The sequence below is a fragment of the Anabrus simplex genome, chromosome 11 (genome assembly GCF_040414725.1).
Source record: "Anabrus simplex isolate iqAnaSimp1 chromosome 11, ASM4041472v1, whole genome shotgun sequence".
In the NCBI taxonomy this organism is placed as follows: domain Eukaryota; kingdom Metazoa; phylum Arthropoda; class Insecta; order Orthoptera; family Tettigoniidae; genus Anabrus; species Anabrus simplex.
The window spans coordinates 114,410,834-114,555,012 of NC_090275.1; positions in this window are offsets into that span (position 1 = coordinate 114,410,834).

The following is a 144,179-nucleotide window of genomic DNA, read 5'->3' on the forward strand; positions in this document are numbered from 1 at the left end:
CATCGCCGAACTTTCACCACCCTTGTGGGTGAACGGAACATCTGCGTAACAAGTTCCCATTGATAAAATCGGGTGAGACAAAGAATGGAGCAGGGTCATAAAGAGGTTGTTTAAAATGTGGCTCGTTTACCCACCTTGCCAAGAATTGCCCTAACGCCAACAGCACACCCTCCTTTTCAACTTCTGGTGCAACCTCCTCGAACTCCGATAATAGAAAGTGACTAGTGTCATCGGCTGAGTCGGCATGTTCATCTTCCCAAGGATCAGCCCCTGCTGAACCAAGCGAAAGCTCGGGTGAGCGTAAAGGTCCTTCTAATCTATCCTTTAAAGGTCCTAAACAATGCCTCAGGATTGCGCCGGACACACCAGCACTTGCACCATTTCTCAAAATTGAATTGAATAGTGAACCTGTCACTGCTCTATTCGAATTAGCGAGCGTGTGTTCTAAAATTTCGGCTGAATGGTATTCTAAATTAAAGACTGTTTGTAAGTTTCCGCATTACTGTTCGTCTTCAGTCCAATGCGTTTCGGCTAATTCCTCTCCATTGGAAATTTTGGTACCATCCTTGCTAAAATTCGTATTTCTAAATTCACCTGGAAAATAAAATTGTTTGTGGCTAAACACTTGCCTTGCCCTGTAACATTGGGGGCCGATTTCATGGTTTCTACTGGTTTGGTGCTCGACATTCTGAGCAAGTACTGCACCTTCAAATTTGCGAATAAGTGTAAAATTCCTTTGCGAAAATGTAACTCCGTTTCATATTCATCTGTTTCGCCTACCCAGGATGATATGTTGTTAGAACTTTGACATCTAACCGAGGAGCAGGCTGAAAGTATTCGTAAAGTGTGTCAGTCGTTTCCTGATGTATTTTCTGATACTCTTATGGTTACTGACCTTATCGAATACAAGATAAAGGTTACGCATTCGATTCCTGTTAGATTTCCGCCTTATAGGCTGTCCCCACCTAATATGAATGCTCTTGAAGAGATCATCGGTCAAATGCTAAAAGATGGTATTATTCGATCTTCTAAGTCGGCATATTCATCGCCCATTTTCCTGGTGCCGAAACCCCACGGTGGATTCAGGCCTGTGATTGACTATAGTGTTTTAAATCGTAAGGTGGTATTACAGTGCCCCTTCACGACCTTCACTCTTGTTTTCCATGTTTTCGGAAAGAAAATTTCTTTACCATCCTAGACCTCAATCAGGCGTACAACCAGATCCATCTACCTGAAGAATAGAAACATCTAACTGCTTTTGCCACGGATTGGTAAATGTATGAGTACAACCGAGTGCCTTTCGTGCTCCCAACGGGGGTAGCTGTTCTCTCTAGACTGCTAGATAGGGTCTTCTCAGACATCAAATTTGATTAATTGTATCACTATCTTGATGATGTCGTCGTATTTTCTGAGACATCTGAAGACCACCTAAATCATCTAAAGTAGGTACTGAATCGCCTTCGTAAAGCTGAGTTGACTGTTATTTTATCCAAGGTAGCCTTTGCTAAGCCTTCCATGCCATTCATAGGGCATACTGTGTCGCCCGATGGTGTTTCCATTCATCATTCTAGAGCACAGGCAATCCGTGACTTCAAAATGCCTAAGGACATCAAAGGTATTGCCAGGTTTATAGGCATGGTGAATTTCTTCAGGAAATTTATTCCTTACTTCGCTTACCGAGCGGCGCCCTTGAAACTACTGCGTAGGAAAGGTGTTCATTTCGAATGGGGACGGTCTCAACAAGCCGCTTTTGATGTTCTTAAATTAGCTCTCTGTAAGGCCCCTGTCTGAGCTATACCTGATTTCTCCAATATATTCATTTTTCAAACCGACGCTTCGTCATCAGCGGTTGCTGCTGTCCTTCATGAAACGGAACTCGGAAGGCGACCCACCGCCTATGCGTCTAGGACATTATCGGCTCAAGAGGCCAAATATTCCATCTATGAACTGGAGGGTTGGTCAGTTTTGTTTGCTTTAGAGAAGATCCGCCTGTATTTGCTACATGTCAAATTCGACTTAGAAACAGATAACCAAGCCTTAAGTTGGGTATTAGCTAGGCCACGTAGTACTGGTGATATAGTCCGCTGGGCCATCAGGATTTATGTCTTCCAATTTGTTGTGAGGCATATTCGAGGATCTGAAAATGTAGTTGCGGATGGACTAAGCCGCATGTTTTCTCATGACAGGGAGACCTCAGAACAGAAAGATAGTTCTTCTCTTCCCGCGCCCCTACCTTCCGGCATTAATGACATTCCAATTGTTGCCCCCATGTTGTTTCGGGATATTGAAAAATACCAACGCGAAGATCCAGTGCTGGCTCCTATTATGGAAACACTTTCCTCTGGAGAACATATCGTCTCTTATTTGTTGAGAAACGGGGTTTCGTGATGCCCGCCGAGGCATGATCAAAAAATGAAAGTACTGGTTCCAGCTGTGCTTGTGCCTATGATCTTCAGGTACTATCATGAGACCCCATTAGGGGGGGGGGGTATTTAAGCATCTTAAAAACTCGGGAAAAGATCCGAGAGATGTTCATTTCTAAAGGTATGGACGGCGAAATTCGTGAATTGGTAAAGTCTTGCAAATCTCGGTTGCTTAGTAAACCGACCTTGTCCACTATGTTCATCTCACCAAGCGTCGCGCCCCATGGGACGTCTGTAATATAGACTACCTTGGACGTTTCCCAAAATCAAAGGGGAACGCCAATAAAATCATTCTAGTGTGTGCGGACGGTTTCACTAGGTTTTCCTTGTTATCTCTGACTAAGCTGGCTACCGCTCAGTCTACTATTTCTTGTTTGAATACTATTTTTGTTCTTGTGGTCCTTGTCAATATATAGTTTCCGATAATGCTAAGGCATTCACATGCAATTTATTCGTAAATTCTGTTTTGATCTGTCTGTATCACATGTAACTACTTCGGCATATTATCCTCAACCATCTCTTGGTGAGCGGGTCAATCGTAATCTTAGATCTGCTCTAATTGCGTTTCATCATGAAGATCATTCCATGTGGGATTGGTTGGCCTTTGTTTTAAATTCGACAGTTCATTAATTCCATAAGTTTACTCCAGCTGCTATTATGTTTAAATTTGTTCGTAACACGCCGCTCTTTAACCTTTGGTCACTTAATGATATATTACTAGAGACAATAGATCCCGATAGTAATAGAGATCATGGAAGAAGGCTAATGTCAACCTTAAAGATTCCCATGAAAAGGTTAGGGAAAGATGTGATCGTGGACGGAGGTCCAACAGTTTAAATATCGGAGATCAAGTCATGGTTAAAAAAATTTTTCCTTCGGGCAAGCTTGCCCACAGATTCCATGGGCCATGCGTTATTCTAGAATTTTTGACATCAGTTACTGCATTAGTCAGTAATCCAGCTCATAATTAGGCAGGAGTCGAAGGTTATGTTTCTTTTCAAAATAATGTTACTATAGATTTAAGGCCTTCTGCCCTGTTTGGTATATTACCTGTTATGTACGATCTTCCCCTCTGTTTTCTTGCTTTCAATTCCTTGGGGGCCATTACCAAACTCCCGTCTCCTGCATCCACGCTTTGTTGACACACACTCACCAGCAACGCCCGTCTGCCTCACATAACCAAAGATCGTACTCTCAAAACTTCATCAACACATCGCTGTCACCCAGTCATTATTGTTTCAGTAGATACCACTGTGTAAAACTATTTCCTTTTTAAATCGTCCCCTGTTAGGCCAAATAGAGTAAGATTTTGATGTAATATTGCCTTGAGTGGGCTGTAAGAAATCAAGAGCGTAAGCTCAATTCTTGTTTACTATAATATTGAGGAGTGCGTCTGGAAGGCTATAAATTTTTCGGAACAAGGTGCTCTTTTATTGGGGGATTTCTGCCCTTGCCTAAATAATACCACTCTCAAATTGTAAACTTGGCAACCTAGGGGCTTGAAGCCCAGAATTGTTAAGGAGCTGAATCTTGAAACTGCTACTGTACATGCAACCTCATTATTTTACTGAGTGAAGAAATTTGTTAAGTTCGATATTCTAAAATAAATATTACCTTCTAAAGTTTTATTCAATTTTTGAATTTGTAGTTAGACCCAATCCAAGCCCGCAACTTCTTTCACCTCTCTGCGTTCCACAGGTACCCCGGAACAACAACAATAATAATAATAATAATAATAATAATAATAATAATAATAATAATAATAATAATAATAATAATAATAATAATAATAATAATACTTGTAACGAGAAGTACACCTCAACCCCGTACACGTAAATGAAGCGCCTTGAAGATCGCTATCTAACACTTGAAGGTTTACAGCAGCCAGTGCAGGAATATGGGACGTTGATAAACAGATGTCACTACTAAAGTGATAGAGTAATGTGTTATTTTATGGTTTCATAAACTGACTGAATTTTTTTTTGTGTGTGTGTTTGTTTGCAACAATTATTTCAAGAAGTTTTGGACTTTCCTCCATAGATGTCTCTCTTAAAAAACTGAGGTTATGCACTCTTGTGCAAAGGGGAACAACTAGAAATGTAAAGAAATTAGGTGTTTATAGGATTTCTGAACTGAATGGACTTTCCTGGTTTTTGATACTTCAAGGAATGCAACATATCATACTCTTCCTGCCAACGTCGGATTATGACCAATTAGAAATTTTGTGTATTTATTGTTCTGCCAACTTCAAAATTTTCGACCGTCTAATAAAAATGGGAGGATGTGTCCGGTTTTAGTCCAGAGCTTTCTCGAACCTTCCTCTTGGGTATAAAAGATGACCGCCCTTTCGAGTTAAATTGTCTTATTGATCGTCGTGCTGTTGAATGTGTGTGCTAAGAGACAAGGCGGAATCCTCATTCTTCGGCATGCAGAACACCAGTAAATGTAATGGCCACCAGATTTCTATCTCTTTAGTTATCTTTGCAAGCTGACCCGAGGGGAATGTTTCAATCCTTAAGTATTTAACAGTCAATTTCCTAAAATGTTAACTATCTTTCTTTTCATGTAAAAGTTCAAGTAAGTTATAAGTACTTAAGCTGAAAACCGGAGATAGAGAGTGCGTTACCCTCTCCAATTCCCCTTCAATTAATCTTGAATTGACTATGATTTTGTAACCGTTTTTCGCTTGTAAATTTTTGCTTCACTTGTCCATCTAGTCACCTCAGTAGTGTGGGATGAGCCTATCCATCGTCGGCCCACAAGCCCAAGTACGGTTTAACCCCTTGATTTCTGGAGCGCAAAAGTTCGCGCTTGTGCCTAGAGATTATATTGAGCAAGACACTCTTATCTGAATTGTTAAAGTTATTGGTTGCCTTGAGTAGGCTTTAAGGGTTTGGGAGCGTAGTCTCCGGGGTAGAATTGTGGAGCATTGAGGCTCCTTTCTTGTAATGTAATGATATTTGTGTTATATTGAGTGGTGCCTTTGGAAGGCCGGAACATGTAACCGCTGGAGCAAAGTGCTCTTCACAATTGTGATTTAGAATTTCCTGTGAAACAAATTGGGAGATCCATTTCCTTGCCTATCTAACTATAAAACATCATTAATGTTGTTGGGACCTTTGCAAATTATTTGCATGAAGCTCAAATCGTACCTTACATATTCATGGTTTTTCTGCCTTTCTATTTTGTACAAACTACCTCTGTACCTGGAAACTTTTGTTTATTCAAATTGAATATCTGAAAAGTAATATAACCTTCATTTTAAAATTTTAAATTAATCTTTGACCATTATAGATAGACCCACTCAAGGCCACACCTTCTTTCACCCCTGTGTTACACAGAATACCCCGGAACAATTGGTAGCAGAGCGTGGTTTAATGTGTGTAGATAAAGCCCGTTTTGATGGATAAACGTTGTATTTGCTCCCAAACTCTAAAAATTTTCTCGGCAGCTGGAAATTTTTTAAAATGTTAAATTTTTATCTCAACATGTCTGGTCCTCGCAAAGTCTTCGCTCCCGGGTACTTGCGCAGGGAGGAATTGATATACGAGCTTTTAATTAGGAAGGTGCAGTCTGGAGACACGGTTGTGGCAGATATTTCTAAGCTTAAACAGTCGATAGAACTTCCTATTTTTGTCCCGGTATTTGGGGGAAAGGACATTGATTAGGCTCTATCCACTATCACTGATAATTATATCGAGCTAGCACCTGTAGTTAGTTTTTTAAAGTGAGTGACTCTTCTGCCAACCAACTTAAAAGAGTTCAGGTACTCTGCTTCATTTCTACAATAGGGCAGGGACCTATTGTCTCTAAAATTGAAGAAAGGTCATGCTAAGGAGGCAAGCAATTTGGTTGAAAATCTGTCCGATATGTCGTATAGAGTTAGTCAACTGTTGTCCGGGGCCGCTACTCCTAAGGCCGACCAAGTTCCTATGGTAAATTTATCTGCGGAAGAGGATCCTAGTAAATCTATTGAGAGCAGGAAATCTGCTGCCACTCAACAAACATCTGCCCCATCGCAATCTGAGTGTAGTCATCCTAGACAACTTCCACCTTTCTTTTTTACTAATGCAGTGTTTGAGCCTTCTCAACCTCTTATTCCGTCACCTCGTCACCCAGTTTCAGTAGTTTGCCTCACCCATTGGCTATGTTGCTGAAGGGCATTTCAAATTTTAAATAAATTCAACTAATGAAATCATTTCCTTAGGTTCTTAGAAGAATTTCAAGACCATGCGCTAGTTTTGTTCTGCCTCACTCCCAAATACTTCAAATTAGTTACCCTTATTATGTACGTGTTCATTCTGAAAAAATAGCTGATCGCGTATCTGTAGAAGACTTTCATGCGCACATACTGGCTAATTTCATTGCGGCTAGAATCATGCCATCGTAAATCCAAAAGTACTATTTTAGAGTGCAGAGGTTGGATGAGAACCTGGCAGATTTTATTCATGATATTAAATTTTACACGAGGGTATTCGCTCTTCGTTTCCGTGAAACCAAATTTTGCAGGAGATATGCAGGAGGTATTTCTCTGCCATATAGGTCGTACCAATGTGTTGCATCTCGTCCTCAAACCTTCTCAGAATTAGAGGCAATGGCTATGTCAGGTACGCCGACACCTTACGTGTTGCTAAGGAGCCCCTCCGTCATCTAACAGTTTTCGGCCTCCACATCGCGGAACCTTCCCGAGGCTCATCCCCCGTTAAACCAAGTAAAAGTTCGGTTAAGCGTGAAATGTCTTCCAGTTTATCATTTGAAGAGAATGCCCCAGAATGGCGGCAGAGGTCCCAAGTTTGGTGCCATTTCTGAGAACTGAAGTAAATAACGATTCAGTCACGGCTCTATTAGATCCAGGAAGTGTGAGTTCCATTATTTCTGAGGAGTATTATTCTAAATAAAATCTTCTTGTAAATTTCCAGACTACTGTTCCTCATCTGTGAAACGTGTTTCGGCAAATAAATTCCTCTCCATTAGAAGTTTTCGGTTTCATTTTTGCTGAAGTTCGTATTTCAAAGTTTACTCGGTAAGAGAATTTGTTGGTTGCTAAGCAATTTTCTTGCCCTGTAATACTGGAGGCCGATTTCATACCTGATGTACTGTGCAAGTCGTGCACCTTCAAGTTTGCTAGTAACTGTAATAATCCCCATTTGAAATGTAATTCTCTGTCATGTCCATCTGCCTCGCCTCCCAAGGTGAGATATTGTTAGATCTTAGGTATCTTCCTGAGAATCAGGCTGAAAATATTAGAAGGTTTTGTCAGTCCTTTTCTGATGTATTTTCAGATACACTTGGCGTCACTGACCTTCTTCTTCTTGTTTTCGAATGGGTCTACTATGGACCACGTTAAGCATCATTCATTTACGGTTCTTCCTCTTTCGATCGGCCCAGTACTTCTTCATCCTTTCGGAGTGGGCTTCTTTACGTTCTCGTGACCAGTTGTTGCCAGTCCGTTTTTTCTACCTTGATCCTGGAATCCCTTAATTTTGTTGATGATTTTTCTGTATTCCTGTCTGTTGTATACTACCTGCTGTGATATATTATTTCCTCCATATCCTCCTTGACCCCTTTCAGCCAGCTAGTTTGTGTCTTCCTGTTCTCCATGTATTCCAGAATTCGCTTGGCTGTTCTCTCTGGTGGCATTCTTTTAATGTGTCCGTAGAAGCAGAGTCTTCTGTTCTTGAAGGATGTTGTGATTTTTTCGGTCCTTTTGTATAGTTCCTCATTTGGTCGCAGTCTAAATTGTCATTGACCTTATTGAATATAAGATTGAGTTAACTGATTCTATTCCAGTCAGGTTTCCGCCTTATAGGCAGTCCCCACCGAAGATGAAGGCTCTTAAGGAAATTATTGATCAGATGTTAAGTAATGGTATTATTCGACCTTCAAAGTCGGCGTATTCATTGTCAATTTTTCTTGTGCCGAGACCCTAAGGTGGCTTCAGACCTGTGATTGATTGCAGGGGTTTGAATCGTAAGATGGTGTTACAACCTGTGCCCATTCATGATATTCACTCTTGTTTTCCATGGTTTCGAAAGACCAAGTTCCTTACCAGTGTTCATCCTAACCAGGCATATAACCAGGCAAAAAGCAGAAGAATCGAAATATCTAACGGCGCTCGCAACAAATTGCAACTTGTATGAATACAACCGCGTGCCTTTCGCTCTCCCCACGGCTGCAGCTATTCTTACCAGACTGATAGATAGGGCCTTCTCGAACACCAAATTCGAAAATCTGTATCATTACTTCGATGATGTTGTTTTCTGAGACCTTCGAGCAACATTTAGATCATCAAAAGGAAGTCCTCAATCGCCTTCGCAAGGCAGGGTTGACTGTTAAACTATCTAAGGTAGCCTCCGATAAACCTTCTTTGTCGCTCTTAGGGCATATTGTGTAACCGATGGTTTTTCCATAGACTATTCCAGAACACAGGTTATCCATGATTTTAGCCTCCTAAGTAATCAAAGGCAATGCCAGGTTCATAGGCATGGTGAATTTCTTAAGAAAATTGATTCTTAACTTCGCTAACAGGGCGGTGCTTCTGAACTTACTGTGTAGGAAAAGCATCAAATTTGAATGGGGGCCGTCTCAGCAAGCCGCTTTTGAAGACCTGTAATTAGCTCTTTGTAACGCCCCTGTATTAGCCATGCCAGATTTCTCTAAGAAGTTCATTCTCCAAACAGACGACTCGTCATCTGCTGTCCTCGCTGTCCTTCTTCAAGAAACAGAACTCGGAAGGCGGTACATCGCCTATGCATCTAGGACATTAGCGTCTCAAGAGGCCAAATATTCAATCTATGAACTTGAGGGTTTGGCAGTATTGTTTGTCCTAGAGAATTTCCGCCTGTATCTGGAGCATGTGAAATTTGAATTAGAGACGGATAACCACGTATAACGTTGGGTGTTATCTAGGCCTCGTAGTACTGGTCGTATAGCCCGATGGACCATCAGGATTTCCGCATTTCAATTTGATGTGAGACTCATTAGAGGATCTGAAAATGATGTTGCGGATGGATTAAGCCGCATGTTTTCACATGAAGTGGAGACTACTGAACAGCTAGACAGTTCTTCTCTTCCCACGCCCATACCTTCGGGTGTTAATGCTATCCTGACTGATGCCCCTGTGTTATTTCGGGATATTGTGAAATATCAACGTGAAGATCCAGTGCTGGCCCCTGTAATGGAAACCCTTTCTTCTGGGTAACATGTCGTCCCTTATGTGTTGAGAAACGGGGTTTTTTGTTGCCCTTCTAGGCACGATCAAAAGATGAAACTAGTGGTTCCAGCTGTACTTGTGCCTATGATCTTCAAATACTACCATGAGACCCCATTACGGGGGCATGAAGAATCTTCAAAACTCGAGAAATTATCTGAGAGATGTTTATTTGGAAAGGTATGGACGGTCAAATTAGAGAAATGGTGAAATATTGTAAATCTTGCTTGCTTAGTAAGCCCACCTTGTCCAGTAAGCTAGGGCTTTTGTCGTCGCATCAAGCGTCTCGCTCCATGGAACGCCTATATATAAACTACGTCAGTCCTGTCCCATAATCAAAGGGATGCGGAAATAAGTTTATTGTGGAGTATGTAGACGGTTTCACGAGATTTTCTAGGTTATTTACGACTAAGCTGGCTACCGTTCAGTCTACCATTTCTTGTTTGAATACTATATTTGCTTCCTTTGGTCCTTGTCAATACATAGTTTCTGATAATTCTAAGGCATTTACATCTAACTTATTCCGTAAATTCTGTTTTGACCTGTCTATCTCACACGTAATTACTTCTGTTTATTACCCTCCACCGTCTCTTGTCTGAGCGGGTCCATCCTAATCTCGTATCTGTCTTAATTGCGTTTCATCATGAAGATTATTCCAGGTGGGATACTTCACTGCATTGGTTAGCTTTTGCTCTAAATTCGACTGTCATGTGTCCCATAAGTTCACTCCTGCATCTCTAACGTTTAAGTTTATTCTTAACATGCCGCTCTCTATTCCTTGGTCACTTAATGACATATTACCAGAGAAATAGGTTTCGATAATCTAAGAGATCTTTGGAAGAAGGCTAACAGCGATCTTAACCCTTAACTATGGACGTGCAGTCAACATGACCGCGGTGGAAAAGTAAACACGTGCCACACCTCGCTTATCGCCCTGCCAATATATTTGCTTGCAGTACCTTTCTATTTTAAGATGACCTCTCCACTGTATTTATCTTATCTGTCATAAATAACCGTGCAGCTGCGATAAGAAGCTGATGAGTTTCGTAGCGGCCTGGGTGACCGCACGTCCATCGTTTGAAGCAGTCTTCAGTTGATAGTGCTGTGTGTAGCAATGAGTCAGCGTGCAGGTACTTCGGCGAGTGTCGGAACATGTGATGCAAATTACGAAGGAATAATTACCGAGTGGTTTGAAGAAGACATGAGTGATGTGGACGATGGTGATAGTGAAATAGAGAGTGATCACAATACCGATACTGAGACTGAAGGAGAGAAAGAAGAAGAAGTTCCGCGCTACTGCCTGATGATTCACGTTCTAAGTGTTTTTATGGTAGAAATAGGTACAAATGGTCATCTGCGGAACCTCCACAGAATGTGCGAACACCTCGTCACAATATCGTGATTCACCTTCCCGGTTTGCGCCCTTCAGCTCGAGTTGGAAACAGTGTGGATCCTGTTACTGCATGGACACTGATATTTAGTGAAGAAATGGTGAACTTACTAGTGCGATGGACAAATGTGAAACTCAGTGCAATTAGAAGTAATTACCGAAAGTCTATCCGACCAGAATTACAAAATGTTGACGCAGTTGAAATGAAAGCTTTTCTAGGCATTCTTATCTATTCGGCGGTTTTCAAATCTAACAAAGAGGACATCGCTTCAGTCTTCGCAGCTGACGGTACGGGCCGTGAAATATTTCGTGTTGTGATGTCAGGTACAAGGTTTTCTATTCTCCTGTGCAGCCTGCGTTTTGACAATCCTGAAGACAGAACGCAGCGGAGAGAGAGAGATCCGATTGCACCCATATCTGAGCTTCTGAATATGTTGATTCAGAACTCTCAAAGGTGTTACTCCATTGGCACAAATGCAACAGTAGATGAGATGCTAATTGGTTTCAGAGGTCGGTGTAAGTTCAGAATGTATATTCCGAACAAGCCTGAGAAATATGGAATGAAATTGATGTGCCTAACCAATTCGAAAAATAGTTACTTGTACAATGCATATATATATGCATGGAAGGACACTGCTGGATTAGGTCTTTCAAGGGAAGACAGAAAATTTTCAAAGTCAACTCAGGCAGTTCTTCGTTTATCGGAACCAATACAGGGTACAAATAGAAATATAACAGCTGACAATTGGTTCACCTCAGTGGAGCTTGTTCAGGAGCTGAGGAAAAGGGGACTCACTTATGTTGGGACAGTAAGAAAGAACAAGAAGGAAATTCCAACTAACTTCTTGCCTTCCAAGCAGAGAAAGGTCGGTTCCTCTGTGTATGGCTTCACGAAAGACATAACTCTTCTCTCACACGTTCCGAAAAGAAACAAAGCTGTTTTGTTAGTATCCTCTATGCACCATGGGAAAGCAACTGATGCGGACACGGGGAAGGAAGAGATGATTCAGTTTTATAATTCTACGAAGTCTGGAGTAGATACTTTGGATCAGATGTCAGCCAACTACTGCACAGGTAGAAGAACAAGAAAGTGGCCAATGGCAGTCTTCTTCCGTATCGTCGATATTGCAGCTGTGAATGCGAATATCTTGCATCAGTCCTATCGCGAGAGCCCCCAAATGACCAGGCAACATTTTCTGAAAGAACTTGCTGCTCAACTCACTAGGCCACACATGATAAGAAGATTATCAAATCCCAGGATCCCAAGAGATATTCGAGGCGCTATCTCTAGAATTTTGAGGATCCCTGCGGAGCGTATCAACATTTCCGAGGAGAAGCTTGAAAAACGGATAACTTGTCGTCTGTGCCCACCAGCAAAGAAGAGAAAAACATATTACAAGTGCTACAGATGTGAAAAACAAGTATGCTTGGAGTGTACAAGGAAGATCTGCTTCGAATGTGTTGAGTGACAGTAACATTGAGGGCCAAGTTCAGTGCTTGCAATTTCCATCCCAACAAGAGATCAGTCTAATGTGTTGTTAATGTTCAGTGCAGTGGTTATCAAACATCGTTAATACCCAAGTTAGGGTCATTTTTTGTTGATAGTATAAAGGATATGTGTGTGTTTAAATGGAACAGTGTATTCTGAATAACGAAAATTGCTGCGACTGCAATCTGAAGGTATGAGGGTTATACAAATTAACAAATGGAAAATATTTTTGTGGTTTTGGATTCAATAAAGTGTAATTATTCAAATAAAAGCAGCTAGCAATTTATCTCATTAACCGTCCCTTCCGTAGTCAAATTAATTTTCATGCGGTCTCAGTGACCCCACGTCCATGTTGATGTCACTGAAAATGTACGTCAATAGTTTAGGGTTAAAGCTTCCGAAGAAAAGGTTAGAGAATGATATGATCGTGGACGGAGGCGCACCAATTTAAAAGTTTTAGATCAGGTCATGGTTAAAATTTTGTTCCTGCGGGCAAGCTTGCTCCCAGATTCCATGGGCCGTGTATCATTTTATATTTACTAACACCTTTCACTTTATTGGTAACTAACCCAGCCACAGAGAGGATATTTAGGGTTCAACTGTCTCAGGTGAAACCAGTGTAAATTCATTGCAGTATTTCATAAGCCACTAAACATTGGCAGTGGTTGAAGGTTATCTTCCTTTTAAGGGAGATAGTAGATCTTAAAATTAATTTTATGGTAATATGAAGGAATTCTGCCCTGATAATTACAAAATCAAACCAGGCATTGTCATAAGAATTGTAAAACATTCCTCTCCGAGAGAAAATCCTTATTTTCCATTACCTGGCGGCCATTACATAGCCCCGTCTCCCTAAATTCATGTACTGCTTACACTCGCTTATCATAAAAGCCGCACGCCTTTCTACACCCTGCAAAAAATAAATATAGTACCCTCAAGCTCCATCAAAAGATTCTTTGTCGCCTAGATACTTATTGTTTCAGTGCCCTCTCAGCCGTAGGCGGCCGTGTCTCAGCATATCTAGCGAGCGATACCGGAGTGGGGAATTGACCGGCTCGACTCTAGTACTGTAATGTGTCCTACCGTGCGGCGAGCCGGAGCTCCATCATTTCGGCAAGGCTGGGATGCGGTAACTCTACCGCCAACCCATCTGGGTACTATTCCCAAACTACTGAGGTGGCTCGCATAGAAATTACATTAACACATTACAGGAGGAAAACAGTTACAAAAACGCAGTCACCTCAAACCAAGATGAATGGGAGCTCGAGAGGGTAACTCACTCTCTATTCCCGATTTACAGTTAAAGACTTTATGAAGTTTTACATTAGCCGAAAGAAAATTTACATTTTAGAAAAGTATAGTTACACAGTTAAGAATTCGGACCTTCCCCTCGTATAAAGCTCCGGAGGTAGGTACAGAAAAGAGAATTTATGTGGCCATTACCTTGTAGATGTACACTCACTTAGAAAGACGACGACCAATTGACAAAGAAATATAGAAATCCGCTGTTTATATACCCTCAGGGAAGGTTCTAGAGGATTCTGGGCTAATCCGAACACACCCCCTCAATTTTATTGGTTAAACTCAAAAGTTACACTCAAAATCGAACAAGAAGCCTGTGATAGGTTGAAAATTAATTACAGAAATTTTATATTGGCCAGATTCAAAACTGGCCGAATGAGACAGAAGTGGTGCAAACCTAGAGTTACAAAAAAATGAAAGCTGAAACAACCTATAAACACAAAATTTATTTCAATAACAACTTCCTTTACTTTGCACCAGAGTACATGATCATAGTTTTTTGGTAGTGTAATCTGTGGAAAAATGCCCAATGTTCTCGTTATATAGCAAAACAAAAAAAGGAGAAATTCAATCAGTTTAGGAAACACCATGATGTAATTACTTAATATTTCAGAGGTGACATCTTCTGATTAAATTTCCAACTTCATATGGTATCAGTTTCACTTTTTGATCGATAGAGGAGTTTGTAAAGGCGCTGATTTTGAATGAGCGGAGTAGAGGCGTACCTCCCGGTACAATTATTATTGTACATGGAGGTGCACCTCAACCCCGCTAATTCAAAAGTAGCGCCTTAATGAACTCCTCTATCGAACCAAACGTCTAACTACTATTACTAGAAGTTGGAAGTGTAATCAGCAGATGTCACTACGGAAGTATTGTGTAATTGTGTTGTTGTGAAGTTGCCTAAACTAACTGGATTTATTTGCCTTGAGTTTGTTTACTTCAAGAAGTCTGACCATTTCTCCACAGATGTCATTACCAAAATCTTTCTCGCGCACTCAGGTGCAAAGTGGAATAAGTTGTTCTTGAAAGAAATTTTGTGTTCGTACTTTTTCTCTAGTAAATCAATGTTCATTTATTTTTTTATATTTCAAGGTTTGCAACACTACTCTCTCATTCTGCCAGTTTTTAAATCTGACCAATCACTAATTTTCTGTACTTATTTTTCAGCCTTTCGCAGGCTTCTTATAGGGTTTTGGGTGTAAAATTTCGATCTACCAATAAAATTGAGAGAGTGTGTCCGTATTACTCCAGAACCCTCTCAAACCTTCCCTGCGGGTATATAAGCTGAGGCTTTTCTGGCTACCTTGTCTCAATGATCGACGTCTTTCTGAGTGTGTGTGTTAAGGCAGGAGGCGGGACGCTTCATTCCTCGGCAGGCAGAACAACAGCCAGGTAATGGCCACTTATAATCTATCTTTCTTGCTGTCTCCGCGAATTTATCCCAGGGGAAGTTCTGAATTTTCTAACTATGTAACCGTTTTAATTTAAACTTCTTCCTTTTCATGTTAAATTACATAAGGTCTGTAACCGTAAATCGGTGATAGAGAGTGAGTTACCCTCTGGAGCTCCGCTTTATCTTGGTTGAAGGTGACTACGATTTCGTAATTGTTTTCTTTCCTGTAATGTATTAATTATTTTATTCGAGTCACGTCAGTAACTTGGGAGTATCCCCTGTATCATCAGGACGAGAGCCCTGTTCGGTTTTTAATACTTCATTTTCTAGGAGCGCAAGTGTACACCTCCATTCATTTTGTGTTCGGGCCATTAATTTATCCTGTTATTCTTTTTTTCTCGAAGGCCCAGTAGTTTGTGTACTAGATACCCCTGTGTAAAATTATTTCCATTTGTAAATCGTGCCTTGAGAGGCCAGAGATTGTAAAATATTGATGTAATGTTGCCTTGAGTAGGCTGTAATAAGCTCTCTTATAGTTTACTGCAATATTGAGGAGTGCCTCTGGAAGGCTGTAAATTTGTTGGAGCTAAATGCTCTTGTATTGGGGGATTTCTGCTCTTGCCTAAATGATACCACTTTGAAATTGTAAATTTGTATACTAGGGGCTTGAAGACAAGAATTGTTAAAGATCTGAATTAGTTTTTTCTCCAATTTTTGAAATTGCCATTGTACCTGTCACCTCATTATTTCACCGAGTGAAAAAATTGTTAAGTTTGAATTTCTGAAGGAAATATAACCTTTATTTAAAGTGTTAACACAATTTATGATATCGTAGTGAGACCCATTGAACACACGCACCTTCTTTCACCTCTTTCTGCTCCACAGATATCTCCGTAACAATTACTATTAATATTATGAGTAAGGGGATTGCCAAGCAAGGTTCAGAATATCGAGATCTTCCAGTTTAGCAAAAGCTGAGCCTTGCAGAGGGTAGTTACCTTCATCAACTTCCAGAAGGCATACGACTCCGTGGACAGAAAAATTATCTTGTAAAACCTAAGAAAACTAGTACTCAACGACAAAATAAATAGGTTGATGCAAGCCACTCTGCGAAATACCACTGCCAATGTAAAGCTTGAAGTACATCCCTAGCATATTATTTAACTGAGTCCTGGAACAGATCCCTAGAAATGACCCAGAGGGTCAAAGCAGACAACCTACAGTAAATGTCCTATGCCTAGCCTTTGCTGATGACCTGACCTTACTACCACTCCTGCATAAAACTTTACGCGTCAAATCTTATACTGATAAATTTCAAGCCAAGACGCTACAATGCAATAGTCAGAACGTGAGAGTGCCTGTCTCTAACCAAGAAGGCCCCATTAACAGCGCTCTAAGTGCAATAAATGAAGTTCCTGAGAAAGATAGCAGGACCATGTATCCTCTCAGAAGAAAGGCGATCGTACAAACCAAACGGTGAACTTTACCAACACCAAGAAAGCCTCACAGATGCCATCAGAAGAAGAGGGCTCGCTTTTTACGGAACCCTGTATAGAAACTGATCCCCAGAGGCTGTCCTGTAAGATATTCAAAGTTGCCAGCAAGTATAAAGAAGCTGGATTGCTCTGAATCCAGCAGTCAGAGAAGGATCTCGCAGAAACTTCATCCCTAATAATTAACAGAAACAACCACTGTTCAACTATCAAACCCAGACCCTTGCTAACATCCCTTAGAGACGCAAACCACAATGAGTGTAGGAAATGGTCCAAGGCACGCTTAATAGAGTTCAGCAAGAAAATGAAGGACTGCTGGGTCGAAAGAAAGGGTCGACAAGAAATCAGGAGCCAAACCCAGCAACAAGAAGCCGCAAATATCGGCGGCAGCAACAGAGCAGCACCGCAGTTCTCAGGAGGCCCGAGCGAACTAAAATTAAAAATATATAATAATTGAAACAAATGGCTTGCTGGGCCAATCGTCACGGTGTATTCTCCTCAACAGCTCTACCACCAGCTGTAAGTGATTGCACAGGCATCACTGACGAAGCGTACTACTTAAAGGATGTGTGAGCTAATTTCCCGTTGCTATCCTCACCGACCCGGAAGTTGCTATTACATATGATTCGCAAAGCCCATTGAAAAGCACGCACCTACGGACCCTATGAGGGACATTTTCATAGCATTGATAACAGGGACAGGATGCCACGTTGAAAGCCAAGGATGAGACTGTGACAGGTCGGAGAAAACACTGCGCTAATAGCCAATAGCTATTGAGACTGTTTAGACATATTTTATGAAGCGAGAATCTAACTAATTTCACTCATTCTTCGACAAGTAGTGCAAAACATTTCGTGTGATTCAGTGCATATGATGAACGGTTTCCTTGCTCTGCTTTAACTGGGTGTGACGTTAGGTAGCCAATAGAATGAGGAAAAATACAATGCGTAGACCGTATGTGCAACTTCTCTTCATTCAAACAACTCTTGTTATGTGCATAATTTCGCCTACTATTTTACTTCACTTATTACAATCACGGGAAACTTACAACGAACGTGGCAGTACTCTCTTTGTCCTGGTGACGTGCAGTGTCATCCTCTCCTAAGCCACATATGTTCTATCGGAGACAGACCTTTGAGCCTCGCTGGCTAACGAATTACCTCCACCTCAATGCAGGAAGTTCATCAAGACGCGCGCCATGTGTGTACGACCACTGTCCTGTTGATGCATGGTACCGGGATACATGTGGACGCAGAATGTCTGGGGCATACTTACCGTTGAACTGTCAGAGCTCTGTGAATCACCACCGCAAATGACTTGAAGTCAAATGGATGCCCCCCCACCACCACCACCACCACAGAATGATGCCAAAGCGAAAACTGGTGTGTGTCTCCAAAACCTGGGCAGCCTGTGGCATCACCCCTTGGCGCCACCATTCCCGCAAAACCGAGATTCATCGCTGAGAATGATGTGACGCCACTCGTCAGCAGTCAATGCTTCCCAGGTGCTGCAAAATGCAGGCTCTGCATTCGGAAGGAAAGACGGTTCGAGCTGTCCTGCCAATTGTTTGTACAGCGGGCTCAGCATTCGGGAGGCGAGACGGTTCGAGCTGTCCTGCCAATTGTTTGTACAGCGGGCTCAGCATTCGGGAGGCGAGGCGGTTTGAGCTGTCCTGCCAATTGTTTGTACAGTAGGCTCTGCATTCGGGAGGCGAGAGGGTCCGAGCTGTCCTGCCTATTGTTTGTACAGTAAGCTCTGCATTCGGGAGGCAAGACGGTTCGAGCTGTGGAGAGATATCTCCCAATACACAGTGTTCACGAGCATTTGGCTCCAACAGTAACAATTTACGGCCTTCAAAAAGAACCCTTCAATATTACAGTAAACTAAGAAAAGAGCTTACATGCTCTCCAACATTAACCAAGGAGACTGTGCTTCCAATTTCTTACAGCGTACTCAGTACGACATTACACCAAAGATCTTACTAATTTCTGGCCCCTCTAGGCCCAACTGACAATTTAAAAAAATTTACACAGGGGTATTTATTACCCAACCTACTGGGCTTTCGAGGAAAAGAACACCTTAAACTACCGGCCCGAACACAGAATGAATGGAGGTGTACTCTTGCGCTCCTAGTAAATTACATATAAAACTCTAATTGGGCTCTCGGCCCGATGATGCACAGGCTAATCCAAAGCTACTGAGGTTACAAAATCGTAGTCGCCTCACGATAAATTGAAGGGGAACTACGGAGGGTAACACACTCTCTATACCCGATTTTGAGTTAAAGAATTTTATGTTTACATTAGAACAGGAGGCTATTACATTTCAGAATGAGATGATTACATAGTTTAGGTTTAGAAACTTCCCCTCGGATAAGTTTGCGGAGACAGCTACAAAGATAGATGTTTGATGGCCATTACCTGGGCAGATGATCTGCCTGCCGAAGGATGAGCTACCCCACCTCCTGTCTTACACACACACTCAGAAAGACGGCGATCAATAAAACAAGGACATTTCAAAAGCCGCAACTTACATACCCGAAGGGAAGGTTCGAGAGGATTCTGGAATAAATCCGGACACATCCTCTCATTTTATTGGCAGAATCAAAAGCAACAATAACCCTGTGATAGGCTGAAAAATAATTGCAGAAATATTTTGATTGGTCAGACACAAAAGCTGGTGGGAAGAGAAGGAAGTGTTACAAACCTTGAAATATAAAAAAAAAATGGAAGTTAATTTACTTGAGAAAACCTATAAACACAAAATTTCTTTCAATAACAAATTATTCCACCTTGCACCATAGTGCGTGACCTCAGTTTTTGTAGAGACATCTATGGAGAAAAGTTCAAACTTCTTGATGTAGACCAGAACAAACAAAATAAATCCAATCAGTTTAGGAAACTTAGAAATAACCAACTTCTCAATTATACAATAGTGACATCTTCTGATTAATGTCCCAACATCATGTAGTAGCAGTTTCACGTTTTGTTTGATAGAGTTCTTTATGGCGCTCCTTTTGAATGTACGGAGTTGAGGTGTACATCCCGGTACAGTTTGTATAGGAGGCTCTGCATTCGGGAGGGGAGAGCCTTCAAACTGTCCTGGCAATTGTTTGTATAGCAGGCTCTGCATTCCCGAGGCGAGAGCATTCAAGCTGTCCTGACAAGTGTTTGTAGAGCAGGCTCTGCACTCGGGAGGCGGGAGGGTTCGAGCTGCCCTGCCAATTGTTTGTACAGCAGGCTCTGGATTCGGGAGACTAGAGCTTTCTGTATGACCTGCCAATTGTTTGTGTAGAAGGCACTGACTTCCGGAGGCGAGAGTGTTCGAACTGCCCTGCCAATTGTTTGTAAAGCAGGCTCTGCATTCCGGAGGCGAGAGCGTACCAATTGCCTTGCCAATTGTTTGTACAGCAGGCTCAGCATTCGTGAGTCGAGAGTGTTCAAGCTGTCCATCCAATTATTTGTTTACCGGGTGGTACACCCCTACTCAGCACATTTAAAAGAAGCGCCTTAAGGAGCGCTATCTCTCATACAAAACGTGAAACAACTAACGCATGACGTGACATTGACCAGAAGATGTCACCAATGAGGTGCTGAGTAATTGTCTTAGTGTGACGTTGCCTGAACTGACTGGATTGATTTGCTTTGTGTTCTTTTAATTCAAGAAGTTTGAAATTTTCTTCATAGATGTCTTTACAAAAAATTGTGGTCATGCACTCTGGTGTAAGACGGAAGAATTAGTGATTTAGAGAAGTTTCTTGTTGAAATGTTTCCCAACTAAAAATATGTTCATTTATGTTGTTATTTCAAGGTTGCAACACTTCTTTCTCATTCCACCAGTTTTTGAATCTAGAAAATCATGAACTTTCTGTAATTACTTTTCAACCAATCACACATTTCTTGTACCTTTTGAATCGGCCAATAAAATTGAGAGGGTGTGTTCGGATTAGTCCACAATCCTCTCGAACCGCCCGATCTCATATATAAGCTGCCGCCTTACAGGCTACCTTGTCTTTGGATCGCCTTATTTCTGAGAGTGTGTGCGTTAAGTCAGGAGGCAGGGCGCCTCATTCATCGCCAGGCAGTTCACCAGCCCAGGTAATGGCCACCAGTCATACCTTTCTGTAGCTACCTCCTCAAAATTACACGAGGGGAAGGTTCTAATTTCTAACTATGTAACCTCCTGTTTTCTAAAATGTAAACCTTCTTTCGACTAATGTAAAATTTCATAAGGACTTTAACTGTAAATCGGGGTTCCCCTTCAATTTAATTTTAGGTTACTATGATTTTGTAACTTTCTCTCCTTTCTGTAAAGTGTCAACTTAACCTTCTTTCTAGTCACCTCTGTAGCTTGGGATTAGCCTCTGCATCATTAGGCCGAGAGCCCAATATTAGGGTTTTTAATTTTTTCAGGAGTGCAAGTGTACGCCTCCTTTCATTTTGTGTTCGGGCCAGTAATTTAACCCGTTTTTCTTTCCATGAAGGGCCAGTAGTTTGGGTAATGGGTATCCCTGTGTACAAATTGTAAATGTTAGGTTTGGCCTAGTGACGCCGGAAGGTGTTAGATTTTGTGTAATATTGCCTTGAGTAGGCTATAAGAAATCGGGAGCGCAGTCTCCTTGGTTAATGTTGGAGAGCATGTAAGCTCTTTTCTGAGATTGTGAATTTCCTGCAATAGTGAGGGGTGCCCCTGCAAGGCTATAAATTTGTAGCTTTTGGAGCCAAGTGCTCTTGAATTTGGAGATTTCTGTCCTTGTCTAAATAATCCCAATTTTTCGAAATTGTAAATTTGTAAACAAGGGGCTCGAAGCCCAAAATAGTTAAATTCCCTATTCTTGGGTTTTCCAATTCTTAAATTTGTCATGGTACCTGTAACCTTGTTATTTCACTAAGTGAAAATTTGTTTTTAAAATGAAATATAACCTTATTTTTAAAGTTTAAGTTAATCTTTGGTATAGTAGATAGACCCATTCCACCCAGCACCTTCGTTCACCTCTTTCTGCTCCACGGAATCTCCGTAAAAATGATAGCAGAGCGTCGTTGTATGGTTCTAGAATAATCTCTTTCGACGGCTAAAAGTAAGGATCTGTTCGGAACTCTACGAATTGCTGGGAATTCTTCCAAATTATTAACTTTCTGTCAACATGTCAGGTCCTCGCGAAGTCCTCTCTCCCGGTTACTTGCGCAAGGAGGAATTAATTTATGAGATACTCATTAGAAAGGTCCAATCTGGGGGCACGGTTGTGGCAGATATTGCAAAATTTAAATAATCCTTAGAAGTGACTATTTGTATCCCAGTCTTTGGGGAAAAAGAAATTGATGAGACTCTAGCCATTATCACAGACAATACCACCGAGCTAGCGTCCATCGTTAGTTTTTTGAAGTAAGCGATTGATCTGCTAATCAACTTAAGAGAGTACAGGCTAGACTATTTCACTTCTATAACAGGGCTAGGGACCAATTGTCTCTCAAACTGAAAGAAGATCATGCTAAGGAGGCTAATAATCTGGTTCAACATCTCTCAGATACGTCTAACAGAGTTAGTCAATTGTTGACTGTGGCAGCTGCTCTCAAACCCGACCAAGTCCCTTTGATAAACTTGGCTACTGAGGAGGATTCTTGTAAAGCTGTAGAAAATAGGAAATATGTGGCAACTCAGCAAACTCCTGCCCCATTGAAAACTGAGCCAGATCATACTAGACAAATTCCACCTTTCTTTTTGAATAATGCTGTGTTATAGACCTCTCAACCTTCTATGCCGTCACCAGTTATGCCATCCGGTTTTAGTAGTGGTAGAGTGTCGGCCCCCGGATTCCAAGATGAAATGAACCCGGCTGAGGTAGTCGGATTTTTGAAGGGCGGAAAAAAGTCCATTCGACAATCCATGTCGTACGATGTCGGCATGTAAAAGATCTCTGGTGACACATTTGGCGTTTACCCGACAAAATTCATTAAATCTCAGCCATAGACGCCCAAGAGAGTTTCGGTTTACTCGGTCTGCCATCTAGTGGGTCTAGAGTAAAACGGAACGTCGAAATTGACGAGCAGACAGCCAGATGGCGTCAAATTGAAATGTCTGCACACGGTAGCTGAGGCCATACGATTATTATTATTATTAGTAGTAGTAGTAGTAGTCTGCCTGATCCATTGGCTATGTTGCTGAAGGGCATTTCTAAATTTTCAGTAAACTCCACGAATGAAGTCATTTCCTTGTTAAGGATCTTAGTTGAATTTCAAGATCACGCGCTAGTGTTTTCTCTCTCTCATGATCAAATACTTCAAATTATGTATCCATATTCCGTAGGCGTCCTATCGGACAGAATAGTTAAGGCCATAGCTGATAGATCATCCATAGAAGACTTCCATGCCCACCTCTAGGCAAATTTCATTCCGGCCAGAGCCATGTCATCATTGATCCAAAGGTTCTATTTTAAGGTACAACGTTTGGATGAAACTCTTGCGGACTTCATCCAAGATATCAAGTTTTATACCCGGGTATTCGCTCTGCATTTTTACGAAGATCAAATAGTGCAAACTATTGTCGAAGCTATCTCTCCGCCCTAAAGGTCTTATGTGTTTCGTGTCTCGTCCTCAAACCTTTTTATAGTTGGAGGCTATGACTCTATCAGCCGCAGGAGTAAGGTATTCCGACATCCTACGAGTCGCTAAGGTGCCCCCTCCGTCTTCTAATAAGTATCGGGCTCCACCTCGCCGAACAACAAGAGCCATTGCAGTAATAGGCTGGCCTCACTCGTGATGTGCGCCATTCTCGACCCCTGTGCTAAGGGGTTGCCATACAAGTACATTAGCTACAAATGCCATTGCAGTGAGAGGCTGGTCTAACTCGTAACGTATGTCATCATCGACCCCAGTGCTAAGACGTTGCCATAAAATTACGTGAGCTAAAAGAGCCATTGCAGTGAGAGGCTGTTCTCACTAGTGAAGTACGTCATCGTCGACTCCTTATCAGAAAATACTGCGAAGGGGTGGCACATTAGTTACAAGAGCTATTGAAGTGAGTGTCAGGTCTCACTTGTGATGTACGTCATCCACAATCCCTGTGTTAAAGGGTTGCCATACAAGTATATTTGCTACAAGTACCATTGCAGTGCGAGGCTGGTCTCAATCGTGACATACGTCATCCTCGATCCCTTATCAGGAAATGTTGCTAAGGGGTGGCACATTAGCTACAATAGCTATTGCAGTGATAGGCTGGCCTCACTCGTAACATGAGTCATACTCGACCCCTTTGCAAGGGGGTTGCACTTTACCTATAAGAGCCATTGCAGGGAGAGTCTGGTCTCACTCGAGAGTACGTCATCCTCGACCCCTGTGCTAAGGGGTTGCCATACAAGTACATTACCTACAAGATCCATTGCTGTAAGAGGCTTGTCTCACCGTGACGTACGTCATCCTCGATTCCTTATCAGGAAATGTTGCTAAGGGGTGGCACATTAGCTACAATAGCTATTGCAGTGATAGGCTGGCCTCACTAGTAACGTACATCATCCTCGACGTGATGACGTCACGGTCACGTGACCGGGGTCGATGAGTTTGACCGAGGTCAATGACCTTGACGGGGGTCAATGACCTCGTGTACTGACGCAGCAGAAAAAATGCTGACGAGGTGGTTCAGAACTCCCCTTGCTCACCTACTCACAACGACTATTATTTTGCACGAACAAGCCCGATAAGTAAACTTTTTCGTCCTTGTCAAGGCTTGCCGAGAGCGAACAGCAGGTAATTGCTTCATATTTGTTACTCCACTAAACAAAATATATTATAGGCCCTAATTCGGTACAATAAACTGTTTTATGGGAGCTAAGGTAACAACTACTGTATGGGTGAATTGTGTAAATATTTTGTGAACTGTATATATACGTTGTGGCAAAACTAAAGTATTCGTGAAAAGAAGTTAAACGATGTTAAACAGCAAGCATTGTTCAGCTGAAAGGGCCCAGAATTGTATTTAGGTAAGCTTCATACAATCACATTCAGTCTAGTTGATCTTATATAGTATGACTTCTTATTTAAGTTAATTAACAAAAGCGCTTTTCAATTTTCCAAGTGACCCCCGTGATAAACCGTCAGGTGAAATAGAATGTACTCTCTCACTCGTGTCTAGAGAATGACGATACCAATATAGGAATAACTGAAATATTATTACATAAATTACACTATCATAAGAGATTATGTGGCTATTAAAATGATTACCGGTATCTAATTCTAAAAAGTAACACCTGTTCGCATTCATGCTAGTGGCCATTGTGAGTGCTGCTGGCTGCACCTCGCGGAAATGCTTAGTGGGACGTGCTAAATGCCGAGATTGCCCGAGCAGTTCGGAGTACCGCCAATTACGTCTGCACCTCCTCATTTCCTAGACACAACTGTTTCAGCGAGGTTGAAGTCCTTTCACTACCATGAAGCCAATGTAATGTTAGGAAAATAGGGAGCTCGATATGAGGTGGAAAGGAGCAAGACCTTGTCCTTTATGCAACATTCTGCGCATCTACCCTAGCCACATACTTTGAGGGTGGAGCACATCCCAGGAGTGACCATGGAAAACACCTGTTTTAGGTTGTGGGTCTTCTCTACTTAAAATAAGAAGACAGGTTGGAGGAGAAGAACAAGACCCACGTGACTGTTGTCCAGTAACGAGGAGAAGTTTCCTCTTAAAGGCACAAGCCATCCAATATCCCTGAGAAACCAGCCGTATGGCTAAAAGAATGCCCGAACAGTAACGAACATAGACCTTGAACCGACTGCAAGTAGGGTTCCTGATATCTAAAGATCTGATGGATGCTATCTGAGCGAATCTTACATATCTATCACCTTGTCTGCAGAGGACCAGGTGAGGTATCAACGACAAAGCCATTTCAGCCGTTCAGTTTCATATACACCTAAGCACATTCTATTCACATTGTGAGAACTTGCGTGTTCAGATTCTAGTCATAATCTGTGAACTGTTGGCGTAATGCGGACTCACCTGCAAACATCGATCCTGGGCCAGTACATTGGATGTTGAATTGCCCACAACCAAGGTAGCAGCAGACTGTGGCAAAAAGGAGCAGCTGAAGGAGCCGTATGTTCAAGGACATGATGTACTCTTTCACCTAGAACAGATTACAGTAAGTATGTTTTGATTTATTCTATTGTAAAAACATCATAGATACAATAGGTTGTACAAATCATAACTAGTTTGTTCCACGTTGCTAATGAATGGCAGTGTTTGTCTGAAGGTGGAGCATGAGCTGGTAATAACGAGGGAATTTCTAACAATGATGCAAGAAACAAACATATTACATGTAATGTACTCGATTGTCGAAGCTTCCAAAGGAAATTCCTTCCAGATATCATCGGTTCTAGTGATTTGTCTTCGAGGACACCAGTTGCAGTACAGTATTAATATTCCTGTTGTTAGTAAGTAGAGGTGTAGACAACAGTTGTTTAAAGAAGATTTATAAATTGTACTCATTTTAATACATTGTTATCAACTGACTGAACTGAATTCCTAACAATACTTTGTCATTTCTGTTCGATTATTCAGTCTGCCAAAACTGATTTTGAATAAAATATATAAAATACCTGAAAAAGGTAACACATGGTGAGATAATTCAACTTCAAAAATGAACAACTTAATAAAAGTATAATGAGAAGTTTCGTTCTTCAAAGCACATCATCCGATTTTTTCTAATCGCACTCATATACATTTGGAAATGTACAAATTTTTGTGTATTTAGATTTTCTTAAAAGATAGAAATTCGAACTCTGAAGCCGTCAGTTCTCTTCCCTCGACCCTATATTGCAAGTTGTTGCATTACCGCTACTCTGTCGTTGGCTCGAGTCAGCTGGCTAGTCAGACCATCAAATGTCCACCGTGCCTCGCCCCCACCGTAGATAGGTCAACGACACACTGCAGTGCTGCCTTCAATATTATTATTATTATTATTATTATTATTATTATTATTATTATTATTATTATTATTATTATTATTATTATTATTATTATTATTATTATTATTATTATTATATAACCCCGCACATTTAAAAGAAGCGCCTTAAGGAACCCTATCTATCGAACAAATCTTGAAACAGCTAATGCATAAAGTTCGGACATTGACTAGAAAATTTCACTACTGAATTACTGAGTAATATGTTATTCTAAAGTTTCCTAAACTGATTGACTTTCTTTGTTTGTTTTGTATTTATGTACTTCACAAGTTTGAACCTTTCTCCATAGATGTCTCTAATAAAAACTGAGGTGCCGGCCTCAGTGGCTCTGACGGTTAAGTCGCTGGCCTTCTAACCCCAACTTGGCAGGTTCGATCCTGCCTCAGTCCGGTGGTATTTGAAGGTGCTCAGATACGACAGCCTCGTTTCGGTAGATTTACTGGCACGTAAAAGAACTCCTGCGGTATTAAATTCCGGCACCTTGCCGTCTCCGAAGACCGTAAGAGTAGTTAGTGGGACATAAAGCAAATAACATTATTATTATTATTATTATTATTATTATTATTATTAAAAAACTGAGGCTATGCACTCTGGTGAAAGGTGGAATAATCAGTGATTTAAAGTAGTTTTGGGTTTATAGATTCTCACAACTGAATTTGTCTTTCATCCCGCCAGCTTTGGAGTCTGGCCAATCAGTAATTTTTTGTATTTATTTTCCTTCCAATCACACGTTTCTTGTTCCTATTTTATCTACCAATAAAAGGGAGTGGGTGTGTCGTGATTTAGTCCAGAGCCTTCTCGAACCCTCCCATCGGGTATATAAGCTACGGCTTTTCCAAGTTACCTTGTCTTATTCATCGTCGAATTTCTGAGTGTGTGTGGTAAGACAGGAGGTGGGGTGCCTCATTCTTCGGCAGGCAGAACATCACCCCAGGTAATGGTCACCAGTTTTCTATCTCTGTAGCCATCTCCGCAAGTTTACCCGAGTGGAAGGTTCTAATTTCGAACTATGTAACCATGCATTTTCTAAAAATGTAAACTACTTCTTGCTAAAGTAAAATTTTATACAGACTTAAACTGTAAATTCGGGGATAGAGAGTGCGTTACCCTCTCGAGTTCCCCTTCAATTTGTCTTGAGGTGACTACGGTTTTGTAACTGTTTTTCGTCCTGTAAAACATTAATTAACTTTTCTTTCGAGTCACATTAGTAGTGTGGAATTAGCCTCTGCATCATCGGTCCACAAGCCCAAGTAGGGTTTTAAAACTCGGCGTTAAATGAGCGCGAGTATACGCCTCCATACATTTTGAGTTAGAGCAAGTAATATTAACATTTTCTTCTTTTTCATGAAGGCCCAGTAGTATGGGTACCAGTTACCCCTGTGCAAAATGTTGGTGAATTGTAGGTTGTGAAAAGAGAGGCCAGAAATTGTAAGATTATGTGTAATGCTGCCTTGGGTAGGCTGTAAGAAACTGGGAGCTCAGTATCCTTGGTAAAATTTGGAAAGTATATAAGCTCCTTTTGATATTTGTCTAAAATTGGGTGGGCCTCTGGAAGGCCGTAATTGTAACCTTTGGACCAAAGTACTGTTGAGCTGTTGAGCGAGATATCAATCAATCACTACTGATCTGCATTTGGGGCAGCCGCCCAGGTGCCAGATTTCGTATATGTTGTTTTCCTAACCGTTTCTTAAATGATTCCAAAGAAATTGGAAATTTATTGAACATCTCCCTTGGTAAGTAATTCCAATCCCTAACTCCCCTTCCTATAAAATAATATTCACCCCAGTTTGTCCCCTTGAATCCAGCTTGATCTTCATATTGTGATCTTTCCTACTTTTATAAACGCCACTCAAACTTATTCGTCTACCAACGTCATTCCACTCCGTCTCTCCGATGACAGCTCGGAACATACCACTTAGTCGAGCAGCTCGTCTTCTTTCTCCCAATTCTTCCCAGCCCAAACTTTGCAAAATTTTTTTAACGCTACTCTTTTGTTCGATATCACTCAGAAAAAATCGAGCTGCTTTTCTTTGGATTTTTACAGTCCTTGAATCAGGTAATCCTGATGAGGGCCCCATACATTGGAACCGTACTTTAGTTGGGGTCTTACCAGAGATTTATATGCCCTCTCCTTTACATCCTTACTACAGCCCCTAAACACACTCATAACCATGTGCAGAGATCTGTACCCTTTATTTAAAATCCCATTTATGTGATTACCCCAATGAAGATCTATCTTTATATTACCACCTAGATACTTACAATGATCCCAAAAGGAACTTTCACGCCATCAACGCAGTAATTAAAACTCAGAGGACTTTTTCTATTTGTGAAACTCACAACCTGACTTTTTAACCCCGTTTATCAACTGTCCATCTCACAACATTATCGAGGTCACGTTGCAGTTGCTCACAATCTTGTAACTTATTTATCACTCTATAGAGAATAACATCATCCGCATAACGCCTTACCTCCGATTCCACTCCTTTACTCATATCATTTATCTATATATATATAAAATAACTTGTCCTGACTGACTGACTGATTCATCATCGCAGAGCCAAAACTACTGGACGTAAAGAAATGAAATTTTGGGGATATATTCATATTAAGATGTAGGTGCTCGCTAAGAGAGGATTTTTGGATATTCCTTCGCTAAGGGGGTGAAAAGAGGGGTGAAATTTTAAAATGAGTGTGTCTATATCTCAAAAGTTTAAAAGTTTACAGATGTAAAAATTGGTATTTAGAATCTTCTTTAAAAATAAGGAAACACGTATTTTTTTGTTTTCAGAAAATCCCAATAGGAGGGGTGAAAAGGGGTGAAAATGGGGAAAATGGGTTGAATGCCCTTAATCAGGATACCAGTACTTATATCTCAGAAACTGAAGATATTACAGACCTGAACATTGGTACTTTTGATCTCTTTTAAAAATAAGGAAACACGTATTTTTTTGTTTTTGCAAAATCCAATTAATGGGAGGGTGAAAAGGGGGTGAATTTTTAAAATGAGTGAATCTATATCTCCAAACTTTTAAAGTTTGCAGATGTAAAAATTGGTATTTAGAATCTTCATTAAACATAAAGAAACAAGTATTTTTTTGTTTTCGGAAAATCGCAATAGGAGGGGTGAAAAGGGGGTGAAGAACGGGTTGTATGCCTTTGATGAGGCTACTTACATTTCAGAAACTGAAGATATTACAAACCTGAAAATTGGTGTTTAGGATCTCCTTTAAAAATAAAGAAAAACGTATTTTTTTGTTTTTGGAAAATCCAGTTAATGGGGGGGGTGAAAAGGGGGTGACTTTTTAAAATGAGTGTATCTATATCTCAAAACTGTTACAATTTATAGATGTAAAAATTGGTATTTAGAATCTCCTTTAAAAATAAAGAAACACGTATTCTTTTGTTTTCGGAAAATCCCAATAGGAAGGGTGTAAAAGGGTGAATAATGGGTTGAATGCCTTTAATGAGGCTACTTATATTTCAGAACCTGAAGATATTATAGACCTAAAAATTGGTATTTGTGATCTACTTTAAATATAAAGAAACACGTATTTTTTCGTTTTTGGAAAATCCAAATATTGAGGGGTGAAAAGGGGGGTGAATTTTTTAAAATGAATGTGTCTACATCTTAAAACTTTAAAATTTACAGATGTAAAAATTGGTAGTTAGAATCTCCTCTAAAAATAAAGGAACACGTATTTTTTTGTTTCCTGCAAATCCCAATAGGAGGGGTGTAAAAGGGTGAAAAATGGGTTGAATGCCTTTAATGAGGATACATATATCTCAGAAACGGAAGATATTACAGAACTGAAAATTTGTATATGGGATCTCCTTTAAAAATAAAGAAACACGTATTTTTTTAGTTTTGTTAAAATCCTATTAATGGCGGTTAAACATAAGTGACAAATTAGGGTGAATTTTTTGAAAGATTATCATGGAAACGTAAAATGTTACAGACGTAAAAAGTGGGTGTTTGGAATCTCCTGTAAATGTAAAGAAACATAGGTGATTTGTTTTTGGAAACTCCATTTAAGGGGAACCCAAAAAGGGTGAAATTTTAAAATGAGAATTTTTACAGTATATCTAAAAAAAAAACTTAACATGTTACAGAAGTGAAAAATGGTATTTTTATCTCTATTAAACCTAAAGAAACGTGTATTTTTAATTTTCGGAAATACCACTTGGGTGGAGGGGGGGTGAAATTGACTGAACATTGTGTTGAATTCTTTTAATTAGGCTACTGATATCTTAAAAATGAAGATGTTACAGACGTGAAATTTGATATTTGCAATCTGCTTTAAAAGTAAAGAAACACGTATTCTCGGAAAATCCAATGAAGCGGGGGGAGGGGGGTGAAAGAATTGAAAAATTAATTGACTTTAATAGTATGAGAATATATACATCTAATAAAAACTAAAGTTGTTACAGACGTGAAAATTCGTATTTTGATCTCCTTTAAAAACGAAGAAAAACGCGTTTTGGGGGGGAAACCATCTTGGGGGGCGGGAGTGTAAAGAAGTTGAATTCCTTTCATGAGGACACATAAATCAAAAAGTGAAGAAGTTAGAGTCGTGATAATTGGTATTTAGAAGATCCTTTACTATTAAAGAAACAAGTATTTTTTGCGGGAACGTTCACTTAGGGGGGGGGGGGAGTAGTTTGAAATGAAGTGACAAAAGTAATTTATGTTTATGGGGATACTTACATCTCAAAACTGAATGTAATAGACGTGAACATTGGTGTTTGGAATCTCCCTTAAACATAAAGAAACACGCGTTCTTTTAATTGGGGGGGGGGGTGGCAGTAAAAACTAACGGCGGTGGGGTGTAAAAGTAGGTGAGACCAATTGATTTTACTGTTCTTAATGTACTTATAAGGATCCTCCGTTGCTCAGACGGCAGCGCGCCGGCCTCTCACAGCTGGGTTCCGTGGTTCAAATCCCGGTCACTCCATGTGACATTCGTGCTGGACAAAACGGAGGCGGGACAGGTTTTTCTCCGGATACTCCGGTTTTCCCTGTCATCATTCATCCCAGCAACACATAATAGTAGTAATAATAATAATAAGAAGAAGAATAACATTAATAATAATAATAATAATAATAATAATAATAATAATAATAATGTTCCGGACCGTCGTCAAATGTGCGGACCGCGCTGGAAACAGCTCCTGGACGGGTAATGACTAAGAATGCAGTCCGACCGCGGGTTCAGTGCCGCCAAGGCACCCAATATGACACCACGCCGGATCTCCTGAAGGATTTTATCCAGATTAAAAATGATTATAGGAAAATACGGTCTGGCAAAGATTTACGGACCCAACTGACCGGGATGAATACCTGAGCCTAGCCCGGGAAGTACGAAATCGATTGCTGGAAAGGAAGATTGAAAAATGGGAGGAAACGTGGCGTAATCTAATAGAAAACGAGTCAGATCGGGAATATTGGTGGATTCTCGCTGAAAACGTGTCAGATCTCGAATTTCGGCGGATTATATATCTAAAACAATAAGCATTTAATTACAAATTTCAGTATAATACCGTAGCGAAGCACGGGTACCTTGCTAGTATATATATAAGAAAACATAAAGGTCCAATAATACTGCCTTGAGGAATTCCCCTCTTAATTATTACAGGATCAGATAAAGCTTTGCCTACTCTAATTCTCTGAGATCTATTTTCTAGAAATATAGCAACCCATTCATTCGATCTTTTGTATAGTCCAATTGCACTCATTCTTGCCAGCAGTATCCTATGATCTACCCTATCAAATGCTTTAGACAAGTCGATCGCGATACAGTCCATTTGACCTCCAGAATCCAAGATATCTGCTATATCTTGCTGGAATTCTACAAGTTGAGCTTCAGTGGAATAACCTCTCCTAAACCCAAAATGCCTTCTATCAAACCAGTTATTAATTTTTCAAAAATGTCTTATATAATCAGAAAGAATGCTTTCCCAAAGCTTACGTACAATGCATGTCAAACTGACTGGCCTGTAATTTTCAGCTTTATGTCTAATACCCTTTCCTTTATACACAGAGGCTACTATAGCAACTCTCCGTTCATATGACATAGCTCCTTCGACTAAACAATAATCAAATAAGTACTTCAGATATGGTACTATATCCCAACCCATTGTCTTTAGTATATCCCCAGAAATCTGATCAATTCCAGCCGCTTTTCTAGTTTTCAACTTTTGTATCTTATTGTAAATGTCATTGTTTTCATATGTAAATTTTAATACTTCTTTAGCATTAATCTCCTCCTCTATCTGGACATTATACTTGTAACCAACAATCTTTACACACTGATGACTGAATACTTTGCCTTTTGAAGATCCTCACGTACACACTCCCCTTGTTCATTAATTATTCCTGGAATGTCCTTCTTGGAACCTGTTTCTGCCGTAAGATACCTATACATACCTTTCCATTTTTCACTAAAATTTGTATGACTGCCGATTATGCTTGCCATCATGTTATCCTTAGCTGCCTTTATTGCTTGATTCAATTTCCTGGTAAGTTTCTTCAATTTCTCCTTACTTCCACAGCCACTTCTAACTCTATTTCTTTCCAGTCTGCACCTCCTTCTTAGTTTCTTTATTCTCCATTATAATAAGGTGGGTATTTACCATTCCTTATAACCTTTATAGTTACAAACTTGTTTTCACATTCCTCAACAATTCCTTTAAACCCATCCCAGAGTCTGTTTACATTTTTATTTACCGTTTTCCACCGACCATAGTTACTTTTTAGAAACTGCCTCATGCCTGCTTTATCAGCCATATGGTACTGCTTAATTGTACTACTTTTAAGACCTTCCTTTCTATCACATTTATTTTTAACTACGACAAAAACAGGTTCATTATCAATAGTACCATCTATTACTTCAGTTTCTCTATAGAGCTCATCTTGTTTTACCAACTCCACGTCCAGGATATTTTTCCCTCTATTTGGTTCCATCACTTTCTGAATCAGCTGACCTTCCCATGTTAACTTATTTGTCATTTGTTTGTCATGCTTCCTGTCGTTCGCATTTCCTTCCCAATTGACATCTGGTAAATTCAGATCTCCCGATACAATCACATTCCTTTCCATGTCGTTTCCAACATAGCTGATTATCTTATCAAATAACTCTGAATCCATGTCAGCGCTAGCTTTTGCCGATCTGTACACTCCAAATATATCAAGTTGCCTATTATCTTTAAAAATGAGCCTCTCACCTAGAATTTCATGTGTGTCATCTTTAACTTTCTCGTAGCTTATAAATTCTTCTTTCGCCAGAATGAATACTCCCTCTCCCACCATTCCTATCCTATCTCTACGATACACACTCCAGTCCCATGAGAAAATTTCTGTATCCATTATATCATTTCTCAGCCATGATTTAACTCCTATTACAATATCTGGTAAATATATATCTATTAAATTACTTAATTCTATTCCTTTCTTTACAATACTCCTACAGTTCAACACTGACATTTTTATGTCATCCCTACTTGATTTCCAGCTCCCTAGGCCAGCCTGGTATCCTGAATATACCTCCCTATTACCCTTCCAAACAAATTTCCTAACTTATACGTACCACTTCAGTTTACGTGAAGGCCATCTGAGCGCAGATCCCTATCTTCTACTCACCCATTAGGATCTAGAAATTTCTCTCTCAGTTTCCCACATACCCACTCCAAAGTCTCATTTAAATCCCCAATCACCCTCAAGTCAGTATCCCTCCTACAGAGTATTCCACTGATAACAATATCCGCTTCCTTAAACTCCACCCGTGCTGCATTTACCAGATCCCACACATCTCCAGCTATGTTGGTACTTATGTCAGCTTGCCTTACGTTGTTGGTACCAACGTGAAACACTACCACCTTCTCCTTCCCCTTCTCCATCTCTTCTACTTTCCTCAACATCTGCCTCAACCTAATTCATGGATAAACTCTACCCTGGTTCCCTTTCATCCACACACTTTCCCCACATGTCTAACGATGGAATCCTCTAAGACCAGAGCCTCAAACCTACCCACCTCATTTGATCCCCTCTCCTCCTGGCCAGCCCTATCTTTCCTGATAGCTTCAGAAGCTACTTCCTCCTCCCTTTTCTCCTTCCGATGACCCGTTCAACCTGTCTTTTTCTATCCTCTACTCTACATTTCCCTTTCCTACCTTTTCCCTCCCCTCTACTTCCACACATCTCAGCAACAGTTCCCTGTCACTCATCTTCCCTCTGTTGCTCTACCTGGAGTGACTCGTACCGATTTCGCACAGAAACCTGTCCTTAATTCTGATCCTGAATAGAGTCCTTAGCCTGCAATCTCCTTCCCCTTAGAACATTAGACCATCTGTCTTCTACAACTCCCCCCTTTCCTTCCCCTCACCCTTGTACACCTACTGTAACCTGTACATTGTTTGCGGGAGTCCTGTCTTCCTTCCTGTCTTCTGTGAGATCCTAATTATCTCCCTCAAACTCCCCAACTCCTCCCTCATACCCCTCAATGCCTCACCATACCCACAGTTCCTACACTGGCACAGCTTAGCCATTCATTGCGGAAAAAAATGAAAAGGAAAGAAAAATAAAATAACTTATTTGCAAAAAATAAATGAACGGAGGGATATATTGTCTGGGATAGTATTCAAAAATCACACGACAATAAGGTAATTAATATACGACTCCACTACAATACTACTTAGTCGTACTATATCTTTAACCTACAACTCCTAACAGGATAAAAACTGCTGTTAATTACTGAACACCGAAAGGAATACTCAAGAACTACACAATTTCAAACTGCAATTCAGCCTATTCTAATTACAACAACAGAAATTTAGGAAGAGTTTCTACGGATACCTCTACTACACCGGTACTACACTAATATTTTACAATAATAAAATAAGCACACTTAATTCTAATAGGATATTACTCGCATACTACTGTACAGTACACTACAATAATTTTAAACTACGTTCAGACGTATCCTAATTACGAGTGCAATACCGGTACTGTATGTCACTATTAAGCACAAACAGAAATGAAATTTGCAAGAATTACTGTACTCAAAGAGTACCAACAAAGCCAAATGTTTAGACAGATTATTATTAGTACTAAGCTCTAATACATAAACACGAAAGATACACACGAATATAGCAGGCAAGATATGGTACTATCTAAATATACTGTATCTACACTACAATTTTTCGGCTAAAATGTGGTTATATGAACTTTTACCGCTGGTGGATTACAATTATTTTCCCTCTACGCGGGAAGGAGGATAAGAGTGTCCTTAAATGCTAAGAAATAAGTGGTTGTCTACAATAATTTCTCTCAAAACCACGCCGGGGTTTTGAACTGCAATGTTATTGGGATATAGGAATTTGATTAATAACTTTTACTCGATGAATAAACGAAGGTGGAGAGTATATAATGAATAATGAATCAGCTGATTTTGTATTTGTTTACACAACTATAGGTCCCGCAACAAGAGCTTGCCGAAACTCAAACGTGCGCAGAGACCAATATCTGTTGGTGAAGTTTAAGCTCGTTGCGGGGCTCCTGTGTGTCGCCCGAATGCTGATTACCGGGCTCATTGTTACTCAACCGCTCACTGAGAGGCACAGTGTACAGCTCTTTATCAAGCGTGTATTGAAAAGAAGCAAGAAGCGTGTGCTTGTATTATTAATATTTTATTTATATTTCGTAGCTGAAAGTGAATGTGTCGTAGTATGATATTCAGTGTACGTAGCGATGCCCCCGTTTCGTTCTATATTAGGGAGGGCTAACACTTTACACAGTCAAACTAGAGAAGTTATTTATAATGTGTATAAATTCATGAAAAACGAAACCCACCCCACTGGAAACTTATGTGATATTCAAAAGAAAGTGGCCGAAGCAACGGGTGTGTCGGAAAGGTCTGTGCGGAATGTAATACGAGATGCAAAGAAGATCAAAAGGAGTGAAGTGGATTCATTTTCAACGTCTGGAAAGAGAAGACCGAAGTCTGTCAAGAAGTGTGAATTAGACGATTTTGAGAAATGCGCGGTCAGGCATACGATTCACAATTTTCACAATACCGAAGGCGAGAGACCAACGCTTGAAAAGATCCGTAAGAAAATGGTTGAGGATATACAGTTTAAAGGTTGCGTAAGAACACTAAGCAAGATAGTTCGAGGCCTAGGTTTTCGATGAAGGAAGACAGAAGACTTGCGTAGAATACTTACGGAGAAGCCTGACATAAGGCTCCAACGTGTGCAGTACATACAAAGCATAAAGCGGCACCGACAAAAGGGTAGGCCTATTGTTTACACTGATGAGACATATTTGCATAGTTCGCACACCAAGTCAAGTGCTTGGAGCGACAGTACTCTTCATGGACTGAAGTCAACTATCTCGAAAGGGCAACGATTAATAGTGGTACATGCCGGTTTCGTTCCAAATGCTTTGTTGTTTTTCAAATCGAACCAAACAACAGGGGATTATTACGATGAGATGAACTATAGAAACTACGAGAAATATTCGACAGAGAAGCGTCTTAATGAACTCCTGTATGGGTCAAGAGGTGAAATTGGAAGTTAAACTTTAATCAGAAGATGTCACTACTTAAATATTGAGGAATTGTGTTATTGTGAAGTTTCTAAACTGATTGAATTTTTCCTGGTTTTGTTCGCCATACATCAAGAAGTTTGGACTTTTTTCCACAGATGACATAACCAAAAAACTCTGATCATGCACTCTGATGCAAAGTGTAATAACATATTATATAAGGAAGTTTTATTTTCCTAGGTTTTCCATAACTGAATCTATGTTCATTTATTTTTGGATTGGCAACACTTCCTTTTCTTTCCGCCAGTTTTGAATCGGACCAATCATAAATTTTAGTAATTAATTTTCAACTAATCCCGCATCTGTTGTTCATTTTGTATCTACCAAAAAAAATTAAGAGGGTGTGTCCTGATTAGTCTCGAATTCGCTCAAACCTCCCTGCGGGAATATAAACTGCTGCTTTTCATGTTTCCTGGCCAATTGATCGCCGTATTGATAAGTGTGTGTGTTAAGGCAGGAGGCGGGGCGCCTCTTTCTTCGGTCAGCTGAACATCTATAAGGTAATGGCCATGTAAATCCTATCTTTCTTGCTACCTCCGCAGCTTTATTCGAGGGGAAGGCCCGAATAGTAAATTATGTAAAAATACTTTTCTAAAATGTAACTTTTCTTTCAGCTAATGTAAAATGTTCATAAAATATTTAATTGTAAATCGGGTATAGAGAGTGTGTAACCCTCTTGAGCTCCCCTTCATCTTGGTTTGAGGGGTCTGCGATTTAGCAATTTTTTTTTTTGTAATGTATCACCGTTATTTCCATGTGCGCCACTTCAAGTAGCTTGGGATTAGCCCCTGTTTCATCGGCCGAGAGCCCTGTAGGTTTTAATTGCTTAACTGTTTAACTGGGAGTGCAGAGTACGCCTCCATTCAGTTTGTGTTCGGGCCGTTTATTTAACCTGTTTTTCTTAGCAAAGGCCCAGTAAGTTGGGTACTAGATAAACCTGTGCAAGATTGTTGCTATTTGTAATTCGTGCCTTGTGGGGCTAGATTTTGATGTAATTTTGCCTTGAGCGTCCTGTAAGAAACTGAGAGCCTATTTGCTCTTTTCAAGGTTTTGTAATGGTAAAGAGTGCCTCTGGAAGGCTTGATATTGTATTTAGGGAGCAAATGCTCTTGAATTAGGAGGTTTCTGCGCTTGACTAAATTAGTTCTAATTTTGAGTTGTAAAATTGGGCTGGAGCTCAGGAATTGTAAAACTTGGGGCTTGAAGCTCAAAATTGTTAAAGTTCTGAATCTTGGATTTTTCCGAGCCTTGTTTCAAGAATACTAATTGTGCCTGTTATGTTGTTATTTGATGATTTCAAAAATTCTATAGAAATATAACCTTCGGTTCAAGTTTTAAATTAATTTCGATATTGTAGATAGACCCATTCAACCCGGCATCTTTTTTAACCTCTTTCTGCTCCACGGGTAACCCCGTAACATAAACAATGAACCAGACACTTCTCTATTAGACTCAGGGAGTGTGTGTTCCATAATTTCGGAAGAATGTTACTCTAAATTAAAAACCTGTTTTAAATTTTTAGACCCCTTTATTTCTTCTGTTAAATGTATTTCTGCTAACTCCTCTCCATTAGTAATTTTATGTCTCATTTGGGCTAAAGTTCATATTTTTAAATTTACCTGGAATGTGTAATTGTTTGTAGCTAAATAATTGTCTTGCCCTGTAATATTGGGGACCGAATTCATGTCTTTTACTGGTCTTGTGCTTGACATTCATAACAAGTCGTGCACCTTCAAATTTGCTAGTAATTGTAACATTCCCCTGTTAGAATGTAATTCTGCGTCATGTTGATCTGTTTCGTCTACCCAGAGTGAGGTGTTGTTTGATCTTAGACATCTACCTGAGGAGCAGGCTGAAAGTATTAGAAGGATGTGTAAGTCTCTTCGTGATGTGTTTTCTGATCCTATTGGCGTTGCTGACCATTTCGAATAAAAGATCAAGTTAACAGATTATATCCCAGTTAGGTTTCCGCCTTAGAGACTGTCCCCTCCTAAAATGAAGGTTCTTAAGGAAAACATCGAGCAGATGTTAAAGGATGGTATCATTCGACCTTCTAAGTCGGCATATTCATCGCCCATTTTTCTTGTGCTGAAACCGCAAGGTGGCTTCATTTCTGCGATTGATTACAGGGCTTTGAACCGTAAAGTGGTGATATAGTCTGTGCCTCTTCCTGATCTTCAATGGTGTATTTCATGGTTTCGAAAACCCAAAATTTTACCATCCTGGATCATAATCAGGCATACAGCCAGATAACTCTAGCATGAGAAGCGAAATATCCCACGGACTTCCCACGGATTGGAAACTATGAGTAAAACCGCGTGCCTTTCTTGCTCCCCACGGGGGCAGGCGTTCTTACTAGATTGTTAGATAGGATCTTCTCGGACATCAAATTGAAATATCTGTATCACTACCTCGATGATGTAATTGTGTTTTCTGAGACCTTTGAAGAACACCCAGACCATCTAAAGGAAGTACTCAATCGCCTTCGTAAGGCTGTGTTGACTGTGAAATAATCTAGGGTAGCTTTTGCTTTAACCTTCCGTGTTGTGTTCCATGTTGTGTCGCCCGATGGTGTTTCCATTGGTCATTCCAGAACACAGTATATCCGTGATTACAAACCTCTTAAGGACATCAAAGGCGTTGCCAGGTTTATAGCCATGGTGAATTTCTTCAGGAAATCTGCTCCTAACCGCTAACAGAGTGGCTCCCCTGAACTTACTGCGGAGGAATGGCGGGACCGTCTCAGCAAGCAGCTTTTTAAGATCTGACATTAGCTCTTTGTAACGCCCCTGTATATGCTATGCCTGATTTCGCAAAGAAATTCATTGTCCAAACAGACGCCCCGTCATCGCCGGTTGCTGCTGTCCTTTTTCAGGAAATGGAACTCGGAAGGCGACCCATTGCCTTTGCTTCTAGGACCTTATCTGCTCATGAGGGGAAATATTCCATCTATGAACTTGAGGGTTTGGCAGTTTTGTTTGCACTAGAGAAGTTCCGCCTCTATCTGGAACATGTCAAATTCGACCTAGAAGCAGATAACCAAGCCTTAAGTTGGGTATTAGCTAGGCCTCGTCGAAATGGTCGTATAGCCCGCTGGGCCACAGGAATACTGCCTTCAAATTTGAAGTGAGACATACCAGAGGATCTCAAAATATAGTTGCGGATGATCTAAGCCGCATGTTTTCTCATGAACTAGAGACGACTGAAAAGCAAGATTGTTCTTCTCCTCCCATATCCTTACCTTCGGGCATTAATGCCATTCTAACATGCTCCTATGTTATTTCAGGATATTTAGAAATGTCAACATGAAGATCCTGCGATAATGGAAACAATTTCTTCTGGCGAACATGTCGTCCCATATGTGTTGAGAAACGGGATTTTGTGTTGCCCGTCGAGGCATGATCAAAAATGAAAATTGTAGTTCCAGCTGTGCTTGTACCTATGATCTTCAAGAACTATCGTGTGACCCCATTAGAGGGGCATTTAGGTATCTTCAAAACTCGGGAAAAAATCCGAAAATTGTTCATTTGGAAAGGTATGCACGGTGAAATTATAGAAATGATATAGGCTTGTAAATCTTGCTTGCATAGTAAACCCACCTTGTCCACTAAGCTATTGTCATCTCAACAAGCGTCACGCTCCATGGAACATCTATATATAGACTACGCCGCCATTTCCCACCATCAAAGGGGAACGCAAATAAATTTATTCTGGTGTGTGTAGATGGCTTCACTAGATTCTCTTGGATATTTCCGACTAAGTTGGCAACCGCTCAATCTACTATTTCCTGTTTGAAGACCATTTTATCTCGTTTTGGCCCATGTCAATGTATAGTTTCTGATTATTTATTTATTTATTTATTTATTTATTTATTTATTTATTTATTTATTTATTTATTTATTTATTTATTTATTTATTTATTTATTTATTTATTTATTTATTTATTTATTTATTTATTTATTTATTTGACTTTTTGAAAGTACACAGGCAGTAAGCCCAATACAGTACCTTCTTAACACAACAGTCAACAGTACTTATAATGCATACATGTAAGTAAAGATAAATACACAACATAATAATGCTGAAGATAATAAAGACAAGGAAGAAGAATGAATGGAAAACACATATACAGAGAAAATGACAATCCAGAGTACAACAATGATTATTTCTACACTATAAAAATACAGGAATTGCAACAAAGATATAAATAAAGTAGTAAGTGACTATATTAATAAATAAGTTAAAGAGGACCTATTATATAGAAAAGGATTCTGATTTTATAAATTAGAAACACAGGCCTTTAAAAGTGTATTAATGACAGTGTGTGATTCTGAAAATAAATCTATTCCTGAGCAAATGTGTTATAAAATCGTAGCATTTTAATAAATGGCGAGTTCAAGTGATGAGACGTTCTAGATCTTGGAACTTGAAATACTGTGTTCATGCGAGCTCCAGATCGTGGAACATGAAAGGAGATAAAATTGAGCAGTCCTATGGAATTATATTAATTTCTTGCGATTTTGTTTAAGGTTTTTAGAGAAATAATGATTCTTCTGTTGCGCAACGACGTGAGGTTAAAATTACTTCTTAAATACCATGTTGATGTATCAAAAGGGCAAAATGTCTTATTTGTTTTATAATACAGATACCGCAAAAACTTGTTTTGAACAACTTCAATAGTATGTATTTGTTCGTTAGAACACGGGTCCTAAATTACAGATGCATATTCTAATTTACTCCTAACAAGGCTAATAAATAACTGAATAACAATCGATGATTGAGTAAATAATTTACAACTCCTTATTATAAACCCGAACATACGGTTGGCATCATTCGTTATTTTTGTAATATGGGCTTTGAATGTTAATTTTTCATCAAATATTCCTCCTAAGTCTCTTATTGCCGAAACTGTTTCTGCTTTGGTATCTTTTATATAGTACGACGCAATCGTACCTTTCTTTTTCCTGGTAAAAGTTACTGATTTACATTTCTTTACATTAAGAGACATATGATTCATATCGCACCATTGTACAACACGATCAGTGTCCTGCTGTAGCTCATCCTCATCCTTCTTGTGATGTATAACTTTAAATAGTTTTACATCGTCAGCAAACAGCAAACAACTGGCATGACGAAGATTATTCGGCAATTCGTTAATCAAAATGAAAAATAGAAGGGGACCCAAACTAGATCCTTGGGGAACACCGGAGTAGCTAATGAAGTTGTCTGAGATTTCGCCTTTAAAAGACACAAACTGACGTCTATCTTTCAGGTAAGTACATACCATTCGAAGTAGTGGTTCCGAGAACCCAAACTGGTGCATTTTTTGGACAAGAAGTTTATGATCTACCTTATCGAATGCTTTTCCAAAGTCAGTATAGACAACATCCGTTCTTCCGTTGTTATCCAATACATCATACAGTGTCTGAGTAAATCCTACAAGTTTTGTAATAACAGATCTATCAGGCAAAAGTCCATGCTGTAATTCGGAAATACATGCCTTGATGTGATTATAGATCTTAAAATATAGTATATGTTCGTTTACTTTTGCAAAGGCGTCAATAATGGAAACAGGGCGGTAGTTAGATATATTTTCATGAACGCCTGCCTTCGGAACTGGTGTAATTTTTGATATTTTCCACCTTTCAGGGAAGCAAGACTTTTTTAATGAAAGGTTGAAAATGGAGGTTAGCTGTGGAACCAATACTTCAGCTCATACTTTAATTATATAAGGTGGGATGTTATCTGGACCGCTTGACTTTTTAGGTTTTAGTTTTCCATTAATGACTCGTTTTACCTCCTCTTCTGACATAGAAGTAATATTGAGCACATCCATAGTTGGTAATACAGGAATCTCATCCAAGTCCATGTTATCGATATTATAATTAAAGTCTGGGATGGTATACACCGATGAGAAATATTGCGCAAATCCTTGCGCAATATTTCCAGTTTCATAGTGTTTTCCTTATAGAAATAGGCATTATCGCCTATTCGCGTTTCTCTTTTACTACTAGTAAACGTCCAGAACTTATTAATATTGTGTTTTATTCCATTTTCTAAGTTGTGAATATATATTTTATATGCAATGTTTATTTTCGATTTTAGTTCACTTCTAAGCTGCCTAAATCGATCGTCATAATATTTTGAAAACTTTCTCTTCCTGGCACATTTCTTTTTTCGCTTTAGAGTTTGGATAATATCATGTGTAAACCATACGGGGTATTTGGATTTTTGAATGAGATTCCTCTTGGGAATGCATACATCAAAACATTTGTAGAGTGAGGTGTAAAAGAAATCTACTGCAAGTTCAACGTTCTCAAAGGAATACAACGGGTTCCAGTCAAAGTCACGCACTTCACAGTAAAGTTTCATAAAACCTGCATTTTTGAAGTCATAATATTCACCGCATATGTTCTTAAAAATGGGAAGTTTCCTGATTAGTAACGAAAATAAAGAGAGTGCGGGATAATGCAAATCTTCTGGTACCAGTACGAATTCTTCATGTTTTATATTAATTGGTATGTTGGCCAAAACCAAGTCTAGTGTTCCAGAGTTAAAATTGAGAACATTGTTATATTATTTCAATCCTAAATACGACATGAAATTTGCTAGACTACGACTGGCCGTTGATCCTTCAGTAAAATTATAATTTACATCATCAATTTCAGCTAGATTAAAATCACCCATAATGATGCAATCGGACATTATAAGGTGATCAATGTTTTAGACATAGTTAATGTAATCCTGATATACAGAGTAGCCGGAAGAGGGAGTTATATAAACAACATTTATAAATAACTTTCGCTTCTTACCGAGAATTTGAAGAGTTAGAGATTCACATTGTTGACTATTGTAAACAGAGGATAGCTTTACACAGTATCCCTTTTTAATAGCTATTAATACTCCACCTCCGCGTGACTTACCTGTTAGTGACGCGTCCCTATCATTTCTAAATACTACATATCGATCATCGAATAATTCACTATCAAATACATAATTCGCCAATAACGTTTCAGTTACCACTAGTACATCAAATGAACAACAAAGGAGATTTTGAAGAAATAACTCACACTTGGTACGAAGTCCTCTAACGTTTTGGTAGTAAATTGACAAATTGTTCACAGAAATTTAAAAGGCAATAAAAAATGTTAAATAAAATGTAGAAGTTAACAAATGACTGATCATTGGAAAATATTCAAACATTAAGGGTAGTAAAGGAAACCAAAACGCATTACAGTTTACCTAAATCTTCGACACTACGAAGGACATGAACAGGACTTCCGTCTTCTTTCCTGATCATTATTTTTCCACTGTTATTAACAGAATTCTCCTCCCTGGGGATAAGGACTGATTAATGTACACAGGATTAGCAACTGTAAAGCCCAGGTGAGAAGTCGATAAGTTTCTTTTGATTTTTCGCCTATCGAGGAGCTGTTCCTTATGACATCTGCGAACGAACTTCACAATAATGCCTGCGGTTGAACGATTGTTGACCTTTTTGAATCTATGGCAAGCTTCAATCATGTCCTCTTTAAGCTCAACATCTAAGGCCCTAGCGACATTTATGACGGTCTGAACAACGTTTTCATTGGGAACCTCGGGAACACCATATATTTCAAGAGTATTTACCCTAGAATATTGTCCACTGTCATCACATCGGATCGAAAGGTCATGTACTGTTTTCTGGAGCCGCTGATTTTCGGTGAAAAGATTGTCAATTATCGTTTGCTGTCTTGCTATTATTGCTTGCTGATTATCAAGAAGTTTCTGATGCTCATCTAATCTCTCGTGGCAGACATTAATTGAATTACATAGCTGTATTTCAATATCAGTAGTTGATTTCCTTAGAGCTGTCATATCCTCCTGCAGAGTAACCAGAAGTTCATAGATTCTGTTGGTGAACAGATGGCATCTCAGCTACTGACATTTCATCACTCACAGTGCTCGATCTTTTTTTACTATGACAAGCTTTGCACCTCCATTTATGATCACTGGATGAGAGTAACTTCAAGTCTCTGTCTTGGAGATTCACACATTTAGAATGAAACCATTTACTGCAATTAGAACACTGTATTTTGGCAGTGGTATTCTGCCTGGATACGGATTTTCCACACTCCAAACAGGTGCTCATCGCAAGCGTAGGCAAAGTCGATATCTCGAACAAAGAGTGAAGAACGTACTCCGGTGTTTTGAATTCGTTGGGTTTGCAACACTGACCGCCTAATGTTTACATACAATATCCTTTATAAAGAATACAAATTAAACCAGTATTACGGCTATCTACCAGTGAAACTTAGTGTTATTACTGTTCGTTGAAACTTACCACATCGGTACACACGCCTCCAAGTCAGGAAATCAGCATAATCAGCAAAAATAACACATTTACACCGGAGCACTATTCACACACGTCCTCACTCAACCGCCATCACTGCACAATGCTAAGACATTCACATCTAACTTATTTCGTATATTCTGTTTTGACCCGTCTATCTCACACCAACTACTTCCGCTTATTACCATCAACCATCTGTGGCTGAGCGGGTCAATCGTAATCTTAGACCTGCTTTAATTGCATTTCATCATGAAGATCATTCCAGGTGGGATACTTCGCTGCATTGGTTAGCTTTTGCTCTAAATTCGGTGGTTCATGAGCCACATGAATTCACTCCAGCTTCTCTCGTGTTTAAATTTGTTCCTAACACGCCGCTCTCTAATCTTTCGTCACTTAATGATATCTTACCTGAGACAATAGATCCCGATTATATTAGAGATCTATGGAAGAAGGCTATATTCAATCATGAAGCTTCCCATTAAAAAGGTTAGAGAAAGATATGATCGTGGACGGTGGAGCAAAAATTTAAAAATCGGAGATCAAATCATGGTTACAAATTTTGTTCCTGCGGGCAAGCTTGCGTCCAGATTCCATGGGCCGTGCTTCATTCTTGATTTCCTAATGCCGCTTACATTTTTGGTCAATAACCCAGCCACGGAAAGAATATTTAGGGTTCACCTCTCTCAGGTGAAACCTGTATACATTCATTACCCCTAAATCGTGGGATGTGTCGAAGGTTATTTTTCTTTTAAGAAAAGTAATAAAATTATTTAATGATATGATTGAGGCCTTCTGCCTTATTGTCATAAGTATGTACTGAGATTTCTTCTGTAAAACCTTCCCCTCTGTTTATTCCTCTTGTCTACTCCCTGGTGGCCATAACCTAGCCCCCTTCTTATTCACCCACGCATTGCTGTCACACACTCACCATCTACGCTGCCCGCCCCTCTGCCTCCAACAAATAAAAATTGTACCTGCATGCTCCAGAAAAACCATCTCTGTCGGCCAGATATTATTGTTTCAGTACCCCATCAGCCATCGGCCGCCGTGTATCAAAATCTGGCGAGAGATACCGGACTGGGGAATGGGCCCACTCCACTCTAGTGAAGACTCCTTCCGAACGGCTTGCGAGAGCTCCACCTTTCAGGCAAGGGCTGAGGTGCGGTGACTCTACGGCCAACCCATCAGGAGACTGATCACGTACACCTAATCTGTAGCGACTATCATCACGACTATCCCTCGCATAATAGCAGGAGAGGTGTATCTGAGGGTATTTGGGGGTGCGGGCGACCTTACCTGGGTATAGGCAGCGGCGGCAAGCCTTCCCGTCAAACTCAATCGGCGTTCTACGATGGCCAAAAGACATCAAATCTGGTTTTTCCAACTGATTTTCTAAAAAGGGATATTAAAATAATCTCTCCTCTAAACATTTCTATGTGCAAATCTTCTGTAAAATTTCTTCTGTGTCACCACAAGGGAGAAGCTTTGGGGGCGAGGAATGTACCTGGAGGCACACCTCAACTCCGCATATTCGAAAGAAGCGCCTTAAGGAACGCTATCTCTCTAACAAAACGTGAAATACCTACGGCATGAAGTTGAGACATTGATTGAGTAACTGTGTTATTGTGAAGTAGCCTCAACTGACTGGGTTTATTTGATTAGTGTTTGTTTACTTCAAGACGTTTGAACTTTCCTCCATAGATGTCTGTACAAAAAACTGTGGTCATGCAGTCTGGTGCAAGATGGAAGAATTAGTGATTTGAAGAAGTTTTGTGTTCTTATGTTTCTCAACTAAATTAATGTTCTTTTTTTTTCTAGGTTTTATATTTAATTTTCTAGGAGCGCAAGTGTATGCCACCATTCATATTGTGTTCGGGCCAGTAATTTAACCTGTTCCTCTTTCCACGAAGGCCCAGTAGTTTGGCTAACTGATACCCCTGTGTAAAAATTGTAAAAGTGTAAACGGGGCCTAGAGAGGCTAGACATTTGTAAGATTTTTGATGTTATGTCGCCTTGAGTAGGCTGTAACGAACTGGGAGGGCAGTCTCCTTGGTAAATGTTGGAGAGCACGTAAGCTCTTTTCTGAGATTGCTGTAACATTGAGGGAGTGCCTCTGGAAGACTATTGTTTTGTAACTTTTGGAGCAAAGTGCTCTTGAATTGGGGGAGTTATGTCCTTATCTTAATAATACCACATTTGCGAAATTGTAAATTTGTAAACTAGGGGTTTGAAGCCCAAAAAATTTTATATTCCTGTTGTTGGGTTTTCCCATTCTTGAAATTGTCATTGTACCTGTAACATTGTTATTTCACTAAGTGAAAAGTTGTTAAGTGTGTTTATTGAAAAGAAATATAACCTTTATTTTAAAGTTTTAAGTTAATCTTTGATATCGTAGACAGACCCATTCCACCCAGCATCTTCTTTCACCTCTTTCTGTTCCACGGAAACTCCGTAACAATTATTATTATTAATTTAAAAGTGTGAATTTTACAGAATTCCCAGCGGTCGTAGCCATCGTTCACTGGTTCTTCTTGAGATCAGTGGAGGTGTCCGACCCATGATCACGCGTTCAATTCCAAACCAATAAAAGGGAACACTAAACCTGAAAGACTGCATTTCATTTTAGCAGACCTACCTATAAGAAGTTCTGCAGTGGCTTCCTACGAGAATGTAGAAATAAACACTCTGTTATCTATGAGTATGAGGTGAGGAACTGTATACGATGGTTGTTCGTTAGCAGTGGTGAAGCCTAGCACACGTTAAGCAGAGTCATGGCTGGAAGATGAGTCCCTGATGCCTTGCTCTCAGAAATACGACTCATTGCATTCAAGTAATGTAAATATGTCAGATCTTTACATTATAAAGTGCTTTAGATTTCCATCGTTCCCACTTGCGGACTGGGCCTCACCGATAGCCTTGGTAGCCGTCAGTATGAAATACTTAACCCCCAGAATTGAGACACACATGAATATCTCCTTGTTTTCTAGGACAGTTTAACAAGAATACTCTTCTTCTTCTTCTTCTTCTTCTTCTTTCGGTGCCTATCCGTTTCGGATGTTGGCGATCATGATGGCTATTTTCGTCTTGTTTGTGGTAGAGCGGAACAGTTCAACTGATGATATATTGCACCAGCCTCTAAGATTGTCAAGCCAAGATATTCTTCTTCCTCCAGGACCTCTTTTGCTGTTGATTTTCCCCTGGAGTATTTTTTGGAGTAGGTTGTATCTATCTGTGTTGCGCATTATATGTCCCAGATACTGCAGCTTTCGGCATTTCACTATCTTGATCAACTGAGGTGTTGTGTTCATCCTTCTCATTACTTCCACGTTTGTAATTCTCTGGGTCCAAGATATTCTCAGGATCCGCCTATAAAGCCATGTTTCAAAGGCCCCCAGCTTCTTCTCTGTGTTTTTATTTAAGGTCCATGTCTCTACACCATATAAAAGAACAGAAAATACATAACAGTGCAGAAGTCTGATTTTAGTCCCTAAAGTTAGATTGTGGCTTTTAAACACATTACTCCTTTTCTGGAACACACTTCTTGCTTTTCCAATGCGTACCTTGACTTCTTGTGAGCAATCCCAGTCTTCATTTATTATGGTTCCAAGGTATGTATATTACTTTACCCTTTATATACTCTTTTGATTTATAACCAAGTTTATTCCGGAAATATTTTCCTTACTTATAACCATGAGTTTTGTCTTTGCGGTGTTTATTTCAAGCCCGTATTGGCTGCTGACTCTTACAATTCTATCCATTAGTGATTGTAGCACTTGGATAGTATCAGCAAATACAATTGTATCATCAGCATACCGGATGTTGTTTAATCTCACTCCATTTATCAAAATTCCTTCTTCTATATCTTCCAAGGCTTCTCTAAATATGTATTCTGAATACAAATTAAATAGTATAGGTGACAAGATACATCCTTGCCTCACTCCTATCAGGATTTTGACTGCTTCGGTGTGTTCTCCTTCAACACGCAACACCGCTGTTTGATTCCAGTACAGCGTCTTGATGATTCACTGATCTCTTTCCTCCATTCCAATATTTCTCAAAATATCCATCAATTTTTCATGATTTACACAGTCAAAGGCTTTCTGGTAGTCTATTAAACAAGCAAATACATTCTTATTTACATTTCTACATCTCTGAAAGAGGACCTGCACACTGAACAAGGCTTCTCTCGTACCTACTGCTTTAATAAACCCAAATTGATTAGGGGCTATCTGATCTTCACACAGTCTGTATATTCTTCTGTGTATCACTCTCAAGAACACTTTCAAGAGATGACTCATCAAGATTATTGTGCGGTAATCTCCACATTGGTTTGCGTTTTGCTTTTTTGGCAAGGTGATGAACTCTGATTTGAGCCATTCCGATGGAATATTCCCGGATACATAAATTCGATTGAAAATTTTGGTCAACCATTTTACATGATGTTCATCCATCAGTTTTAAGAACTCTGCTTCTACTTTATCTGGTCCCACTGCCTTTCTGTCCTTCATCTGATTGATGGCTGTTTGAACTTCTTCTTCTAATATATCTGTGCCACTTATTTCATTTGTATTTTGTGTAAAAGCACATCTAGTGTCATAAAATAAATCTTCTATATATTTTTTCCAAATCTTTTTCTTGTCTTCTAAATCCACCATCAAGTTCCCGGCTTCATCTATTAACTTTTCACCAGTGCCATTCCTGTATTTCCCTGTTACTTCTCTTACTTTCCTGTGTACATTGAAGCTGTCATACCTACTTTGATATAACTCAATCTCCTCACATTGCTCCACTTTTTCTTTTTCTTTTGCCTCCCTGATCTTTCTTCTGATGTCTGCATTTATCTTTCTGTATTCTGCAGGTTTTCCTTTATTGACTCTTCTTTTCTCCATTAGGTTCAGTATTTCATCTGTCATCCATGACTTTCTCTTTTTCTCCTCTGGTTTCATGTACTTCTCTTTTATTTGCTGAACGGCGTTTTGTACTTTAGTTAATTCTAATTTGACATTATTGCTGGTGATGTTTTCCTCTGTGATAATCTTCAAGTTAAGTTCTACTTGCATGTTCTCTTTCATTATTGGGTCTTTGATTTTCCTCAAATTGTACTTTTGCCTGTTCTTCCTCTTCACTTTCTTCATTTTGACTTTGAAAACTCCAACAAGTGGTGTGTGATCTGAGTTGACATCTGCACCAGGGTAGGTTTTCACTGCGGTGCAACTGTTCCTGAAACGATTATTTACCAATATGAAATCAATCTGGTTTCTCACACATTTCCCGGGTTTGTCCATTGGAGACTTCCATGTATATAGTCTTCTAGGTAGGAGTTTAAACCAAGTGTTCATGATCACTAAATCATTTGACATCGCAAAACTTTCAAGATCATCCCCTCTGGAATTCCTCTCTCCTAGTCCAAACGGTCCTACAATGTCTGATGTCCTACCTTCCCCCACTTTCGCATTGAAATCTCCCATCACAATTGTCAGATCATGTTTGTTAAGGTTTTTCAAAATCCCATTTATGCTTTCGTAGAATTCTTCTACCTCTTCATCTTCCTTATCCATTGTAGGCGCATACACTTGTATTATGTTTATGTCAATAGGCCTACCACTCAGCTGTAACATCATTACTCTGGCTGATACGGGTGTGAAACTTTTGAGACACCTTGCTACTTCCGCTGAAAGTATTACACCGACTCCATGTTCATGCGTTCCATCAGCTCTACCCGAATATAGCACTCTATGTTTACTTATGGAAACATCTCCCGTATTCGGCCATCGCATCTCACTAACACCAAGTATATCTAACTCCATCCTATCCATTTCTTTAATCGTATTATGTATTTTTCCTCCTTGGCTCATTGTTCTCACATTCCAGGTTGCCACTTTAATTTTTTCTTGCCACTTGATTTTCTTCATGCCTGTACTCACTACTGTTCCTCCCGGAGATCCGACTAAGGAACTTACTCCGGATGATGATAATTTCGTCATGAGCATAGCCATAATGATTACTAGGACTTGCCATCAGGCCTTTAATGTAGTCGTTGTCCAGTGCGTTCTACATCCTTATGCCGTTGACCTTGCAACTAGGCACACTCACTTCGAACCCATGGAAGAAACTCTAACATCTGATTTGTCTGTGCTTGCAGAGTATTTTCGTAAATGGAGGCTTCGACCTAATGCATCAAAAACAGAGGTGACTTGCTTCCATCTCAACAACAGACAATCCAATAGGACTCTGGAAGTCTACTTTGATGGTACACAACTTACCCACAATAGAGAACCAACATATCTGGGAGTCACGCTAGACATGACCCTGTCGTTTAAATCACATCTCACAAAAACTGCTGCGAAACTGAGAACAAGAAACAACATCATACAAAAGCTTTGTGGAACCACGTGGGGATCATCCGCCACAACTCTGCGGACGTCTGCGTTGAGCTTGGTATATTCTGCGGCGGAGTACTGGGCACCAGTATGGTTGAACAGCGCCCATACTAACAAAGTTGATGTCCAACTTAATAGTACTATGCGCATTATTACAGGAACAATCAGGTCTACTCCCACAATCTGGCTGCCTGTCCTAAGTAACATACCACCTCCTAACCTGCGAAGGAAAGTAGCTTTGATCAGAGAATACAACAAGATCCTAGCAAACCCTGGACTACCGGTACACTCTGACATCTCAGACCTCAAAATCAAACGACTTCGTTCGAGACATCCACCTCTTGCAGCCGACATCAATCACATCGGGTTCAACATCACCGATTCCTGGAGGGAAGAATGGATGCAAATTGCTCCAGCTACATGCCTGGAAATGCCATGCATCGATAAGACAGTTCCAGGGTTTGATCAACCCCGCAAGGTATAGTCAATGCTCAACCGACTCAGGACGGGACACGGAAGATGTGGGGATTCACTTTTTAAATGGCGAGTGCTCTCCTCGCCGCTATGCGACTGTGGTGCACCGCGACAAACTATTAAACACATCAGGGAGGAATGCAGCATCAGAGCATATGGAGGGCCATATGAAGACTTCTTGATGGCAACCCCAAAATGTATTGAGTACATACAAGATCTAGATATTTGTTTGTAGATTGGTTCATTGGTTATTTTTGTTCATTTGTAATAACGTATTTGTATGCCATACGCTAAATAAATAAATAAATAAATAAATAAATAAATGCCGTTGACCACCTTTGTGGTTCCTCCGCCTTTAAAGCCAGTTTCCCAACTCAAGGACAAAAGAGTGCCCTTTAAGAGCCAATTAAGGCGAGAGAGGATATTTCTGTCGGGGTTTTCTCCCTTAGCCTTTGATAGTCCCCTATCAACCTGCAAGGCAGCAGGCTGTAGTCGTATTAATCTCCACCGTTCCGAAGTCCATCTTCTCCGTTAAAGATTCCGTTGAGGTCTTCACTCGTAACCCTGAGTTGGGACCCTTACCAGATGTTACACACCGGGCCAGTGTGCTCTGGGACTCACATAGGCAGGGGCGCCACTCCCTGGGTAGGGCTACCTCTGAAGAGGGTCCCTACCTGCTACCTGGAAGAATACTCTTAAGGAGCATAAATCCCGCAGTGGTCGCAAAGTGCTCCCCATAACTTAATGGATAATGCTGAATTTTATGGGAGTATGAGCTCGTGTAATAACACAATAATTAAAGAAGGGATATATTTATTAATTTTACATAGACTGAAATAATTACGACAGTTTCACTGTGGGAGGAATGTTACAAAAATTTTTACTGATGTAACACTTAGTAGGGTTCTTGTCTGTTGTGCTTTGAATGTGAGGATGGGCGGGAATGTTCCTTCCAGCCCGCGGATTGACCTGATTACAAATATACTTTGCTTAAAATGTGTAAATTCTAACTTAATAAGTTGTGTTTGTTAGGGCTGCAGAAAGTACTGCACGTGTGCAAGCATGTTAATTGTGTTTGTTGGGCTGTGCAGAAATTACTGCACGGCCACAATTACCACTACTATTGTGTTTGTTGGGGCTTGCAGAAAGTTCCGCACGGCCACAATTACCACTACTATTGTGTTTGTTGGGGCTTCAGAAAGTTCTGCACGGCCTCAGTTACCACTACTAGTGTGTTTGTTAGGGCTTGCAGAAAGTACGGTACTGTACGGCCTCAGGTACCCTGTGCAAGCATATTAATTTGACACTGTCTGCTCGTGAATTTCGGCGTTCCGTTTTACTCTAGGCCTACTAGAGAGCAGCGTGAAATCAGAATATTTCTTTGGCGACTATGGCTGGGGTTTAATTAATTTTATCATATAAACACCAGAGATCTTTGCGATATGGAGAGTCGAACGGAGGCCCCCATAAATCCGACTCCCTATGCCAGGTTCCAACCCACTGTATTGGCATCAGCAGCTTCTTTCGTGGTTATTTCACATCTTCACAGCTACCTGAAATGGCCGTGCAAGCATTGCTGTAACTTTACCGCCTGTATAAGAGTGCGAGACACAGCTGGCCTTGTCCTCTACATTTATGCAGTACAGTGTGCCCGTTAGGAACATACGTCTCCTTTCCCTGTCTTTTCCCCCGGATCAAGGCCGTTCCAAGAAGAATTTTACGGTCGGGTGGAGAATTTTATACTTCCAAATGGGTTTTACAGGAAGAAAGTTTTGAAATAGTTTTAGAGCAGTACGTTTTACAACTGAACGGGTGAAGTAGCGGTCTGTTGAGCAGATTGCAATAATTTGATTAAAATTAACGAAACAATATATTTCACTGTATGGAAAGCGTTTAGAGATTTAGATCATTTTTTAAATCTTCTAGCATTTATAATTTAATGAAATTGATCGATATGGTGCAATATGTACTAAACAGTCCTACATCTCACAAAAATAAATTTTCCATTTATGTTTTCAATAAATTTATTTACTGCATTTATAGAGAAACATTCATGATGGCACAGATTTTAAATTCAACTTTTTATTTTCAAAGCCTATTTTAAGACCCGTATATGCTGTTTACATTGGTGAAGTTAAGTTTAATTTCGGAGGGGGTATGAAGCCCCTACAACCTCCCCCTGGCAATGGTCTTGCCTAGCATAAAGATCGAAACGTTCAGTCTCGCTGTTTAGCTGAATGGTCGATTTGAGCAGGAGTTAGCATTATTCGTTAAGTGAACTTTGAAATAATAAACGAGTGATTCCATGAACAGCCACTAGTCGAGTATTAGCCAACACTTACTTTTGGTGCTGTGTGACCAGGGAGAGGCAAGTGATGGGGATGATTCTCAAGGGGAGTTTAACAATGTGGTTATTGTATTAGATATTGAAATTCAGCCTGGTTCTCAGTCCATTCCAAAGAATCCTGAAGCGCCAAAATAGACACAAGGAACCCTAATCTGTACTACGACAACCATTAAGCTCCTTGTATCATCTGAGACTGGGACTGATAATACAAATCTAGGTGACCTTCATCCGATCTTTCTTTCTTTATTCGTGTCAGAAGTATCAACTTATAAATATTTAACAAAAAGCAACATCTACATTTCTACTACACAAATATACAAGTCTATTATACAATCACAGATAGAGCAACAATATTCAAGAGCTAGATGATGCTTGCCCAGTATTGGGCGACGTCAATAGCGTTGGGGGAGGCTGCAATCAAGTCTTTCATAGTGCACATTGAAGGACATAAAACACACTGACATAGATGTTGGATCGTCTGCTGCTCTCCGCAATCACAAAGTGATGAATCACTTGAGAAGCCCCACTTCCGCAAGTTTACTTTGGTTCTGCCGACTTCTGTACGGAGTCTGTTAAGGGCTTTCCATACTGTCCACTTCTCCTGGTGTCCACATGGAAGACTTTCCTTTGGCTCTATCCAGTTGGAAAGGTGGTGGATTCTTTCTTTCCACATTGTGACTCTAGCATTCTCTGCTTTCCCCTCAAGGTTGACTGATGTGCGGAGAAAACTTTTCCTAGATTTTAGCCTCTGTGTGGCTGGTTGGTATCCATAGAGAGGATGTGCTTCTGAAGAAGATGCCTGGAGCCTTTCTTTGTTAGCTGCTACCTCCCTACGAATCTCACCGGGAGCAATACCAGCTGAAAGTTGGACCTTCTCAATGGGTGTAGGTTTCAAACATCCAGTGATGATCCTGCAGCTTTCGTTTAAAGCTATGTCGACCTGCTTCGTATGAGTTGACCTGTACCAAACTGGGGAGGCATATTCTCCTGCAGAATAGCATAGAGCTAGAGCTGATGTTCTAATTGTTTGTGGTTGTGTTCCCCAACTTGTTCCTGATAACTTTCGTAGAATGTTGTTTCTGGCAGCTATCTTTTGTTTCAGGTTTTGGCAATGTTTCTTATATGTTAATGTGCGATCCAGCATAACTCCCAGGTACTTTGGCGTAAAGCAGTGTTCCAGTAAGTTCCCCTTCCATAGTACTTTGAGTTTCTGAGAGGCCTGCGCATGCCGCAGATGGAACGCACAGATTTGAGTCTTAGCTGGATTTGGTTTGAGTTGGTTTTTCTCATAATAGTTACCTAGCTCTTCTAATGCAGCAGTTAAAGAGATCTCTGCTTCATCAAAGGTATCAGTTTGAGTAGTAAGTGCAAGGTCATCGGCATAGATAAAGCTTTTAGTATTTTCTGGTAATGGCTGGTCATTAGTGTAGATGTTGAAAAGAACAGGAGCCAGTACACTGCCTTGAGGTAGTCCATTCCTTTGATTCCTCCATCTGCTTCGGCGTCCTTGGAATTCGACAAAAAAGCGACGATTTTCCAGGAGAGTAGCTATCATCTTGGTTACCTTGATGTCTGTAATCATTCTATAAAGTTTGTGTAATAATATCCTGTGATTTACTGTATCGTAGGCGGCTGAGAGGTCCACAAAAGCCACACCAGTAATCTTCTTCATTTCAAACCCGTCCTCGATATGCTGGGTTAGATGTAAAACCTGTGCTGTGCAACTCTTTCCTGGGCGGAAGCCACATTGCTGAGGGATTAGGACTTGGTCTACTACTCCCATTAAGCGATTGAGCAACATTCTTTCCATTATTTTGTATAGGTGGCAGAGTAAGGAGATTGGTCTGAAATTTTTAGGGTTCGAAGGTTCCTTTCCAGGTTTCAGAAATGCGATCACCTTGGATTTTCTCCATATTTTTGGAATTTTTAGGGAAGTAAAGCAGTTGTTGAAGAATTTTAAAAGCCATGCCTGTGTGGTTGAACTGAAGTGTTTTATTTGTTCTATTGTGATATCATCTAATCCTGCCGCTTTTCCATTTTTGGCGCATTGAATCGCTTTCTGTAATTCCGTTATTTCAAATGGCCGGGATAGGTTACTGGACTTCATTACCTCGCTTTTTAGGATATTATGTTCCATCTTCCTTATTGGGTGATTTGTTTTCCCATTGATGGCAAGCTGATTTGCGATTTGGTTTGCCGTAACATTTGCATGGACTGGTCCCTTTGTTGGATCGTTGCTAAGTCGTTTGAGAAGCTTCCAAGCCTTTCGGCTATCCCTTGACATGTCAGTTTCCTCCATAAGTTTCATCCGATGTCTCTTCGTAAGTATTTTTATGAAAGAAACCTAGTATGAATCAGTCAAATTACTCGTAAGGGGTCCAACAGAATTCAAACGAGTTTACATCTCGGATGAAGGCCAACCATTTTCTTTCCACTCCCATACTTAAAGAACGCAAGTTACCTGCTTATATTCTGTCATCGTGTATCAACAAAATTGGTATAAAACTGTGTAGATAAAGACAATACTGAGGGGGATATTCTTTAATATGCAGAATCATCTCCTCCTGTAGTGGGTGCAAAACAAATGAATAGAAGGTTACCTCAAAGTGATGTTGTTAAATGCATACTGAAACGGGAATGCCCTCTCAGCATTCGCCGTCCATGTATTTCTTGTGGAAAACGCGCTAACATCCGTCTGTGGAGATTTGAAACGAGCCCCGAGCGCGCAGGCATCGTGTGTGACAGTGCAGGCAGGTGATCGCTCGCTGCAGGGTACCAGCCAAGGTCGACTGACGTCACGATCCAACGTTCCATTCCCTCGATGTCATTATATCCAGTACGGGATGCCCGATCGTAATTTAAAGCAACTTGTAGACCTAAATAACGAATATTTCTGTACAAAATTTCAAGCAAAGCGGCGTAAGGATGGCCGAGCTATAGAAGGTTAAAGAATCTCATTTTTTCAGCCTGGCCAGCCAACCAGTGGGTATAAAAGTAGCCCACTGGCTCTGTCGAAGGCAACAGTAAGGAGCTGACTGTTGTAGCGGAAGGACGTACGTGTCTCTCGCTCTGCTTTCTCTCTTCTTGCCAGGCGTTCAGTACTTCTTAAGTGCTAACCAGGCTGCTGTACTTATTAGTACGACTTGGAAAGAGCTCTTGTCTGAGCTGAGCACTGAAAAGTGCTCGCTTTTCTCTTTCAGGAGGACCAGGATGGAGAAGCCGACCCTACCAGTGAGACTGGTCGACCACGACTACGAGGGAGCCTTCGAGAAGCTACAAGACGGGCTCTATACGATGGAAGCCCCCGATTATCTGCGCCGGGGGCTGGTGGTGTACAACCGGTGGGAGGAGGACATCCACCAGGGGACGCTTCACGTATACGACCACCTCAATGCGACCGCGGAGTCTATCGGGGAGCCACTCCTGCAGATCATCGGCCATATGACCCCTGCCTGGGCGATCATCATTCGCCCTAACGACGCAGCTAGCTTCAAGGTCTACGAGGAGCGCGCGTCCCAGCAGTTCCACGTTGCCCGGCTACCAGGACTCAGGGAGCACCTGGACGTCTCAGGCTACCAGGAGGCAGCCACACAGACGGAGCAGGGGACCGAGAACGACAGCGGCGCACCCGAGCGCCGCGACGGCACGACCCCAGTTGGAAAGCTGTACTTTACGAAGTACACGCAGACCAACAAGGCCGCCAACCAGGATCGTCGACCACCTGCCAGGGCCAAGTACACGCAGACGCAGGCCTACCAGGAGGGCCTGTAACCCGGGAGCAAACCGGGAAAGCGCCCACGATGGTGGATGGCAGCACGGCAGTGGAGAAGGACGCCCCCTGGCGTGCTGAGGCTGCTGTCCAGGCCTTGCTTGATAGCATGTCTGCCGAGATACAGACCTCGAAGTTCGTCCCACAGGACAGGGAAGGCAGTCGAGTGCTAGCACCGACCGACGCCGCCGCCGCCAGCCAAGAGAAGGAAGAAGACGGCGACGCAGCGGAGCCACCAGCTACCCCGGGGTCACGAGGCCGGGAGGAGGGCCACCAGGACAAGGCCTCTTCCCCTGCCGAGAAGAAACCCCTGGGAAGAAGACGACGCCGGACCAGGAAGCAGAATATGACGCCGGCCCATCAGGAGAGGGCCACCCACCCGCAACGCAGGACTGCTCCCAAGACAGCAACCGAGTGAGGAGACAATCAGGAGAGGACCTCAACGGGTAGCGGCAGTTAGGTGAGAGTAAAACGTCCCCCTCAGCAGCTCTTGCAGTGTTCCGCTGTCTGAGGTGGGGCCACCGGCAGGAGAGGTGTGGGCTCCAAGTAAGGTGCAACCGTTGTGGTGATGATCACCACTACACGGCCTACGCAGTGCTTAAGGAGGCGCCGCTGTGCGCCAACAGCGCGGGAGGCCACCTGGCCTCCCATCGCAGTTGCCCTGTCTACCGGGCCATGGCGCGGGCAGAGAGGAAGGAGGCCCGGCGTCATGACCCACCCCCTTCCAGCAGGCCCCGCCCCGGCGGGCTTGGCCTCATTCTCCGGGATCGGAGACTGGGTACGAGGGACATCAAGGAGGTGGCGCTGTTCGGCGGGCCCAAGTGGTACTCGGCGAATGGCTCCGCAGACGGACTGATCCCCTGGCAGATGGAACGGCGAGACTACGGTTCATGGATTGCTGGTGCAACTAACACTATCGCTGGACCTTTTTCCAGCCCACATCCTTGCATGTGCTATCACAAGATGCCAGGTTTTACATGTAGGCTATTTCTCTTTCCTGCCTATGTGGTTTTTCCCTGACCCTTCAATACCATACTTCAACACCACCTTACCTGACACAAACTCTTGCCGTGGTAACGTGTCTGACATGGAAACCGGCAGATACTCCTTGTATCACTTCCCTCTCTTCCCTGCTATCTCTTTCTTCTTAGAAATAATAGCATGTCGGAGGCCATGTAGATTGAGTCGATGGTCACGCGGGGGGAGCGGGCTTCGGGGGCCGCACCGAAAAGAAAACTGTCGAAGGCAGAGTGTGTTTCGTCGTGTTCCAGCTGCCACGCCGTGCAGGCCAGCTGTGGGATTATAAACTGTTATTCTGTCCGGCTGAGGACCGGTGGTAGAAGGTACGCGATACGGTACGGTGTCTAAGTATCGAACATATACTCATGTGACTTCAACTTCGCGTGAAGGAAATAAGTTGCCTCAAGAAGACTTGTTCAATATTAATGCAAGTGGTAGAATCGGTTTCGCTGATTAACATCTTTTTAAATTTGATTTGTGAATTTCGTCTTGCGGAGAACGTATATTAATTGCTGTCATATAGACCTTTTGAAAAACTGTGCTTTTGTAAATAGTGTGATGAACTTAGTGCATAAAGAATGTGCCTTGATGAAAGTTAATTTCTTTTGAAATACTGTGTTTAATTTACTTCATAAAGACTGAACCCACATTTTGTTTTTCAAAAGAATTTTTTTGCTATTTGCTTTACGTTGCACCGACACAGATAGGTCTCATGGCGACGATGGGACAGGAAAGGGCTAGGAGTGGGAAGGAAGCGGCCGTGGCCTTAAGTAAGGTACAGTCCCGGCATTTGCCTGGTGTGAAAATGGGAAACCACGGAAAACCATCTTCAGGGCTGCCGACAGTGGGGTTCGAACCTACTATCTCCCGAATACTGGATACTGGCCGCACTTAAGCGACTGCAGCTATCGAGCTCGGTTTTCCAAAAGACTGTGTTGATTTACTTCGTAAAGGCTGTGTCTTAGTGGAACATGGTTTTCTTTTCACAAGTCTGCGTGTTACAATTCATAAATTATTCGTCTGCGAAAACTTGGTCTCAAGTCACGAGATTGTACTGTGATCAATTAAAACGCTCTTCGTAGAAACCTTAATGTATTTAAAAGTTTGTGGGTGCTAAAACATTGCATTTACTCCATCGTATTCACCACAAACATTACGAAACTCTGTGTCCGAGAGACTTGATTCATTTCTTTTCTTGGAAGTGTGATTAAGTGAAGTTGCACACGGTTGAACCTCAAAGTCAGAGAAGGTTCCAGATTTTGTGTTGCCTATAATTTCAAGTTCATCAATGACTATTTTATCTATTGAACTGTGCTAACTTTCATCATCATCATCATCATCGAGGAACAGTGATTCTAAATTTATTTCTCCGAAATATTCTGCGTCCAGCACTATTGACCGGGGAACCTGTGCATTTAACAAACAGTGTCGTGCCGCAACCTTCAGTGCAGTGCTGAGAGGAGTCCAATGTTGAAGGGGAGTCCAGCGACGTCGAGGGACGAGGCAGACGCCTAGGGACGACGCCCTTCTATACATCTGTCTGGACACTCAAACTTCAACTAGTCGTCTGTAAAGATGAAATTATTTACCTGTTTTTCTTTAATATTCTTCAAGGTCACTCAGTAAGAACTTATTGCACTACCCTTCTCTCTCCGACTCTCTGAGTATGGACCGTACAGGCCCTGGCGTCAATTCATGTTCTCCACTAAGCTAAAGTACGGACGTTCCTGTTTTAATACCGAATGAGACCTTAACGAACACTTTCGAATGTCAGGTGCTACCACAATATGTTGCTTTATACTGAGTCAGGTCACAAGTTCAACCTTTTATTTTCCAGCCAGTTATTTTTCATACTGTAAGAAATTGCAGGACTAAAGCACCGCGTTGCTCAAAATGTGCGCAATGCATGCACCAGTACTAGTTTTCAATACAGTAATTGTCCGGGAGATCACCAGGCGTGGTCATTAAACTGTCCCGAACATAAAAAGCAGCAAGGAACCAAAATGAAAATGGCGCTAGAAAATACATCCTGTTCAGAAGTTAACTCCTTCACTAACAGGTTCCATCCACTGATGGCTCCACATCTTTTTCCTCCGTTGCCTAGTGCTACAGCTAAGAGATCAACGGAATGCCCTCCCATAACTGACTGGGTTCCAGTGTTTGATGTAAGCGTCTATAAAGAACTGCTTGGAGCACCTAAGGTTTTTAGATCAGTGACTCTGAAACTATCTAGTTTCACTAGTAATCTTAACTTAGAACTTCCAAGCACCTCTGATGCAGAGCCCCCATTAGTGGAAACACTTAATCACCTCTTTCTGGGAGAAAGATCCAAGCTTTCACGAAAAAGATGTCGCATTATTTCCAGCAGGCAGAGGACACTTCCAAGTGGATTCATCTATTAAGTTGCATACATGAGAACGTTTTAACCTTGACCCACATTTTAATACCTAACTTACCCCCTGTGGGTGGGGGCGTAGATTAAAACCCACTGTACCCCCAGCCATCGTAAGGGGTGACTAAAAGGCGCACCGGGGCTCTCAACTTGGAAACGTGGGTTGGCGACCACGTGGTCCTTAGCTGAGTCCTGGCATTACTTCCATTTACTAGTGCCAGACTCCTCACTATCACCTATCCTTTCCGACCTCTCTTGGTCATCTCTTGTTCCTTTCCGAGACCGACGGTATGAGGTTTCCGAATCCTAGGGAATCTTTCATTTTCACGCCCTTCGTGGTTATTGTATTTCTTTGGTCGATACCTTCATATTTTGAAGTGTCGGACGCCTTCCATTTTCTCTCTCTTGTTGGTTGCCTAGTTGTACTTCCTCTTAAAACAACCACCACCGGTCTAATAGAACGAATGGATTTGCCAAAACTCTTTTTAGTAAACTTTTTAAATAATAATAATGATAATAATAATAGTATTAATAATAGTCATAATAATAGTAATAAATTGTGTGGGTAGCGTTTGAAACACTGGGCTTTTAAAGAGGAACATTAAGATGGTAAAACTTATTGTCTTTTTAATTTACAGTATTATTATAATTTACGTTTGGTTTAAATGACGAGGCCATTACTGATTAATGGGGGAAGTTATTATCTATGAATATTTAATTTTACAATCAAAGTTAAGACTTCCAATTACGTTATCTTCAAGACTGAATTGTAAGTGACACCACACTCGAAGTAACGGGATACTACAGTAACATACATCCCACACCATGTGTGCTGCTATCTTTGAACTCTATCTCTTCTTATCGCTACTCGCTACGTATGACTCACATCATTCTCGCTCGTCATTCCATTTGGGTCCGGTCTTAGAACAGATGTGACATATACCAGCTGAAATTGTATATAGCTTATAACAGAGTGAGCTAAACTGTTACTTTCCAATAACATTCCAGTTCCACTGAGATAACATGTTCCAGTTCCAGAACTGACAATGTATAATGAGTGAACCTGCAGAATGAGTAAAATGGGCGGATATGTGCAGCCACGTGTATTATACAGAAACACTTCCATACTTCTGTACCGGTAAATAAACAATAATCAATGCAATACATTCAAAAAGACAAAACCAGTGGTAGGCCACGTCCACACTGGCTCATATTTAAAATATCCACATGGTATGAAAATATTTAGCCTGCGTGGTTTTCACACACACATAACGGGGTGCGGAATGTCGAAACATACACTGGTTCATATGATCAGCACATGCTAATGACAGTAGTAAACATGTTATAAATAGGGCACCGAACGAGTAGATTGTGAGGTTGCATTCAGGAGATCGAACTGCACTTTCGACAGCCCTGAACAAAGTCTTCCGTGGTTTCTTATTTCTACACCTGGCAAATGCCGCGGCAGTCATGAGCACTTCATTCCCACGTTTCTGTCTGATCGTCGCCAAAAGACTTATCAGAGCCGGTGCGACGTTAATCCAGTAAAAAAGTATAATCAAATATAAAATCAGTGAACATAAAATGAATATGGCGTAAATATCAAATTGTTACAAATAAATGTCATCGTGAAAATCAGGTCCGGAAATAATACTCAAAACAAGTAATATGAAACAATTAACGAAATTACGACATGATATGCGTAATCAACTTGTTCACTTGACAACCTACTTTAAGATCTCTTTCGGTGATCAAAGAGAATGCAGTACAAAATATCGCACATTGGAACAAGTCCACACATTTTAGGAACGATTTGTTTAAGAATGAAAGAACGAATGTCTGTCTCCCTGTGACAGGCTGTGCTAGTGAATGGGATGGCTCGGTTTCCGCTTGTGGATGCTGCAACATTTCCATTTAAAATTGACTCCATAGCGGCCCTAATTCATGCAGGGTTACTTTTGTTACATCGCCATTACCGGAACTTGAATAGGCTCCCAGATTTGTATTGGGATTTTTGAAATCAGTTGACTGTAGACAAAAAACTGACTTAGATCACAAATATCACACGAAGTGAATTTAATCACAGCGCCATTCACTGAGAAATGTGTCTTTATACATACTAACCTGTGTTCGGCATTTTATTCACTCCACAGAATAAAGATACGCTTTAGGAATTAAAATGCTGTCGCTGTTACCTGGACGTAACGGAACAGTGCTCCACAGAGCTGAACCTGTTACCTCCACAGATATTCATTGTTCCACAGAGCTGTACCTGTTACCTCCAGAGAACATTCACTGTTCCAGAGAGCTGAACCTGTTATTTCCAGAGAACATTCATTGTTCCACAGAGCAGTACCTGTTACCTCCAGAGAACATCCACTGTTCCACAGAGCTGAACGTGTTACTTCCACAGAACATTCACTGTTCCTCGGAGCTGAACCTGTTACCTCCACATAACTCTCGTTGAGATGGAACAGTGTTCCTCGGAGCTGAACCTGTTACCTCCACATAACTCTCGTTGCGATGGAACAGTGTTCCACAGAGTTGAACCTGTTACCCCCATATAACTCTCGTTGAGATGGAACAGTGTTCCTCGGAGCTGAACCTGTTACCTCCACATAACTCTCGTTGAGATGGAACAGTGTTCCTCGGAGCTGAACCTGCTACCTCCACATAACTCTCGTTGCGATGGAACAGTGTTCCGGGAAGATAACTGTACAATAGAATAGAATGTTCCCATCCCCCAGTTTCTAATACCTGAGTAATCGTTTACTGTAAACCAAAATGTTTTCCGTTACGTGCACTGGAGCTCCCTGGACGATGGTGTGTAACACATGAGCTGACCGAGCATTGCTTTCTCCCGTGTGAAACCATATTACAACATGGATAAGCATTGATTCAATCAAGAACCGTGCTAAGACATAATGAACCAAAATTAATTCACTGTTATCAAGTAATGTAGAATGACCAATGAAATAACGAATGGTCGTACAATATAACAGGTTAGTTGAGTAACATGTTACCAGGCTGGAACACTGTTATCTTAACTGTGACGTTAAATACCGCTGAACACAAAGGCAGTTATTCGATTTGTGTTTTTATTCTGTGGAAACATTGAGGTATGGTACAACATGCAGGTATGGTATCTCCCAATTCCTGCTATTGGAAGTTGGTTCTGGTTCTCATGACCACATAGCACGGGAATAGAAGTGGCGGCCCTGATGTGTCAGGTGATGATGGTGCATTACGTAGAGAAGGAAGGAGACGAGACATTCTTGCTTCGGAGTCAGATAATGATATTCCTAAAATGCATGTTGCTATTATACCAGAAATAGAATAAGACACAGATGGTGAGACAGAATACGTTGACCTTACTGACATTCCTCTTGATCATAGCCTTGCTACATTCAAACAAATTTCTAAGGCAATAAGAGAGGTTGGGAAGCCGAAATAGACACGGATATAGGGAATTTGGTAAGATTGGAGGATGAAACAAAACTTACTTGAAATATATCTGTATATGAGGATACTCTGGAGCTTGATACTCCAGGAGAATACTTCCTATATTTATTTACTAGTGAGAATGTGGAAGACATAACTGAACAAACAAATTTCTATTATCTTCAATCCCGGCCCCATAAGTCTCATAATGTTAGTACCGACAAAACGAAACGGTTTATTGGTATGTCATTAATTCAACTTCCAGCAACGACGAGCTACTGGTGCAGATGCCTTGGCCGTCACGACGTGACGACCTGTAACCGATGGGAAGGAGTGAAACGTTCATTAATGTTTGTGGCTGTAGTAAGTTAGTACGAGCAGCTACTGGACAAAATTTGTGCGAGATTGCTATTTATACCAAAAGATGAATTCCTAGTTGTCGGAGAGCAGATTATTCCTACAAAGTACGGGTCTTCATTCAAACAGTTCAGTGCTAAGGAATAAGACAAGCGGGGTCGAAAGCCTTTGTCCTAAGTGGTGTGTCAGACTTCAGCTACGTTCATGACATATTTACAGAAGTTCATAACAATGTTGTAATACCTAGGAGCCAGCCCAAACAAACTCTTGGCACGTGCATCATAAGCTATTTCTTGGCAGCTGATTCACTACCGTCTCTTTGGAGTAGACTTACTACTATCAATCGCTGCGTTACGCCTAATGAGGCAGGAATGAGGAGGAAGGGGTGGCGCAATATAAATCATGGTGCAACTGACTCGAAGGGCCATCGCCTTCCAAGCAACCGCTGCCCAGCGCGAAGTGCTGCAGATTACGAAGTGTCATGTGGTCGGCATGACGAATCGTCTGCGCCGTTAGCTTTCTAGCCCTCCTAGGGACGAGCTGACATGGTAGAAAAAGCCCCATCAAAGAATAATCATGATTGCATGGTGTCCCATACACAACACATCGACAAGGCGTACTACTGAACGTCTTCAGTGCTAGGATATTTGCAAGAGAAAGAATTGAACTTTTTAAGCGACGAGCAGCAGATGACCTGTGTATGAGACAATGGATGTATTGAAATTGATATACACCGTAATAACAGAATACTTATCGAACCTGTAAGCCAAAGAATAATAAGAAATTCAACAAGGAAACACCTTCCTGTTGGAACGGTTTTCAGATTGAAAACAGAGAATTTACGAGAGGAAAATGTGCCTGCGAAGATATCGAGTAAAATAGATACAGCATTGATAAAACTCGCGAATGCGTCTCCGAAAACCGTAAAAGAGCAGTTAGTGGGACGTAAAACCAATAACATTATTATTATTCAAACTCGCGAACAATCAGGTCATTCTTGACGAGCAACGAATTAAACTGTACTACAGTACTTATCGTGCATGTAGCGTATCCTGTACCATTCGTGGCGCGCTGTATTATAGCCCGCAATGTGGCCCTACCAGTCCTACAACAAATCTTAAAATATTCCTCTCTAGAGAATCTTCAAGGTTACAGCGAAAAAGTATATTATACCAAGAGAATGAAGAAAGAAAACTTGTAGAAGACAACCCACATTTCCAAGGAGTATCCCGATAGACATCTGGGTGGAAACTTGATCGTAAGTCCTCATAGACAGGAAAACACATAAATCAGGGAAGTTCTGTGTGACAGAACATCGAGAATTGTTGACAGAGTAAGAGTTGATGACGATAATAAGCAGTATGAAGAATGACAAAGCATAGGGTCCCGATCTAATCTGTAATGAAGGATCGCTCCCTTCCTTAAAAAAGGAATAGTCTCTCGTTTAAGAACATTCGACATCTGGGGGAGAACTTAAATTACAATGCTTCACGAGGTAAAATGATATTCCAGAGACCCGAACGCCCTTGAATGTGCGAAGCTGATATGTGGACGTCTCACAGAGGAAGTAAAAGAGCTGATGCCCGATAAGAAATTTGGATTCCGGATAGATAGATCCAGTGTCTTCAGATGAAATAGGAGAGGCTTTAGCACCACTAAGTGGAAAACTGCACGCAGTATTCATCAACTACAACAAGGCTATCGACACACTAAAAAGAACAATGCTACCGAGAAAAATGGAGAAATTAATAGACCAGAATAATACGAAACATTCTAAGCTGAAATTATGTGGAGATTAGTGGCAACTTCTCAGAGTCCAAGCCGATACAAGAAACTAATAGCGCTCTTCGTCTCCAGCTGGTTAACATCACCATAGTGCATACTGTAGAAGCGATATCGACGAACTGAGTCAGGTTATATATACGCAGCAGTGCTACGAAGTCAATCGGTGAAGTCCAAACCTCATGTGGGAACGTTGGAAATCTAAAGCACGTAATAATGTAAGCATCTGACACTTTGTTCCATTTACAAAACTTGAAAGCTATGAGGAAAAACGTCGCACGTATTTCTGAGTGCAAGGCATCGGAGAGTGCTATTGCGCTGCGCTCCTCTCCCCACGCGCGGCTTGCTGCTGTATGCCGGATGATGCGGGGACTGGGGAGATGGGTGTGCTAGGCCACTGCCAACCAACAACCATCGTATATACACTGACTGACAGAGCAAATGCAACACCAAGAAGGAGTGGTTCGAAAGGGATGAAAGTTGGGAAAAAAACAGAGACGGGACGGACGAATAATTGATGTTTATTTCAAACCGATATGCAGGTTACACAATGCGCACGGCATCGACTCAGTAGGATGTAGGACCACCGCGAGCGGCGATGCACGCAGAAACACGTCGAGGTACAGAGTCAATAAGAGTGCGGATGGTGTCCTGAGGGATGGTTCTCCATTCTCTGTCAACCATTTGCCACAGTTGGTCGTCCGTACGAGGCTGGGGCAGAGTTTGCAAACGGCGTCCAATGAGATCCCACACGTGTTCGATTGGTGAGAGATCCGGAGAGTACGCTGGCCACGGAAGCATCTGTACACCTCGTAGAGCCTGTTGGGAGATGCGAGCAGTGTGTGGGCGGGCATTATCCTGCTGAAACAGAGCATTGGGCAGCCCCTGAAGGTACGGGAGTGCCACCGGCCGCAGCACATGCTGCACGTAGCGGTGGGCATTTAACGTGCCTTAAAAACGCACTAGAGGTGACGTGGAATCATATGCAATAGCGCCCCAAACCATGATGCCGCGTTGTCTAGCGGTAGGGCGCTCCACAGTTACTGCCGGATTTGACCTTTCTCCACGCCGACGCCACACTCGTCTGCGGTGACTATCACTGACAGAACAGAAGCGTGACTCATCGGAGAACACGACGTTCCGCCATTCCCTCATCCAAGTCGCTCTAGCCCGGCACCATGCCAAGTGTGCACGTCTATGCTGTGGAGTCAATGGTAGTCTTCTGAGCGGACGCCGGGAGTGCAGGCCTCCTTCAACCAATCGACGGGAAATTGTTCTGGTCGATATTGGAAGAGCCAGGGTGTCTTGCACATGCTGAAGAATGGCGGTTGACGTGGCGTGCGGGGCTGCCACCGCTTGGAGGCGGATGCGCCGATCCTCGCGTGCTGACGTCACTCGGGCTGCGCCTGGACCCCTCGCACGTGCCACATGTCCCTGCGCCAACCATCTTCGCCACAGGCGCTGCACCGTGGACACATCCCTATGGGTATCGGCTGCGATTTGACGAAGCGACCAACCTGCCCTTCTCAGCCCGATCACCATACCCCTCGTAAAGTCGTCTGTCTGCTGGAAATGCCTCCGTTGACGGCGGCCTGGCATTCTTAGCTATACACGTGTCCTGTGGCACACGACAACACGTTCTACAATGACTGTCGGCTGAAAAATCACGGTACGAAGTGGGCCATTCGCCAACGCCGTGTCCCATTTATCGTTCGCTACGTGCGCAGCACAGCGGCGCATTTCACATCATGAGCATACCTCAGAGACGTCAGTCTACCCTGCAATTGGCATAAAGTTCTGACCACTCCTTCTTGGTGTTGCGTTTGCTCTGTCAGTCAGTGTACTTCCTCATTTCATACATAACAGAGTGCTTACTTCTACATCATTGTGGGAAGACACTGCAGGGCTGCTGCTATATACTTTTTATAGGCAGATCTGCTAAAATGGAATGCATTATTTCTAGTTTAGTGTTCTCTTTTGTTGGTTGGAGTCACTACCAATGATCTCCCGAGGAAGCTAATAAACCAGTGGACGATGGGTACGACCTTTGGTAATGATGTAAAATTAAAAATTTTAATAATAGTAATAATAATAATAATAATAATAATCATCATCATCATCATCATAATAATAATAATATGCATTGCATCGGTATAGGCTCTGCGGTGACAAGGTGAGGATGAAATGAATAGCGAAGACGTCATAAATACCCAGTCCCCAAGCCAGGGGGAGTTGACAGTATGAGGGTGTTGATTCTGAGAATTGAACCGGGCCCATCGCGCTAGAGGCAGGTATTCTGTCCATTTGGCCACAAATCCGGACTTGAATTTGCTAAACCTTAGGCTATCATCTCCAGTGATCAGGTGTTGTTTATTGACTGTAGCAGAGGGCAGGGCAATAGCTTGTGAAGCAGCCTTGACAACACAGCAGCCTACTCCGGTGGCTATCGGCTGCAGCTTAAGACTTGACGTTCACTAAACGAACCATCGAAAAGGAATAAACTAAGTCTAGTGGTAGCCCGCGTCTTGATCCCAGCATACGCCACTGATACGCAGACGATATGTTACTGCGGCTTTAAAACACTGGTAGACGGTAGTACGCTTGAACGAGGACAGGACAGTGACTCTTCCCCCTGGAGGTAAGTTTGCAGACACGGGGAAACATTTTTTTTTATTCACGAGAGTGACAGATTCAGTGTCACGTTAAAATACCACCAGCGGATTAGGAAATACATTAATACACCTCAATAATGTTGACTGGAATTGTTTTTTCAAGTTATGGGGAATATGAGACCTGACTGTAAGGCTCGAACACGAAGTTAATATTAGTGGTACTACAGGAGAAAAGGAGTACGACAAGGCTGTTCATAGAAAATGCAGTTAGAGAAACGAATGTGCGAACTAAAGGTGCACAGTATGATATGGCTATGTTAGCTAATTCTGGAAACGATATGAGCAAGACGCTTAGAACGTTCAAAAAAACGTAGAAAAAATAAAAATTGATACAAAGAAAACAACATTCATGACAGTAGACAAAACGATTCCTACAGGGAGGAGAACCTAAAATTAAATAATATACGAATAGAACAAGTCACAGATTTCTGCTATTTGGGCAGTGTAATTACCTCTGAAAACAGATCCCCTTCAGAAATCAAGAAAAGAATAGTCAAAGAAAAACAAGCCATCCGAAGTAAGAAAAACTTATTGCTAATAGAAACATTTTAGTTTGGAGACCAGGAAATAATTTCTCAAGACCTTTGTTTCGAGTGTGCTACTGTGTTGACACATTAGGGAAACAGGGAGAAACAAAACTTCAGGCTGAGGAAATGTGCTTTGGGAGAAGAATTAAAAAAAAGCAAGTTGGACCAATAAGAAATAAAATTACCTCGTTTTAAAGAACGTAAAAGAGTATCGGTGTTTATTAAGTTCGATGAAGAAGAGGGAAACAACGTTCCTTGGACACGTACTGAGACATGACGTTCTTCTCTAAACCATCATTGGAGGTAAAGAGACCCGGGCACGACCAATGATGTCACACATCAGGAACTGGCATGTGGTTCACATAGCAGCATGAAGAGGCTAGCAGAAGATCGTCAGATGTGGCTACAGCGACAAGGCATTGGGTTTAATAGGTAAGGATGGTGATGATGACCTCTAAAGAAAACAACTGGCTTTTCTGGAAAATACAAAATCTATCTCACGAGAGAGACACGTCACCCTATGAGTAGAGAACCGTAACGTTTGAAGACCTGAGACAAAAGTTTTCTGCTGGCAGAAATGAAGAGGGACAACGTCCACGTCACTGATGCAATGATGTCATCTGACTGGACTACACATAGTAACAAGATTTTCACCACAACGTATGAAGCAAGAACACTCATGTGCTTGCTATGTCCTAGATATCAAGTGATGTAGTGCAAGCAAAGACAGGACACACGCATTCGGCATTTCAGGGAAGAGTAAATATCCACTTACAAGTAAGTTAAGTGTTGAATCTTTATCTGTGTATGAATTTGGCTATTGGCTGCAATAAAGTTCTTACTATATGTGGCATAAACTATAAAACCACAACAAAATTCAGGCTATGAAGTTAAGATTTTTAAACTGTTACTTCTATACACTATATTTAATAAGTAAATTTATCACTAAGGTGACAAATTATTTCCCTCCATATTTTCTGCATTTTTATTTCCCTTTGCTTTCCTTTTTCCACAAGACGGATACCCTGGTTGGTGAACTCCAAATTTTCGCCACGGTGGTATGAAGTTATGCTAAACGTAAACACCGACCTACAACAACTCAGCGCATGCGCCAGTGATGAATGTCTCTTTCTCAAAATCAGAAAGACCCAATCGCTTCACAGCGATTATTGAAAGCTCTGTATATCAACCACACTCTCCCTCCAGTAACTTTAAATTCAAACATAATTCTGTTTAATAAAACAGTGAAGAGTCTTGTTATAACTCTGACCGAAACTCTTTACTGGTCTGCATATGAAGTAATACTTGTATGTAGAAAGATGTACGCGACGTTACACCCAGTCAACGACATGGCATTTTGAAATAATACTTGAGGATTAGACTTCCTGAGACTCTAATACAGTGAAACTCCTCAGTTTGGATACCCCTATATCATGGACACCGCTTTTTTGGACATATGCTTAAAGTACCGTTTAATTCCCTATACATTTACATGTTAAAAATCCTCCGTACATTGGACACCCCTCAACTCTGGACAGTGAACAGCTATTGCTATGAAATAACAGTTTGGACACGTTCAAAACTTTTGTTTTGTGTTCTGTAATAGTTAAACTTTGTCGTTGGAAATGACGCCTGTACCAGAGCTTTTCAGAACAATAAAGTCTTCCTGTAATTTGACTGATAATTGTGACGGTGTTTGGATTGAGGTAACTAAAGAAACTATTGTACAATGTGAGATGTCTCCCAGAAGATCGTGGCAGTGAACTGTGAGACGTTGAGGTTTTAGTGATATCGTTAGTGAGTTGGAAGTCCACGATGTGGATTGTTAGAAACAGTGCTTTCTTTAGAAGAATGATTGTCTTCCGAAGAAAACGAAAAGCTATTTTTGTCCCCAAGGAACCACCTACTCATCAGAAAGCTGTGCCTTGTATTAATGAGTTGGAACGTTATGCGTTTATGTATAACCAACCAGAAACTATTGAAACTCTATTTGGATTACGTAGAGAGAATGAGCACGTGACAATAGTGCAGTGCTTTCGCTACTCGCATACAGATATTGTGTTTTGATGACGGTATTTTTGAGTTTTAGCTCGGTTTTCACTACTTATTTAGTTCATGATGATGATTTTTTTAAATTATTATTATTGTTATGATATCAAATATTATCGAATATGTGGATAATATTTAGCATTTAATTCGAGTAAATAGAATACAAAGAGTTACTGTTTACGCCAAACTGGCTTTATTAATTTGTTTGAAAACATTTCTCAGGAGACAAAGTACTACGAAGAACGTAAAATGAAGCAATTTCCTCAATTGTGCCTAAAGTTGAAGGATTAAAGGGCCCGGAAAGGTTCAAATTGCGAGTTCTGTTTAGCTCTTTCATGCTAAAAAACTGATTACGCAAATTACTTCCTGCCTAAATGCAGTTTCGGAAAAACGACCTAAAATCGCTTGTTCCTTTATTAATCTTCTTTTCTTATTCAAATCTTAATCAAAACTCTTTCCGGTCTAACTCAGCGGCGGAAATTACGCTCAGGCCGCGCTGCGGGCATAGCCCGTAGTAAGCTTTGACACTTCACTAAAAATCGAGAACGAGCTATGTATTAGTTACGAAAGTATTTAAGCAAATGGCAGTATTATATGCCTAAGTCAGAGAATTTACGTCAGCCTACAAGGAATACAAAGCCTGTTCAAACGTAGTGTTCTCTTCAGAAACAGTGTCCGCCTAGCAGTGCGCGTCTTGACCACTGCAGCGCTAGTATACCACCTCACATCAGCACTCAATAGCATTGCTAACGGGAGTTAAAACCAGCACAAATTTCTCTCTACACTATACTTCCCGTATATTGTATGCGTTACTGAGCGGAATGAAGTAGAAAATAATAAATGTTCACCTTTTACCCCTAGGAGTTCAATTCAGCTGTGGATTTTCATTTCAGATAACACACATAACTGTCGAAATTTATGTGTCATTTAAAAGGATATAAGGTCTGCAATAGATATTTTTACTACCGCACCGTAGATTTTCAGTGAAAAGGAACGACTTTAACCATTTTTCTTGATATTTTCTTCTCATAAATTGTTTTTCTTCTCGAGAATTATTCTCGGCGATAATCTTCTCATGCCATTAGCGTAATTAGTGACAGTGGGGCGCAGAAACTTCTGCAGTATTATTCTACTTAGTTCCTCAGGATGATCACTTTTTCCACACTGTAGAACAGGATTTTTAGCAACACATGGCAACAGTATTTCGGTTAATGTTTGTGCTATTTTTGGACTGCCCAGTGTTACCGATAACATTTCGTGCCTTACTTGTCCCAGTTTCATCAGCAGTGAAACAAAACTTGGCTTTGGATACCTGAGACGTGAGACCACGTCTGTCTTCGATTTTTATTAATGACGTTAGTTGAGATGGACTCTGGGTATTACTGTACTCATTTTATCAACACACTCTTGACATGGCATGTGGTTTTCGACAACTCTTACCAAATACCCTCCAATATATGCCATTGCAGCACTCGACGGACCGGTCACTAAGCTTCCATAACTTATCTTTCGTACCACCTACACAACTGAATAAGGAAATTATTATCATCAGAACAGGAGCAATAATAATAAGTAATTTAATTTTTGCCGTCACATGGTCTGCGCATTTACTGTACCATACCTTGTCTGCTTATTGCTTTAATCTATAACTCCCTAGTTGACTCTTGGCAAGGAAATTCATGGAAACTACTTCCAGGAACTTTATTTCTAGAGCCTTGTTTACAAAACGGTACGCAGCAGTACACCAGTGTAATATAATTGACGTATTTTAACAATACCGTTTTCCCGTTTTGTCAGTGTGTGAATTAAGCCGAAAGTATCAGGTTCCAAATCATCCTCAATTTACAAGAGTTTACCCATTTCACATCTGATGGTAAAATTAAGTTCTGTGACGTTTGCAGCAAAGAGGTGAGTGAAACTTGTTTTATATTCCCCCTAACGAGTTATTATCAATTTAGCAAAATCAACATGGTATTTTCAACTATGCATATTAAGATAAGTAAAACTGTAGCTGCCTAAAAAAATTGTAGAGCCTATTTGAGAGTCTGTTTTAGGCAGCTAAAATAACATTTTAGCACCTAAAAATCCGAGGTAAAGTTCCTGTGGTGGTTGGAAGTGTAGTGTGTTGTCTGAATATGAAAGGAAACGTTTTGGAACAAGCACAAACACCAGTCCCCGAGCCAGAAGAATTAAGTAGACGTGATTGTAATCACCAATTCGGCCGGCAATCGAATCCGGGGACTTCTGAATCGAAGGCCTCAACGCTGACGATTCAGCCAAGGATTCGGACAAAATGAAATCATTATTGAGTTTCATTATTTCAACCAGTATTAACATTCAACTTTCGTAGTAGACGTCACCAGTAAGCATACAACGTTAGAAATGCCGTCAACCGCGGTGTTCATGTGAGGTTGAATTGCAGCGCCTCTAGCGGCAAATATAGCATCCATAGGGTGGACAGCTATGAGTGGCTATTGGGCAGGCTTTGTATTCCTTGTAGGCTAAGCTCTAATTTACGACATTTTCGATCAGCATGCATCAGTAGATTTTGTCACTCAGTGAGCTCGAAGGCATGGCTTCTCGCAGCAGACGAAAGTGATATTTTCGATATTTTATGATATATTATAAGTTTACGCGCAACTGAACATGTTATTGGCATATGAATTCGAAACAACTTCTTACATTTCATTATGATTGGAGTTCGTTTTACGGCCTAGCGCATGTTCTCGCGTATCTCATATTTGCGTGAATACGTAAGATTGTCTACATATTAGTAAAGTTGTCTGTTTAGAAGACTGTATTTTCTCTTTCTCAGAAGTCTTTTGTGGTAAATGGTACAATAATTTTACATTTGAGTCACTTCTGACAATATTTATCAACTGAAATAACATTTCATAAGAGCTCCCATTTTCATTATTGTAATAATTAGCCTACTATTATTATTATTATTATTGAAAAAATATTATTTTTATATCGTACTCGTTATTGTTGTTGATTTGTAATTGTAATGCACCTTTTACATTAGCAAAATAGGTTAAATATAAAAGTATTGCTTATCCGTCAGAACTTTTTCCCATTCGCAAAACATGGTATAATATATAAACAATTTTAAAATCTCAAGTGATAGTTGACATGTACAAACAGCGTTTTTCAAAACTAGATGCTCAAACAAGCACAAATATAAAAGAATCATGCAAATATCTCGTACAGGTACAGAGATATAATGTTTTAAAAATTCTTAGAAATGCCCAGTCTATACTGAGAGTCAACTCAAGACCTGAGCGGTCCCTTTGATGTTAGTCCAACTTCTGGTCGGTGAAAAGGCTTCCGCAGCGCTAAAGAGTTCCCTAGGTTTGTTACTTGTTCCTGAAGTCAGGAGGTTCCTTCAGTTTGGTTAGATATTCGGGTGAACTGACTTGACGAATTAAACAATTTTGCCCTGTATAAATATGGGAAATATATCACAGGTTGTATGTTATTCGGGTTCGTTACCAACTCCTATATTTCTTACGTAGATGGCTATGAATAGTTATTGCTCTCAGTGGTGCATGTAGCAAAATAATTATTATTTAATATGAGATTGATATCTTATTGCACTGTGAACTTAGTAAGTTTTGTTCGTGTTCATTCCATTGCTGATAAGTTCACATCATATTTGCGACGTTGAGGATGGATCCAAGAAAACTGTTGGCAATACTGGTTGCAACAGCATGTTCAGGATCAGTATTCATAATGGCTGCCAGCTCTGAGCAACACGTGTGATGCTGTGGCGCTTTAGTCCCCTGCGAAATACTTTAAAGCTAACAAAAGTGGAGAAAAATTAAGTAGGAAATCTAAACAAATTGTTTTGAACGTTTACAGTAGCCTACGAGATTAAGATCCGCTGTGGAAGACGTGGTGAAAAAGACCGCGCAGGTGATCGGCGTTTCTGTGTACCGGTACAGTGTTTACGCCGCCTGCGTGGAATTTAAACACGGAAAATCCAAGTCTCCGGCGAAAGATCGAAAGGGAATTCTTATGTTTTCTTGTGGTACTAGATCGTATGCTCTCCTGTGGCTGTTTATATATGTCCTGAGTCTTTCTGAGAACACGTTTCTGTAAAGTCGCTGAACATTTAGTTTTAAGAAAGTGTCTCAATATGTAAACAAGCAATCAAGGTGATAAGGAAAATGTCACTCAACTAAGCTGCATGCCACATTTATGTGATAGAAAACTTTCCTCGTTTGACAGTCCGTCAGTATCCCTGTGTGTCAGCTCAGTTCGAACTATGCACTCGCCATAAATAAAACAGGAAGGGCCTTAACACGGTATGGGAATAGGATCCTTGGCGTATTCGATGATAATAATAATAATTTGTACTTTACTTCATATTCGTAACCGCCCTCCACTTGCAGAAATGTTGTCATCAGGGGATCATGAATTCGTTTTTACCTTCCGAATGACGATACTACAATATTAACAACATTCCTGGAAACATTGTATTTTGCAATCCCACTCACAGGTGGATTTTTCAGCTTGTTGAACTGTGAGAAACTGCCACTGACAGTCGTTGCACGAGAGCGGAATCGTATACTTGTGTCCCCATGTGCCACACAAATTGCTTTATGAAATAAAAATAAACCTTGCTTCTCTTGCCTCGGTATTCGTCAGTAATCTGTAGGTTTTACATGGTCAATAAAGGAATAAATAGGTATGGTAGGTAATCAAAGTACAACTATGTGATGCTACACTATTTGAGAATGAAGTACTTGTCAGACAGACGCACGACATTAATAATAATAAGCTAGTTGTGGCGGAGATGGAGAACGGAGACGGGAAGGGGGAACAGGGTACGTGTTCACATGCGGAAGGATACTTTTCCTAAGCTCTTAACTTGACTTTCAGTATAGAAGGTTTGAGGAATATTAAGGCCCAAACTGGAATGGCTTAACTTATTTACATAATTATTTCTGTAATGTGTTCCTTGGTTTAATACCCTAGGGCATTTTTAGTTTTTTGAAAAATTCCCAGAGAGAATGTAGTGAAAATGAAATGTCGTGTGGCTTTTAGTGCCGGGATATCCCAGGACGGGCTCGGCTCGCCAGGTGCAGGTCTTTTTATTTGACACCCGTAGGCGACCTGCGCGTCGTGATGAGGATGAAATGATGATGAAGACAACACATACACTCAGCCCCTGTGCCATTGGAATTAACCAATTAAGGTTAAAATCCCTGACCCGGCCGGGAATCGAACCCGGGACCTTCTGAACCGATGCTAATACGCTGACCGTTCAGCCAACGAGTCGGACAGAGAATATAGTTATAAGGGCTTAAGTAAAACTCTGCATTCAGTCACATCAGTATTGCTTAAGTAAACAAGGCATACAAGATCAGTCTGGACATGCTCCCACAATCCTTTGTGGTGACGGCCGTGACGTGGGCGAGCCCGATGTGATAACGTGAAATATATTTGCATTATTAAGGAAAATGGGGTAACGCGCTACACCAAATTGTCAGAATAAGTCAACTAGAGTTTCGCTTACCAGTGAGCTCCGAGCTTACGGTACAAAATTACAGGCCACTTGTGGTAAGTTGTTCGAGTCAAGTGTTATGCCACTCGTACATCTGAATGACAAGTGGAGCCCAATATTCACATAACGCATAAGTATTCTTCTTCTTCTACTAACTGCTTTACGTCGCACCGACACAGATAGGTCATACGGCGACGATGGGATAGGAAAGGGCTGGGAGTGTGAAGGAATGGACCCTGGAAAGGAATTGCGTGTCAACAATGGAGAAAACACGGAAAACCATCTTGAGGTCTGCCAACAGTGGGTTTCGAACCCATTATCTCCGAATGCAAATTGGCAGCTACGTAACCCAAACCACACAGGCACTTCCTCCGTCTTCTTCTTATTCCTCACCTTCTGAAGTCGATGATGAGTATTACCTTGCCAAAGCCAACTGAAGACTGCAGCCCTACAAATTATGATCACCGGTCTCAAATGATGTTGACAGCAACATATTGCGGATGTCAGCTTTGTGGGGGCGGTACAACACATTAACGGTATCCTCTGCCTGTCATAACAGGCGAGTAAAGGAGGCCCTGAGGGCTATGAACTTTGGAGCGTGGGTTGGCTAACACGGGGCTCTCAGCTGAGTCATGGCATTGCTTCCACTTATCTGTACCAGGCTCCTCATTTTCATCTACCGGTATCCTATCCGACCTCCTTTGGTCAACTCTTGTTCTTTTCCGCCCCGACAGTGTTAGAGCATTCGAAGCCAAGGGAGTCTCATTTTCACGAACTTCGTGGACCTTGTCTTTCTTTGGATGATGCCTTCATTTTTCGAAGTGTCGGATCTCTTCAACATTTTCTCTCTGACTAGCGTTTATAGCGGATGGTTGCGGCCGGTTTGTCCGATGTAGGAGGAATTGCAGTTGTTGCATTTGAATCTGTACACTCCGACTTCAATATCAGATACTCCGAACATATCAACGCCATTAAATACAATAAATTCTCCGCCATAGGACAACACATACAAGACTCCAAGCATAGTTTCACCAATATTGAAAAAGACATGAAAATACTTAAAATCATAAACAAAGGTCCCCTCTTAAACACTACTGAAAATTGCTTTATCCACCTTGATCAGTACTTCAACCCAAATTTCAACATAAACGACATTTCTGAAAAACCAACTATCCTTTTTTACGTCCTAATTCTTCTTATCAAAAATTCTAAATTTCAAAACCCCAATTCTATTTTCCATGGCTTACAGAGTTCCTACCCACATTTTCTACCTCCAATAACCCACCCTCCTAACCCACCCTAAACTACCCCTCCTTCATCTCCCTACCTTATCCTTCCTCAACACCGTTTAATCTTCAGTTTCTTTCACTCTTCTCTTTTTTCCACTATTCCTCTTCCTTTACTAATTTATTCTATCTTTTCTCAAAAAAATTCTTTCTACCTATATTTCGATTTTTCTCATCCATACTCAACTCCTGCCTTACGCCGATTTCGACTACTTCAATCTAGACCTGAATTTTTTACGTTTTAAAAATTGCGCACTGTGCATATACGTTTTCATTTGTTTCCGGTATTGGGCTTTTTACTATATTTTTTTCTCTTCGCAATTGTTTTTTCACGTCAACTGTTCTAAGAATTCTATAGGAGTACAATTACTTACTCAATTATTATAAATATCTATATACTTACTTTCCCGCAACCAAGGAAAATAACTGGATCGTCAAGCTATTCTCCATTTTACTTTGGCGTTTGAAACCACAGTGCCTGATATTGAACGTGTCGCGCTGATCGCCGGGAGCTGGCAAGTTGCTCGTCTTCAACTCCTAAACGAATATGGACCTTCGTATGTGTTCGATTGTGATGTGACTTTATGCCTGACAGTGTTGAAATATCTGGCTTTGAACAGTTCTCCGCTGTTCGTTATCATTGTGGGACTTTGCCTAGCGCTGCGTGTGCCTTGCTGCCGCTAAGAGAATTGCGCACTGTTTTTCTTTTGAATGACTTGTATTTTACTTCTTCTAAGTTTTACAGTGTCTACCCCCGTTCATTTCCTTTTCATATTGCCTCTTCTACTGATCCTATGCATTGTTTTCCATTTCTTAATCGGCTGATGATGACCTGGAGTAGGGTCGAAACCGGTACCATTTCTAATTATTAATAAATGCGAATGTAATTCACTACATTTCTTATTCTTTGGTATTGAATAGGTGGAATCTCCTCATCAATTATTTCAATTTTAATTGCGATATTCTTCAATACGGAGCAATGAAATTTTTAACTTTAAACCCTGAGTCAGACAAAAAAATGTCTATCTGAGTCTATCTAGCGCGGCCTTGGCTTGCTCCTGCCCTGGACCAAAAGGTGTTGTACCAGACTCTTTTAGAGCTAGAAAACGTAAGCCTGCATACTAATGTTTTTACATAAGGATTCTCAGATAAAAATTCTGATTTCGCTTGTCAATAATGTTCTGGAAAACGAAAACGTCATGTTTAAAACATGCAAAGATTAAACAGAGAGTATTAAACATTTCGTTGAAAAATGTATATACATCTTTTGTAACATATTATTGAAAAACAATACAAAAGTTACCGTACACAAACTCATGGCTAAGAAGAAGAAATCCCCAAGAAAATAAAAAAAATGTATAAACTGAAACCTTAGGAATTGTTAGGTAAGTTTTAAGTTGCAGCTTCATTTCTAAGAAAGGTTTCAGACTGTTGTGAATTGCCATAATTTATTTTCCTAGTAACATTACAACTATTTGTATACGTATTATGCGTTCTAATCTTTTACATGATACCGTGTTCAGTTACAAGTGACAGATGTCAGCATAATTTTACGCAGAGAAATGTACATATACTGCACAGCCAATTTTCTCCCCGCATAAAACTCGTGTAGTATACAAGCCTAAGTAAAGCCACTATTGAAGGAGTGTTCAATTATATCGTTAAGGTTGAATAAATGAACAATATCATGGTGAAAGTGAGAGCGGACCCTACACTGCCATGCTGAACGCCAGCCACTCTCGTGACGTCACGGTTCGAGCCTTGTGGCCTGTCTATCTAGTGCGGCCTTGGGTGGGTCAATGTTCGTGAGGAATTGGATGATTCAATCTTCCGTATAAGTGATTCAAACAATGAATTATACTGTACGTGTACAAGATGCAAAATGTACGTACAATCGAAAAATGGAGAAAAATCTAAATGACAAAGAGTTGGTAGTGGTGGTGATTATTGTTTCAAGAGGAAGTGCAACTAGGCAACCATCCTCTATATAGCACTAATAAGGGAGAAAAATGGAAGGGATCCGACACTTCGAAAAATGTAGGTATCCACCAAAGGTAGACAGGGGCCAGGTAGTGCGTGAGAATGGAAGACTCCCTGGCCCTCGGAAACCTAATGACGTCGCGATCGGAAAAGAACTAGAGTTTACCAAGGGATGTCGGATGGTAGATGAAAGTGAGGAGCCTGGCACAAGTTAGTGGAAGCAATGCCAGGGCTCAGCTAATGACCCCGTGGTCGCCAACCCACGTTCCAAAGTTCAGAGCTCTTGGGATCCTTTTTGTCGCCTCTTTCGAGATGCAGGGGGTACCATGGGTGTTATTCTACCATCCCACCCCTAGGGGGAAGATACGAGAGAACGTCATAGGTCCAAAGTTTTAGGTCACTACAAATTCAACCGAGATTGTGCCAACCGTTTTGAGATACAACTTACCGTTTAACTACGAAATCCCTCGAAACGAAGGCCTGCACAGACATTAAAATTGTCTCAACATTTCGATATTTTTCGGGGATTAAAAGTGAAATATTTAAAGATCTTGGAAGCTTCCCGTTGGTTACAGGCTAAGACATATAAATTTGCCAAATTTCAATATTCTAGCTCATCTTGCAAATTGTGCCGCAATCTTGCTTTGGGGAGAGTGCGGGGGTGGGAGTGATAAAAACGGGGACATTCAGGAAAAGAAAAGGTAACAAATATGCAGATGGTCATTATTACACCTGAAACGGATAACTGTCCGAAAATTTCACCAAAATTGTCAGTGTAGAGACACACGGCCATTACAATTTTCTTCGTGCAACACTTTTCGGCTATGTCCGCTGGACTAAGCCTGCAAAACAGCTATTTGCTATTTGAATTAAGTCGCACCGACACAGATAGCTCCTTGGCGACGATGGGAGAGGAAAGGCCTAGGAAGTGGAAGGAAACGGCCGTGGCCTTAATTAAGGTACAGCCCCAGCATTTGCCTGGTGTGAAAATGGGAAACCACGGAAAACCATCTTCAGGGCTGCCAGCAATGGGGCTCGAACCCACTATCTCCCGATTACTGGATACTGGCCACACTTAAGCGACTGCAGCTATCGAACTCGGTCCTGCAAAAACAGACCGTTCATGATATATCCCCTGTTAATCTCCCTGCCGAAAAAAATGCACATGTGAAAAAATGTTTTAGAAATTGATTTCCATTAAGGTTGCTCTGTTTCCAGTCAGATTGGTCTTGTATATTTTGTGGGAGAGTAAAATCACTGTTTCGGTTTCTTATAAACGCGCAGTCCATTCCGGAATTTCGACATGTTGTGGAGCTAAAAAAAACTAGCTTTGGACAGGTGGATGCCAAATATAAAATTTGGCTGAAATATCTCCAATAGTTTTCAAGTGATTAGAAATAAGCTTAACACGCACCCGCTTTTCAGTTTAGTCCGGTGGGACTTGACTGAAAACCGGTCCGTTAATGATATCTCCCTTATTAATCCTCGTATCGAAATGATGCGCACGAGAGTAGTATAATTGGATGGTTCGGCGGCCGCCACCGCCACCTGGCTCCCAGGGGCCTCCTCCACCACCGTCACCCGGGAGGCCTTCCCAGGGGTCCATGCCTCCTCCTACTCCCGGGAGCCTTCCCAGGGGCCTCCTCCTCCTCCCGCGGGAAATTTGAATTGGTAAACAAAGCCACGTCCTTTTTGACAGCTATCATCGACAACAACGCATCGCTAACCTCAGTACTGCCATCTTAACGGGCCTAAACCTCAGTGGTACCAACTTAACCTCACTAGAGCGAGATTTGAATCGGTAAACAAATCCACGTGCTTTTCTGACAGCCACGTGCTTTTTTGACAGCCACGTGCTTTTTGACAGACAACAACGCATCGCTAACCTCAGTACTGCCATCTTGACGGGTCTAAACCTTAGTGCTACCAACTTGAGGTCACTAGCGCGAGATTTGAATCGGTAAACAAATCCACGTGCTTTTCGACAGCTAACATCCGCCATCTTTAATCAAGAGAGCGCAGTGCCGCACTCTTTGTGGTGGCGGCAAATTCCACATCCGCCATCGAGCATCGTGTTGCTATCTTTAGTTGAAATGTAGTTGCCTACAATTTAAAAGAATATGTCAGGGAATACCTTTGTTCTAAGAGAAAAAAGAAAAATCGTTCAGCGTCAGGAAGGGCATCTAGCCGTAAAACAATAGTTCATGATATAAAACACTAGATACTGTGATTTAAAATCCTAGAAGAGTATCCGGCTGTAAAACAGATTCTTGCGTTAGGAAGGGGCACTCGGCTGTAAAACAGGTTCTTACGACTTAAAATCTCGTGTCAGGAAGGGCATCCGGTCGTAAAACAGGACTAGGTGTAGGAGAGCAGCAGCTAGCTGCTTCCTAGTATAGTTTCGGCGTTATACCTTGTGAGCAGGTATGTACTAGCACCGGGTTTCGAATAAGCAGACTTTAGAGTACCTGAACAAGAAAAATATCTGGGATGTGTGTTTTTAGATGGAGTTTGAAGCAAGCCTACACAGACACACACACAAGCTACATCCGGCTAGCGAGCTCCTACCGGAATGTGTTTGAATCACCAGAGTACGTAGTTCACCGCACGCGTCTGCAATTCCTGATATCCGCTTGGTAACAAGCAGCATATTTACTCGCTGCAGTCTTCGTGAAGCGCTTACAGTTCTTTGTGTGTGTTTATTGCGTGCACATCCTCACTTACCGTCTAAGTACTGTCTGCACTGCGCTCTCTTGATTAAAGATGGCGGATGACAGCTAACGAAATTGCCTGCATGAGGGCAGCACGGTGTTCTGTAGTTTAAAGATGGCGGATGACAGCTGACGAAAGTGAGCAGCACGGTATTCTATAGATTAAAGATGGCGGATGACAGGTGACGAAATTGCTCGCATGATAGCAGCACGGTGCTCTGTTGATTAAAGATGACTGCTGTCAAAAAAGCACGTGAGTTTGTAAAGCACTTCGAATTTGCCGCCACCACATGTTAAAGGTATATAGCTAAAGAGGGTAGCACGGTCCTCACTTGATTAAAGATGGCGGATGACAAAAGCACGTGAGTTTGTAAAGCACTTCGAATTTGCCGCCACCACATAGAGTGCAGCACGGCGCTCTTTTGAATAAAGATAGTAGATGACAAAAAGCATGTGAGTTTGTTTCCAAACAAGAGAATGTAGAATTTGCCACTACCACATTTCAACTAAAGAGTGCAGCACTGTGCTGTCAAAAAAGCACGTGGATTTGTTTCCAAACAAGAGCACGTGGAATTTGCCGCCACCACATTTCAAAGGTAAGTAGCTGAAGAGTGCAGCACGGTGCTCTCTTGATTATAGGTGGCGGATGAGAGCTGTCAAAAAAGCATGTGAGTTTGTTTTCCAAACAAGAGCACGTGGAATTTGCCACCACCACATTTCAAAGGTAAGTAGCTGTAGAGTGCAGCACTGTGCTCTGTTGATTAAAGGTGGTGGATGACGGCTGTCAAAAAAGCGCGTGAGTTTGTTTCCAAACAAGAGCACGTAGAATTTTTCAAATTGCCACCACCACATAGAGTGCAGCACTGTGCTCTCTTGATTAAAGATGGCTGCTGTCACGTAGAATTGCCTGCCACCACATTTCAAAGGTATCTAGCTAAAGAGGGCAGCACGGTGCTCTCTGGATTAAAGATGGCTGCTGTCAAAAAGCATTTTTCAAATTATCCGCCACCACATTTCAAAGGTAAGTAGCTAAGTAAGGCAGCACTGTGCTCTGTTGATTAAAGATGGCGGATGTCAGCTGTCAAAAAGCACGTGGATTTGTTTACCGATTCAAATCTCGCGCTAGTGACCTTTAGTTGGTAGCATTAAGGTTTAGACCCGTCAAGATGGCAGTACTGAGGTTAGCGATGCGTTGTTGTCTGTCAAAAAGCACGTGGCTGTCAAAAAAGCACTTGGATTTGTTTACCGAATCAAATCTCGCGCTAGTGAGGTTAAATTGGTACCACTGAGGTTTAGGCCCGTTAAGATGGCAGTACTGAGGTTAGCGATGCGTTGTTGTCGATGATAGCTGTCAGAAAACACGTGGCTTCGTTTACCAATTCAAATTTCCCGCGGGAGGAGGAGGAGGCCCCTGGGAAGGCTCCCGGGAGGAGGAGGAGGCATGGGCCCCTGGGAAGGCCTCCCGGGTGGCGGTGGTGGAGGAGGCCCCTGGGAGCCCGGTGGCGGTGGCGGCCGCCGAACCATCCAATTATACTACTCACGAGAAGAAAGTTTTAGAAATTGATTTTAATTAAGGCAGGTAGATTTCCATAAAGTTCGGCTGTGTATATTTTGTATTAGTGCAAAATCACCGTTTCGGTTTCGTATAAAGTCCTAGTCAGTTCAGGGATTTAGAAACAATATTGACCCTAAAACATACGCAAGGACACGTGGATTTTTAATATGAGGTTTGGTTGAAATGTATCCAACAGTTCTCAAGTTATAAAAACTCAGATAAACAGACAAACAAACGGATACTAAAGTTGAAAAGTATGCAGATGGTCATTGTTACACCTGAAACGGATAACAGAATGAAAATTTCGCCAAGATATTCAATGTACAGACAGACGGTCGTTCCGATTTTTAAAATAAAGATTAATGAAAGTTGGCTGAACACAGAGACCTAGCAATGTCTCAGGACTCACCGTCAGCTAATTCCGGAGGGAATGAAACAAGAATGAAGCAACTCGGCCCAGTATAACGAACTGAGGGATTTGCCAAAGCTCTTTTAACACAGCTTTTTTTTTTCTAGGGGCTTTACGTCGCACCGACACAGATAGGTCTTATGGCGACGATGGGATAGGAAAGGCCTAGGAGTTGGAAGGAAGCGGCCGTGGCCTCAATTAAGGTACAGCCCCAGCATTTGCCTAGTGTGAAAATGGGAAACCACGGAAAACCATTTTCAGGGCTGCCGATAGTGGGATTCGAACCTACTATCTCCCGGATGCAAGCTCACAGCCGCGCGCCTCTACGCGCACGGCCAACTCGCCCGGTTAACACAGCTTATAGCGTACCTTGCGCATACCAAGAGGGGCTTATTTCTCCACATTAAGTTGTTCCTGTCGTCTCTCTCATGACACTGAACAAGATGCGTATCATTAACTGGAATGGCGAGCACACATCGCTTCATACGCTTGCTGATGGTTTCTCACGTATATACTCTTTCTCTAACAATGTATTTCCTTAATTCGGTGTGACATGAATAAGATAGGAATGACAAATATTGTAAACAGGACGAAACTTACCGCTTGCTGAGGATAACACGTGCTGTAACGTTGAGACTGGATCTCAGTGTGTTCCGCGCAGTAAAGAACACTCTCTAGTGCCTCTTTTAATTGACTTTTAGAGGTCTTTTTATGTTAAATGCAGGTGTTATTTATTGTGATTGAACAAATGTTACTTGGCTTCATAATGAGTTATTCTTCTCTCTCGAAACTTACTCGCCTCTGCCAAGCTCTCAGTCCAGCCACTGGAATTGTTTATATCATAGCTAATTTGAAATTTAACCCAGTGTTACTCACAACGTGTACACTACCTAATCTAGAATTCTGTATGCAATGTAGAGTTCCGTAGCGAAGCACGGGTACATCAGCTAGTCTTTCCATAAGTCTAAGTACGGTATCGCTGATATCGTAGACCCTGTGAATAATTTTTTATAATTTCTGATGACTACACCACAGCTAAATAGCCTTATTTTGAATATACTAATTAGAAGAAATATCTACATTTTCAGGCTCTAACAAGGTATTCAGGGAATCTGTACATGAACGCCTTTATAATTTCAGAATTTTTAAATAAATATAAGGACTCGCCGTATTGAAAATATTTCAGGCGTATGTGATGAGGCCAGTTTTGGTCATACATATTTCTTTTCTACTTCTAGCTCTGGGTGGAACTCCTAATGGGTTTATGTGTTTAGAAGCGTAAGTATAAAAACAGGCGAAATTCTTAAATTCTTTCACATTTTCTATTGTAACTTTTTTCATTATAGTGGTATAGCAATGTATGTTCTAAAAGAATGGGCGCTGCGTCAGCATTTTCCCGCGAGGTCATTGACCCCTACTAGCTGGGATACGGGGGCAGGTCATTGACTCCTCGTATAGTAGTGGGGCAATGCCGAATCGAGGATATTGCATATGAGAGCATGCCTAACCACACAGTCGCCATCTTGGAGGGGCCTACCAACACTTTTACGGCAGATACCCTTCCCGGTGGCAACAGCCTCCATCTTAGAGGGGCCAAACTCACAGGTCCTAATTTAACGGGAAGGTGCCCTCCATGATGGCAACAGTCGCCATCTTGGAGGGGCCTAACCTGTCTTTTGAAGCTAGATGCATATCTCGACGCCATCTTGAGTTTTAGGGCAACGTGGATTCGCGTAAGAGAACAAGTCTAAACTCATGGACGGGCCTAACCTCACACTTACGGTTAAATGCCTTTGCCGACGCCATGTTGTGTAGTAAAGCAATGGGGTTTTGCGAATTTTGCCTACGCCACCTTGAGTAGTAGTGCAATGTGGGATTCACATAAGAGAGCATGCGTAACCTCATGGAAGCGGCCTAACTACACGGGGCCAAGTTTTACGGTGAGATGCCTTTCACGTCGCCATTTTGGAGGGCCTAACTACACAGGGCACAGTTTTACGGTCAAATGACCTTCTAGTCGCCATTTTTATTCTCCCACCGGAGGGGGTACATATTGCCTAATTTTGCTTTACGTCCAGATGACATTCCCGACGTAATCTTGGAGGGCCCTAACTACACATGGCGCAGTTTTACCGGCAGATGCCCTTCCCGTCACTATTCTGCGGGGTATAATTACACAGGGCCCAGTTTTACGGTTAGATGCCCTTCCCGTCACTATTTTGGAGGGCCTAACTACACAGGGCCCAGTTTTACGGTGAGATGCCTTTCCCGTCACCATTTTGGAGGGCCTAACTACACCGCCGCCATCTTGGCACCGTTTTACGAATTTCTATCTATGAGCATGATTGTTCATTTTTCAGGAGCAGATATCGCTTTGAAAGGGTTGTGAAAGGAAGGAATGGTTGCGTGAGTATCTACCATAAAGGTGTGGAATTATCGACATGCATGAATTAGGATGTCGACCATTTTACATCTCTTCACAAAGGAGCATAGTGGAGAAACAATTAAGCAGTCTTTACGCCATGTGTTGCAGTGCATGCCGGCAGGTGAACAACATATGTAAATTGCAGTATCGAAACGGGAATGACGTCAGTGTGAAATAAACCTTTGTGGATTAACGACTTCATGTCATTTCTATCTGGTTCTAAGTGTAACGTAGTTGAAGAGGCAATCGCAAAGTTTAATGCTTGAAAAAATACTAAACACGTTTACTTAAGAAAAGTTGAATGCATTACCATAGGTATTTTCGGTCAATATAGAATATTTAGGATAAGGTGCTTCGCGAGTGGACTCAATATCCTGTTTTGTCAGAGCTTCAAACGTGTAGTTTACATTAAGAAGAATTGAGTTTAGAATGGTTAAACAAAGATTTACCCAAAATAACCGAGATAATGGACGTATGTACGTTCCTGCGTAGGGATCAACTAATACTGGTGTAAGTTACTAACTGGAAAAAGTACTGTTTGGAGTAAGACACTCCTGGAGCCACTAAGGGAGGGGGTGAAATAAAGAAAATATCCACAGTGACCGCGCTTTACGTCGCACCGACACAGATGATCTCATGGCAACGATGGAATAGATAAGGCCTAGGAGTGGGAAGGAAACGTCCGTGGCCTTAATTATGGTACAAACCCAGCATTTCCCTGGTGTGAAAATGGGGAACCACAGGAAATCATCTTCAGGGCTGCCGACAGTGGGGTTCGAACCCGCTATCTCCCGGATGGAAGCTCAGAGCTGTGCGCCCCTAACCGCACGGCCAATTCGTCCGGTATGACCGAGTTTAAGGACGTAGATGTGTATGTTATAGCATACCTCTCAAGCAAACTTGGTACAACTTGCTTTACGACGCACCGACACAGATAGGTCTTATGGTGGCGATGGTATAGGAAAGGTCTAGGTGTGGGAAGGAATCGGCCATGGTCTTAATTAAGGTGTGAAAATGGGAAACCACGGAAAATCATCTTCAGGGCTGCCAACAGTGAGGCTCGAACCCACTATCTCCAGGTTGAAAGCTGACAGCTGCGCGCCCCTAACCGCACGGCCTAATCGGCCGGTAAAAAATTACTATGGGGATAAGATACCCGTAGCTACCCATGGGGTAGGCGTGAATGATAAAAAACACAGAAAGAGCAGTGAAGTATAAACAATATAATCGACATCGATAAAATACATTAATGTACAGTCCATAGTTTTCGGCATCGCTGAGGTGAATAATGACAATCCGGATGTCGTTGAAGCCCATGTTTAGCCCCCATCTGCATGGAGATGAAAAGGGGTGGAAACGAAAATGTCCAAATTGACCCATATTTCGAATGTGTGTGTGTTTTTCCCAGCAGAGCCTCCATACAAAATTGGTTTACAGATGACTTACTATGGATTGTTAAGTTATACTTCATCATTAATCAGTCTGGATTTTGAGGAGGACTGAAAATGAATGTAAAAAAATAATCGATATTATTGATGGGTATGTGGGTATGTTCCAGAATAGCTCTCAACGGAACTTGGTATACATATACTATCTGAAAAGAGATGGAACACCCCAGGGAATGACAAGTAAATATAATGGAATATAACCTATATTAATGTCGAATTCATTGCTTATATGTCGCCGAGACGAATTGTGACGCTCAGGGTGCCGTTTAAGTCCACGTCCAGCCTCCAGTGCGAGGTACTTAAAAGTAAATAGTCTTGAATGACCAAGATTCCACTGCTTCCACTGTTTTTGGGGTCGCAAGGTTCATTTGCGACAGTCTCAATGACAGTTGAAATCGTGAACATCATATCTATAGTGCGACCGTTAAACACATATAGTGTTGGCCTATTATTTTTTTGAAAGGATAAAATAATTCCCAGTCAATTCGAGCTTCCACAAAGACAAAATTTTACTCGCGAATAATCTAAAACTTGAAATCAAACGCATGTAAATAACTCTAAAACTACCCATTATACATCACAAAATTAACGTATCATAAAGGAATTGTATAAAAAATCACTTCACACATAAATAAACGGTACTTCAAACCTTAGGTAAACATTCAAAAACGATCCGGGCTACGCCGGGTACTACAGCTAGAATCCGGATATACCATTAGATCTTATATGGAGGCAATTTCCTCTAAATTTGGTCGTCTCTGTCACAAGGATACATTTTAAAGTTGGACAGTTGTATGCAGTGGCGGCTCGTGAAAAAATCGTCCTACGTGCTACAAAAAACGCTAAATACGCTGTTTTCAATCTGCGTATTGCCATGATGAACAACTCATAAGTTACTCCAAACTTGTCAATAATAATAATAATAATAATAATAATAATAATAATAATAATAATAATAATAATAATAATAATTTTAACAGCTTTTCTCACAATTTATAACACAGAACAAACAAAAACAACATTAATTTGGAAGCAGATGAATACTTCGACATTGTCTACGAGATAAATATTTATTTCGAGAAAGATAGTTTTTACTCACCTAATGGTGAAATACGAAGTCCCTACGACGATATTTCTTGCTGCAAAACTTGTCGATCACCTTTTGGTTAAAGTCCTTTATTTCCGAGATAAGCTTTTTTTTCGATTGATAGCATCGCTAATGCATTCAACTGTTTCTGATACATAGTAATTCGAAGGAACGTTTTAATCCTTTTAAGACTCGAAAAGCATCTTTCCGGTTCGGAAGTAGTCATTGGAATCGTAATCAAAATCCTGAGCAATTCTGTTATCTGGGCGAAGGTATCTCGCAGTTTGTTCTTCAGGATCAATTGAAGCAAAGGAACTGCACCGTGAATTTCTCTGAAATCAGTTCTTTCATACAGAACGCTGAGCTCAGTCATTAGTCTATTCTTGTCTGGGAGCTGTACATGTCACACAAAGTGTTCACTCCTTGTACAGGGAACTGTTTGGAATATTCGCTGAAATTCATCGAATCTAATAAATTTGCAACCTCTAAATAAGAAACAGACTCAGATCTACGATCTAACTTTTCAGTGATTCGGTCACAAACATCCTTAGCTTCAGCCGTCCTGTAGGATTCCGTTCTGCGTGTTTTGCTTTGTGGCATTTCTGAAGAAACTGTATTTGCTATTTTATCGATAGAATCGCTGACTGAAGCAACAATCTTCTTAAAAATGCCAACAGCGTTTTCTATTTTTACTGTAGCTGGGAGTATAAAATATCCACACGAGGCATTATTCTGTGAAAGAATGACAGCCAAAATAAGAACTCTTCGCCCTCCAAATTGTGTCTGAGTCCACGTGCTTCTTGAACTGTTCTTACAGATTTCGACTTTTCCAGGTCCAGAAAGCATTGCAACAAATCATCTTTGTGACGGTTCTATACTTGAAGTTCCACCTTGTTGATGAACGTCCTGGAATTCTTCGTGCTACCACTTTCTCCAAAGCTGCCAGACGTTGAGGAGATCTGGAAAAGAATGCAGGAAATGCAGATAGGTTACAGAAAAATACGCGCGCAGCTTGATTTTCAGAGGCCGCGTGCTCTAATACGAGGTTGAGCTGGTGAGCGTAGCAGTGAATGTAATTGGATAGGGGATAGTGAGCTTTGATTTTCTTTTGAACTCCCCCTCTTTCACCACTCATCACAGACGCTGCATCGTAAGTTCGGGCGATAATTTTATCTGGATTAACCCGAAAAATGCTATTGACCTGCTGCAGTATGCACTCAGATATTGCATCTGCAGTTTGTCCATCTGGATTAAAGAATCCCCAAAATCTTTCAAGTGGTTGTCCATTTAATACGTATCTGAACACAATTGCTAACTGTAGCTCTTCAGAAACGTCATTAGTTTCATCTGCCATGATAGCAGTGTACTTAGAGTTATGTATTTCCTCCAGTATCTTTTCACGGCAGACTTCCAGCATACAGTCTAGCAATTCATTCTGGATGGTTTCTGATGTGCCCTTAAATACCTTGTTGGATTCCATGTGTTCCTTAATGGCACTGTCTAGACTGCTCATGAAATCAAATAATCCCAAGAACACTCCTGGATTTTCAGATACGGAAGACTCATCATGACCACGTAAAGCTAGTTCGAATGCCTCACAAAATGTTATACAATCAATGATTTCAGACAAAATATACCTATTCTTCTCTATTTCTGTATTATGTCTCGGCAAATTGTCGTGATATGCCCTACTAAGTTGTGTTGCAATATTCACATTTCCTAGAGCACTTAGGTGCTTCATGTGTTTTCTGTTCGACGAATGCTTCTCCATATACTCGTTTAAATGCCCCAGATCCTTCACACCTTTCGTACTCCAGATATCATTATTTCCAAATAAGACGCAAGGAAAACAAAACAAAGCACAGCCACATATCCAACTGTTATTGTCGTAAACTTTACAGTTGAAATGCCTGATACACTGACTGACAGAGCAAATGCAACACCAAGAAGGAGTGGTTCAAAAGGGATGAAAGTTGAGGAAAAACCAGAGACGGCACGGACGAATAATTGATGTTTATTTCAAACCGATATGCAGGTTACACAATGCGCACGGCATCGACTCAGTAGGATGTAGGACCACCGCGAGCGGCGATGCACGCAGAAACACGTCGAGGTACAGAGTCAATAAGAGTGCGGATGGTGTCCTGAGGGATGGTTCTCCATTCTCTGTCAACCATTTGCCACAGTTGGTCGTCCGTACGAGGCTGGGGCAGAGTTTGCAAACGGCGTCCAATGAGATCCCACACGTGTTCGATTGGTGAGAGATCCGGAGAGTACGCTGGCCACGGAAGCATCTGTACACCTCGTAGAGCCTGTTGGGAGATGCGAGCAGTGTGTGGGCGGGCATTATCCTGCTGAAACAGAGCATTGGGCAGCCCCTGAAGGTACGGGAGTGCCACCGGCCGCAGCACATGCTGCACGTAGCGGTGGGCATTTAACGTGCCTTGAATACGCACTAGAGGTGACGTGGAATCATACGCAATAGCGCCCCAAACCATGATGCCGCGTTGTCTAGCGGTAGGGCGCTCCACAGTTACTGCCGGATTTGACCTTTCTCCACGCCGACGCCACACTCGTCTGCGGTGACTATCACTGACAGAACAGAAGCGTGACTCATCGGAGAACACGACGTTCCGCCATTCCCTCATCCAAGTCGCTCTAGCCCGGCACCATGCCAGGCGTGCACGTCTATGCTGTGGACTCAATGGTAGTCTTCTGAGCGGACGCCGGGAGTGCAGGCCTCCTTCAACCAATCGACGGGAAATTGTTCTGGTCGATATTGGAACAGCCAGGGTGTCTTGCACATGCTGAAGAATGGCGGTTGACGTGGCGTGCGGGGCTGCCACCGCTTGGCGGCGGATGCGCCGATCCTCGCGTGCTGACGTCACTCGGGCTGCGCCTGGATCCCTCGCACGTGCCACATGTCCCTGCGCCAACCATCTTCGCCACAGGCGCTGCACCGTGGACACATCCCTATGGGTATCGGCTGCGATTTGACGAAGCGATCAACCTGCCCTTCTCAACCCGATCACCATACCCCTCGTAAAGTCGTCTGTCTGCTGGAAATGCCTCCGTTGACGGCGGCCTGGCATTCTTAGCTATACACGTGTCCTGTGGCACACGACAACACGTTCTACAATGACTGTCGGCTGAGAAATCACGGTACGAAGTGGGCCATTCGCCAACGCCGTGTCCCATTTATCGTTCGCTACGTGCGCAGCATAGCGGCGCATTTCACATCATGAGCATACCTCAGTGACGTCAGTCTACCCTGCAATTGGCATAAAGTTCTGACCACTCGTTCTTGGTGTTGCATTTGCTCTGTCAGTCAGTGTATAACTGGAATTTCGCCCTCTCGAAGCCTTCTGAGTTAAATTTAAATTGGAGTGGGACGACCTATAATTTTTATGTTCACCTTTTCTTCTAATGTTCTAGAAAATGGTTCTTTCATCAAACTGTCCACACTACTCATGCTGTATACTCACTTCCCAAATACGATGATGGAAATATAAATCCTCACTAAGAACACAATTTTAATTTCTCTTGATATACTCTGTAGTGGATAAATAATTGGATAAATCTCCGTATGAACTTTAGCACTAACACAGTGATAGAAAAACACGCACCAACAATATAATCGCGATATCAAACACCGCACAAAGCAACTGAAAGTGCTGCCAACAGAATCATTGAGACCTCTTCTATTACCAGCATAAATTACATTCTAACGCGGGATAACATTTAGGGTCAGTCCAAGATTCTTTGACTCACGTACGAATTCCTTATTTTTGACACAAAAGGAAGATGGATATCTTAATAAGCATTGGTTGGTTACCTTCATAACAACATTATGTTTGCAATAGATTGCCCCCAGTTACGGTTTACGTTTTGAGCCCAGACGATGCTACTCTCTGGTGGCAGAATCGCTTATCACGTTCAACATCACGGTAGCAAGAGGCATCGAGCATTTCTACCCTCTTTCGGGAGGAAAAGTAACTATAGATGGGATCATAGAAAGTTGAACCCGGTTGACGGTATACTCCACCTGCTACGGGAAGTGTTTCAAACTTGGCTGCGCCTGCGTATTGCTTCCTTCAGGCTACACGCCGGAGCTCATTTCTCGTGAGCACGAGCCAGGTTCCGCGGGAGAACGGCGCTAGGTGTTCGACAGATCTCGCCCTGATTTTCACAAAACACAAACTCATACCGTACTCAAAACAAAGAAAAGGCACCAGAATAATTGTACTGAATATAATTAATTCCTTACACTTCCAAAGTACGTGCTGGAGCCCGGTAGCACGTATTGACCGGCCGCCACTGGTGGTATGTACCTTTCTCAAGAGTGTGCACATCCTAAGACGTCGAAGCACAATATGGATAATAACGAAATACTACAGTACATTTTCTGATTCCATTCGAATGCCATATAAAAGCTGGAAAGTGTAACTTTTAGTCATAAGTTATATTAACAGTCCATTTAAAATTTCCAGTTATTTTACACATAGTAATTTCCGCTGTCGAAGGCAGGTTATGTGGTAGTACTTTATAGTCTCTTCCTCGGTATCTCCACTTACCAGAATATCATTAACTCCTAACACATACAGACCCTCTTTGATAACTCTGCCAGTTCTATCTACTTCCTTCCATAAAGCCCATTGATATTGAAAGCTACACATCGAATTCCATTTCGTTCACCAAGTTGTTTCCATGGAGTCCCTCGCCTGCCAGTTGGGAGTGGGGCTAAGCCGTTGTCCCCGGTTCACCAACTGGGACGTGACTACAGTAACCCACACCACGAACCATGTATTTTATATTTGTTAATATTTAGTAGATTTGAGTATTCGTTAAACTTTCATAACGTTAAGTGATGTAACCACATGGCTGATAATTATCGCTATAATTGGGATATTAAGCTCATCCAACGCTCATTCCTTCTAAACATTATTCCCAAAATGTATTACGCCTTTCATGTTATTCCTCTAGGTCAATTTCTAAAGAGGAAATGCGAAGTCGCAGAGATAGTTAAATATTCAAATTAAATCCTTGATTGCCGATAAAAGGAGTTTGGTAATAATAATGTTATGTCCAATTCGTAAAACGTTTTAGTGGATAAATTAAGAAGCGTGTGATTGACTTATAATTATATTCCAATATCATTATTCATGGTTATGACTTAGAATTGGACCTTCGAGAATTAATGAAACCTCGTGGTCTGACACAGCATAAGTTCATCCCCAATTGCGGACTGTCTCCTCCAAAGGTCCTGTTGATATCTTAAATGGAGACCTTAGGACGTTTCCGTCAAAATCCACTAAAATTATGACCTTAAAGAAAGAATAATTGTCGATTGAATACTCCTATTTTATGCAAATGTAACTCAATAGTATTGGTTGACGTTTTACAACAACATAATAATAATAATAATAATAATAATAATAATAATAATAATAATAATAATAATCATCATCATCATCATCATCATAATCATAATTGTACCGGGAGGTACACCTCAACTCCGCGCATTCAAAAGAAGCGCCTTAATGAACAATATCTACCCAACAAACGTGAAACTGCTATTGCATGAATTTGGGGACATTAATTAATAATTGAGAAGTTTGTCATTTCTAAATTTCCTAAACTGATTGGATTTATTTCGTTTTGTTTTGCTGTACATCAAGAAGTTTGGACATTTCTCCATAGATGCCATTACAAAAAACGGAGGTTAATATTTAGTAGATTTGAGTAGGCCTATTCGTTAGACTTTCATAACGTTAAGTGATGTAACCACATGGCTGAGAATTATCGCCATAATTGAGATATTGAGCTCATCCAACGCAGTTCTCTGATGCAAGAAGGAACAATGAGTTATTGGAAGAAATTTCTCTAGTAAATTCACTTTAATTTTTTGTATATATTTCAGAGTTTGCAACACTTCTTTCTCATTCCGCCAATAAGAATTTTCTGTAATTATTTTGTAGCCTATCACGGGCTTCTTGTTAATTGTTTGGGTGTAACTTTTGAATTTACAAATAAAATTTAGAGGGTGTGTCCGGATTAGTCCAGAACCCTCTAGAACCGTCCCTTCGTGTATATAAGCTGCGGATTTTCTGGCTACCTTGTCTATTGTTCGCCGAAATTCTGAGAGAGTGTGTGTGTGCTAAGACAGGAGGCGGGGCGCCTCGTGCTTCGCCAGGCAGACCAGCAGCCAATGTAATGACCACCAAATTTATTTTTCTGTAGCTTATTTCGCAGACTTATACGAGGGGAAGGTCCTAATTTCTAACTATGTAACCTGTGTCCTAAAATGTAAATTCCCTTTCGGCTAATGTAAATCTCATAAAGTCTTTAACTTCAATTCGGGAATAGGGAGTGCGTTACCCTCTCGAGTTCCCCTTCAACTTGTGTCAGGTGACTACGATTTTGTAACTTTTTTCCTTTCCTGCATTGTATTAAATTAACTTTCATTCCAGTCACCTCAGTAGCTTGGGATTAGGCCCTGTGTCATCAGGCCGAGAGCCCTATTAGGATTGTAATACTTCATTATCTAGGAGCGCAAGTGTATGCCTCCATTCATTTTGTGTTCGAACCATTAATTTAACCTGTTCTTTTTCCACAAACGCCCAGTAGGTTTGGTAATAGATACCCCTGTGGAAAAGACATTTTGAAAATTGTGCCTAGAGAGGCCAGAGATCATAAAGTTTTGTGTAAGGCTGCCTCAAGTGGGTTGTTAAAATTTGGTCAATGTTGGAGAGCATGTAAGGACTTCCTAAGTTTCTGTAATATTGAGGGTTGCCTCTGGAAGGCCGAACTTGTAATCCTTTGAGCAAAATGCTCTTAAATTGGAATATTCCTGTCCTTGTCTAAACATTGAGATTTTGTAAACTGGATTTTGTAACTCAAAACTTGTATATCTGGGGCTTGAATCCCAAAAAAAGAATGTTTAATTCCCTATTCCGGGGTTCTCCATTTTAATCCCCTAATTCGCTATTTCATTAAGTAAAAGATTGTTAAGTTTGTTTTTCTCGAAGAAATATAACATTTATTTAATATTTAATTCAATTTTGATATCATAGTTAGACCTATTCAACACCAACACCTTCCTTCACCTCTGTCTGCTCCACGGATATCTCCGTAATAATAATAATAGTAATAATAACAATTGTACCGGGAGGTACACCTCGACTCCGCTCATTCAAAATAAGCGCCTTTATAAACTCCCCTATCGGTCAAAAGGTGAAACTGATAATACCTGAACTTGAAACTTTAATCCGATGATGTCACCACTGAAATATTAAGTAATTTTGTTATTGTGCAGCTTCCTAAACTAATTGAATTTCTCCTTGTTTTGTTCTGCTATATATCAAGAAGTTTGGACATTTTTCCACAGATGTCACTACCAAAAAACTCTGATCGTGCACTCTGGTGCAAGGTGGAAGAACTTATAACTTAAAGAAGTTTTGTATTCCTAGATTTTCCACAACTGAATCTATGTTCATTTGTTTCTGGGTTGGCAACACTTCCTTTTCTTTCCGCCAGTTTTGAATCTAGTCAATCACGAAATTTTATGATGAATTTTCAACCAATCCCGCATATCTTGTCTACTTTGAATCTGCCAATAAAAATTAAGAGCGTGTGTCCTGATTAATCTTGAATGCTCACAAACCTTCCCTGAGGGCATATAAACTGCGGCTATTCACGTTTCCTTGTCAAGTGATCATCGTCTTTCTGAGTGTGTGTTAAGGCAGGAGGCGGTGCCGCCTCTTCCTTCGGTCAACAAAACATCTATAAGGTAATGGCCACGTACAATTTATGTTTCTTCCTACATCCGCAGCTTTATTCGAGGGGAAGGTCTGAGTCTTTATCTATGTAACAAAATTTTCTAAAATGTATATCTTCTTTTGGCTAATGTAAAATTTTTGAATAAGTTCTAACTGTAAATCGGGGATAGAGAGTGAGTTACCCTCTCGAGCTCCCCTTCATCTTCGTTTGAGGTGATTACGTTTAGCAACCTTTCTGTAATATGTTAAAGTTATTTCCATACGAGCCATCCTTAGTAGTGTGCGACTAGCCCAAGTTTCATCGGCCGAGAGCCCTGTAGGTTTTTAAATTTTTCATTTTCTTGGAGCGCTGTTTTCGCCTCCATTCAGTTTGTGTTCGGGCTGTTTATTTAACCTGTTCTTTTCTTCAAAGGCCCTGTAGGTTGGGTACTAGATACCCCTGTGTAAAAACCAATTCAATTTGTAAATTGTGGCTTAAGAGGCCAGAGAATGTAAATTTTGATATAATGTTACCTTGAGTGAGCCGTAAGAAACTGAGAGCCTGTTAGCTCTTTTTCAAAGTTTTGTAAGAGTAAAGAATGTCTGCGGAAGGCTAAATATTGTGATTTATGGAGCAAGCGCTCTTGAATTAGGGAATTTCTGCCCTTAACTAAATAATTCCACTTTAAATTGTAAATTTGTAACCTAGGGTCTTGTAGCCCAGAATTGTCAAGGTCTGAATCTTGAACTTCCCAATTTCCTAAATTGTCATTGTACCTGATGTTTCATTGTTAAGAAAAATTGTTAAGTACGAAGTTCTAAAAAAAAAAAAGGAAATGTATCCTTCAGTTCAAGTTTTAAAATTAATTTCTGATTGTGTAGATAGGCCCAATCACCCAGGCACCTTCTTTATCCTCTTTCTGCTCCACAGGTATCCCCGTAACAATAATATTATTAATAATAATGATAATAATGATAATAATAATAATAATAATAATAACAATAATAATATAAGTAATGATTTTGAAATCAAATCAAATCTAAGGACGAGGATATTTTGTATATTTTCTAGGATGTGGTACCGCACGAATTTGTAGATGTAGTTAGTTGGTGTGGACGTAGATATTTGAGGTATTATTTGAATCGTAGTTTATAATTCAAGAACCAAACCCAATGGCGCAACTGCCCCGAAGGTCCATGGCCTACCAAGCGACCGCTGCTCAGCCCGAAAGCCTGCAGATTACGAGGTGTCGTGTGGTCACCACGACGGATTCTCTCGGTCAGTATTCTTGGCTTCGGGGCCGCCAACTCACCGTGAGATAGCTGCTCAACTGTAATCACGTAGGCTGAGTGGACCTAGAACCAGCCCTCAGATGTAGGTAAAAATCCCAGACATGGCCGGAATCGAAACCGGGGCCTTCGGGTAAGAGGCAGGCATACTACCGGGCCGGCGATTCATATTTCAGCATTTGAGTTATGTGATTTTGTGTTTGATTGTGAGTGATTTCAGCATTGGCCAAGTTTATTGCTGAATGGTGGAACGTATAATGAATTTCCTTCCACTTACAATGGCCAAAGCGGCTAAATGATTCGGCTGTTTTTACCAATTATTTTATGAGAGTTCGGAAAAATAAAGGAAAATTTTGAAAATCATTTATAATATTTATTTCTCCTATTTGACCAATTAACCAGTAAATTCTTTTCATTTGACAAATGTGTTCACGCCAAATATCAACGCGACAATTAAAATGTTCTCTTTTTAATTTTGCAGGAAGCTTGGGAATTTGAAGTCGTTATTCGGCTTATACTGTCATGTTTTAGACAAGTATTTTACCACTGTAATATTTTAAAAAAATAAAAAATAATGATAATTATATAATAATAATAACAATAATAGCAATAATAATATGTGAGAGATATCGGGCATTTATTATAACATCCCACTTGCCTAATTACTCAGATTACAGTAGCGATCATACTTCATTATCACAGGTATTCCGAGTTGCCTAAAACTAAAATACCATATTTGAGTCGCCCAATTCCAAAACTGAATAAGTCCAAAAATTTCGAAATGGATATCTATATTGATACGCATGCTTTCCACTAAGGCCCACAATGTGTATAGTTTATGTGTCCTAAAAATTTGCGGAAACCAATGACATTTTGCGCTTGAACAATCTGCACTGCAGCATAACAACGTAAGTCCAGTTACTCTGTGACTCCAAAACTCCGCAAGGTCTGGGTGTGTAAACACAGTTCAGTACTCTGTAAGTCCTGGGTGTGTAAACACAGTTCAGTACTCTGTAAGTCCTGGGTGTGTAAACACAGTTCAGTACTCTGTAAGTCCTGGATGTGTAAACACAGTTCAATACTCTGGAAGTCCTGGATGTGTAAACACAGTTCAGTACTCTGTAAGTCCTGGGTGTGTAAACACAGTTCAATTCTCTATAAGTCCTGCGTGTGTGTAAACACAGTTAAATACCCTATAAGTCCTGGATGTGTAAACACAGTTCAGTACTCTGTAAGTCCTGGATGTGTAAACACAGTTCAGTACTCTGTAAGACCTGGATGTGTAAACACAGTTCAGTACTCTGTAAGTCCTGGACGTGCAAACACAGTGCTAAACTATGTAAGTCCCGGGTGTGTAAAAACAGTTAAATACTCTGTAAGTCCTGGATGTGTAAACACAGTTCAGTACTCTGTAAGTTCTGGATGTGTAAACACAGTTCAATACCCTGTAAGTCCTGGATGTGTAAACACAGTTCAGTACTCTGTAAGACCTGGGTGTGTAAACACAGTTCAGTACTCTGTAAGTCCTGGATGTGTAAACACAGTGCTAAACTCTGTAAGTCCCGGGTGTGTAAAAACAGTTAAATACTCTGTAAGTCCTGGATGTGTAAACACAGTGCAAAACTCTGTACGTCCTGGGTGTGTAAACACAGTTCAGTACTCTGTAAGTCCTGGGTGTGTAAAAACAGTTCAGTACTCTGTAAGTCCTGGATGTGTAAACACAGTTCAGTACTCTGTAAGACCTGGATGTGTAAACACAGTTCAGTACTCTGTAAGTTCTGGATGTGTAAACACAGTTCAATACCCTGTAAGTCCTGGATGTGTAATCACAGTTCAGTACTCTGTAAGACCTGGGTGTGTAAACACAGTTCAGTACTCTGTAAGTCCTGGATGTGTAAACACAGTGCTAAACTCCGTAAGTCCCGGGTGTGTAAAAACAGTTAAATACTCTGTAAGACCTGGATGTGTAAACACAGTTCAATACACTGGAAGTCCTGGATGTGTAAACATAGTTCAGTACTCTGTAAGTCCTGGGTGTGTAAACACAGTTCAATTCTCTATAAGTCCTGCGTGTGTGTAAACACAGTTCAAAACCCTGTAAGTCCTGGATGTGTAAACACAGTTCAGAACTCTGTAAGTCCTGGATGTGTAAACACAGTTCAGTACTCTGTAAGACCTGGATGTGTAAACACAGTTCATTACTCTGTAAGTCCTGGATGTGTAAACACAGTGCTAAACTCTGTAAGTCCCGGGTGTGTAAAAACAGTTAAATACTCTGTAAGGCCAGGATGTGTAAACACAGTTCAGTACTCTGTAAGTTCTCGATGTGTAAACACAGTTCAATACCCTGTAAGTCCTGGATGTGTGAACACAGTTCAGTACTCTGTAAGACCTGGGTGTGTAAACACAGTTCAGTACTCTGTAAGTCCTGGATGTGTAAACACAGTGCTAAACTCTGCAAGTCCCGGGTGTGTAAAACAGTTAAATACTCTGTAAGTCCAGGATGTTAAACACAGTGCAAAACACTGTAAGTCCTGGGTGTGTAAACACAGTTCAGTACTCTGTAAGTCCTGAGTGTGTAAACACAGTGCAAAACTCTGTAAGTCCTGGATGTGTAAACACAGTTCAATTCTCTGTAAGTCCTGGGTGTGTAAAAACAATTCAGTACTCTGTAAGTCCTGGGTGTGTAAACACAGTTCAGTACTCTGTAAGTCCTGAGTGTGTAAACACAGTGCAAAACTCTGTAAGTCCTGGATGTGTAAACACAGTTTAATACTCTGTAAGTCCTGGGTGTGTAAACACAGTTCAGTACTCTGTAAGCCCTGGGTGTGTAAACACAGTTCCATTCTCCGTAAGTCCTGGGTGTGTAAAAACAGTTAAAAACTCTGTAAGTCTTCAATTCTCTGTAAGTCCTGGGTGTGTAAACACAGTTCAGTACTCTGTAAGTCCTGGGTGTGTAAACACAGTTCAATACTCTGTAAGTCCTGGGTGTGTAAACACAGCTCAATACTCTGTAAGACCTGGGTGTGTAAACACAGCTCAATACTCTGTAAGACCTGGGTGTGTAAACACAGTTCAACACTCTGTATGTCCTGAGTGTGTCAACACAGTTCAAAACTCGGTAAGTCCTTAGTGTGTAAACACAGTTCAACACTCTGTAAGTCCTGAGTGTGTAAACACAGTTCAGTACTCTGTAAGTCCTGGGTGTGTAAACACAGTTCCGTACTCTGTAAGTCCTGGGTGTGTAAACACAGTTCAATACTCTGTAAGTCCTGAGTGTGTAAACACAGTGCAAAACTCTGTAAGTCCTTGGTGTGTAAACACAGCTCAATACTCTGTTAGACCTGGATGTGTAAACACAGTGCTAAACTCTGTAAGTCCTTGGTGTGTAAACACAGTTCAATACTCTGTTAGACCTGGATGTGTAAATACAGTGCAAAACACGGTAAGTCCTGGTGTGGGAACACAGTTCAATACTCTGTAAGTCCTGAGTGTGTAAACACAGTGCAAAACTCTGTAAGTCCTTGGTGCGTAAAAGCAGTGCAAAAGCTCTGTATGTCCTTGGTGTGTAAACACAGTGCAAAACTCTGTATGTCCATGGTGTGTAAACACAGTGCAAAACTCTGTAAGTCCTGAATGTGTAAAAACAGTTCAATTCTCTGTAAGTCCTGGGTGTGTAAAAACAGTTCAGTACTCTGTAAGTCCTGGGTGTGTAAACACAGTGCAGTACTCTGTAAGTCCTGGGTGTGTAAACACAGTTCAATTCTCTGTAAGTCCTGAGTGTGTAAACACAGTGCAAAACTCTGTAAGTCCTGGATGTGTAAACACAGTTCAATACTCTGTAAGTCCTGGGTGTGTAAACACAGTTCAGTACTCTGTAAGTCCTGGATGTGTAAACACAGTTCAATACTCTGGAAGTCCTGGATGTGTAAACACAGTTCAGTACTCTGTAAGTCCTGGATGTGTAAACACAGTTCAGTACTCTGTAAGACCTGAATGTGTAAACACAGTTCAGTACTCTGTAAGTCCTGGATGTGCAAACACAGTGCTAAACTCTGTAAGTCCTGGATGTGTAAACACAGTTCAATACTCTGTAAGTCCTGGGTGTGTAAACACAGTTCAGTACTCTGTAAGTCCTGGATGTGTAAACACAGTTCAATACTCTGGAAGTCCTGGATGTGTAAACACAGTTCAGTACTCTGTAAGTCCTGGATGTGTAAACACAGTTCAGTACTCTGTAAGACCTGAATGTGTAAACACAGTTCAGTACTCTGTAAGTCCTGGATGTGCAAACACAGTGCTAAACTCTGTAAGTCCCGGGTGTGTAAAAACAGTTAAATACTCTGTAAGTCCTGGATGTGTAAACACAGTTCAGTACTCTGTAAGTTCTGGATGTGTAAACACAGTTCAATACCCTGTAAGTCCTGGATGTGTAAACACAGTTCAGTACTCTGTAAGACCTGGGTGTGTAAACACAGTTCAGTACACTGTAAGTCCTGGATATGTAAACACAGTGCTAAACTCTGTAAGTCCCCGGTGTGTAAAAACAGTTAAATACTCTGTAAGTCCTGGATGTGTAAACACAGTGCAAAGCTCTGTACGTCCTGGGTGTGTAAACACAGTTCAGTACTCTGTAAGTCCTGGGTGTGTAAACACAGTTCAATTCTCTATAAGTCCTGCGTGTGTGTAAACACAGTTCAATACCCTGTACGTCCTGGGTGTGTAAACACAGTTCAGTACTCTGTAAGACCTGGATGTGTAAACACAGTTCAGTACTCTGTAAGTCCTGGATGTGTAAATACAGCGCTAAACTCTGTAAGTCCCGGGTGTGTAAAAACAGTTAAATACTCTGTAAGGCCAGGATGTGTAAACACAGTTCAGTACTCTGTAAGTTCTGGATGTGTAAACACAGTTCAATACCCTGTAAGTCCTGGATGTGTAAACACAGTTCAGTACTCTGTAAGACCTGGGTGTGTAAACACAGTTCAGTACACTGTAAGTCCTGGATATGTAAACACAGTGCTAAACTCTGTAAGTCCCGGGTGTGTAAAAACAGTTAAATACTCTGTAAGTCCTGGATGTGTAAACACAGTGCAAAGCTCTGTACTTCCTGGGTGTGTAAACACAGTTCAGTACTCTGTAAGTCCTGGGTGTGTAAACACAGTTCAATTCTCTATAAGTCCTGCGTGTGTGTAAACACAGTTCAATACCCTGTACGTCCTGGGTGTGTAAACACAGTTCAGTACTCTGTAAGACCTGGATGTGTAAACACAGTTCAGTACTCTGTAAGTCCTGGATGTGTAAACACAGTGCTTAACTCTGTAAGTCCCGGGTGTGTAAAAGAGTTAAATACTCTGTAAGTCCAGGATGTTAAACACAGTGCAAAACACTGTAAGTCCTGGGTGTGTAAACACAGTTCAGTACTCTGTAAGTCCTGAGTGTGTAAACACAGTGCAAAACTCTGTATGTCCTGGATGTGTAAACACAGTTTAATACTCTGTAAGTCCTGGGTGTGTAAACACAGTTCCATTCTCCGTAAGTCCTGGGTGTGTAAAAACAGTTAAAAACTCTGTAAGTCTCCAATTCTCTGTAAGTCCTGGGTGTGTAAACACAGTTCAGTACTCTGTAAGTCCTGGGTGTGTAAACACAGTTCAATACTCTGTAAGTCCTTGGTGTGTAAACACAGCTCAATACTCTGTAAGACCTGGGTGTTTAAACACAGTTTAATACTCTGTAAGTCCTGGGTGTGTAAACACAGTTCCATTCTCCGTAAGTCCTGGGTGTGTAAAAACAGTTAAAAACTCTGTAAGTCTCCAATTCTCTGTAAGTCCTGGGTGTGTAAACACAGTTCAGCACTCTGTAAGTTCTGGATGTGTAAACACAGTTCAATACCCTGTAAGTCCTGGATGTGTGAACACAGTTCAGTACTCTGTAAGACCTGGGTGTGTAAACACAGTTCAGTACTCTGTAAGACCTGGATGTGTAAACACAGTGCTTAACTCTGTAAGTCCCGGGTGTGTAAAAGAGTTAAATACTCTGTAAGTCCAGGATGTTAAACACAGTGCAAAACACTGTAAGTCCTGGGTGTGTAAACACAGTTCAGTACTCTGTAAGTCCTGAGTGTGTAAACACAGTGCAAAACTCTGTATGTCCTGGATGTGTAAACACAGTTTAATACTCTGTAAGTCCTGGGTGTGTAAACACAGTTCCATTCTCCGTAAGTCCTGGGTGTGTAAAAACAGTTAAAAACTCTGTAAGTCTCCAATTCTCTGTAAGTCCTGGGTGTGTAAACACAGTTCAGTACTCTGTAAGTCCTGGGTGTGTAAACACAGTTCAATACTCTGTAAGTCCTTGGTGTGTAAACACAGCTCAATACTCTGTAAGACCTGGGTGTTTAAACACAGCTCAATACTCTGTAAGACCTGGGTGTGTAAACACAGTTCAACACTCTGTAAGTCCTGAGTGTGTCAACACAGTTCAAAACTCGGTAAGTCCTTGGTGTGTAAACAAAGTTCAACACTCTGTAAGTCCTGAGTGTGTAAACACAGTTCGGTACTCTGTCAGTCCTGGGTGTGTAAACACAGTTCCGTACTCTGTAAGTCCTGGGTGTGTAAACACAGTTCAATACTCTGTAAGTCCTGAGTGTGTAAACACAGTGCAAAACTCTGTAAGTCCTTGGTGTGTAAACACAGCTCAATACTCTGTTAGACCTGGATGTGTAAACACAGTGCTAAACTCTGTAAGTCCTTGGTGTGTAAACACAGTTCAATACTCTGTTAGACCTGGATGTGTAAATACAGTGCAATACTCGGTAAGTCCTGGTGTGGGAACAAAGTTCAATACTCTGTAAGTCCTGAGTGTGTAAACACAGTGCAAAACTCTGTAAGTCCTTGGTGTGTAAAAACAGTGCAAAACTCTGTATGTCCTTGTTGAGTAAACACAGTGCAAAACTCTGTATGTCGTTGGTGTGTAAACACAGTGCAAAACTCTGTAAGTCCTGGATGTGTAAACACAGTTCAATTCTCTGTAAGTCATGGGTGTGTAAAAACAGTTCAGTACTCTGTAAGTCCTGGGTGTGTAAACACAGTTCAGTACTCTGTAAGTCCTGGGTGTGTAAACACAGTTCAATTCTCTGTAAGTCCTGAGTGTGTAAACACAGTGCAAAATTCTGTAAGTCCTGGATGTGTAAACACAGTTCAATACTCTGTAAATCCTGGATGTGTAAACACAGTTCAGTACTCCGTAAGTCCTGGATGTGTAAACACAGTTCAATACTCTGGAAGTCCTGGATGTGTAAACACAGTTCAGTACTCTGTAAGTCCGGGATGTGTAAACACAGTTCAGTACTCTGTAAGACCTGGATGTGTAAACACAGTTCAGTACTCTGTAAGTCCTTGATGTGCAAACACAGTGATAAACTCTGTAAGTCCCGGGTGTGTAAAAACAGTTAAATACTCTGTAAGTCCTGGATGTGTAAACACAGTTCAATACTCTGGAAGTCCTGGATGTGTAAACACAGTTCAGTACTCTGTAAGTCCTGGATGTGTAAACACAGTTCAGTACTCTGTAAGACCTGAATGTGTAAACACAGTTCAGTACTCTGTAAGTCCTGGATGTGCAAACACAGTGCTAAACTCTGTAAGTCCCGGGTGTGTAAAAACAGTTAAATACTCTGTAAGTCCTGGATGTGTAAACACAGTTCAGTACTCTGTAAGTTCTGGATGTGTAAACACAGTTCAATACCCTGTAAGTCCTGGATGTGTAAACACGGTTCAGTACTCTGTAAGACCTGGGTGTGTAAACACAGTTCAGTACACTGTAAGTCCTGGATATGTAAACACAGTGCTAAACTCTGTAAGTCCCCGGTGTGTAAAAACAGTTAAATACTCTGTAAGTCCTGGATGTGTAAACACAGTGCAAAGCTCTGTACGTCCTGGGTGTGTAAACACAGTTCAGTACTCTGTAAGTCCTGGGTGTGTAAACACAGTTCAATTCTCTATAAGTCCTGCGTGTGTGTAAACACAGTTCAATACCCTGTACGTCCTGGGTGTGTAAACACAGTTCAGTACTCTGTAAGACCTGGATGTGTAAACACAGTTCAGTACTCTGTAAGTCCTGGATGTGTAAATACAGCGCTAAACTCTGTAAGTCCCGGGTGTGTAAAAACAGTTAAATACTCTGTAAGGCCAGGATGTGTAAACACAGTTCAGTACTCTGTAAGTTCTGGATGTGTAAACACAGTTCAATACCCTGTAAGTCCTGGATGTGTAAACACAGTTCAGTACTCTGTAAGACCTGGGTGTGTAAACACAGTTCAGTACACTGTAAGTCCTGGATATGTAAACACAGTGCTAAACTCTGTAAGTCCCGGGTGTGTAAAAACAGTTAAATACTCTGTAAGTCCTGGATGTGTAAACACAGTGCAAAGCTCTGTACGTCCTGGGTGTGTAAACACAGTTCAGTACTCTGTAAGTCCTGGGTGTGTAAACACAGTTCAATTCTCTATAAGTCCTGCGTGTGTGTAAACACAGTTCAATACCCTGTACGTCCTGGGTGTGTAAACACAGTTCAGTACTCTGTAAGACCTGGATGTGTAAACACAGTTCAGTACTCTGTAAGTCCTGGATGTGTAAACACAGTGCTTAACTCTGTAAGTCCCGGGTGTGTAAAAGAGTTAAATACTCTGTAAGTCCAGGATGTTAAACACAGTGCAAAACACTGTAAGTCCTGGGTGTGTAAACACAGTTCAGTACTCTGTAAGTCCTGAGTGTGTAAACACAGTGCAAAACTCTGTATGTCCTGGATGTGTAAACACAGTTTAATACTCTGTAAGTCCTGGGTGTGTAAACACAGTTCCATTCTCCGTAAGTCCTGGGTGTGTAAAAACAGTTAAAAACTCTGTAAGTCTCCAATTCTCTGTAAGTCCTGGGTGTGTAAACACAGTTCAGTACTCTGTAAGTCCTGGGTGTGTAAACACAGTTCAATACTCTGTAAGTCCTTGGTGTGTAAACACAGCTCAATACTCTGTAAGACCTGGGTGTTTAAACACAGTTTAATACTCTGTAAGTCCTGGGTGTGTAAACACAGTTCCATTCTCCGTAAGTCCTGGGTGTGTAAAAACAGTTAAAAACTCTGTAAGTCTCCAATTCTCTGTAAGTCCTGGGTGTGTAAACACAGTTCAGCACTCTGTAAGTTCTGGATGTGTAAACACAGTTCAATACCCTGTAAGTCCTGGATGTGTGAACACAGTTCAGTACTCTGTAAGACATGGGTGTGTAAACACAGTTCAGTACTCTGTAAGACCTGGATGTGTAAACACAGTGCTTAACTCTGTAAGTCCCGGGTGTGTAAAAGAGTTAAATACTCTGTAAGTCCAGGATGTTAAACACAGTGCAAAACACTGTAAGTCCTGGGTGTGTAAACACAGTTCAGTACTCTGTAAGTCCTGAGTGTGTAAACACAGTGCAAAACTCTGTATGTCCTGGATGTGTAAACACAGTTTAATACTCTGTAAGTCCTGGGTGTGTAAACACAGTTCCATTCTCCGTAAGTCCTGGGTGTGTAAAAACAGTTAAAAACTCTGTAAGTCTCCAATTCTCTGTAAGTCCTGGGTGTGTAAACACAGTTCAGTACTCTGTAAGTCCTGGGTGTGTAAACACAGTTCAATACTCTGTAAGTCCTTGGTGTGTAAACACAGCTCAATACTCTGTAAGACCTGGGTGTTTAAACACAGCTCAATACTCTGTAAGACCTGGGTGTGTAAACACAGTTCAACACTCTGTAAGTCCTGAGTGTGTCAACACAGTTCAAAACTCGGTAAGTCCTTGGTGTGTAAACAAAGTTCAACACTCTGTAAGTCCTGAGTGTGTAAACACAGTTCGGTACTCTGTCAGTCCTGGGTGTGTAAACACAGTTCCGTACTCTGTAAGTCCTGGGTGTGTAAACACAGTTCAATACTCTGTAAGTCCTGAGTGTGTAAACACAGTGCAAAACTCTGTAAGTCCTTGGTGTGTAAACACAGCTCAATACTCTGTTAGACCTGGATGTGTAAACACAGTGCTAAACTCTGTAAGTCCTTGGTGTGTAAACACAGCTCAATACTCTGTTAGACCTGGATGTGTAAACACAGTGCTAAACTCTGTAAGTCCTTGGTGTGTAAACACAGCTCAATACTCTGTTAGACCTGGATGTGTAAACACAGTGCTAAACTCTGTAAGTCCTTGGTGTGTAAACACAGTTCAATGCTCTGTTAGACCTGGATGTGTAAATACAGTGCAATACTCGGTAAGTCCTGGTGTGGGAACAAAGTTCAATACTCTGTAAGTCCTGAGTGTGTAAACACAGTGCAAAACTCTGTAAGTCCTTGGTGTGTAAAAACAGTGCAAAACTCTGTATGTCCTTGTTGAGTAAACACAGTGCAAAACTCTGTATGTCGTTGGTGTGTAAACACAGTGCAAAACTCTGTAAGTCCTGGATGTGTAAACACAGTTCAATTCTCTGTAAGTCATGGGTGTGTAAAAACAGTTCAGTACTCTGTAAGTCCTGGGTGTGTAAACACAGTTCAGTACTCTGTAAGTCCTGGATGTGTAAACACAGTTCAATACTCTGTAAATCCTGGATGTGTAAACACAGTTCAGTACTCCGTAAGTCCTGGATGTGTAAACACAGTTCAATACTCTGGAAGTCCTGGATGTGTAAACACAGTTCAGTACTCTGTAAGTCCGGGATGTGTAAACACAGTTCAGTACTCTGTAAGACCTGGATGTGTAAACACAGTTCAGTACTCTGTAAGACCTGGATGTGCAAACACAGTGATAAACTCTGTAAGTCCCGGGTGTGTAAAAACAGTTAAATACTCTGTAAGTCCTGGATGTGTAAACACAGTTCAGTACTCTGTAAGTTCTGGATGTGTAAACACAGTTCAATACCCTGTAAGTCCTGGATGTGTAAACACAGTTCAGTACTCTGTAAGACCTGGGTGTGTAAACACAGTTCAGTACTCTGTAAGTCCTGGATATGTAAACACAGTGCTAAACTCTGTGAGTCCCGGGTGTGTAAAAACAGTTAAATACTCTGTAAGTGCTGGATGTGTAAACACAGTGCAAAACTCTGTACGTCCTGGGTGTGTAAACACAGTTCAGTACTCTGTAAGTCCTGGGTGTGTAAAAACAGTTCAGTACTCTGTAAGTCCTGGATGTGTAAACACAGTTCAGTACTCTGTAAGACCTGGATGTGTAAACACAGTTCAGTATTCTGTAAGTTCTGGATGTGTAAACACAGTTCAATACCCTGTAAGTCCTGGATGTGTAATCACAGTTCAGTACTCTGTAAGTCCAGGATGTTAAACACAGTGCAAAACTCTGTAAGTCCTGGGTGTGTAAGCACAGTTCAGTACTCTCTAAGTCCTGAGTGTGTAAACACAGTGCAAAACTCTGTAAGTCCTTGGTGTGTAAAAACAGTGCAAAACTCTGTATGCCCTTGGTGTGTAAACACAGTGTAAAACTCTGTATGTCCTTGGTGTGTAAACACAGTGCAAAACTCTGTAAGTCCTGGATGTGTAAACACAGTTCAATTCTCTGTAAGTCTTGGGTGTGTAAAAACAGTTCAGTACTCTGTAAGTCCTGGCTGTGTAAACACAGTTCAGTACTCTGTAAGTCCTGGAAGTGTAAACACAGTTCAATTCTCTGTAAGTCCTGAGTGTGTAAACACAGTGCAAAACTCTGTAAGTCCTGGATGTGTAAACACAGTTCAATACTCTGTAAGTCCTGGGTGTGTAAACACAGTTCAGTACCCTGTAAGTCCTGGGTGTGTAAACACAGTTCAGTACTCTTTAAGTCCTGCGTGTGTAAACACAGTTCAATTCTCTGTAAGTCCTGGCTGTGTAAAAACAGTTAAATACTCTGTAAGTCCTGGATGTGTAAACACAGTGCAAAACTCTGTAAGTCCTGGGTGTGTGAACACAGTTCAGTACTCTGTAAGTCCTGGGTGTGTAAACACAGTTTAGTTCTCTGTAAGTCCTGGGTGTGTAAACACAGTTTAGTTCTCTTTAAGTCCTGGGTGTGTAAACACATTTCAGTACTCTGTAAGTCCTGGGTGTGTAAACACAGGTCAATACTCTGTAAGTCCTTGGTGTGTAAACACAGCTCAATACTCTGTAAGACCTGGGTGTGTAAACACAACTCAGTACTGTGTAAGACTGGGTGTGTAAACACAGTTCAACATTCGGTAAGTCCTGAGTGTGTAAACACAGTTCAAAACTCTGTAAGTCCTTGGTGGGTAAACACAGTTCAACACTCTGTAAGTCCTGAGTGTGTAAACACAGTGCAAAACTCTGTAAGTCCTGGGTGTGTAAACACAGTTCAATACTCTGTAAGTCCTGGGTGCGTAAATACAGTTCAATACTCTGTTAGACCTGGATGTGTAAACACAGTGCAAAACTCTGTAAGTCCTTGGTGTGTAAACACAGCTCAATACTCTGTTAGACCTGGATGTGTAAACACAGTGCAAATCTCTGTAAGTCCTTGGTGTGTATGCACAGCTCAATACTCTGTTAGACCTGGATGTGTAAACACAGTGCAAAACTCTGTAAGTCCTTGGTGTGTAAACACAGTTCAATACTCTGTTAGACCTGGATGTGTAAACACAGTGCAAAGCTCTGTAAGTCCTTAGTGTGTAAACACAGTTCAATACTCTGTAAGTCCTGAGTGTGTAAACACAGTGTAAAACTCTGTAAGTCCTTGGTGTTAAAAAGCAGTGCAAAACTCTGTAGGTACTGAGTGTGTAAACACAGTTAAAAACTCTGTAAATCCTTGGTGTGTAAAGACAGTGCAAAACTCTGTAAGTCCTGAGTGTGTAAACGCAGTGCAAAACTCTGTAAGTCCTGAGTGTGTAAACACAGTGCAAAACTCTGTGTAAGTCCTGGGTGTGTAAACACAGTGCAAAACTCTGTAAGTCCTGGGTGTGTACACACAGTGCAAAACTCTGTAAGTCCTGATTGTGTAAACACAGTGCAAAACTCTGTAAGTCTTGGGTGTGTAAGCACAGTTCAATACTCTGTTAGACCTGGATGTGTAAACCCAGTGCAAATCTTCTCAAAGTCCCTAACATCCATCATGGTGCTGAGTTGTATTGCAGCAAAACTTTGTAAGTTAAATATACCTATATCATTATTTATAATTATTTGCTACAGTGAACTGCAATAGTACTATTTCTGTAATACTCTAGGAAAATGAAGGTTGGTAACACTCCCGTAATTTTTTAGTTAGGAAACGGTACCAAAATGGATGTCAAACAAACAAAGTATCACATCAGTGTATACGTGCTACAGAGAATCTAGGAAAGAAAAACGTGACAACGATAAATGGGAGAAGACCAAGAACAAGAACGAGCTGTAAGTACAATGCTAGGAGTTTAAAATCAAGCAATATTAGTAAACCATTATTATGCTAGATGAAAACTATGTAGGTTAGTGCTAAGCATTTCCATCCTTTCTTTTTTAGTGTTTGTCATACTTGTACGGTTGGTTTCATTATTATTGTTCTGTAGAACGCAGAGGTGAAAGAAGGTGCGGGCTTGAATAGGTCCGTCTACGAAAGTCAAAGATGAATTCAAAACCTAAAAATAATGGTTATATTTCTTTTCTTATATTAACTTTTAACAAACAACAAGCTTTCAGGTACAGAGGTAGTTTTGTACAAAATAGAAAAACAGACAAGCCAAGAAGGTTAGTTACGAAATTTGAGCTTCCGGCTCCCGATTTACAAGGTCTCTACGTCACTACTGTTGCGTTTTGACAGATAAACAAGGAGAGGAGTCTCCCAATTAAATTTTAAATCACGATTTTTAAGAGCACTTTGCTCCAAAGGTTACAAGTTATAGCATTCCAAAGACGCCATTCAAATATCACGCAAACATATTTTACATTTGAAGAAAGGAGCCTCAATGCTCTACCATTCTACCGAGGAAACTACGCTCCTAAACCCTTACAGCCTACTCAAGGCAACCATTAACTTTCACAATACGGATTAGGGCGTCTTCGCTCAATAAAATTACACTGCCAGGCCTCTCTAGGCACAATCTGAAATTTACAAGTAGAGACAGACATCACTGTCTTCAACACCCAAGAGTTTAACCACTCAACAGAAAAGTTTTTCAGGAGTGTAAAAATACTCATTCTACCGGGCCTTCATTGAACGACACAGGTTCAATTACTGACCCCAAAGACCAACATGTATGTAGGCAGACACTTGCGCTCCTTGACATCAAGAGGGCTTGGGCTTGTGGCCCGACGATCCCACACCACTGAGATGATTAGATGGACAACTTAAGTTGCAATTTACAAGCAAAAACGGTTACAAAACCACACTCACCTCAAGATTAATTGAAGGGGAATTCGTGAGGGTAACGCACTCTCTATCCCCGGTTTTCAGTTTAAGTACTTATGACTTACTTGAACTTTTACATGAGAAGGAAGAAAGTTTACATTTTAGGAAATTGGATGTTACATAGTTAAGGATTGGAAACTCCCCCTTGGGTCAACTTGCGGAGATAACTACTGAGATAGAAATCTGGTGGCCATTATATTTGCCTGCCCATGGATAAGGCCTCCGCCTTCGCTCTTAGCACACACACTCAATAGCACGACGATCAATAAGTTAACTCCGAAAAGGCGTCAGCTTTTATATCCGGCATTAAGGTTCGAGAAGGCTCTGGACAACACCGGACACACCCTCTCATTTTTATTGGACAGTCGGAATGTTACAAGAAGCCTATGATTGGCAGAAAAATAAATACACAGAATTTCTAATTGGCCCGAATCCGATTTTGGCGGGATAAGTTAGAAGTGTTGCAGACCTTGATGTATTAAAAACAAAGAAAGTCAATTCAGTTCACAAATCCTATAAACACAATATTTCTTTAAATTTCTAATTGTTACACTCTGCACCAGAGTGCAGGACCTAAGTTTCTTAATGGAGACATCTATGGAGAAAAGTCCAAACTTCTTGAAATAGTTGTTGCGAACTGTGATAGATTTATTTTTTAGTCAAATTCTAGTCAAATGAACATATTTCCATAATTATTTCTCTAATGTGTTCCTTGGATCAATACTTTCAGGCGTTCGTTTGATTTTTGAAAAATATCAACATCGTATGTAGTTATAAAGGCTTAAGTGAAACTCTGAATTGACCCACATTAGCGCTCGTAGTTGTAGCAAAAAGAAAAGTGCTATTCTAAACGACCTGATAACGATGATTAAGAAAAGGATTGTAATTTGTAGGAATAAATAAAGAAAATATATTTTCATACATTATTATATTTTATTTACCTGAAATTCGGAACTCACAACCCTAGGATGTTTTCAACATTGAGTTGCTTGCCTAAAGGAGAATGTTTGTTTACTCTATTCTCACTGAAAAGTGAGGTATATGGATATATATTGAAATAGATGTGGTTCATCCAATACTTCATCGTGGTTAAATGATTCCAGATGTAGTTGAGTTGCTATCCCTCCTTTGCAGCACATCAAAACGTCCTTTTTCCGCCCTGAGAAGATCGAAATCTTATCTGCGTAGTGCCATGTTGAGTGACAACGCAGTAATGAGCAAGAAATAAAAAATAAGTTGCTTATCAAAACTTTGCGAGCAGTTTCATCAAACGACCGACTGTTCGTAAGAACAAACGCTAATTCTGCAAAGATTTTAAATTTTGTACGAAAGACTTAAGATTTTCAACTTATCTTCTCTTATTATACTAACAATAAATGCCAAATATGATGCAATTTGTTTCCTAAACTCATTTCGATATCATTGTCAGAGAAAATGGAGGGCAGTGGTGTGAGTCGAGGTCGTCGTGCTTTGTCCACAAATATACTCATTCAGCGCCTAATGAAACAATAGGTAATGTTTTCCAACAATTGTTGCTCATTCGAAATCAGCATTTTTTCATGGTTAAATATCGAAATTTCCTGGGGCCTTTCCTCCCCCATTTTTTGCCTGTTAGAGCACTCCATTAATTTTTAAAACCCGCCAAACTCCATGGAGCCAATTTAATATATTCCTGCTACTTTATGAGCAATGGAGTTTATTTACTGTCCTTTCCACTTCCTGAAAGGTTATTTCACTAAAGTCAATGAGCTTGGAAGTTCGCGACGTCCTCAGAAAAGTTTCCTTTACTTTGAGATGATTTCCAAAATTTTCCTTCCACCTGCCAAGTGATTCAGTGGGATCTACTGTGAGTTTGCCTAATTTTACCAAAGCTCCTTTCATTTCCTTCTTCCCTCCCTTTCTGAGATTCTTTATTACTGTCCAGAAAGGATTTCCAGTCGCTTGACCAAGTCTTTCCAGGTTATTACGGAAATCTTCCCTCAAATTCTTCCCGGATTCAACAATTATTTGTTCCTTTCATCTCCTGGACATACGCGCCAGTCCTTGTTTGGAGCCTTGCTTTACACTTGTTTCCAGGCATTCCGTTGCTGTTTCTAACCCGCTTACTGTCTTTACACTAACATGTACTTCTGCGTAATTTCGTCGTCGTGGAGAATTTCCAAACTTATTCGTCTGAAAGTAGATGAGAGAGAGAAAAGGAATTGAAGGGACCCAAAATTCGAGAAATGAAGATATTAGCCAAAGAAAGACAAGGGTCACGAACGACGTGAAAATGTAAGATTCGCGTCAGTGTCATGAAGAAATAGGAGTTTGACCAAGAGAGATCGGATGGCATAGATAAAAGTGAGATGAAGCAATGCCGGGATCCGCGGTCCTCTGGGGCTCCTCTTACGACAGGCAGGGGATATCACATGGGGTATTTCCTTCTTTCTTTCTGTGTCCATTGCTGCATTAAACTTTATCATTAAGCCTAATAAATATGCGGCCCCTTTTTCCACATATCCACTGGTTCCTTAGCAGACAAATACTATGAAGAACGTAAAATTAAGGAATGTCCTCAATTCTGCCGAAAGTTAAAGGGCTAAAGGGCCCGGAAATAATTCAAATTATGAGTCTTGCAAATCTCTATCAATCTGAAAAAACAAATATCGAAAATAACTTCCCGCTTAAATGCAGTTCCGGAAAAATCTCCTGAAATCACTTGTATCTTTACACGTTTCCTTTTTAATCAAACGCTAGCCAAATTAACTTATTTACATAATTCTGTGTGTTCCTTGTTTCAATGCCCTCAGGCGCTTCTGATTTTTTGAAAGAAGCCCACACCGAATGTAGTTGTTCAGGCCTAAGTGAAAGTCGGTATTAAGCTCGTAGTGGCGCTTAATTGAAACAATGCATTAACTCATATTAGCGCTCTTATTGGTAGAAAAAGGGAAACTGCTAATCTATTCGAACGGATAACGATGATTAAGAGAAGGGTCGTAATTTCTAGCAATAACTAAAGAATATATTCTTCTACTCCATTATGTTTTACTTACCTAAATTTCATAGCTCACATCGCTAGGATGTTCTCAATACTCAGTTGTTGGCCTCACAGGCCAGAACTCGGACAAGGACAAGATGTGTCCTACCCGGTGCGATCTAGTCCTCGTTCAGCAATTTTATAATTAGTTTCCCTCTTCCTATTTTTGCTTAGTGATTACTATTCTGGTAATTGACCCAAACTGAGTCTGTCTTCCTACGTATTCTCGCCAAACGTGCCTCCTGCATTCTTCCTATAACATGTTAACATAATTATGTGCCGAACCAAGCCTGTCTTTCTGACGCACTTCCTTCATTCCTACATCTCATTGACTGTCGTTGTCGCCATTAGCGTTAACAATACCCGAATGTGACGTGAAACTTATAGTTTATCATTGAAGATTGAGCTCTAGACATCTGTATTGATACACAGTCTGTCTCTCGCTCTCCGAGTGTTAAGTTCCTCTGCTCGTGACACCAAAAATGGAGGGATCGAAAATGATGAACAAACTGGGATTTAAAATGTGCTTCTTGATCTACGAATTGCTATTATCGTGGATTTACTTGTTTCAACGCTCGGCTCTCTGCCGGGAGTCATTATTTTGTTTGACGTAAATATTTTGAGATTCCAGATGTGTTGCTCAAAGGTATTTATTTGTATTTCATTTCACGTGCTATAGTTCTATGTTCTATGTGATTGTATTTCCGTATTCTTTTATCGCCTGTGTTTGCACGCTCTTAGTTAATTAATTTTGTTTGTGTTTTAAATTTTTCTTTCTTTCTTTCCTTGTGTGCACACGCGCGAGAGCGGAGAGTGGTATTTACCGATCTATTTGTCTGTGGGTTTTGAGACCATGCACTTCTGTTTCCTCATCGTCTTCAATCATGGCTGAGCATTGGTATATTGTATGGTTTGACGCTAAGGGGTTTAATCCACGTGAGGCATGTCGTGACTCACCTTGTCCCGAGGTGTTTTGGACCCTTAGTTCTCCCGAGCGCGTTGAACAATCTGTGGGTTGGGTGCCCTGAACCATTAAATAATGTGCAGAGTCCCATTTAATATGACATGTAATTGCCTTCAACTCTGACTTCCCAATTATCATACAGTTTTACGGTGTCTATTTCCAGCATACTTCAGTGATGTGCCTGCTCCGGAAGCTTTTAGAGCACTGATTTCCAACCTGGGTAGAGTATGTTGAAAACCTGAGAGTTGCCCTCTTTCTTGTCTCTAAGGCTAAGTCCGCATTTCCCACTGCTGTCTGTGAGACTAAGTTTTTCCAATATCGCTTCTAACGCGGCTAAGTCCATCTCCACTCTCATTCTGAATGTCTGCACCTTCCTCCAGTCTGTTACCGACCTCCATGGTCTGCGTAGAGCGTTCTCCTGCCCAAGACAAAAGACCCCTTTAAGCACCGCCAGCTTGCATATATATCCAGTTCTGGGCCCTTGCTCACTAGTGAGAGGGGGAACTCCCACCCTAGTACTAGTTTACCCCCAGCTGGGATCTCTCTCCAGTAGGTGGTGCTATGGTGGTCAGTCTCAGAACCACTCATTCTCTGTCTCATTCAGCCTAAATCATCTCTCTCACTGAGTGGAATTTTTTGCCAGAAAGTGGAGATTTCCGATGCTCCATCCTTTCGTGAGTCATGTATTCTTTCCTTGTCTCTCCCAATGCTAATTACTCTGAATGCTGGATTTGTGCTTGTAGCTAGCCACTGTTCATTTACTCATCCTTTGGTCAGTTTACATAGATAAGATTTCAACTAAATAACAAGTTACTCATAAGCCTTCCGTACCAGGACTTTAAGAACACGTCAATTTACATAACCAATTCTAAATGTTTCAAATGTAAACTAGCATATATTGCACATTTAATTACCACAATTCTACTTGCAAAAAGAAATTCTTGATCCTTTCGTTTTTACATTCCTAGCGGTGTCCTGTAGTGGGGATCCACTGATTCAATTCTAATCTCCTTAACTTAATATATGCTATGGGACTTAATATATCTTGGTTCGATTTCCGGCATCGGTGCCATCACGACAGGCAATTTGGATGTCCGGAGTAGTGGGTCGACGAATGTTATGATTGCTACGATTATATCTGGATCAGCCTTGCCTGCTTTTGCTGCGGTCCAGCACTGAATCTGTGGTGTTCGAACCTAGCTCGTGAGTCCATGATATCCGTCGCCATCCTGCGCGAAAGTATACGTCGCGTGCCTTGACACACCGGCCTTGCCTGGGTCTATCTCTGTTCTTGTTCATACGTGTGTGTGCGTGCCTGTGCTATCTGCCTGTGAGCAGTTTATAGTACTCACCGTATCTCGTAAACTTAATTTTAATATTTCTTTCTTTTTCTTATCTGTTTTCATTTTATTTGGCCTCCATTGTCGGCGCTTAGTTTTTGTTTTCGTAGCTTCTGCTCCTTTGGGAGGCTGTGCTTTGGCATTGTTGTTGTGATGCGCGAGCATTGAGTGGACACTCGTTTGGCGCACGGGTATGCTGACTGTTGATATATGCGCGATCCCTATTTGTACCATTGTATTGATGGTTCCATTTTCTGATTCCTTCGACGTCGTCTTGCACGTCACATTACTTTTCGAGTCTGTATGTGTATGTGGTGAATACACCGAGACAGTTCTCGTCTTCCAACAACTAAGTATGACCTCATTGTTCGCTCATTTCCGTACCTAATAGAATCTATGTTGATACAGCAGTGCTCCTGATGAGCAGTCCTAGCCAGCCCTCCTCTTTTTTACGTCATTAAATGGTACTACGGTCACCCATCATCCCATGTTACTGACGAGCTCCTAATTCATCCAGACTCTTCCTCGCAAACTGTGTCAGTTATAATTTCTTTCATTCACAAGCTCCATTGGTCCTGAGAACACAGCATTTCATTTCCCTAGTTGATTCGCGAACTTGGCAAATGGAAGTAGGGCTCTTATAGGCTTTCTTAAAGTAATATGGGCTCAGTAAATTCTGCAAAATAGGATGCTACCCCACTTACAAATAGTACCGGTAAGGATTAGGGACCACTGGTGGATTGTATAGTCCGAGCCGCCCGAGCACGAGGATAGCAATGACTCACAATATGTCCTGGATGTCCACTCCCATTACATAGAAAGTGGTATGCCGTCTCTCAGGACCACTTACTAAGCCACGAACTAGGATGTGGCTACGGTAATCCACACCAGAACTTGGATACTTAATACGGATTCTTTGGCTGTTTTGGGAGATAGCGTGTGTTGGTGCGACGTTAAACCGCGAGCTACTGTAGTTCCATTAAGGAACACAACCTTCACATATTCCTCAAGAAAATTTGCAAGGCTTCAATTAGGCTGGAGAACCGAATGAAGGGACAGAAATTGTATATTTCTTAGAACAAACTAGATCTACAATAATATCTGGAATTATTCCTCTTTTCTTCTGAAATGAAATATTAAGCATAAGAGGGTTTTGAAAAATGGTTTTATTTCCTGCAACAATTATTTGAACAGTTATACAAATTTATGATCTAGAATAAAGGCTTTTCGCAGAAGAATGCGATATCTTCATCGCAATTTAAATCATTCATTCTCCCGTTTCTATAAATTGTGATGCAATCTTCTACCTCCTTTGTGTTGTTCGGCTGGCCAGGACTCCAGTACACATATCCAGTTTTCTCCAGAGGTTGACCTAAAAACAGGAAATATTGATTTATTTCATTCAGCAGTAATATTTGTGACGGCAATGTTTAGTGCAATTAACTAGAGGGCCCTTCAGTATCACCCGTGAGAAAATAAAAAAGGAATTATTTGTAAGTCAACTTCATGTAGCACAATTTAAAAGGTTAGGTTATTATTTCCTGGCCCTTTTCCAATTTTATTGATGGCCATTAATAATGAAACAGCAAGAAGGAAGCACCCGATGGACCCCAGGGGTGCAGCACGTGTGCCATTTGCGACATTGGACAAACACTGCCATGTCCAAGAGCGCAATAAACTGGCTTGCGCTTTTGATCGTGAGAGACTTGTCACCAGTCATCGTCACGAAACTGATTGTCGTATTGCAAGAATTGCTCCGACAGGGAGGAGGGTATAAAATGAATGGGTTTAGCAGGAATGGGTTGATCAGCTTTAATAATTCAAAGCACCAGCGAGAGTGAGGTTGTTATTTATATTAACTAATTTTTCATTGTACGAAGTCTTAGCGAAGAGTGGATGATATCCCTATAACTTTGTTAAACAATATTATTGGTGGGGTTTTACCAATCATTACTCACATTTTTAACTACTGCCTTAGAAACGGAACATATCGTTCACTTTGGACACCAGCCAATGTTATCCGTGTGCCGTGGAAGCCCGACCCCTCCCAACCATCACACTATTGATCAGCTGCAATTTCCAAAGCATTCGAGCGTCTGGTTCATGAGCAGGTGTTGGAATACATAAACAACCAATCTCTTCTAGACCCATAGATTCTGGCTTCACGAAGGGTCACAGTACAACAACGGCCCTGCTCAAAGTGACTGAGGACATACGACACGCAATGGACCAAAGACTGGTGAATATACCTACACCCTCCGATTTCAATAGCACATTTGACACTGTAAACATATTTTCATTGTAACTCAAAAATCGCATGCAACGGATTATATGACTTGATCAAACTTCTCACTGGCTAACCAGGAATGCCGGCACACCGCAGTGCACTGATTTAGGGGCTCTTAACTTCCCCTGCGGAAATCGGATGAGTTGGGATTGGTCGGAATAACTGCCTTTCCCATTGGTGAAAATGTAAAACTAGAGATTATTGGCTCCTTGTGTGAGCGATGCTTCGGATCACTCCAGTCCATCCCACCTTGGATCCCCGGTCTCTCACGGTGAGCGCTACGTTTTTATCTTGTTATTGATTTAAAATCAGTCTTGTGTTTAGGTCTTTTCCCATTTAACGTAACTTCCGTGATTATGTAGAGTTTTATGTTGTGTGCTGGAGTTTCCTCTAGATCTCCATATTTACCAAAATCGAGCATCAGTGAGACTTAGCTGTTAAGCTAGTCCGTAACGTTTTGTTTTCGAAGGCAAACGTTTTTTCCTAGCTCAGTGTTTTGTAATGAAAAGTAAATGTAACACTCTTTCTTGATTAACTTATTGTAATTTTGTTTCTTTCCAGGATGCGTCCTTTCAATCTGTGAACTTCTTTTGTAAGTCTGTTTACAGTAAACATCCTGTGATTTAGTGAGTTAAGTAGCAGCTACTCGGTCATTTATTCGTTTTGTTTCATTTGCAATTGTATAATTTCATTTTGTTAATAAATAAGAGTTTGAGGGTGAATATTGTGAACCTCTTCTTCCCCATAACGTCATACCTTCCGCGGACCTTAATAAGGTTCCCAACACGTCCCACAATCCTTTCTGTAGTTGTGAGGATTGTAAGTTATGATTACCGCCGATACATTTATATTTTCCTATTTTCCCTACTTATATTATTATTATTATTATTATTATTATTATTATCCTCTGCGAACCATGTGACCTTGCCGCGGTGGGGAGGCTTGCGTGTCCCAATGATTCAGATAGCCGAGCCGCAGGTGCAACCATATCGGATGGGTATCTGTTGAGAGACTAGACTAACGAATGGTTCATCGAAAGGGGGTAGCAGCCTTTCGGTAGTTGCAAGGGCGGCAGTCTAGACGATTGACTCATACGGCCTTGTAATAATACTCAACATGGCTTAGCTGTGTTGATACTGCTACACGGCTGAAAGCAACGGGAAACTACAGCCGTAACTACCTCCCGAGGACATGCAGCTCTCTCACTGCATGAATGATGTACTGATGATGGCTTCCTCCCGGGTAAAATATTCCGGAGGTAAACTAGTCCCCCATTCGGATCTCCGGGTGGGGACTACACGAGAGGGGGCGATCATCAGGAAGATGGATACTGACATTTTGCGCGTCGGAGCGTGGAATGTTAGAAGTTTGAATCGTTGTGGTAGGTTAGAGAATCTGAAAAGGGAGATGGATAGGCTAAAGTTAGATGTAGTTGGTATAAGTGAAGTACGTTGGCAGGAAGAACAGGATTTTTGGTCAGGCGACTACCGAATTATCAACACGAAATCAAACAGGGGAAATGCAGGAGTTGGTTTAATAATGAATAAGAAAATAGGGCAGCGGATAAGCTACTACGGCCAGCATAGTGAAAGAATTATTGTCGTCAAGATAGACACCAAACCAATGCCGACCACAATAGTGCAGGTCTATATGCCTACTAGTTCAGCGGATGATGACGAAATTCAAAGAATATATGAGGAGATAGAAGATTTAATACAATATGTAAAAGATGACGAGAATCTAATTGTGATGGGAGACTGGAATGCAGTGGTAGGCCAAGGAAGAGAAGGTAGTTCAGTAGGAGAATTTGGATTGGGACAAAGGAACGAAAGAGGAAGTCGGCTGGTTGAATTCTGCACTGATCATAATTTAGTCCTTGCCAATACTTGGTTCAAACACCACAAACGACGCCTGTATACGTGGACGAGACCTGGAGACACTGGAAGGTATCAAATCGACTTCATTATGATTAGGCAGAGATTCAGAAACCAGGTGTTGGATTGCAAATCTTTCCCAGGAGCAGGCGTGGACTCTGACCACAACTTGTTGGTCATGAAATGCCATCTGAAGTTGAAGAAATTGAAGAAAGGAAAGAATGCAGAAAGATGGGATCTAGACAAGTTGAAAGAAAAGAGTGTGAGGGATTGTTTCAAGGAACATGTTGCACAAGGACTAAATGTAAAAGCTGAAGGAAACACTATAGAGGAAGAGTGGAGAGTCATGAAAAATGAAGTCAGTAGGGCTGCTGAAGAAATGTTAGGAAGGAAGAAAAGATCAACTAAGAATCAGTGGATAACTCAGGAGATACTAGACCTGATTGATGAACGACGAAAATACAAGAATGCTAGAAATGAAGAGGGCAGAAAAGAATACAGGCGATTAAAGAATGAAGTGGATAGAAAGTGCAAGGTAGCTAAGGAAGAATGGCTGAAGGAGAAGTGCAAGGATGTCGAAGGCTGTATGGTTCTGGGAAAGGTAGATGCTGCATACAGGAAAATCAAGGAAACCTTTGGAGAAAGGAAATCTAGGTGCATGAATATTAAGAGCTCAGATGGAAAGTCACTTCTAGGGAAAGAAGACAAAGCAGAAAGATGGCAGGAGCATATCCAACAGTTGTATCAAGGTAACGATGTAGATAATTTGGTTCTGGAACATGAAGAGGCTGTTGATGCTGATGAAATGGGAGACCCAATTTTGAGGTCAGAGTTTGACAGAGCTGTGAGTGACGTAAATAGGAACAAGGCACCTGGAATTGATGATATTCCCTCTGAATTACTGACTGCCTTAGGAGAAACCAGCATGGTAAGGTTATTTCATTTAGTGTGCAGGGTGTATGAGACAGGAGAAGTCCCATCCGATTTTCGGCAGAATGTTGTTATACCTATTCCCAAGAAAGCCGGTGCTGACAGGTGTGAAAACTACCGCACCATTAGTTTAGTATCTCATGCCTGCAAAATTTTAACACGTATTATTTACAGAAGAATGGAAGAACAAGTTAAAGCTGAGTTGGGAGAAGATCAATTTGGCTTCAGAAGAAATGTAGGAACACGTGAAGCAATCCTGACTTTACGTCTAATCATAGAGGATCGAATCAAGAAGGACAAGCCCACGTACATGGCATTCATAGATCCAGAAAAGGCATTCGATAATGTTGATTTGGAACAAACTATTTATGATTCTGAAGATGATAGGGATCAGATACCGAGAACGAAGAATTATCTACAATCTGTTTAAAAATCAGTCTGCAGTGATAAGAATCGAGAGCTTTGAAAAAGAAGCAGCAATCCAGAAAGGAGTGAGGCAAGACTGCAGTTTGTCCCCTCTCCTTTTCAATGTTTACATAGAACAGGCAGTAACGGAAATCAAAGAGAAATTTGGAAAGAGAATCATAGTCCAAGGAGGGGAAATCAAAACCTTGAGATTTGCCGATGGTATTGTTATTTTATCTGAGACTGCAGAAGATCTCGAGAAGTTGCTGAATGGTATCGATGAAGTCTTGGGTAAGGAGTACAAGATGAAAATAAATAAGTCCAAAACAAAAGTAATGGAGTGCAGTCGAACGAAGGCAGGTGATGTAGGAAATATTAGATTAGGAAACGAAGTCTTAAAGGAAGTATATGAATATTGTTACTTGGGTAGTAAAATAACTAAAGATGGCAGAAGTAAGCAGGACATAAAATGCACACTAGCACAAGCAAGGAAGAGCTTTATTAAGAAAAGAAATTTGCTCACTTCAAACATTGATATCGGAATTAGAAAGATGTTTTTGAAGACTTTCGCGTGGAGCGTGGCATTGTATGGAAGTGAAACATGGACGATAACTAGCTCAGAAAGAAAGAGAGTAGAAGCTTTTGAAATGTGGTGTTACAGAAGAATGCTGAAGGTGAGATGGATAGATCGAATCACAAATGAAGAGATACTGAATCGAATTGGTGAGAGGAGATCGATTTGGCTAAATTTGACGAGAAGAAGAGATAGAATGATAGGACACATCTTAAGACACCCAGGACTTGTTCAGTTGGTTTTTGAAGGAAGTGTAGGTGGTAAGAACGGTAGGGGTAGACCAAGGTACGAATATAACAAGCAGATTAGAGCAGATGTAGGATGCAATAGTTACGTAGAAATGAAAAGTTTAGCACGGGATAAGGTGGCATTGGAAGCTGCATCAAACCAGTCTATGGATTGATGACTCAAACACATTATTATTATTATTATTATTATTATTATTATTATTATTATTATTATTATTATTATTAGTAAGTGTTCACGTTTATTTTTATAATTCCTTTTTTGTTATCATTCATATTTGTGTAGAGCCAATAGATGCTACAGTTTCCTGAAAGTCATCATTTTTAACACCTCCCTGAAAGCAGGATTGAGGCACAGTCTGCCAAGCGAGTTAGAAAATGGAAATTTGGCAAAATTATATATCTTAACGTGTAATCGACTGAAAGCTTCCAAGATCTCTAAATATTTCATTTTTTTACCCCAGAAAATTTTCGGAATATTGAGGCAATTTTAATGTAATTGCAGATCTTTGAATCAAGTTATTTCGCAGCTAAACGGTAAGTCGCATCAAAAAAGGGTTGAACAATATCCGCTCAATATGAAGTGATATACAACTTTGGACCTATGATTTTTTGTCGTATCTCTCTACCTTATATGTTAAATTTGTCCCTATTTCTCGATTATACCTACATTTTGCTCTTTTTACACGTATAATTCGTAGATCGAATCATTAATACGAAATGTAGAACCACCTAATTCTACACGAGCATGGTCCACTCAGGATCCATACGTGAGCCAAATTCTATGTTTTTAGCTGTTATATTAGAACCCCAAATTAATGCACGTTGAGAATACCTTACCCCCAATTTCACCCCTTTCAACGTTTCAAACTCAATTTCAACCGTAAATTGATGAGACAGAAGAAAATATCTTAAAACTAGCCCTTTAGACCGCTAAATGGGGCATCTTATAGTACAATCCGTTTGCCGACATGATGTGTCGTAGAGCAGCAATTAATCTGTAAGTTGAGGTTTTCAACATTTTAAACATGCACATACGGATCTATATATATTCATTGAAGTCGATTTTTAGCGATGTAGAAAGGTGTGTTTGCCATTATAATTAATACACTCTGGTCCAAAAAAATATCCCCACTACGTATACTGGCCCAATATTTCAATTTCAAGCTCATTTTCTAACAGACTTGCATTGGTACCAGCGTTTTCGTGCTATCAGTTTATTTCCTATGAAGTTAAGACACTCTTCAAGTGGTATTTGTTATTAAAAGCTCAGTTTTGATAGGTTAATTGGAGTAATGTGAATGATAGAACAACATGATAAGATTTATCTTGATATTGGCCATATTCACGTTACCAGCTTCCGAGGCACATTCAAATACGGCGCCTGGGAGACATTATAATATTTGGTCACAAGATGGCACGCACATGCCTGAAGTTCACAAAATTCCCGCCATATACCTCTAGTTGTACTTCCGTCTGACTTCTTATCAGTTGTTCTTCAGTAAGCTGAATTGTAAAAAAGAGAAACAAATTTGGTAAGTTTTTAGAGAGCTATTGTTCTGTTTCTCAATAGATAGAATTGTTTTCCCATAGCTTACGGGATTTTGAGAGATTTTAAGATTGCTATTTGATTTTTTTAGGTTATGGGGAGGAAGAAAGACCTATCTCCAAGGAAGCATGGCATGATTCTTGCATTCAGTTCCCAAGGAATATCCAACAGGGAAATTGCTAGGAGGTTATTCATTGACCATAAAACAGTGGGTAATGTTTTAAAGAAACAAAAGGAGACAGGGATGACAAGTTTGAGGCATAAATGTGGTCACAAGAAGAATGCCAACCCAAGATTGTCCCGGGCGCTGAAAGTAATGGCGAAACAAGGACGAATATTGAGTTCCAGGCAGCTTTCGTGCAAGTTGCAACATGATCTAGGTCATTCCGTTTCACACCAAACAGTGTTAAGACGTCTCTCAGATATGAACATAAAAAAGAAAAAGCCTGGAAAGAAGCCACTCCTGACAAAAAAAAGCATATCCAGGACAGAAAAAATGTGTTGAGATGTATGAAAATTGGACAACTGAGGAATGGTGTAGAGTGATTTTTTTTCAGACGAAAAAAATTTAATGTGTTCGGTAATGATAGTGGTGTAAAACTGTGGATGGAGCCTGCAGAGGAGTTAAAGAAGGAATGTGTTGTGGAAACTAAGAAATTTAGTGAAAGTGTTATGCTGTGGGGAGCAATAACTTCCAAAGCGGTGGGAAGAATTAAAGTTTGCACGGGTTCAATCAATGGAACGGCATACTGTGATATCATTAAGAAGGAAGTTTTGAACACTGCTAGGGACCATTTTAGTGGTGCAAACCTAGGACCGTTCATTTTCCAAGACGACAATGCCAGTTGTCACCGATCCAGGGTTGTCCAGCAATGTGTCTCAGATCTCGGCATTCAGCGATTATGGTGGGCCCCAAATTCACCCGATATGAACCCTATTGAGAATGTATGGGCTATTATGTCTGCAAAACTCAGGAAACATTGTTACACTACCAGAAAAGAATTAATTGAAAAAATTGTTGAAGTGTGGTATCATGAAATTGAGCCTGCTACTTGCAAAAAACTTGTTCAGTCAATGCCACAAAGAGTACAAGCCCTCAAAAAGGCTAAAGGTTGTCAAACAAAGTACTAAAGCATGTCACATATATTGTAGAAACCCTGTATATTGCTATTCGGAAATAAAACATTCAAATTCTTTCTCAATACTCTCTTAAAATATGTTTTTCCTTAAAACATGCAGGTGGGGATATTTTTTTGGACCAGAGTGTATTTAAAATCGATGGTGACTCTCAGCAGGCGGGCGTCTGCTATAGTAATCATTACTCTCCCATGGACTTTAACTGGCAATAGGAATGGGATCCTTTACCAACTCCTTTGTAACTAGCATTAATAACGAGGACTGCAATTTTAATTAATAATTCACTTCTCGATTTGACTGCCAGAAGTCAAGGGAGCATACAATTTTGTTCAAAACCGATTGTGTTTGGGAGTAGGCAAGTCTGCCCGCCATTATAAACAAATTTACTCATCTAAAATGTGACTGGCATTAGGCATAGTGTTCTTGCTATTATAAAGGGAACTCACCAACTCGGTGTGACTGTCATTAATAAAAGGGGCCTGTCATTATAATGATAACAGCACAACTCAATTTTGACTGGCAGTAGGGAAGCTGCCTGATTTTATATTAAAAACTCCTCCACTGTAAACTGTCTGGAAGTAGGAAAGGTTGTCTGCCATTGCAACGAAAACTCCCAAAATTGATTATGACCGTGCAGTAGGTAATGGAACCTCCAATTATAATGAAAATTTCTTAATCTGTTGTGAATGGCAGTAGGCAAGTGAGCCTGCCGTTATCATCATAACTCCACAATTCACACTTTACATTGGAAACAACGTATGATAAACTCCCCGGGCTGTTTCTGGATAACGCAAAGTGGCATGTACATTAAAAAAATCTCATTCACTGGATGTACACTAATTCACTTCAGCGACTAAATGCTTACTCCTTGAAAACTTCCCTCCTTCTGATCCCCTCCAAGACACAAGCAATCTTTATTCGATCTCAAAAATTGTTGACCACACTACGATACGAAACTATTCCTCCAGATATACTGAATGGCAGAGTTATATCATTCAGCCAAACTGTGAAAAATCTTGGAGTGACAACAAACGAAACTTTAAATCGGCCTGAGTATTTGAAAAAGCCTTGTAAAAATATTTTCGATACTTCATTCAGTTAAAAGAAACTCCGATATTTGTGCTTGTTTCCAAACGTTCATCTTCTCGTACCTATATAGTCGAGTTCATCACTTATTTACCAGATGTTCCATTTTCTTCCTAACCCAAATTGTCCAACACATGGGATTCCATAACCATCAGCGAATATGGCGTTCCATTTTCCCAGTATGATGACATTATATGTTAAGAGCACTTGTTCACTCCAGAGGGCAGCATCAGCCAGGCAACCGGGGGGTTCCTATTATGTTTTAAGAGACATGGTGTGGCATTCTTAGTGACATTTAGCCCTGCATCCATGTGGATGAAAGCATTTTGTACTTCAAGTTCATATTAAGTATGGTAATTCTGTTAGTTATATTTCATTACAGTTTCATCATGTGATATCTTAGATCCGAGTAATTTGCAACCAATTCAAATCAACAAAACGTTTTTAGTCATCACCGAACCTGGATATTTAATTATTTGTGTTCATCGAAGTAAATTCACAGCCGCTACTCGCGCATATTAGTGTCATTTTCACGGGTTCTGTCGCCAACACCACCACCCGCCGCTGAGAGAGGTCTCCTTCACAGGGAATGCACTGACTAACAGTACGAGCTTAACCTCGTGTGACCTCTACTGAAAAGTAGGGCGGTAGGCTAAGAGCGCGCTCTTAACCTCACATGACATTACACTGGCTACGTGTCCAGACTCAAACTCACATATCCCGGGTTCGACGCGAGGCCTAAGGGCGTTAACCTTGCAGAACTAAGTTCGAGGCCGAGGCTAACCGCATAACAGTCTCGCCTTAACATTACATGATGTTAAGGCTAAAAGTGCAGGCATAGCTTTACGCAGACCAGGAGTTAACCTAACTGGTTCCCCTTTCCTACAACCTAACTAAAAATTGAAGCCTTCACCTTACCGCTGACTAGGCGTTAAGATACCTGGTTGTAATTCCCTACACTCCGGCTAAAAGTACCGGCGTAAATTTACGCTGACCACGCTTAACCTAAACTAACTCACACCCTGACAAAAAGTATAGGCTTAAACGTACGGTGAGCAAACGTTAAATTGACACGTTGCCCTTCTCGACACCCTGGCTAAAAAGCGCAGGCTTCATCTTCCGCTGACCAAGCGTTAACTTACCTTAAGCTCCCCGGACTTGGACTTGAACTTAGGACAATATGGCGGCTATACGGCTTAATACGTATACTTTATTCATAGGGGGCGTGACATTGGAAAGCGACTTAACGGAGCATGGAGCTGTACTTGGAACAAGATGGCGGCTATCAGGCTTAATATGAATCCTACTTTGATAGACCATGATGTCGGAAGGTGATTTCGGGAGATCATGGCTGAACTAGGAACAAGACTGCGGCTGTACATGGGACTAGGGAGACGGCGTAAGGCTTAATACATGTACATTACTCGTAAGGGGAGTAATTTTTGGAAGCATCTTTGGGGTTCGAAGCTGAACCTATTCTTCCAAACCAACCACATAAGATTGGAAGATTAACCCAACAGACTTTAAGTTCGATACCCGGACAAACTGCATAAAAGTGTTGGTCTAACGTTACGCTGACCCCGCACAACCTAACTCACACCCTTCCTAAAAGTGCAGGCTTAGAATACGCTGACCAAGCGTCAACCTAACCGGTTGCCCTTCCCTACATCTTACCTAAACGTGCTGGCTTAACGTTACGCCTGGAGGGGTCGTAATGTTTGAAGGTTAACTCGGGACAAGATGTCGGCTACACATTGTACGGATGCGACTAGGGAGATCGCATAAGGCTTAATATTTGTGCTTTATTCATAGGGTCCGTGACGTTGGAAGCTGAACGCAGAACAAGATGGCAGCTACACATGGGACTAGGGAGATGATGTACGGCTTAATACATGTGCTTTATTCATAGAGGCGTAACGTTGGAAGGCACCCTCATTGTCTTGGAGGTAACTTGGAGCAAGTTGGCGGCACAGGACTATGGAGATGGTTTAGGGCTTAATGGGTATGCTTTGTTCATAGGGACATCAGGTCGGAAGATGACTTTGCGGGCCCAGAGCTCAACTAGGAACAAGTTGGCGGCTGCACATTGTACTAATGGGAACTAGGGAGATGGTGTGAAGCTTAATACACTACTTTATTTAGAGGGGCGTGACATTTGGGAAGCGTCTTATGGCCTATTAGGTGAACCTAACCTCCCAGCCTAACCGCACAAGAGTGTAAGCTTAACTTAACAGACTTCAAGTTCGATATCCGAATAAACCGCATAAAAGTGCAGGCTTAACCTTACGCTGACCAGGCGTTAACTGACCCGTTGGCGTGCCATACACGCTGGCTAAAAGTGCAGGCTTATCCTTACCCAGCCCTTCCCTCTAGTCTGGCCAGATATTCAATCCCAATCTTAACCGAACTAGGACAAGATGAGACATGGTCCAAGAGCTTTGATGCTGAGCTTGGTGGAAGGTGATCTTGGAGCAAGATGGCGGCTACACATTGTACTGTTAGGACTACGTAGATCGCGTAAGGCTTAATACGTGTGCTTTATTCTCAGTGGCTGTAACGTTGGAAGCTGAACTCGGAACAAGATGGCGAATGCCCATGGGACTAGGGAGTTTGTGTAAGGCTTAATGCATGTACTTTATTCATAGGGGCGTAACATTTGGGAAGCAGCTGTGGGAATCGTAGCTAAGCCTAACCTCCAGGCTAACCGCGAAAGAGTGTAAGCTTAAATTAAGAGAATTGATTTTCGATACTGGAACTAAGCTCATAACCTGACGCTGACCAGGCCTGAACTTAACCGGTTACCCTTTCCAACTCCAGCTCGGACACAACCTTACACCCTAGATAATTGTGCAAGCTTAATCTCACACTAACCATGCATTAACCTAACCGAAAGCCGATCCCTACATAGGCTTAGCGGCTACTCTTCGAACTAATAGGACCAGGGAGGTGGTGAAAGACGTAATACACCTGCTTTATTCGCAGGGGCGTATAGCTGAAGAGGACCTTAGGACTTGGAGATGAACGACCCCATAAAGAGCAAAAGTGCAAAATGGTTCAGAGTCGATATTGCAAAAGGGCTAAATTAACAAAAGGAAAAATGGTTAAAAGGGCTAAAAACCAAAAGGGAAAAGTGCCAAAAAGCAAAAGGGCGAAAGGTAAAGGGGAAAAGTGCTAAAGGCTAAAGCGCTAAAGAGAAAAAGGGCAAAAGGTCAAAATTATAAAAGGGCTAAAGGGCTTAATATCAAAAGGGCAAAAGGGCTATAGAGGGCTACACGGCTGAATGGCAAAATGACAAAGGGGCAGGAGGGAAGGAGGGAAATAGGGCAAAGGATCAAAAGGGCAAAATGGTTAGAGGACAAAAGGGCTAAATGGCTTATAACGTATTTTGGAGTAATTATGTTTGTTCGGCTATGTAGCATATTTGGAAATTATACCAAAGCGCATAATCATCCATGATTGGGTCTCGTTGGCCTGTTGGCGTGTTAATAAATTCATACGTTATCCTGCGACCTCAAGATAGTTCGCATGGATGCTGGGAGTGCTGAACTCCTGCAGCTCGCCTTTCTGTACAGTGGTGGCACCAGGACGCGTGCACGGAACTTTGTCTAGTCGTTTGTCAACTTGTGCGTACAACGACAATTATTTGACTCTCAGTTGTTAGTCTGGGGTTGTTGTAGAGAGCTGTTGCGGGTGGACGCTTAAGTGAATTTTAGAAAAATAAGAAGAGATGGTGATGGAGTGGGATCCTGGTTGTGTTAATCGCCCTCCGGCGATAGGCCAAATATTTCTTGGATATCTTATTTTTTCTTCCAGCAAGACCGTGAGTAACGTTGTCAGTTATTATTGGTCCGCGAGCTGAATCAAGTTATGAGTATAGACCTAAAATTGAAGTATGGCTGGGTTTCTCGGAATAGGTGCGTCTAAATTATGTTTGGTGATATTTATTTTACTTCGATGAGCAAGAAATTACGTTTAGGCAGAAATGATGTTGTGTTCCAGGTCACCGTAATATTTTATCGTCATTACCAGTGTATTTGTGTTTTTCGATGTAGTTTTTAGACGAATAATGTTGGTCTAAAGAAAATTTCAAAATTGCTTTATCATTATAAATTACATATTAAATGTTACGTACTGAACGAGCTCGTAATGACAAGTATAACTCGTTTACTGTAGTATCAAAGAATGTCTATCCTGTTGTGGAAGTCAGCGGTGGTTTAACTTACTGGTTCCTTAGTGATTGTTTTAATCTACCTAAATACCACCGAGCTGAAATATAATTTAATGAGTTGAAAATGGTTTCTTTTGACTAAGTCCGCTTGTTTTGGGGCTGCCATTTTTCTTTTCTGGGTCACGTGATCTCGTTGCCATGTTTGCATATTACAAACACTATGCGGTCGTGTGCTCGGTTATTGTTTGACATTTGACGTGCGATTGCTCTGTTATGATTTTTTACATTCGACGTTCGACTATTGAGATGATGGGTGATTCTTCTTGGTAATGTATTGTACCAGGAACGCCGCTACGGAAGCGAAGTTCGAAGCATGTTTATTGAACTTCGCGCGAGGCGTAAGATATGCAGCCCGCCGAACTCAATGACGTACGCAGCGAGTGACGATGAACTATACCACTCTCTGCACCAACTCCAATGTTTTAAGCCCCAGCCTAAGATATAGTCCATGCTCATTCATTTAGTGTCAATCGCCTCTAGGATAAACATTTTTTCCTGGTATAGTATGTTGGTTCTGATTCATGTTTACCAAATCTGTGTTCTCCCGTACTTTAATACATTTGATGTTTAAAGATATTTAAATTCGGGAGTGTTGGCTTACTTGTGGGTCTCTTGTTTTACTCATTCTGAATTTTTTGCATCTCTGATACTTGTTTATTGGGGAACCTATTCTCAGTGTTGCATCGTTTCTCACTTACCTTTTCAAGTTAACTAGAAATAGCCATAAAGACAATGTTTTCTACTGTACTACTGAAGTCAAGATTTTTCAAGGTCAGTAATTTATTATAATTACTATTAATATTATTAATATTATTATTAATATTACTTCATTACCTCATTGATTAATTGGTTGTATACCGAATTTTGAAACGGGTTTATTTTTCATTTTATGGTTAGTTTGGGGGTAACTATATGTGAAAAGGATTATTTTCATTTTAACGAAAGCTTTTAGGTTTTATGTCTCATTTAAATTTCAATCAAATTTTAAATTTTAAATGGGAGTTCACATTAGCTGAAACTGGTTAAATTGAATTCTGTTTAATTAAAGTTCGTGTTTTCTTGCATCTGGTATCATTATCTTAGCTAGTAAATCGGAATTAAATTTTACTGTCCGCCTGACCTCTAGGCCTGGTTTACTTCCCCTTTGTAGCAACTTCCTTTGGGACTGTTACGGTATGTGTTGTTGATTTCTTTCCTGTTGTAGTTTGTCTATGTGTCCCTGGTCGTGCAACATCTATCGCTGTGAATATCTTGGAAATTACGCGGTAGTGTTTTGGTATCAGAGCTGTGGTTGCATGACTACAGTCTTGTTACGACAGTGTTTTTCCTCCTTGTCGGTCTTAATACATTTTTCTGATGTCCCTTGTTATCTTTAAAGCAATTAAAAATAAAATGTCATTAGAAATCGATGTACTGACTAAAATAATAAAAGGTGGGTATTTGGGAATTGTAAGATTATAATCTGTGAAGGGACGGGCATCATTACTTAGAATTCTAGTGTGAATTTTTCTGTTTAATGTAAAAATGTCTGCCCGATCGTTATTATTCCCGCGGATGCTAAGAAAAGGTGAGCAGCTGTATGAGTTGGAAGTGCGTGGCGGGGAGTCGTCTCGGTCTACTTCGGGTGATGTAGCCATATGTATTTTTGCACTTGACTGCCCGATTAAGCCTGGTCATTTGAGCTGCAGGTTGGTTGAGTCAGTGCACAGTGTTATTACTTCATTTTCTGAAATTGCCACTGTCAGGATATGGAAACATCAGTTTACCAAGTAGAAAGAACTAATAACTACTGTTACCGAGATTTCGTGGATCACAGGGAGGTGAAAGGTGTGGGCTTGAATGGGTCTAACTACAATATCAAAAATTAATTTAAAGTTTTAAAATAAAGGTTGTATTTATTTTCAGAAAATCAAACTCAACAACATTCTTCAGTTGGTGAAAACAACAAAGTATCGGGTACAATGACAATTTCGATAAGCGTATAGAAAATCCCAGAATAAGGAATTTAACACATTTTGGCTTCAAGTCCCTAATTTACAAATTTACAATGTCGCCAACTTAGCATTTACATAGACAAGGAGAGAAATCTCCCACGACAAAGCACCTTGCTCCAACCGGTACAATTTACAGCCTTCACTTACATAACAACGAAAGAGCTTACAAGCTCCAACTTTAAGTTTACATAAAGGATAGATTTACATTACTCGGCCTCTCTGGGCCCAACCGACAAGCAACAATTTTGGTACACGGAGGTATCTATTACCGAAACTACTTGGCTTTCGTGGAAAGAAGAACAGGTTAAATAACTGGCCCAAACACAAAATATATGAAGGTGTACACTAGCGCTCCTAGAAAACTCAGTTTAAAACCCTAGATGTGTCTGTGGCCCGAAGATGCAGAGGCTAATCCCAAGCTACTGAGGTGACTATAAAGAAGGTTAATTAATGCATTACAGAAAGAGAAACAGTTAAACAATCGTAGTCACCACTAGATAAACTGAAGGGGAACTCAAGAGGGTAACGCACTCTCTATCCCCGATTTACAGTTAAAATGTTTATGAAGTTTTACATTATCAGGAAGTAGTTTACATTTTTAGGAAACCGGAGGTTACATAATTAATGATTAGTACCTTCCGCTCGGGTAAGTTTGCGGAGACAGCTACCGAGATAGAAAACTGTTGGCCATTACCTGGGCTGATGTTCTGCCTGCCGAAGAATGAGGTACCTCGCCTCCTGTCTTAACACACACACACACTCTCTCAGAAATACGGCGATCTATAAGACAAGGTAGCTTGAAAAATCCGCCGCTTATATACCCGTGGGGAGGTTTGGAGAAGGTTCTGGACTAAATCCGGACAAACCTTCTCATTTTTATTGGCCGAATAAAAAGTTACAAGAAGCCTGTGATAGGCTGAAAAATAAATAACAAAATTTCTAATTGGCCAGATTCAAAAGCAGGCGGGATGGGAACGAAGTGTTGGAAACCTTGAAATATCAAAATTAATGAAAGTTGATTTAGTTATGAAAACCTAGAAACAAAAACTTCTTTAAATCACAAATTCTTCCATCTTGCACCTCAGTTTTTTGTAAAGACATGTATTGAGAATAATTCAGACTACTTGCTGTACACCGAAACAAAATAAATAAATCCAGACAGTTTAGGAAACTTCAAAGTAACACAATACTTTGTTGATTATGAGTGACATCTTCTGATTAATGTCCCAACTTCATGCAGTAGCTGTTTCACATTTTGTTTGATAGATAGAGTTCCTTAAGGCGGTTATTTTAAATGTGCGGTGTTGAGGTGTACCTCCCCGTACAATTAAACTCTCTGCTGATTGAAACACTGTTCTATGCAATCAGCGCTCGTACATGGAATTGCAAATGTTTTATATCTCCATCCGACGTACTTCTTGTTAATCACTGCAGATAAAATTATTTTAATACTTAGCGGGGAATACCATGAAAAATATTTGGCTTAAGGAGATGGATTCTTGCGGGATTCGAACACATGGAACAGGAAAAATCTTTATAGATTTCGAACTCTGATTTAGTTGCAATAGAAAAAACTTGGATTCAAACCCTGTCCTCTTATTTCAAACACCATAGGAAAAGAAATCATAGGATTCGAACTTTGATGCCAGGGGGAGAAGAATTGATGTACTTCCTCTTAAAACACTAACACCGTGCAGATAAAATAACGCTAGACAATACAATTTACCTCAACAATATCGACTGGCGATATTAATATTGGAAATTAAAATCTTCACAACAGCCTATACTTACTACCTTCTTGTAATCCCGGGAATCGAACACGTGAATAGTTAGTTGTTCAACCACAACCCTGTAATTATTGACAGGAGGGCAACTCCAAGTCAGCGGAACGATAGAAATAGTGGATAGATGTACTTCCTCATAAAACAATAATCACCACTACTAGTTTTGCCGTTATTAACCCCCACAAGCTATATGCTACTAGGAATTGCACACCCAGCCACATAGTAGGAAGGTGTCGACTCTTACAACAGATCTTTAGAACACTCAATGTTCAAAATCGATGTACGAAATACATAATTAAACGTTACATTTCCCTTAAGACAATAATCACCATTTTTACGATGATATCCGTGGAGCAGAGAGAGGTGAAAGAAGGTTCTGGGGTGAATGGGTCTATCTACAATACTTTTAAATTTGTACTGAAAGTTGTATTTCATCAAAACAACAAACTTAACAAGTTTTCACTTAGTGAAAATAACAATGATATCTCAGGTACAATGGCAAAAAAATTGTGGAACACCCCAGAATAGGGAATTTAACAATTTTCGACTTCAAGCACTCGATTTTCAAGATCCGACCTACAAGATCAAGTTATACAAAATTTACAATTCCAAATGAGGAATAATTTTGTCAAGGGCAGAAATCCCCCAATTTAAGAACACTTGCTCCAAATTTTACAATTTGTACACTTCCAGAGGCACCCTCACTATTACAAAACTTTGAATAGAGCTTACATTCTCTTGATTTCTTACAGCCCACTCAAGGAAACATTACATCAAAATCTTACACTCTTGGCCTCACAAGGCACGAATAACGAATGGAAATAGTTTTACACAAGGGGTGTCTAGTACCCAACCTACCGGGCCTTTGCGGAAAGGGAACAGGTTAAATAAGCGGCCCGAACAGAAACTGAATGGAGGCGTTCATTGCCCTCCCAGATAATGAAATATTAAAAACCTACAGGACTCTCGGCCGATAAAACTGGGGCGAATCCCAAGCTACTGAGGTGTCTCGCACGGATATAATTTTAATATATTACATGAAAGAAACAGTTGCGAAGTCGTAGTCACCTCAAACCAAGATGAAGATGAAGGGGAGCTCGAGAGGGTAACTCACTCTCTATTCCCGAATTACCGTTAAAGACTTTATGAAATTTTACATGAAAAGAAGACGTTTACATAAAAACAGTTACATAGTTAAAAATGCGGACCTTCCCCTCGGATAAGTATGCGGAAACGGCAAGAAAGATGGAATTTGTGTGGCCATTACCTGGTTGGTGTACTGCCTGCCGATGAATGAGGCGTCCCGCCTCCTGCCTTAACACACACATTCACAAAGACGACGATCAATAGACAAGGAAACTCGAAAAGCCGCAACGTATATACCCCCATGGAAGGTTCGAGAGAATTCAGGGCTAATTTGGATACATTCTCTCATTTTTATGGGCTGAACTCAAAAGTTACACTCAAAACCGAACAAGAAGCCTGTGATAGCCTGAAAATTAATTACAGAAAATTTTCATCGGCCGGATACAAAACTGGCGGAATGAGACAGAAGTGTTGCAAACCTAGAATTACAAAAAACAAAAAAACTAAAAAATGAAAGTTGACAAAACCTATAAACACAAAATTTATTTCAATAACACTTCCTTTACCTTGCACCAGAGTGCATGACTATAGTTTTTTGGTAGTGACATCTGTGGAAAAACGTCTAAACTTCTTGATGTAAAGAAACACACAGCAAATAAAACTAGTCAGTTTAGGCAACTTCAGAATAACACAATTACTTAATATTTCAGTAGGGACATCTGATTAAAGTCTCAACTCTATGTAGTAGCAATTTCACATTTTGTTCGGTAGAGGAGTTCATTAAGGCGCTTATTTCGAATGTGCGGTGTTGAGGTGTACCTCCCGGTACAACCAACACCACGATTAACATTACAGTTTGAACCGACTATCTAACGACCCGGTCGCTAACACGTCACCAAACCTACAGTTTAAATTTATAATCCCATTCAAAAAAGGGATCTATCTCTTTTGGCTACACAATAGACAGGATTGCAGCATGCAACTGTCAGCTATTTACAGTCGTGTACAATAAAAAATTCCGTTTGCATGACGGTCTTTTGTTATAGATGTCCCGGGTTCGATTCCCGACACTGTCTAGAAATTTACCGAAAGGCACACAGCATAAAATAAACTACTATGATCACATCGTAGATTATATATACACTTACCTTCGAATACACATGCATTAATTGTGCAGCCAATACACTCGGTAATGCAATAGAGTAGGGGGAAGCTATGTGCTTCCCACTGCAAAAAATGACGTCAGCAAGGTCATTGTCCCAGTGACGTCACGACCACGTGCTCTTGTTTGTAAACAAATCCACGTGGCCATGTTCGTAATCAAAGCCACGTGATTTCTTGACAGCCATCTGTTTTTTTGACAGCTGTCAGCCGCCATCTTCAATCAACAGAGCATCGTGCTGCCATCATTACAGCACTAAATCTCACTGCTACTAAGTTAGGCATGTGGTAGCGGGCAATTTGAAATTCCACTTGCTCTTGTTTGTAAATTAAACTACATGCTTTTTGACAGCTGCCATCTTTGATCAACAGAGCACCGTGCTGCCATCTTCGCGGTTCTAAACCTCATCCTTAGGAAAGTGGTGGCGAGCAATTTGTAATTCCACGTGCTTTTTAGACAGCTGTCATCTGCCATATTTAAACAACAAAGCATCGTGCTGCTATCTTTACAGCACTAGACCTTATGGTTGCTACTTTAGGCATGTAGTGGCGGGCAATTTTAAAAAAATTCCACGTGCTTTTTGACAGCTGTCAGCCACTATCTTTAACTACATGCACATGGATTACTGCTATTTTGACGGAAGTAAAGTTTATAGCGCGGGACTTAGCTACGCCGCAAGCAAGCAAGCTGCCCTTCACAATTTACTACGATCTTATAGCAAGCTGCCTTTCTCAAGATACTTACAGAGCTGGCCCTTCTCAATATACTACAGTTGAACCTGCTTTATTCGTAACTATGTTCTGCGTAATTCATATATGTACGTAATTTCCTTTAGATCCCGGCAAAATGTAATTTAAAGTCGTGTTAATTGAACCTTACTTATACGTAATCCGTTCATATGTAATTCGCTCTTATACGAATTAAGTGTCAGCGAAATATGACTGAGTTTTACTTAATTGTAATGAGCACGTACTTTAGGAAACTTTTGTATTTACGAAGTTTCCTCTTTGTCGGCGTAGGCGGAGGTAGAGCAGTGCTGAAACAGAGCACAAAGAGTTTCGCCGAGTGACATTGTTCACCATTATTTACCTGCGGCTTAACAGAGGCCAGCCTAGCGAGTCCCCTTCACTCTCCGGCTCTCTATCTCGCTCCTCCTCTACTTTCGTCGTTTTTGACCTTCACAATGCCGCCAAAGATTAAGATACATTACATTCGGTGCGGAAACAACAGAAAGTACAGTAAATTTGTTTGAATATGAGAATTTATTTCATGGGAACAACGGAGAAGTAAAATGTCCACGGTGCCGGTATGTGGTGTTTACTGTTGAACAGTAGTTTTGACATTCAGTTGCTTTTGATTAGCCATGGAGAACAGTAAAAAGAAAAAGTTATACCCTAGATGAAAAAGTAAAATTTATACGACAAGTGGAAGCTAATCCACACAAAACAAAAACTGAAATTGCTTCAGACTTAGGGATTGCTTATACCACGCTATGTACAGTCATCAGTAAAATAAACGCTATTTTGGATAAGTTCTTAAAACTGGGTTCAAAATCTGCAAAGCACAGCCGTCAGCAAGAAGGAAGGTACGTACATTTGGGGAAAGCACTTTTCACATGGTTCCAGCAAAAGCGGGCTGTAGCTCTACCAATTTGTGGGACATGCTGAAGGCAAAGGCGATAAATTTAGCTAAAATGATGAGTATCACTGCTGATTTCGAGGCTTAATCAGGATGGTTGCAAGGATTTAAAGATCGTCACGGAATCAGAGGTAGAACAATTTATGGTGACTTAAAAGCTGTGGACGACGTCACGATGCAACACTGGAAAGAAGAGGTTCTGCCAGGTATCGTAAGCAATTATCAGCCTCCAAACATCTACGATTGTGATGAGGCCGGCCTATTCTACAATCTCCTTCCTAATAAAACATTAGCTGAAACAGGTGACTGTTTACAAGTTGCTTTACGTCGCACCGACACAGATAAGTCTTATGGCGACGATGGGATAGAAAAGGCCTAGGAGTGGGAAGGAAGCGGCCGCGGCTTTGATTAAGGTACAGCCCTAGCATTTTCCTGGTGTAAAAAATGGGAAAACACGGAAAACCGTCTTCAGAGCTGCAGACAGTGGAGTTCGAACCCACTATCTCCCGAATACTGAAATAGGTGACTCATGCCATGGAAGGAAGAAAAGCAAAATTCGAGTAACAGTTCTTCTCGCCACCAATGCAGATGGATCTGACAAACTTCCTCCACTTGTGATAGGAAAATCGAAGAATCCGAGGTGTTTTAAACTGATGTGAGTAGGCTTTAAATCAGCGCGAAAAGTTGTAGTGAAAATGCTTTGAATTCACTACTAAGTTTGCAGAAGGAGGTTTATAATCTTAACGCAAGAAAAGTGAAACAAACCAAACTATCTGATTTATTTAAGGCTGGGCGAAGTTCAAAATAATATTTTCTCTCTTAATGTATTTATTATTTGCAAGGATTTACACATGTAGGTCTATTCCATTGGTTCTTCAGTAAATATGGGAGGTATTGTGTAAGTCCGATATCTAAGTAAGTCTGAGTTACAAGTACTTTTTTCTTCCCGTCGATATACGTATAAGTCAGGTTCAAATATTATCTAAGTTTTACACCAAGATGCTGTTAGAGATGCCGGCTATGGGCGAATGCACAAGATGGCGGCTATACATGAGCTCTTATGAGACAGCCTAGGGGGCGATTGTGCAAGATGGTGGCTATGCACAGGCTCTTACGAAGAAAGCTAGCTTAGAGGCTACAGCGGAACATAGCGGCTACACAATAGGCTCTTATAGCCTCCTCCTCTTCCTCCTCTGTCAAGGCATAGCTCTATCGAACAAGTTTAAACATGCATCCAGGAGGCAGGAGTGTGCAGGTGTTGCAGCGATGACGTGTCCGACTCGTTGGCTGAACGGTCAGCGTACTGGCCTTCGGTTCAGAGGGTCCCGGGTTCGATTCCCGGCCGGGTCGAGGATTTTAACCTTAATTGGTTAATACCAATGGCACGGGGGCTGGGTGTATGTGTTGTCTTCATCATCATTTCATCCTCATCAGGACGCGCAAGTCGCCTACGGGAGTCAAATAGAAAGACATGCACTTGGCAATCCGAACCCGTCCTGGGATATCCCGGCACTAAAAGCCATACGACATTATTAGCGATGACGTCATCATAGTAGTGCATGTTTAGTCTTGTTCGTTTTCTCAAGAATGAGTAGGTTTAAGAGGCAAAGGAATGCAATAAGTACAACATTTTGAATGCAATCAAATATTTATTTACAATGTACTACAATAGTGTGCTTCTTAACGTTTTGCGAATAGGTAGCATGCTTCCGAAATTGTAATGCCTCCTACAATATTAAAATTAAACAAAATATTTTGAAATATACAAAGTATGTTATGCTTTACAAAGAAGATAATGCAGTTCTTACCTTGTTGTTATTCATGTGGTTTGTTCCTTTCCTGAATCATCATGTAATAGAAAAAGTTCATCCATACACTGTGTACAGTGTTCAATCTTCGGATTTGGTCCATCCCAATCATCATCACGATTTTGTCCTCGATGCTTGTAATGACGTTGATAGGTTCTGCACAAAGCTACTTCGATTGACATCTTACTATGGAGAGGAAGGATGTCACGGAGATTACTTACGAAAGGAGCAGCTTACGTAGATAAAAATCCTGGTAGTAAACATTGAATCAGATGTTTCGGCATCTTTTTTAGGTTCCACGTTTATAGAACATTTTAATAGCTTTACTTACTCGTGTGAAATAAATATGATGTTGCATATGAGCATGCACATTGACAGTTTTGTTTGTTGTTCTATAGCGTACGATGTTGTAGCACACACTAATGTTGATGAC